The sequence below is a fragment of the Coregonus lavaretus genome (assembly GCF_964263955.1).
Source record: "Coregonus lavaretus genome assembly, chromosome: 19".
In the NCBI taxonomy this organism is placed as follows: Eukaryota; Metazoa; Chordata; class Actinopteri; order Salmoniformes; family Salmonidae; genus Coregonus; species Coregonus lavaretus.
In genome coordinates, this window is record NC_140006.1 from 38,846,995 (window position 1) to 38,991,173 (window position 144,179).

The window sequence follows — 144,179 nt, forward strand, 5'->3', positions numbered from 1 at the left end:
ATTGGCAAACTTCAGACGGGCCTGTAAGTGCTTTCTTGAGCAGGGGGACCTTGCGGGCGCTGCAGGATTTCAGTCCTTCACGGCATAGTGTGTTACCAATTGTTTTCTTGGTGACTATGGTCCCAGCTGCCATGAGATCATTGACAAGATCCTCCCGTGTAGTTCTGGGCTGATTCCTCACCGTTCTCATGATCATTGCAACTCCACGAGGTGAGATCTTGCATGGAGCCCCAGGCCAAGGGAGATTGACAGTTCTTTTGTGTTTCTTCCATTTGCGAATAATCGCACCAACTGTTGTCACCTTCTCACCAAGCTGCTTGGCGATGGTCTTGTAGCCCATTCCAGCCTTGTGTAGGTCTACAATCTTGTCCCTGACATCCTTGGAGAGCTCTTTGGTCTTTGCCATGGTGGAGAGTTTGGAATCTGATTGATTGATTGCTTCTGTGGACAGGTGTCTTTTATACAGGTAACAAACTGAGATTAGGAGCAATCCCTTTAAGAGTGTGCTCCTAATCTCAGCTTGTTACCTGTATAAAAGACACCTGGGAGCCAGAAATCTTTCTGATTGAGAGGTGGTCAAATACTTATTTCCCTCATTAAAATGCAAATCAATTTATAACATTTTTGACATGCGTTCTTCTGGATTTTGTTGTTGTTATTCCGTCTCTCACTGTTCAAATAAACCTACCATTAAAATTATAGACTCATCATTTCTTTGTCAGTGGGCAAACGTACAAAATCAGCAGGGGATCAAATACTTTTTTCCCTCACTGTATACAGTGTTGCAATGATCATGTGAACGGTGAGGAATCAGCCCAGAACTACATGGGAGGATCTTGTCAATGATCTCAAGGCAGCTGGGACCATAGTCACCAAGACAACAATTGGTAACACACTACGCCGTGAAGGACTGAAATCCTGCAGCTCCCGCAAGGTCCCCTCTGTCGTACCCGGCCATGACCGGGAGACCCATGGGGCGGTGCACAATTGGCCCAGCGTCGTCCAGGGTAGGGGAGGGTTTGGCCTGCAGGAGGGATGTAGCTCAGTTGGTGGAGCATGGCGTTTGCAACGCGAGGGTTGTGGGTTCGTTTCCCACGGGGGGTATGAAAAAAAATAAAAAAATAATGTAAGTCGCTCTGGATAAGAGCGTCTGCTAAATCACAAAAAAAAAGTGTTGTGCTCAGATGAGACCAAAATCAAGCTCTTTGGCATCAACTCAACTCGCCGTGTTTGGAGGAGGAGGAATGCTGCCTATGACCCCAAGAACACTATCCCCACCGTCAAACATGGAGGTGGAAACTTTATGCTTTGGGGGTGTTTTTCTGCTAAGGGGACAGGACAACTTCACTGCATCAAAGGGACGATGGACGGGGCCATGTACCGTCAAATCTTGGGTGAGAACCTCCTTCCTTCAGCCAGGGCATTGAAAATGGGTCGTGGATGGGTATTCCAGCATGACAATGACCTAAAACACACGGCCAAGGCAACAAAGGAGTGGTTCAAGAAGAAGCACATTAAGGTCCTGGAGTGGCCTATCCAGTCTCCAGACCTTAATCCCATAAAAAATCTGTGGAGGGAGTTGAAGGTTCGAGTTGCCAAACGTCAGCCTCGAAACCTTAATGATTTGGAGAAGATCTGCAAAGAGGAGTGGGACAAAATCCCTCCTGAGATGTGTGTGTAGTATATGAAGAATTATGAGTTTGCTAATGTTTTCAAGTGGAACCTGAGAGGATGTTTATTTAGTGTCAGAGGGAATTGTTTTGTAGTGACACCCCTGTTCGTTGGAGACAGGTGATTGGACAGTAGAGGGAGCCACCCATATTTTTGTATATCTTATAAGTATAGGCTAGAGACAGAGAACGTTAGAGCAGACATTGCAAATTGGGAAACACTGCTCTCCGGATGATATATACATCTGTACACTTATGCTGAAATCTTGTGATATGAATAAAACTTATGATCAAAGTTCAGTATAAGCGGACTCCTTTGTTTAACAGCAATGATTAGCAACATTGACTCGACACTACAAAATGGCGCCCGAACAGGGACCGGTCTGCGTCTCTCCTTTGTTCCATTCATGGGCGCCGAGCTGACTCTCGTTCCAAAGTCATGGCCAGATAAGGGTGAGTTTCCTCACCACTTTGGGCATTTGTTAGTTCGAAGGCTATTTGAGTGTGCACTGGGGAGATGTACCGTGTAAAGTACTTGTGTGTGCTGGTGTGGCTGTTATTGCTGTGGACTAAGGGTCTGTCATAACTATTCAAAATTTGTTTGCACTGGTAAACAGCGCAAATAGGGGGGAGTGTCTATAGAGATATTTTGCTTGAATAGGAATTCAAGAACAATCGATGGAAGGTAATAAGGCCAAGGTATATGTATACAAATTAGGACATTGTGAATCTGGAAAGACCTCTAAACAAGGCGACCTCTTTAAGGTGGGCCGAAAATCCTGTAACGCGTTAGTTGTGTTTTAGGTGAGTCCTGGGGACTGGAGACGGTGGTATATACATTCTATTGCAAGTTACTGCTCATCTTATAGCTGACGAGGTATATGTTTGATGTGACCGCTCATAGAATATCCATAGAACTCGCGGCAGCATAAAGTTAGGGACAAAGGAAAAGGAATTTTACGGCGCAATGTAGGTTACATGCTACATGCTACATGCTACATGCTACATGCTAACATGTGACCTTAGAGGGCCATCGAGATGGAATAAAGCCTCTTAAATTATGTTTGTGTGTGTAGAATTTAAGTTCTATGCTTTGTGAGCTCTGTTAAATGTTGTTTGACTATGAGGAGAAAACGGAGTTACAGCGGGACTGTTAACTTTCTGTTTGGCTTGGGGAGAGAGCTGCTTGAGGGCTCCCTTCCATGGTGAAATCGTAGTGATGAATGTACTGCGCATGCGTGTGATTTTACGACACTAGATTACGACACGTGTGATTTTACGACACTAGAGTGACGTAGGGGTAAATAGGTCACTCTGCTACACTGTGCAAGGGGGGAGACACAGACGAACGTAGAGATTTAGAGTCTAATGGTGTATTCTGGTTGTTACATCGGCTGTTGTTTGACGATGAAACTGTTTTCTTGAGACATATTGAATTGATAAATGAGAGAGATATGTTGACGGATTAAAAATAAAAATAATTAAATAAATAAATAAAATAAAAATGTTATTGAGCTATTTATGCGATTCCTGAGTTAATTCTTAGCGCAAATGTGACTGGAGGAATATTGAATGGTTGAAGTAACTCAGTGACTGCATAAACTACTAAATTCTTGTCTGTTTCTTTGTTCTTTTGTCATATGAGAGACGATGGGACGAGAGGAGAGAGAGAGAAAGAGAGGAGGTGCTGACGTGTACATCACGCGACAGGTGTGACGCGACAGAGGATCTCGTCAAATATCAGGCTAGTGCTGTTCTGTTTACAAAGTCTTCCCCTACAGGATATTTGATGTTATGACAATTTGACAAAGACTTGGCAAAAGACTGATCAATTGATTAAAATAAAAATTGCGTATTGGAGTTTTTGTGAATGAGTGGGTTTGATTAGAGTTGTGTTGGGAATCGAGTACTGACATTATTCTGTAAAATTAAGATAATTGGGTGCTTACTAAGCAATGGGGTTTATGAGTACTGTAATGTTGCGGGATTATAGGTATTTTCTTTTTGGATTGCTCTGAAGTTGTCTACTTTCCTGTACTTATCCTGATTGAAGGGGGTAAGATAGCCACTAATTGATAAATTAGTAAAATAGGAAATAGAAATAAAGAATTATGTTTGATTATTCATATTTTTATAGATTAATTTTTGTTATTTAGAAGAAGAAAAAAAAATTAAAGGGAGGACACTATATTAAAAATTAAAGGGAGGACACTATAAGCTATATATTCTAAAATAATAATAAAATAATTCACAATAAAGGAATATAAAAGAGTTGTTACAATGGGGAAAAAGGATATCAGGACTATGAAGGTAATTACACCTGTTGATATAGTACAAAATAGCAATACCACTAACTAAAGTATTGCAAGGTTATCCGGCAAATGGAACAAACGTTGGCCTGACATTGAACAACCATGGCCAGTGGAAGGGACTCTTAACCCTGACGTAATCAACATAATGAAAGTGCTTCTGTCAATTCATAAAGCAGAAACGACCATAAAAAATGAATCCAAACTCCAGAAGTAAGAAAAACCGAGATGTCTGGAAACTAAGAGAAGAAGAAGAAGAAGAAGAAGAAGAAGAAGAAGAAGAAGAAGAAGAAGAAGAAGGAGAAGAAACAAGCTTTGGTTATGAAGAATCAGAGTGAATCAAATCAACAATCACTGCCACAGCTTCAACAGGACCAGTTCCAATCGCAATTGTATCAGCCACCAATAGCGGTTCCAGTTGTTCCATATCCACAGCCAGTTTCTGGACAGACACAGAATTGGAGAGGAAGAGGACGAGAAGGCTTAGAAGGAGGAGGAAGGTTTCAGCTACACTTCCAGCAACTTTCAGAAGCGTGTTATAATTGTGGACAGGTTGGTCACTTTACCTGTGAGTGCAATGCGCCAGGAGGAAACAACAGAGGGAATTTCAGAGGAAGATAAAGGAGCAAGTGAAGATCATCTGGAGGACAGCTGAACCCTTAAAGGAGCAAGGATTCTAGAGTGCCTAGAAGATCCGAAGGGGGGTGTCAGCTGATAGCACCGATTAGGGAGAAGAGGAAAAATATCCAACAATTGAAGTAAAAATAAAAAGGACTAGGAGAAGGAATAGAGGAAAAGCTTTTATCTGTGTTGAGCCTAAAAGAGGTTAAACATCTCACTATGTAAAATTAACTAATTAAGATAGGGATTTGAGGGAGTAAAACAGCTGATTACTCTTAAGGAACCAATTTAGATCTGCTATAAAAGTCAAAGAGAAATTAAAATACACATACTGGTATTAGAACATATACCTATTGCATTGTTGGGAAGAGATGCATTGTGTAAATTGAACTGTACAATAAGATGTACACTAGACGGCTGTCTGGTAGAAGATTTTAAAAGAGTAGGGTTTTTGGGAATCTATTAGACTGCCTATTAGACAATCTGTCTGAAAAATAAAGTTAAAAGGGGTGACTGTTATTCTTGGTTACATTCCTACACCAGGAGATTTCAAACTAGGCTAAAAGATGTTCGATCGTTTGCCAAGTCTGTGTGTAAAGAAGTCTAGACAGGGGATTACCCGATCACATATTCTAAAAATTGGTGGTAAAAGGATTTTGTGAATAAATCAGTGGGAAGAGGTTTTTTAAAAGTTAGGAGAAAAGATTAGATTAAAAAAGTTATGAGAACTAGGGTTGAAGGAACTCTAGGATTAATGTTAGTTAGTAGGAAGAGAGAGAGAACTAGTGGTGATAGATGGAAATACAAGTAAAGAGTTCAGACTCTTAGGGAGAATGGATGAAGTGACAACAAGGACATTAACACTTCAGCATATTAAAACAACATTGAGAAGCAATTCAACTCTTTCAACATTGATAGTTAAAGCCATAAATATATCGCATTTGATTACAAGGGAGCAGATAGCTCCAGCACCAATTTTAGGGGAATTTCATAGTCTGGGAAGCCTATCATTGGAGGATAAGTCTAAGAGAGAAGTGGGGATTTTTCCATGGTATGGTGTAAAATTTGGGAAGATCATATTGATAATATTACCTATACTTTGATTCCAGATAGTTCAGATAATATCACTAGTGTTATAGATGCATTGAAGAATATAAGGGATGCATTTGGTAGATCTGAAGGAGCTGGATGGTCAGTGAAGTCTTGGTTGCAAGATCAGTTAGGCCCAGTGGGAGCAGTGATGGTTCAGATTTTAATAGCAGCTGTGATAGCGCTGTGTGTGATGTTTTGCTTTTGTACTTTGTTACTGACCTTTGCGAAAGCTATGATATTGAGATGGGTTGGAGTAGTGATGCCTGGAGACAACACTCAGATGCCGTTGTTGACTGTTCCTGATCTGGATGAAGATGGACAAGTGGGACTGGATGGAGTATTGATGGATAAATATCCTTTTTGATTATTTGATCATTTTTCAAATGTTTTTCAATATTAGTGTGATTTTAGTATGTTGTTATGAATCAAAGGGGGGAAATAGGATAATGTGATTCATATATCATTTTATATCATTTTTTATATTCTTAGTTGATATTGATGTTTTAATTTGAAAGTGTTGTTTTGCAAAAGATACTGTTTGGTCTTTTCTTTTCTTCCAGAAGCATTTGGGGGAATATGTAGAGATTGAAATACTCAAACAAGGACAATATGAAGGGACAATATGAAAGGAGAATATGAAGGGACTGGAGGAGATGGAACAAGGAAGGTGTGGAAATGTTCCAATTCCATCATCGAAGATGCATTGGAAGTCGACACTGCTGAGGAGATGAAGTGTAGTGGACTACATTCCGGTGTCTGCACTGAAATATAGACATATTTGCATGTGTAATACATAATTTGTGTCATATTCTTAGGTATAAATTTTTGTAGAATGATATTTGATGTTATTGAATACATGTGGGGATCTTAGATGTTTTTGTTTATTTCGTGAATGCTTAGGGACATGAAGTCTAGGAAGGGATAGAGATCCACGGTAGGGTCCGATGGGTCTACCAGCCTTAGTGTGGACATTTTTTGGATGGTATTTTGTTTGCTGGAGCTTTCATGTGTATTTAATGGCATCATAGTTTCAAATGCATTGATAAAGATTTATGAATTGATCTGGAGTACCTAGGTGGTTGCCTGGGGCAGAGGGGCCGTGAGAGAATTTTACTGTCTTGATTGATGGATGGATATTTGGAAAGTTGGCTGCCAGACAGGTTTTTCACTCTCACACTTCATAAAGATTTGTTCATATTTCATAGTAATGTATTCACACTTCATAAAGATTTGTTCATATTTCATAGTAATGTATTCACACTTCATAAAGATTTGTTCATATTTCATAGAAAGGTATTTACACTCCAGAGAAAAGTGTTTTGGGTTTATTGTTAAAGATACTCAATAAGAGAAATTGTTACTTGTCATAATCCTATTCTGTTTGTTTTCGAGACTTTTAGTTAGTCTCGAAGGGGGGAATGTAGTATATGAAGAATTATGAGTTTGCTAATGTTTTCAAGTGGAACCTGAGAGGATGTTTATTTAGTGTCAGAGGGAATTGTTTTGTAGTGACAACCCTGTTCGTTGGAGGCAGGTGATTGGACAGTAGAGGGAGCCACCCATATTTTTGTATATCTTATAAGTATAGGCTAGAGACAGAGAACGTTAGAGCAGACATTGCAAATTGGGAAACACTGCTCTCCGGATGATATATACATCTGTACACTTATGCTGAAATCTTGTGATATGAATAAAACTTATGATCAAAGTTCAGTATAAGCGGACTCCTTTGTTTAACAGCAATGATTAGCAATATTGACTCGACACTACATGTGCAAACCTGGTGGCCAACTACAAGAAACGTCTGACCTCTGTGATTGCCAACAAGGGTTTTGCCACCAAGTACTAAGTCATGTTTTGCAGAGGGGTCAAATACTTATTTCCCTCATTAAAATGCAAATCAATTTATAACATTTTTGACATGCGTTTTTCTGGATTTTTTGTTGTTGTTATTCTGTCTCTCACTTTTCAAATAACCCTACCATTAAAATTATAGACTGATAATTAATTTGTCAGTGGACAAACGTACACAATCAGCAGGGGATCAAATACTTATTTCCCTCACTGTATATACAGACAGTACCAGTCAATATTTTGGACACACCTACTCATTCCAGGGTTTTTCTTTATTTTTACTATTTTCTACATTCTAGAATAATAGTGAAGACATCAAAACTATGGAATAACACATATGGAATCATGTAGTAACCAAAAAAGTGTTAAATCAAAATAAACGCAGCAAAACAAGAAACGTCCTCTCATTGTCAACTGTGTTTATTTTCAGCAAACTTAACATGTGTAAATATTTGTATGAACATAACAAGATTCAACAACTGAGACAGACATGTGACTAACAGAAATTGAATAATGTGTCCCTGAACAAAGGGGGGGTCAAAAGTAACAGTCAGTATCTGGTGTGGCCACCAGCTGCATTAAGTACTGCAGTGCATCTCCTCCTCATGGACTGCACCAGATTAGCCAGTTCTTGTTGTGAGATGTTACCCCACTCTTCCACCAAAGCACCTGCAAGTTCCCAGACATTTCTGGGGGGAATGGCCCTAGCCCTCACCCTCCGATCCAACAGGTCCCAGACGTGCTCAATGGGATTGAGATCCGGGCTCTTTGCTGGCCATGGCAGAACACTGACATTCCTGTCTTGCAGGAAATCACGCACAGAACGAGCAGTATTGCTGGTGGCATTGTCATGCTGGAGGGTAATGTCAGGATGAGCCTGCAGGAAGGGTACCACATGAGGGAGGAGGATGTCTTCCCTGTAACGCACAGCGTTGAGATTGCCTGCAGTCCGATGATGCTGTGACACACCGCCCCAGACCATGACGGACCCTCTACCTCCAAATCGAACCCACTCCAGAGTACAGGCCTCGGTGTAACGCTCATTCCTTCGATGATAAATGCGAATCCGACCATCACCCCTGGTGAGACAAAACCGCGACTCGTCAGTGAAGAGCACTTTTTGCCAGTCCTGTCTGGTCCAGCGACAGTGGGTTTGTGCCCATTGGCGACATTGTTGCCGGTGATGTCTGGTGAGGACCTGCCTTACAACAGGCCTACAAGCCCTTAGTCCAGCCTCTCTCAGCCTATTGCGGACAGTCTGAGCACTGATGGAGGGATTGTGCGTTCATGTTGTAACTCGGGCAGTTGTTGTTGCCATCCTGTACCTGTCCCGCAGGTGTGATGTTCGGATGTACCGATCCTGTGCAGGTGTTGTTACACGTGGTCTGCCACTGCGAGGGCGATCAGCTGTCTGTCCTGTCTCCCTGTAGCTCTGTCTTAGGCGTCTCACAGTACGGACATTGTAATTTATTGCCCTGGTCACATCTGCAGTCCTCATGCCTCCTTGCAGCATGCCTAAGGCACGTTCACGCAGATGAGCAGGGACCCTGGGCATCTTTCTTTTGATGTTTTTCAGAGTCAGTAGAAAGGCCTCTTTAGTGTCCTAAGTTTTCATAACTGTGACCTTAATTGCCTACCGTCTGTAAGCTGTTAGTGTCTTAACGACCGTTCCACAGGTGCATGTTCATTAATTGTTTATGGTTCATTGAACAAGCATGGGAAACAGTGTTTAAACCCTTTACAATGAAGATCTGTGAAGTTATTTGGATTTTTACAAATTATCTTTGAAAGACAGGGTCCTGAAAAAGGGACATTTCTTTTTTTGCCGAGTTTATATGTTTTATTGGAGATTCTTCAAAGTAGCCACCCTTTGCCTTGATGACAGCTTTGCAAACTCTTGGCATTATATCAACCAGCTTCATGAGGTAGTCACCTGGAATGCATTTCAATTAACAGGTGTGCCTTCTTAAAAGTTAATTTGTGGAATTTCTTTCCTTCTTAATGCGTTTGAGACAATCAGTTGTGTTGTGACAAGGTAAGGAGTGGTATACAGAAGATAGCCCTATTTGGTAAAAGACCAAGTCCATATTATGTCAAGAACAGCTCAAATAAGCAAAGAGAAACGACAGTCCATCATTACTTTAAGACATGAAGGTCAGTCAATCCGGAAAATGTCAAGAACTTTGAAAGTTTTTTCAAGTGCAGTCGCAAAAACCATCAAGCGCTATGATGAAACCCTTTGCTGTCATCAAACAACAAACTCAAGCGCCTACAGTTTGCCAAACGTTACTGGAACTTTCAATGGGACCGGGTTCTATGGTCAGATGAGACCAAAATAGAGCTTTTTGGAAACAAACACCACTGTGAAGTATGATGGTGGATCTTTGATGTTGTGGGGCTGTTTTTCTTCCAAAGGCCCTGGACAACTTGTTAGGATACATGGTACAAGTACCAGCAGATATAAAATCAAAACCTGACTGCCACTGCTAGGAACCTTAAACTGGGCCGTGGTTGGATCTTCCAGCAGGACAATGATCCAAAGCACACCTCAAAATGAACACAAAAATGGTTCACTGACTACAGAATCAAGGTTTTGCCATGGCCATCCCAGTCCCCTGACCTAAACCCCATAGAAAACCTGTGAGATGAGCTGAAGAGGAGAGTTTTCTTCAATTTTCTGCAATGTTGCAAACTAGCATATGGAACATCTCTCTGCAAAATGTGTCCTTCCCGGTCTGGAAACAGTGACGTAGCACTAAAGAGCACGTGGGGGAGGGTTCTTGAAATGTAACATCCAATCAAAATCTTCCAGCGGACCATACAAAACATTTTTGCACTACAAAATTCTCCAGACCTCCAAGGGAGGCATGACAGCAAAGTGATTTTGGTGGTATGGCAACACGGGATTTACAAACATATAGCCTATTAGGTATACAATTGTAAAAGACCCCTGAAAGGAGGGAAATATGAGAAATGATTCATACTGACGCATAGCATCAGTGACTGTTTAGTCAGTTGTAATGATGAATTGCATAAAATCAATTGTGTACCTTTATTTAACTAGGCAAGTCAGTTAAGAACAATTTCTTATTTACAATGACGGCCTACACCGGACGACGCTGTGCCAATTGTGCACCACCCTATGGGACTCCCAATCACGGCCGGTTGTGATACAGCCTGGAATCGTACCAGGGGGTCTGTAGTGACGCCTCAAGCACTGAGATACAGTGCCTTAGACCGCTGTGCCACTCGGGAGCCATAGATACATAGATATCTCTTTTCTCAATTACATAGCATTCACATTCCTAGGCATTACTAATCAAGCTCCGCACAAACAGACATAAATGGAGCACACAGATGATCGTATTATCACATTCACATGAAATATTATGATTCTGTATTAACATCAGTGATGTAGTGGTGATAAAAGGTGTGTAATGGATAAACAAACAACTACTGATATAAATGAAAACGTATACATTTTTATAACTGTATTGTTTGCATTTTGATTGCATATTAATGTAGGCCTATAGGGAAAATAGTAAATGTGGAGATGTTCATAATGAAACATATTGTCACGACTTCCGCCGAGGCTGCCCCCCCTCCTGGTTCGGGCAGGCTTCGGCGTTTGTCGTCACCGGAGTACTAGCTACTGCTGATCCCATGCTCATCACTCCACTTGTCATGTCTTGTCAATCACACACACCTGGTGCTCAATCCCCTAATTAGTATGTGTATAAGTGTTCCCTCTGTTCCCCTTGTCTTTGTGAGTGATTGTTTTGTCGTGAGAGCGGTTAGCTCGGTTGAGCTACATTTCACTGTGTTATTGCCAAGGTGGATGTTATCCCTTGTACAGTTTCGTTTGACGCTTGGGGCGTTTGATTTATGCAAACGGAATAAACTCTGGACTTCGGTATTTTACCTCCTGTGCCTGACTCCTTCTTTCACACCATGTCACACATATCTTATTTTTTAAGTTCCTAACTTGTTTGATAAGATTAGTACAGATTTTCTCAGGGGACCCCACATGGGGCCCAGAACCCAAGTTTGGTAACCACTGTACTAACATCTCTCTCTGCTTGCTTTGTTTCTCTCTCTCTCTCTCTCCCTCTCTTTCTCTCTCCCCCTCTCTTTCTCTCTCCCCTGCTTCCTCTTGCATGCATTGCAGCCTGCCAGCCTCACCCCTGAGTGCCACATCACTGTCTAAGTAGCCTACTCTCTGTAAAGCAAAGTTATGAGAACTTGATTGTTTATTTCTTTGACAAGACAACCATAAGAACTGAGGACAATATACATGACAATACTCAAACAAACATACAGACACGATACAACACATTTGGACCAGACAGTTATCAGCAATGCCATGGTGTAGTCTTATACAAAACATATTTTTTGCCGTCCATTCCATGGCATATGGAGCATTTTTCCCTTATAATAACATATATTTGCTTTAATTGATATTATTCAATAGAACTCTGGTCGACTTTGTCAAAGAAATATGCCTAAAGAGTTTCCCAACACTCCCCCTTGCTTAGCATCTCCCACTTTCTTTGATGCTGTTGAATTTTCTGCTTTCTAGTTCAATTGTACTTTCAAGGATGAATTGGTGTCCAACAAATTGTTTAAAAAGGTTGGGTGTTAGAGATGTAGAATTTTGTATTTTGAATATTAATATTTTACCTTGCAAAAGTATTGTGTTATTAATTGGAGGATTATGGACATTGAGGTCACCAAAGATGATAAGCTGAGGGTTAATATGTACAGTGGGGGAAAAAAGTATTTAGTCAGCCACCAATTGTGCACGTTCTCCCACTTAAAAAGATGAGAGAGGCCTGTAATTTTCATCATAGGTACACGTCAACTATGACAGACAAATTGAGAAAAAAAAATCCAGAAAATCACATTGTAGGATTTTTAATGAATTTATTTGCAAATTATGGTGGAAAATAAGTATTTGGTAATCTACAAACAAGCAAGATTTCTGGCTCTCACAGACCTGTAACTTCTTCTTTAAGAGGCTCCTCTGTCCTCCACTCGTTACCTGTATTAATGGCACCTGTTTGAACTTGTTATCAGTATTAAAAGACACCTGTCCACAACCTCAAACAGTCACACTCCAAACTCCACTATGGCCAAGACCAAAGAGCTGTCAAAGGACACCAGAAACAAAATTGTAGACCTGCACCAGGCTGGGAAGACTGAATCTGCAATAGGTAAGCAGCTTGGTTTGAAGAAATCAACTGTGGGAGCAATTATTAGGAAATGGAAGACATACAAGACCACTGATAATCTCCCTCAATCTGGGGCTCCACGCAAGATCTCACCCCGTGGGGTCAAAATGATCACAAGAACGGTGAGCAAAAATCCCAGAACCACACGGGGGGACCTAGTGAATGACCTGCAGAGAGCTAGGACCAAAGTAACAAAGCCTACCATCAGTAACACACTACGCCGCCAGGGACTCAAATCCTGCAGTGCGAGACGTGTCACCCTGCTTAAGCCAGTACATGTCCAGGCCCATCTGAAGTTTGCTACAGTGCATTTGGATGATCCAGAAGAGGATTGGGAGAATGTCATATGGTCAGATGAAACCAAAATAGAACTTTTTGGTAAAAACTCAACTCGTCGTGTTTGGAGGACAAAGAATGCTGAGTTGCATCCAAAGAACACCATACCTACTGTGAAGCATGGGGGTGGAAACATCATGCTTTGGGGCTGTTTTTCTGCAAAGGGACCAGGACGACTGATCCGTGTAAAGGAAAGAATGAATGGGGCCATGTATCGTGAGATTTTGAGTGAAAACCTCCTTCCATCAGCAAGGGCATTGAAGATGAAACGTGGCTGGGTCTTTCAGCATGACAATGATCCCAAACACACCGCCCGGGCAACGAAGGAGTGGCTTCGTAAGAAGCATTTCAAGGTCCTGGAGTGGCCTAGCCAGTCTCCAGATCTCAACCCCATAGAAAATCTTTGGAGGGAGTTGAAAGTCCGTGTTGCCCAGCGACAGCCCCAAAACATCACTGCTCTAGAGATCTGCATGGAGGAATGGGCCAAAATACCAGCAACAGTGTGTGAAAACCTTGTGAAGACTTACAGAAAACGTTTGACCTGTGTCATTGCCAACAAAGGGTATATAACAAAGTATTGAGAAAATGTTGTTATTGTCCAAATACTTATTTTCCACCATAATTTGCAAATAAATTCATTAAAAATCCTACAATGTGATTCTCTGGGAAAAAAAATCTCATTTTGTCTGTCATAGTTGACGTGTACCTATGATGAAAATTACAGGCCTCTCTCATCTTTTTAAGTGGGAGAACTTGCACAATTGGTGGCTGACTAAATACTTTTTTCCCCCACTGTAGATGGAGTGATGGGAAAGCCAGACTAAAGAAAAGGGAATGAATGTCTAATTTAGTTAATTTAGCTGAAATCCAGTTTGGATTGGAATATAGTTTCTGTATCCAGGACAGCTTCAAGGTCACATCCAGGGCCTTTAAATTAGTCAATCTTAGCCCATCCACTTGAAATGAGTTATACATATATTTTCGTACAATTTTTCTCAGGTTTATTGTTCCATATAAATGTAAATATTTTCTGTTCATACCGTTTGAAAAAAGTATTATCTGGCAAAGGAAGAGATGTAAGAAGATAATTGAATTGAGAGACTGCTAAATAATGTATTAATGTGACTTTTCCCATGGATGGAAAGATGATTGCCTTTCCATGGTTACAATATTTTGTCAATCTTTATACATTTTGCTTGAAAATGTAATTTAACGAGGTCGTTCATGTTTTCAGGTATATGTATTCCAATAACATTTACTAGCCCGTCTGGCCACGTAATTGGTACACTACATTGTAATACAAAGTTGGGGTTTCTTAAAGAACCCAGTCTAAGTAGTGAGCACTTGTCATAATTTGGTTTCAGACCGGATAGATAGGCAAAATCATCTCAATCTTTGGTGAGGGCACTTATGGAGGCCGCTCGAGGACGGAGATGGAAGGTGCACTGGTAGACATCTTGCTCATAAAACCATACATGCCTAATCCTTCGATCTCTATATTATTTCTCACCTTTATAGCTAGTATTTCAATTCCAATTAAAAAAAGATATGGTGAGAGCGAGCAACCCTGTCTCACTGCACTCGATAGTTTTAAACTATCAGAGCTGTATCCATTATTTATGATTTTGCTTGCAGAGTCCTGGTATAATACCTTTACCTATTTTATGAGGGACTTGCCAAAGTTAAAGTATTTCAGACATTCATATAAGAAGTCCCATCTGATCTTATCAAATGCCTTTTCAAAATCTGCAATAAATATAAGGCCTGGTTTATTTGCCTCAATAATTTCAAGAAGCCTTCTGATACTGTCTCCTATGAATCTCCCTGCCAAGAAACTGGTTTGATCATGGTGGATTATATCTTTTGCGTTTTTTTCCAGGCATCACGCAAACACACTGTCAGCAGCCAGGCTGCATCTCTAATTTTGCCTAATTCACTAGTGAGCCGACTCCGAGCTAGGGTAGGTCTGTGCCTCAGGCAGAGTTAGCCGTTTGAGAGAGTGGTGAATGTGCTGCTAAAAAGGCAAATCAGGGAGGCAAATCCGGGGGACGCGGGTGAACATAACGAACAAACCACTGTTTATGATTCCACTGCTTCGCAAAGAGGCAGGCGTGATTAGACCTCAGTCAGATCAAGAATATATAAAGCGTTCTGAGCTTTAATCAACGCTGGGAGCAATATTTAGATGTTGACCCAGAATCGATTTTCTTTGTGTACAAAATACATATTTTTATTAATATTACAAGTCCGGACCTTGATGTCCTCATATGTACAGTGAGGGAAAAACGTATTTGATCCCCTGCTGATTTTGTACGTTTGCCCACTGACAAACAAATGATCAGTCTATAATTTTAATGGTAGGTTTATTTGAACAGTGAGAGACAGAATAACAACAACAAAAAATCCAGAAAAACCCATGTCAAAAATGTTATAAATTGATTTGCATTTTAATGAGGGAAATAAGTATTTGACCCCTCTCAATCAGGTGTCTTTTATACAGGTAACGAGCTGAGATTAGGAGCACACTCTTAAAGGGAGTGCTCCTAATCTCAGTTTGTTACCTGTATAAAAGACACCTGTCCACAGAAGCAATCAATCAATCAGATTCCAAACTCTCCACCATGGCCAAGACCAAAGAGCTCTCCAAGGATGTCAGGGACAAGATTGTAGACCTACACAAGGCTGGAATGGGCTACAAGACCATCGCCAAGCAGCTTGGTGAGAAGGTGACAACAGTTGGTGTGATTATTCGGAAATGGAAGAAACACAAAATAACTGTCAATCTCCCTCGGCCTGGGGCTCCATGCAAGATCTCACCTCGTGGAGTTGCAATGATCATGAGAACGGTGAGGAATCTGCCCAGAACTACACAGGAGGATCTTGTCAATGATCTCAAGGCAGCTGGGACCATAGTCACCAAGAAAACAATTGGTAACACACTACGCCGTGAAGGACTGAAATCCTGCAGCGCCCGCAAGGTCCCCCTGCTCAAGAAAGCACATATACAGGCCCGTCTGAAGTTTGCCAATGAACATCTGAATGATTCAGAGGAGAACTGGGTGAAAGTGTTGTGGTCAGATGAGACCAAAATCGAGCTCTTTGGCATCAACTCAACTCGCCGTGTTTGGAGGAGGAGGAATGCTGCCTATGACCCCAAGAACACCATCCCCACCGTCAAACATGGAGGTGGAAACATTATGCTTTGGGGGTGTTTTTCTGCTAAGGGGACAGGACAACTTCACCGCATCAAAGGGACGATGGACGGGGCCATGTACCGTCAAATCTTGGGTGAGAACCTCCTTCCCTCAGCCAGGGCATTGAACATGGGTCGTGGATGGGTATTCCAGCATGACAATGACCCAAAACACACGGCCAAGGCAACAAAGGAGTGGCTCAAGAAGAAGCACATTAAGGTCCTGGAGTGGCCTAGCCAGTCTCCAGACCTTAATCCCATAGAAAATCCGTGGAGGGAGCTGAAGGTTCGAGTTGCCAAACGTCAGCCTCGAAACCTTAATGACTTGGAGAAGATCTGCAAAGAGGAGTGGGACAAAATCCCTCCTGAGATGTGTGCAAACCTGGTGGCCAACTACAAGAAACGTCTGACCTCTGTGATTGCCAACAAGGGTTTTGCCACCAAGTACTAAGTCATGTTTTGCAGAGGGGTCAAATACTTATTTCCCTCATTAAAATGCAAATCAATTTATAACATTTTTGACATGCGTTTTTCTGGATTTTTTTGTTGTTATTCTGTCTCTCACTGTTCAAATAAACCTACCATTAAAATTATAGACTGATCATGTCTTTGTCAGTGGGCAAACGTACAAAATCAGCAGGGGATCAAATACTTTTTTCCCTCACTGTAGATTTTGTCATGACTCAGCCAATGCAAAAAAAATCTTTAGCTTAAACAGAAAGATTTTAATGGGGATTTTTATTTGAGTTATTATAACTTGAGCAAAGAAATTATTTGAATATTATTATTTTTTTATACATTTAGCAGACGCTCTTATCCAGAGCGACTTACAGGAGCAATTAGGGTTAAGTGCCTTGCTTAAGGGCACATCGACAGATTTTTCACCTAGTCGGCTCGGGGATTAGAACCAGCGACCTTTCGGTTACTGGCACAATGCTCTTACCCACTAAGCTACCGGCCGCCCAATATGTTTTTATATATATATACAGTGGGGAAAAAAAGTATTTAGTCAGCCACCAATTGTGCAAGTTTTCCCACTTAAAAAGATGAGAGAGGCCTGTAATTTTCATCATAGGTACACGTCAACTATGACAGACAAAAGGAGAATTTTTTTCTCCAGAAAATCACATTTTAGGATTTTTTATGAATTTATTTGCAAATTATGGTGGAAAATAAGTATTTGGTCAATAACAAAAGTTTCTCAATACTTTGTTATATACCCTTTGTTGGCAATGACACAGGTCAAACGTTTTCTGTAAGTCTTCACAAGGTTTTCACACACTGTTGCTGGTATTTTGGCCCATTCCTCCATGCAGATCTCCTCTAGAGCAATGATGTTTTGGGGCTGTCGCTGGGCAACACAGACTTTCAACTCCCTCCAAAGATTTTCTATGGGGTTGAGATCTGGAGACTGGCTAGGCCACTCCAGGACCTTGAAATGCTTCTTACGAAGCCACTCCTTCGTTGCCCGGGCGGTGTGTTTGGGATCATTGTCATGCTGAAAGACCCAGCCACGTTTCATCTTCAATGCTGATGGAAGGAGGTTTTCACTCAAAATCTCACGATACATGGCCCCATTCATTCTTTCCTTTACACAGATCAGTTGTCCTGGTCCCTTTGCTGAAAAACAGCCCCAAAGCATGATGTTTCCACCCCCATGCTTCACAGTAGGTATGGTGTTCTTTGGATGCAACTCAGCATTCTTTGTCCTCCAAACACGACGAGTTGAGTTTTTACCAAAAAGTTATATTTTGGTTTCATCTGACCATATGACATTCTCCCAATCCTCTTCTGGATCATCCAAATGCACTCTAGCAAACTTCAGACGGGCCTGGACATTTACTGGCTTAAGCAGGGGGACACGTCTGGCACTGCAGGATTTGAGTCCATGGCGGCGTAGTGTGTTACTGATGGTAGGCTTTGTTACTTTGGTCCCAGCTCTCTGCAGGTCATTCATTAGGTCCCCCCGTGTGGTTCTGGGATTTTTGCTCACCGTTCTTGTGATCATTTTGACCCCACGGGGTGAGATCTTGCGTGGAGGCCCAGATCGAGGGAGATTATCAGTGGTCTTGTATGTCTTCCATTTCCTAATAATTGCTCCCACAGTTGATTTCTTCAAACCAAGCTGCTTACCTATTGCAGATTCAGTCTTCCCAGCCTGGTGCAGGTCTACAATTTTGTTTCTGGTGTCCTTTGACAGCTCTTTGGTCTTGGCCATAGTGGAGTTTGGAGTGTGACTGTTTGAGGTTGTGGACAGGTGTCTTTTATACTGATAACAAGTTCAAACAGGTGCCATTAATACAGGTAACGAGTGGAGGACAGAGGAGCCTCTTAAAGAATAAGTTACAGGTCTGTGAGAGCCAGAAATCGTGCTTGTTTGTAGATGACCAAATACTTATTTTCCACCATAATTTGCAAATAAATTCATAAAAAATCCTACAATGTGATTTTCTGGATTTTTTTTCTCAATTTGTCTGTCATAGTTGACGTGTACCTATGATGAAAATTACAGGCCTCTCTCATCTTTTTAAGTGGGAGAACTTGCACAATTGGTGGCTGACTAAATAGTTTTTTTCCCCACTGTATATATATATTTTTTTTATGTATGCCCAGCTCATTAGGCCCCTTGATGATGTGAGGCCTGAGGCAATTGCCTCTTCTGTCTGATGGTAAGTCTGCCAGCCCAGTGCATTAACCCAGCTCGTGAGGGGGCTTCAAGGGTATTATCCTTGATTGCTATCGCTCATGCTATGACAAAATCTCTAGTTACACGTTATGCTCAGGTCAATTGGCGTGTTGTTTGAGGTTGTTGTTCTGAACATGTGAGGGGACAGTGTAGCCGAGACCATTACAGAGCATCGTTATGGGAGATGGATGAAGCTAGGCCCAAAATCCATTACATGTTCTTTTAGACCCCTAGTCTTCTTTGTTGTGATTGTGAAACAACACATACACAGACAGAAAGGTAACATGTGGCTCAGTTGGTAGAGCTTGCAACGCCAGGGTTGTGGGTTTGATTCCCATGGGAGACCCGTATGAATTAATATGTATGCACTCACTACTGTAAATTGCTCTGGATAAGTCTCTGCAAAATTACTAGAATGTAACATTTGTTTGACAATTTTCACAATTGTGTTGTTAGCCTATTACTATAATTAGGCTACCATTGCACTCCAATGGAGAAATGTTTACCAGTGTGTAATGTGAATCATGTCTGAATGGTGTTTCCCACTGATTGAATAATGTCTTCGCGCTTATATGAAATGGCAAGTTGCCACGTTTTATTTACTAACACACTATGCCCTAAGGTGATCCAGTTTAGAATCTGCCTGGAGTGATTGGCTTTAGCTCAGAGGGCTAACAAAGGCAGTCATGAACCTGGTTATGACTTGTCAATGTTCAGTGTATGTATCACATAACATCTGAGGTAATAATCTAGATAAGAAGAGGACAACAGTAACAATGCCCTCAGTGACATCTCAAGAGGGAGTTCAACTCTCTCCATGTACTGTGCTTCTCAAATGCTAATTGATATCCCACACTTATGCTTTTCAACAGCGCACATGACCTGTCTGTGGCAGGGTATTTGGCAGTGCGGCCCTTTAAAAAGCCCATGTAGCCTCCTAGAGGCATACAGTCAAAGGAGATCCACCCAGCCACCAGCAGGTCTCCTATAGCCTTCAGAGGACAGATCTACCTATCTATTTACACCATGCATATTAACACCCTGCTCATAGCGTCAGCTCTCCTTTTGGGGGTCACCGTTGTTGCCATTTGGCCTGCGGACCATCTCCACATGCAGTGCAAAGTAATATGGTATGGAACTCAAGTTTATTGATTTTGGAATTTATTTGTGATAATTTATTAGAAACAATGAGGGACAAGTGTGATATTGAAGACTGGTAGCATCTTAGTATTATTTTTAACTAGTTTGAGTTTGCCTCTTGGGTGTAGTTAGATAATTTAGTAACCTACAAGTATAATAGATTGTCATTATGTCAAAAAAGTTTATAATTTAGACTGCTGGATTTGTGATGCACTGTATGTTCTATTGAAATAATTTGATGTAAACAGCAAAGCATGTTTTTCATACCCTCTTTTATACCATTTGGCAGCAGATGTGTTGAAGATGTTGGACTTCTACTTTTAAAACATGTTTGAAAATGTGTTTTAAATCCTTTAATGGCAATGCAGTGTGTTTTGATACAGTAGGCTACTAACTGACCTGGTTGGGTGATGCCTAACTCCTGGAACTGGCAGAGTTTGGGACTAGCTAGCTAGACAGAGATAACATTTCTGTGTGGTAATCAGACTATGTGAGAGATCCAATATAATCAGTGTGAAAGGGGGTGAAATTCACAATAGGCAAGGTCCATGTGATATTCCCCCCATTTTTCTTACCTGTTATACATGTAAAGTATCTCTGCACTGGCACTGTCCAGTAGGGGGTGAATGGAGACAGAAGGGTTCAACTTGACTGTGAGATACATATTTCTTTAATGTTAATGTGTCACCGGCTGGGGTTCGAATCCCGGGGCTCTCCTTTGGTTTATAGGCTTATTGCTGCCCCGTGCGAAGATGTCTACATAGCTGTGGTGAACCAGATCAAGGCCTGGAGAGGAAGGGAAAGCTGTGAACATGGAGGAAAGAACTGTCTGTATGAGGTAGGAGCCCACTAACATTACATTCCCCATACAGAATAGTACATTTTTCCCCACTAACACTACCATATTGAATAGTACATTTTTCACACAAGTACTACATTCCCCATTCTGAACAGTCTCGGAAATTCCAGACCTAGTGTATGCTGGAACATTGGTTACATTGTGGGAGGCAACCCGTCTGTCTAGAGAGACTACGTACAGAATAGTACCTCTTTGTCCATCGTGAAATTAACATTTGTCTATTGCGGTCTTGTTTAAAATTCATAACCCCTTGAACACCAAACACATACACATCAGTGGAGGCTCCTCAGAGGAGGAAGATCCTCAGTGAATTTCATAAAATTATATATTATTTTAACTATATTAAAAAGTTATCATTTTTAGATAAAACTATACTAAATATTATCACGTCACCAAATAATTGATTAAAACACACTGTTTTGCAAAGAAGGTCTACAGTAGCCTCAACAGCACTCTGTAGGGTAGCACCATGGTGTAGCCAGAGGACAGCTAGCTTCCGTCCTCCTCTGGGTACATTGACTTCAATACAAAACCAAGGAGGCTCATGGTTCTCACCCCCTTCCATAGACTTACACAGTAATTATGACAACTTCCGGAGTGACTGTCTGTCACCTCAAATTTGTCTCTCGACCTATGTGCACCTACGTTGTAAACTGTCATTCATAGGCTAAGTTGTAGCAACCTCATGATGGGTATAGGGAAAATTAGAAATAAGGCCATGCTCATGAAAAAAACTTGGTCCTCCCTCATCTTAAATGGCACTGACCGCCACTGAACACCAAACACATACACATGCCCTGACCACCAAACACATATCCATGCCTGCAGTATAGGAGTTTGATTACAGTATTTATTTCATTAAATTCCATGTCCTTTAACACTATCTGTATAAGGTTGTTCATTGTTTTGAGATCCGTTTGCTGGTTTTGTGTATTCAATGAAATCTGCACTTTGATTCCTCAGTTGGTTTCTGTGACCCCTTATGAGATCAAAGCCAAGAAAATGTATCCCAGCACCAGAAATGTGAACGACCTCACCTTCAACCTCTATCGAACCGAGGAGTCTTCCACATGCCGCATGTCGGTAAGCTAGAAAAAAGGTCCCCAAAGGTCACATCAAAGGTCACCAGGAGCACAGTTGGTCAAAGTGACATACAGTGCCTTCGGAAAGTATTCAGACCCCTTCACTTTTTCAAAGTTTTGTTACGCTACAGCCTTATTCTAAAATGCATTAAATTGTTTTTTTCCCCTCATCAATCAACACACAATACCCCATAATGACAAAGCAAATACAGGTTTTTAGAAATATGACATTTACATAAGTATTCAGACCTTTACTCAGTACTTTGTTGAAGCGCCTTCGGCAGCGATTACAGCATCGAGTCTTCTTGGGTATGACGCTACAAGCTTGGCACACCTGTATTTGGAGAGTTTCTCCCATTCTTCTCTGCAGATCCTCTCAAGCTCTGTCAGGTTGGATGGGGAGCGTTGTTGCGCAGCTATTTTCAGGTCTCTCCAGAGATGTTCGATCGGGTTCAAGTCCGGACTCTGGCTGGGCCCCTCAAGGACATTTAGAGACTTGTCCCGAAGCCACTCATGCGTTGTCTTGGCTGTGTGCATAGGGTCATTGTCCTGTTGGAAGGTGAACCTTCGCCCCAGTCTGAGGTCCTGCGCGCTCTGGAGCAGGTTTTCATCAAGGATCTCGCTGTACTTTGCTCCGTTCATCTTTCCCTCGATCCTGACTAGTCTCCCAGTCCCTGCCGCTGAAAAACATCCCCACAGCATGATGCTGCCACCACCATGCTTCACCGTAGGGATGGTGCCAGGTTTCCTCCAGATGTGACGCTTGGCATTCAGGCCAGAGAATCTTGTTTCTCATGGTCTGAAAGTCTTTAGGTGCCTTTTGGCAAACTCCAAGCGGGCTGTCATGTGCCTTTTACTGAGGAGTGGCTTCCGTCTGGCCACTACCATAAAGGCCTGATTGGTGGAGTGCTGAAGAGATGGTTGTCCTTCTGGAAGGTTCTCCCATCTCCACAGAGGAACTCTAGAGCTCTGTCAGAGTGACCATCAGGTTCTTGGTCACCTCCCTGACAATGGACCTTCTCCCCCGATTGGTCAGTTTGGCCGGGCGGCCAGCTCTAGGAAGAGTCTTGGTGGTTCCAAACTTCTTCCATTTAAGAATGATGGAGGCCACTGTGTTCTTGGGTACCTTCAATGCTGCAGAAATGTTTTGGTACCGTTCCCCAGATCTGTGCCTCGACACAATCCTGTCTCGGAGCTCTACGGACAATTCCTTCGACCTCATGGCTTGGTTTTTGCTCTGACATGCACTGTCAACTGTGGGACCTTATATAGACAGGTGTGTGCCTTTCCAAATCATGTCCAATTAATTGAATTTACCACAGGTGGACTCCAATCAAGGTGTAGAAACATCTCAAGTATGATCAATGGAAACAGGATGCACCTGAGCACAATTTCGAGTCTCATAGCAAAGGGTCTGAATACTTATGTATATAAGATATTTCTGTTTTTAATTTTTTATACATTTGCTAAAATAAAAAAATAAAAATGTTTTCGCTTTGTCATTATGGGGTAATGTGTGTAGATTGCTGAGGATTTTTTATTTATTTAATCTATTTTAGAATAAGGCTGTAACATAACACAATTTGGAAAAAGTCAAAGGGTCTGAATACTTTCCGAAGGCACTGTATGGTGAAGATTTAGGTCATTTTGTCTCCATCACAAAGCAATCCATCAATCATTCTTCCCTTCCACACAGACAGTGGCCTCTCGCGTGTTCTCAAGTGACACTTCTGTTATTTACCAGGGTGATGCTATCTCAGAGTCTTGGATAAGCCTGATGGATAATTGCGCCAACTACTGCAGCCTCAAAGACCTGCTAGTCGGTAAGAGTATATCCCTACGACTTTATCCAGTAACGTCCTCGGTAACGTCCCCTATTCTACTGCCATTTACTTTACGTTCGTATTCTTATCTTTTACTATTTCTCATTATTGTTGCATTGTCAAGAAGGAACCTGCAAGGAAATATTTCGTTGGACGATATATACCATGCGTATCCCGTACATGTGACTAGTAAAACTTGAAACAAAGTCCCCACTAAACGACAATACAATGTCAACCATACTCAACAATCTGATTCTGGCCTTGCCTGTCTCATACCTTTGCAGGAAGTGGGCTCAGTAAGATTCAAGGATTCCAGGAGTACACCAACGACTGGATTTGCCATGCGTATGAATCAGCCAACTGTACAGTTAAGCGTTTCAGCAGAAGGATTGGGGAATGAATACAGATCATGTATAGCAGGGTTCTTCAATTCCGGTCCTGGAGGGCCGAAACACTTCTGTTTTTATTTATACCTGGTAGTTAATTGCACTCACCTGGTGTCCCAGATCTGAATTAGCCCCTGATAAGAAGGAGAGGATGAAAAACAGAGGTGTTTCGGCCCTCCAGGACCGGAATAGGCTACACTCTCTGGAGCCCTCTGGTTCTGTATGTTCATAATAACATAGGATAATAACATAGGCCTACGTGACTTAGTTTCAAACGTAATTCTAAAATGTACAGGGTACATTTTTTACGTTGATATTTGTGTATACTCAATTAAAAACTCTTAACAATATTTGATTTATGTTTATGATGTAAATTCATACACCAATTGGTTTTCGCTTTGGAGTGAAACCCCTTGCTTGCACAAAAAATGTGGCTAGTAGTTATCAAGGTTTAGCTCAATTTGTACACATAACATTGTTCATTATCTTTTTATTTTTTTATGAATGAAGAAAGTGTCAATTTACAATTTTGGGGTGGGTTAGATTGTTCTTTTCAGGGAAGAGTCACCTTATGTTTGCCAAATTTCATTAATCTCTGTTTGATATAATAAAGATTGGAGTCACTGGATCCGTAGAATTTACATCAGTGTGAGAACAGTTGCAGTATTTGTAACATGTTGATAGCCAAAAGAAGATTACAGTAGTCAGGACTATTCAGTCCAACATCAAAACCATCTGAAAACACGGGAAGCAGAAGATGACAAGATCGGGGTTTTCCATGCTAAGCCGCATTCTGCATACCAACAATGTGACACCACACAACCCAACCACAGGTATGGACACCTGCATATAGCCATTTATAATACATCATGTTCATTCTCACTTTAACCCTCCCGTTGTCCTAGGGTCAAAATGACCCGCCACTGTGTTGAAACAACTTTATTTAATTTTTATATTTTTTGGATCATTTGTGAGAAGGAGGCAGTGATACTTTCTTTAAAGTAATAAAAATTATAATAAAGTTGTTTCAACACAGTGGCGGGTCATTTTGACCCTAGGACAACGGGAGGGTTAAGGAAATGTCATTTTGTTTAACAAGTTATGTAATGTCTCCTTAATCAAAATGATCACAATTTCTAAATATTGTATCTTTAGTCATATTGTGATCCATTTATAGGATATACATTTACATTTTAGTCATTTAGCAGACGCTCTTATCCAGAGCGACGTACAGTTAGTGCATACATTTTTTATTTTTTTCATACTGGCCCCCCGTGTGAATCGAACCCACAACCCTGGCGTTGCAAACGCCATGCTCTACCAACTGAGCTAAATCTTGAAAACAAAGAATGGATACAGAGATAAGTCTTAGCATACAATTCCATTATAGGAAGATAATGTATTTCATCCTATGGAGATATACTTGTGGGCTTTTCATACAGTAGGAAATCAGGTTAAAGAGATTCTATGAAAGTGGGTAGAGTTGTGACATAACTCTTGAATTACAAGTCCTCCTCCAGATGATATTTGGAATGTGCAGCAAGTCAATTATATTATAAATTCAAATATATTATTAACATGAATAAAAATGACTGTCATGAAACAGCATAAAATGATTGAAAATACAGTATAGTATAATAGTTCACATCTGCATACTGTATAAGGTGCAGAACATGATGTACCATTAGAACTTAAACCTGCTATGTCTTTGATCATAATGAAACTTTCTGGACAGTTTTTACAGTCAGTCGAATGTTCAGATCAGGTTGCTGCGCCCGAATGATATGGTAGAGCTAGAAGAGAGAATATTTATCAATATTTACTTCAACTCAAGCTCATCTAATCCATATCTTATTTTCCAATATAAATAATTGTATAATAGATCAATCATATGCAGTGGAACTTTATATAAAATATATACATACATTGCTACCAGGGATATAGATTTTTTTTTTAAACAAGCAAACCACCATAATTGAATGAGGAAATGTTACCTGACTCAAGACTGGATCAACTGTGGTCTAAATGTTACCTGACTCAAGACTGGATCAACTGTGGTCTAAATGTTACCTGACTCAAGACTGGATCAACTGTGGTCTAAATGATCCAGTCTTGAGTCAGGTGACAACTTCAGTCTAAATGTTACCTGACTCAAGACTGGATCAACTGTGGTCTAAATGTTACCTGACTCAAAACTGGATCAACTGTGGTCTAAATGTTACCTGACTCAAGACTGGATCAACTGTGGTCTAAATGTTACCTGACTCAAGACTGGATCAACTGTGGTCTAAATGTCACCTGACTCAAGACTGGATCAACTTCAGTCTAAATGTTACCTGACTCAAGACTGGATCAACTGTAGTCTAAATGTTACCGGACTCAAGACTGGATTAACTGTAGTCTAAATGTCACCTGACTCAAGACTGGATCAACTGTAGTCTAAATGTTACCGGACTCAAGACTGGATTAACTGCAGTCTAAATGTTACCTGACTCAAGACTGAAACAACTGTAGGCTAAATGTTACCTGACTCAAGACTGAAACTGTAGGCTGAATGTTACTTGTCTCAAGACTGGATCAACTGTGGTCTAAATGTTACCTGACTCAAAACTGGATCAACTGTGGTCTAAATGTTACCTGACTCAAGACTGGATCAACTGTAGTCTCATTTAGCTCCTGATAAGATTGGACAGTGGTCTGAAGAATTGCAAATCCTATATTTGGGCAAGAGTATTCCAATTATGTCAGTATATAAAGACAATTAGCAGAGTATCATAATTCAATGTATGTACTTTATGCTTAAATACCCACCACTTTTCGGTGCTTTAGTACCAAAAGGTGGGTCCACATATGGGGTAGTAAAAGTTGGAGGTGTTGTGGTAGGCATTGGTTCCATTGAAGGTGTTGGCGCTGATGGGGGGAAATATTGACATGAAGCTATCTTTCATTAGCCTGAAATCCAGACCTGTTTTATGTTAATCATTCCACTCCCTGTACTCCGTCATATACAAAACATTACAAGGAGTGGAATGATAGCCCAAAGAGACTGGTACCCAGTCTAGTCACGACCAGCAATACAAATACAAATAAAGTAGTTTTACATTTACATTTACGTCATTTAGCGACTTACAAATTGGTGCATTCAACTTAGGATAACCACCCTTTTTATTTTTTTATTTTTATGGGGGAGGGGAGGTAGAAGGATTACTGTCTTCACAGTAGTCATCACACTTCTCTACTTCCTACTATATTTGAAATATCACCCCCCCCCAAGAAATTCCACATTCAATAATCTGATTTGTTCAATTGTATTGTTCTATTCTTTTCCACACATTCTTTTTATTTTTTTTACTTACTCATGCTCGCTACTCATAACTGGAAGACACACATTCATTCACTGATATCTGGGGTTGGTCATGTTTCAACAGTCATTGTTTTCTGGACTAAATCAGACATAATTGTATTTTTAAATCATGAACATTAAAAACATGTTAAATGGATAACTTACCAAAGGATTGCCCTGCAGACAAAGCAACACATCCAACACAAAATAATAGGAACAGCATGATGTTGTTTCAGAAGACAGAGCAAGAGCACCGACTGAGCTCTGATGTGGGAAGATTATGTTCAGTGAGTCCGTCTGACAATCTTTGTTCAGCATGAGGAAGTTGTCTCCTCTATTCATTGTGGTAGGGAGTTGCCTTTTGAATAATGCCCAGGTTTTCAAAGAATTCCTTTGAGGCACAAGTGATTTCAGAAAAAGGTCAGACGTCTCCTCTTGAACCCATTTTAATAGCTATTAGGAAGTTGTTCCATATGTCTCACAAGATTTTATGTCAAGACCTCAACCAGTATTTTTTAAAGGTCCAATGAAGCCGTTTTTATCTCAATATCAAATCGTTTCTGGGTAACAATTAAGCACCTTACTGTGGTTGTTTTCAATGAAAACAGTAAAAAAAGAAACAAAAATAGCTTCTTAACAAAGAGCAATTTCTCAAGCAAGACTTTTGTCACCAGGCAGGCCAAAACGCAATCCCACCAAAACAGGCTGAAATTTCAGGTGGTATTTTCAAACAGCTCTTATAATAAAAAGGGCATTAATATCCTTTTCATAATTTCATAGTACTATTCCAAACTCATAGTGTGGAAATATATATAAAACACAGGAAAATCACGTTTTTGTTTGCATTGGGCCTTTAAACAAATTAATTGTATTATCAACTAATTGATCATTCTGACAAGCAACCATATATTCTATTGGGATATATCCAGAAACACATTGCCAGGAGTAAAAAATTAATAAAAACATTACAGATTTTTTTAATGCACATTTACAATACAATTCTATAAAGGTTAGCTGACAAATGGAAAATATGTGCCTTTCAAAGAATAGGTCAATAATCTATTATTTAAGTGTATTTCTCATATCACTGCAAGTTGTTCCAGTTCATTAAAAAATAACATGCAAATCAATCAACTCACCAAACGGTTGTTCAGTACATTGAACAGTGACACACATTCTCTTCCTAATGCCACTACAGTCTTCTTAGCCATCTGGTTCTGTAAGTGAGGCTGCCCTACTGTGGGGTTTCTCTAGGGGCTCTGGCGCTTGCTGCGGCTGCTGCTGCTGCTGCTGCTGGTGGAGCAGGGTGGATGGGAGTCCCGTGGAGAGGTGATGAGAGGAAGGGACGTCACGGACAACCCCAGGCCCAGCTCCAGAGTCTTAACAGGGGGAGACTGCACTGACGACGCCCTTGGGCTGCTGCTTGCTGAAGACCCAGCTGACCTGCAGTGAAAAAATACAAAATACATTTAAGAAGCTATATTTTACAAGAACATATTGACATACAATGAGTGTACAAATCATGCTCTTTCCATGACATAGACTGACCAGGTGAATCCAGGTGAAAGCTATGATCCCTTATTGATGTCACCTGTTAAATCCACTTAAAATCATTAGACAGGATAAGGAAGGATTTTTAAGCCTTGAGACAATTGAGACATGGATTGTATACAGTGCCTTCGGAAAGTATTCAGACCCCTTGACTTTTTCCACATTTTGTTACATTACAGCCTTATTCTAAAATTGATTAAATTGTTTTTCCCCTCATCAATCTATACACAATACCCCATAATGTTTTTTAGAAATGTTTGCAAATGTATTTTTAAAAATGTTAGATCGGTTCAAGTCCAGGCTCTGGCTGGGCCACTCAAGGATATTCAGAGATTTGTCCCGAAGCCACTCCTGCGTTGTCTTAGCTGTCTGCTTAGGGTCGTTGTCCTGTTGGAAGGTGAACCTTCTCCCCAGTCTGAGGTCCTGAGCGCTCTATAGCAGGTTTTCATTAAGGATCTCTCTGTACTTTGCACCGTTCATCTTTCCCTCGATCCTGACTAGTCTCCCAGTCCCTGCCGCTGAAAAACATCCCCACAGCATGATGCTGCCACCACCATGCTTCACCGTAGGGATGGTGCCAGGTTTCATCCAGACGTGATGCTTGGCATTCAGGCCAAAGAGTTCAATCTTGGTTTCATCAGACCAGAGAATCTTGTTTCTCATGGTCAGTGTCCTTTAGGTGCCTTTTGGCAAACTCCAGGCGGGCTGTCATGTGCCTTTTATTGAGGAGTGGCTTCCATCTGGCCACTCTACCATAAAGGCCTGACTGGTGGAGTGCTGCAGAGATGGTTGTTGTTCTGGAAGGTTCTCCCATCTCCACAGAGGAACTCTGGAGCTCTGTCAGAGTGACCATCGGGTTCTTGGTCACCTCTCTGACTAAGGGTGCATTCGTAAATTCACTCTGGCCATCTACTCCGATTTCAGAGCACTCTCGTCTGAGTGTGCCAGGGCACAGAATAACTGATGAATTTACGAACGCTCAACACCCGTTGAATATGACCGGTGTCAGTAAACGTCGGCAAAAAAGCATAATTAAATTGTTGCCAGCAGCACAGTTAGTCACCAACGCTCTGGATAACATGAAAACAGCCTAACTCTGCAAGGGCGAGTAAAATTGACAGAGTGAAGTGTTCTCTCATTTGTGTCTGGAAATAGCTAGCAAGCTAGCCAACGTTAGCCAGTTAGCTTGGGTGCTTGACTGCCGTTGTGACGTCAGAACACTCGGATCAACCCTACTCCTCAGCCAGAGCGTCCAGTGTGTGCTCTGAACGCTCCGAAAACGGACAATCTGACAACATTTTGAATTTACTAACACCCAGAGCGTACTCTGGCACTCCAGATTGAATTTACGAACACACCCCAAGGCCTTTCTCCCCCGATTGCTCAGTTTGGCTGGGCGGCCAGCTCTAGGAAGAGTCTTGGTGGTTCCAAACTACTTCTATTTAAAAATGATGGAGGCCACTGTGTTCTTGGGGACCTTCAATGCTGCATAATTTTTTTGGTACCGTTCCCCAGATCTGTGCCTCGACACAATCCTGTCTCGGAGCTCTACGGACAATTCCTTCGACCTCATGGCTTGGTTTTTGCTCTAACATGCACTGTCAACTGTGGGACCTTATATAGACAGGTGTGTGCCTTTCCAAATCATGTCCAAACAATTGAATTTACCACAGGTGGACTCCAATCAAGTTGTAGAAACATCTCAAGGATGATCAATGGAAACAGAATGCACCTGAGCTCAATTTTGAGTCTCATTGCAAAGGGTCTGAATACTTATGTAAATAAGGTATTTCTGTTTTTAATTTTTAATACATTTGCAAACATTTCTAAAAACGTTACTTTCGCTTTGTCATTATGGGGTATTGTGTGTAGATTGAAGAGGAAAAAAATTCATTTAATCCAATTTAGAATAAGACTGTAACGTAACACAATGTGGAAAAAGGGAAGGGGTCTGAATACTTTCCGAATGCACTGTATGTGTGCCATTCAAAGGGTGAATGGGCAAGACAAAATATTTAAGTGCCTTTGAATGGGTTATGGTAGTAGGTGCCAGGCGCACATACTGGACAATTCCGTTGTAGCAGTCTAAAAACAAGTCATACAAAAAACAGCTAAACAGGAAAAACCTTTGTGGTTGTAAAATGTGTCAGGGAGAAAACCCTGGGAGAAGACCCATGGGGCGGTGCACAATTGGCCCAGCGTCGTCCAGGGTAGGGGAGGGAATGGCTGGCAGGGATGTAGCTCAGTTAGGAGAGTATGGCGTTTGCAACGCCAGGGTTGTGGGTTCAATTCCCACGGGGGGCCAGCATGAAAAATAAAATAAAATAATGTATGCACTCACTAACTGTAAGTCGCTCTGGATAAGAGCGTCTGCTAAATGACTAAAATGTAAAAAATGTAAAAGGAATGTAGCTTTGAGATAGACTCACAGTTAGGAACATCTTTCGTTTTTTTACCCATTGGCCCAAAATAATTGGCTCTAGCAGGTATTTGGCTACGGACTGTACCCCTGAGCTAGATTGACTGTGTAAAATAGTTGTGACGTACCTGAGAGAGACAGAGCTGCGAGCAGAGTTAGTCTTTGAGCTCTGTCGGCTGGCAGGGGTGGAGGCAGGAGACGGCAGGGGCAAGTTGGCCTGAGACACATAAACACAAATTAAATTGGACCTTATTAGTCCTGAGTAAAAGGCCATCCAAAATTAGACTTAATGGGATGGGTCAACTTCTTGATTGCTTTTAGAGTAAGTTGCCAGAAATTGATTAGTTTAGTTTTATTAGATTGGTTTGAAACCTAGCTGTCCTTAAAACCTTACATTTTGCATTTCCTTGAATCAACTAACAGCAGGGCAATTTGCTGTCAAGATTTCAGAATGGAGTCATTGCCTTGCCCAACTCTACAAGGCTGAAAAGGTATAATTTGCACACACCTACACTTTTAGAAAAAAAAGGTTATTCGTTTCTCCCCATAGGATAATATTTTAGTGGTGAAAGGTTTCACGTAGAACCTCTTATTAGTGAAAAGATTCCACTTGAAACCAAAAATAGTTATTTTCAGAGGGTTCTTCTACGGTGACAATTTAAGAACCCTTTTTGGTTCTAGGTGGCACCTTTTTTTCCCAGAAGAGTGTATAGTATTATCAGGTGCATGGAGAAAAACGTCATACTTTTTCTAGTAAAAAGAAAAGAAGGCTACCTGGACAAAGTACATGTGTAGAGCTGATCTGAGGTCAGGCTGCTCCTCCATGGCAACAAGCAGCATCTTGTTGATATTCTTATTGAAGTCCTTCAGCTCCCTCAGCTCAATGTCCCTCTCCTCAAATGTCTCCTCCTTGGCCTTCTTGGCTGACCGGATCTCTTTGGTCAGTTTGGAGCACTGTCATGGAGGATAGCAGGGGATGAAGACAGAGCAGTGATTAATATGGACAGGATTTGTTTCCTGACCCTATGACCGACCAATGTTTATGACTGCCTATGACAGACGTTATGTCTTGTGTAGCTGTTATAAAGGCTTTATGAATGCATACATAAGGCGGGCTACAGTAAAGTGTATTTCGTATTTAATGTTTTATTTTGTCATTGAAGAATGGTTGCTATGGTGTGAATTGTTCTGTGACGGTTGTTGGGTGGTGGTATCAAACCTGCTTAGTGACCCTATCGAGTTTCTCCTGCTGGGAAACCAGTTCTCTGTTCATAGACATGATACGTGACTGGGTCTCTTCAGTCCTCTCGTTCTGAACGGCCTCCTCTTGAAGCAGGCTGTCAAGTGTATTGTTCATGCCCTACCGATGGAATCATCACACACACACACAGATTTGCAAACACACACACACACAGTTATGATTGCACTGTCTGGTAGTTAAGAGGGAGTTGTCAGACAAGTCTATTTTGGACCTGTTGTTCTTGGACACAAGGGAATGTATATAATACAAGCAGCCAATGTAAGGCATGTGATGAAGAGATCATGATAGGGCTTAGAACATATCTAACACACTGCACATGGGAAAGGCAGAGACAGAGAGAGAGAGAGAGAGAGAGAGAGAGAGAGAGAGAGAGAGAGAGAGAGAGAGAGAGAGAGAGAGAGAGAGAGAGAGAGAGAGAGACAGAGAGAGAGACAGAGAGAGAGAGAGACAGAGAGAGAGAGAGAGAGAGAGAGAGACAGAGAGAGAGAGAGAGACAGAGAGAGAGACAGAGAGAGAGAGAGAGGTAAAGTAACAACATGGAAATTAAGTACACAAAAGATGATTCTACTCCAGTTTCATAAACGTGTGAGAAGATGATGGGGTGGTGGAAAACCCACGCTCACTTCAAGGCTAGGACCAGGAGTATTCTTGATCAGGTTTACGTAGTCCAGTAAAACTGGTTTGGTGGAGAAGTACCTGAATGTCCTCCTGCAGTTCTCGGATCTGCCTCCTCTTGTACTTGTACTTCTCCTCAGCGGCTCTCTTCTGCTCATCCAGCTTCAGCTTCTCCTGATACTCCTCACCTTCAGAGTTTTGGGTTCATTATTTACATTAAAGTTGGCTTCTTAGTTCAAATGAAGTCAAATTCACTTTAAAAAGTGCATTTCACAAGGGTTGTACCAACACACTTTACAACATGAAGCAAGAAATAAAAACAAAGAGTATAAAAGGATCTAAACAGAACAACACCACAAAACAACCAATACGTTATAAAATTGTATAAAAGTCAAGACGGTGATGAATCTAACATATCCTCTCTTATCTGCTTCTGTTGTGTTTTCCCTTCATATATGTAGAACACTGATAACATTGATGTGTGTGTTACCATGGTGATGGCATAGAATCAATATTTATTGCTGGCATCTTGTTTGGGGGCATAGAGGCCTAGGCTTTGTCGGAATCAGTTTCTCTCACTAGGAACCTTTGCTCATACTGTACGTACTGGACTCAGTCACTTTGTTGAAGGATTTGCGATAGGTTGTGTTGCGGCTGTTGATGACGTGGAGCGTGTTCTCCAGTGCTCGGATCTCCTTCTCCATCTTGCGGATCTTGCCGTCCAAATCGTCTCCCTCGCGTTGGAGCTCCTCTTTCTCTTGGGCAGCCTTATGAAAAGCACATCACCCATGGTAGAATGTCAAATGTCAGAACGTTTTTTGTAAACAAAGTTCCATGTTATCAAAACAATTAACTGTCAAAACTATCCATTTTTTCACAATAAGCCAAATCAATTGGTAACTGAAGCAATAGTTGGCTGGTGAATTTTTTGGGGGTGTCTGAAGGAATTCTCACCTTGATCACGTAATAAGCCTGTGATTTTTCCTCTTCTCCCTCGGGAGCAGCCATTGAGACAGTCATAATCTCATAGCGTTTCCTCATCTTGTCGACCTTGGACAATCTCTCGTGCACCTCTGCACTGAAATGAACCAATCAATGTACGCATAGAATAATTCGAGAGTACTTTTCTTGACCATTGATGGCCTGAAATCCTACCCCCGTAAACCTATGTGAACTTTCCTCCACATCTAAATGTGATGAGTTTGTGGCATATTTCAGAGATAAGATAACAAACATTGAGCTGGGTATCAGTCAAGCAAGACCTGATGAGAAGTATGATGATATGTGCCCTAGTCTACCACGCAAAGGCACTATGGATTTATTTTCCTTGGTTGACACAGACATGCTCAGGAAAGTGATATCACAACATATGCCTTCTACCTGCCTTCTTGATCCTATCCCCATCACCGTCTTCAAAACAGTTTTTAATTGAATATCTGAAGAAGTGAAAGATATTGTTAATCACTCAATGTTCACAGGCACTTTCCCCACTTCACTAAAAACTGCTATGGTGAAACCTCTTTTGAAGAAAAGTAATCTAGATTCTTCAGCTCTTAGCAATTTTCGACCACTCTTCAACCTTCCATTCTTAAGCAAAATTCTGGAGAATTTGGTTTTCAAACAGCTAAATAATTTTTTGTGGCAACTATATTTTAGAACAATTCCAATCTGGTTTTCGTGCCCACCACAGCACAGAGACAGTCTTAGTTAAAGTGGTAAATGATCTTAGAGCCAACACTGATGCCAAACAGCTCTCTGCCCTTGTACTCTTAGATTTAAGTGCTGCTTTCGACACTTCACCATGATGTAATTCTGGACAGACTGGAGAGGTGGGTTGGCCTCTCTGGTCCAGTTCTAAATTGGTTTAGGACCTTGGTGAACATAACTCAGAGAAAATACATATCACGTGGCGTTCCACAAGGTTCGATTTTGGGTCCGGTACTGTTCAGTTTATATATACAGTACCAGTCAAAAGCTTGGACACACCTACTCATTCAATGGTTTTTCTTTATTTTTACTATTTTTTACATTGTAGAATAATACTGAAGACATCAAAACTATGAAATAACACATAGGGAATCATGTTAAACAAATCAAAATTTATTTTATATGTGAGATTCTTCAAATTGCCACCCTTTGCCTTGATGACAGCTTTGCACACTCTTGTCATTCTCTCAACCAGCTTCACCTGGAATGCTTTTCCAACAGTCTTGAAGGAGTTCCCACATATGCTGAGCACTTGTTGGCTGCTTTTCCTTCACTCTGCCGTCCAACTCATCCCAAACCATTTCAATTGGGTTGAGGTCGGGGGATTGTGGAGGCCAGGTCATCTGATGCAGCACTCCATCACTCTCCTTCTTGGTAAAATAGCCCTTACACAGCCTGGAGGTGTGTTGGGTCATTTTCCTGTTGAAAAACAAATGATAGTCCCACTATGCCCAAACCAGATGGGATGGCGTATCGCTGCAGAATGCTGTGGTAGCCATGCTGGTTAAGTGTGCCTTGAATTCTAAATAAATCACAGACAGTGTCACCAGCAAAGCACTGCCACACCATAGCACCTCCTCCTCCATGCTTTACGGTGAGAACTACACATGCGGAGATCATCCGTTCACCCACACCGCGTCTCACAAAGACACGGCGCTTGTAACCAAAAATCTCAAATTTGGACTCCAGACCAAAGGACAAATTTCCACCGGTCTAATATCCATTGCTCATGTTTCTTGGCCCAAGCAGGTCTCTTCTTCTTATTGGTGTCCTTTAGTAGTGGTTTCTTTGCAGCAATTCGACCATGAAGGCCTGATTCACACAGTCCCCTCTGAACAGTTGATATTGAGATGTGTCTGTGACTTGAAATCTGTGAAGCATTTATTTGGGCTGCAATTTCTGCGGCTGGTAACTCTAATGAACTTATCCTCTGCAGCAGAGAACTCTGGGTCTTCCATTCCTGTGGCGGTCCTCATGAGAGCCAGTTTCATCATAGCGCTTGATGGTTTTTGCGACTGCACTTGAAGAAACTTTCCAAGCTCTTGAAATGTTCCGTATTGACTGACCTTCATGTCTTAAAGTAATGATGGACTGTTGTTTCTCTTTGCTTATTTGAGCTGTTCTTGCCATAAAATGGACTTGGTCTTTTACCAAATAGGGCTATCTTCTGTATCCCCCCTACGTTGTCACAACACAACTGATTGGCTCAAAATAATTAAGAAGGATAGAAATTCCACAAATTTTAAGAAGGCACACCTGTTAATTGAAATGCATTCCAGGTGACTACCCCATGAAGCTGGTTGTAGAAAATAGTAAAAATAAAGAAAAACCCTTGAATGAGTAGGTGTGTCCAAACTTTTGATTGGTACTGTATATATATGTTACCCGTTGGCAGCATTATCAGAAAGCACAGCATTGATTTTCACTGCTATGCAGACGATACACAACCATTTCTGTGTCACCAGAGGATTTTAGCTCTATGGATAAATTATTAGACTGTATTAGTGATTTAAATACTTGGATGGCTCACAACTTCCTCCAGCTAAATCAAGACAAGACCGAGATACTTATTGTTAGAGCCAAAGCACAGAGAGAGAATCTGGCCGCACATTTTAATTCACGGGCAATAAAGATAAAACACCAGGCACAAAAACCTGTTATTTTACATTCTGAACAAAATTTTGAATCACACATTAGGAATGTGACCAAAATAGCTTTTACCACCTGAGAAACATTGCCAAGGTGCGGCAGTTTCTCTCTCAGGCTGATACAGAGAGACTCATCCTTGCTTTTATTACAAGCAGGCTTGACTACTGTAATGCTCTCCTGTCTAGTCTACCCAAGAAAGCCATTGTCAACTGCAAAACATACAGAATGCTGCAGCACGGGTACTGACCAAGACCAGACGGAGAGCACACATTACACCGGTTTTAAGGTCTCTGCACTGGCTGCCTGTGAGTTTTAGAATTAATTTTAAGATTCTTCTATTGGGTTTTAAATCAATCCACAATTGTGCACCCCAATACATGTCAGACATGCTTTTAAGTTATGTACCCATTAGGTCCGTCAGGTCCTCTGGCACTGGCCTTTTAACTATCCCAAAGCCTAGGACCGAGAGGCAGCCTTTAGTTATTATGCCCCCAGCCTCTGGAATAGCCTGCCATAGAACCTGAGGGGGGCCGAAACTGTGGACATATTTAAAAGAGACCTTAAAAACACACCTTTTTAGCTTTGCTTGTCCATAGTGTGCTTTTTAGTAATTCCGTTTTTATTGTATTCTTGTGTGGTAAATATATTTTTCTATGTTTTTATTCGTTGTTTTTTTCCTGTGAAGCACATTGCGTTGCATTCCATATCTGAAATGTACTGTATAACTAAAGCTTGATTTGATTTGACATAAAGAGTATACACAATGAATCAAAACACCAAGTGGCTAGCTATCCTATGTTCAATTCATTTGAAAGCTTTCTTTTCAAGTGCTGCATTACCACTTTCTATGAGCCATGGGAAAAACAAACACAACCCCCTCATATGGCACTGGATCATCAAGCCCTGTATTCAAAGAGCGTCTCAGAGTAGGAGTGCAGATCTGGAATCAGTTCCCCCCGTCCATACAATCTTATTCATTATGATCTAAAAGGAAAAACTGATCTTATATATCAGCACTCCTACTCTGAGACTATGTGAATACGGGCCCAGGTATGTTAGCACTGGGACGGGAAAAAAGCCTGCACAGGTTCAGGGTTTAAAGGGATAATTAGGGATTTTGACAATGAGGCCCTTTATCTACTTCCCCAGAGTCAGATGAACTCGTATATACCATTTTTATGTCTTTGTGTGCAGTTTGAAGGGAGTTGCTAACAAGCGCTTCCAGTCATTGCGCTAACGCTAGTTAGCATTGGCTCGCGAAACTACCTCTAACTTATCCAGAGCGACTTACAGTTAGTGAGTGCATACATTTTCATACCGGCCCCCCGTGGGAAACGAACCCACAACCCTGGCGTTGCAAGCGCCATGCTCTACCAACTGAGCTACAGGGGACTAACTGGACACAGAGACATAAAAATGGTAACCACGAGTTCATCTGACTCTGGGGAAGTAGATAAATGGCCTCTGTCAAAGCCCCTAAGTATCCCTCTAAGAACACTTCACTATACTGTCTGGGTAATGGGGTATATTTTGAGAGCCAGTCTTAGACATACCTGAGTCCTTGGCGCTCCTGGTCAGTGATCTTGACCTGCTTGTTGAGCATCTCCCGGTGCGCCTTAATCTCCTCCTCCCGCTCCCTCATGGCCGTCTGCAGCTGCAGCCGCCGCTTCTCCAGCGAGAGCACGCTGTCCGCCTTGTTGTACAGCAGGTCACGCAGACGCTTGATCTCCAGCTTCAGGATGTTGTCCTCCACCATGGTGTCCTGAAGGTCAAAGGTCAGAGGCAATGTGTGTCAATGAGTGGCTGTGTAAGAGTATGAGTTTCTCATTTTCAAATACAATAAAGACATTCATCATTTTATTTAATCATATCGATAAAGACAAGGTTGGCTGAGCAAAACTGCAGTGACTGTGCATGTGTGCCTGTCTGTGTTCTCACCTGCTTCTTGAGCCTGAGCTTCTTCAGTTCCTTGTCTGAGATGTGGTTGAACAGGTGCAGCTCCTCGATCTTGGTGGTCAGGTCTCTCTTCTCAGCTCCTGTCTTCTCTGCCTCTTTCCTCACACAGCGAATATCATCCTGTCAGATGACAGAAACAGTCAAATCACAGAATGTATATCTAAAAATGTTTTTTAAAAAGCATGTCTCAAAATAACAATTTAGGATTATTTAGTTAAAATGTAATTATATGGTAACTGTAAACAGAGACTCATTTGAAAACATAGAAAATCAGAGAAAAACACCAACGATTTTCAATGATAAGATAGGGTTGCAAGAAATAGTCTTCCTACTTTGCTGAGGTGACAAAAACAACAGAAATACCCGAATCATCAGGAAAAATAATATCTAGAACATTCTACAGTACGAGAGTACGGTCTGTCCACCTGGAGCTTCTTCAGTTGGGTGGTGAGCATGGTGGCCGTCCTCTTCTTCTCCTCCAGCCTCTGTGCCAGCTCCTGGGCCTTCTTCTCCAGGACCTGCTTCTCCTCCGTGTTCACCTCGCCACGCAGACGCAACATCTTCCTCTCCAGCAGCTGGATCTGGAAGTCCTGGAGTAGCAAAGTTTGAGGTTAGTGAGGTACCAACTACACCATACATACACTATAAGACTAGCTGTATACCCCAATGGTAGAGGGAGATGTGATGACATTAGGGTGAACGCTAGCTATAATGGTCATGGTGGTGGAAATAGATAATGATCAAATGACAGTGGTAGTGGTCTAGCCCTATCTGTTGAATGACCATACTGTTATTACTATTCAAATAAAATAAAATAAAATACAATTGTATTTGTCACACGCGCCGAATACAACAGGTGTAGACCTTACCGTGAAATGCTTACTTACAAGCCCTTAACCAACAATGCAGTTTTAAGAAAAATAAGAGTTAAGAAAAAAAGATTTACTAAATAAAATAAAAGAGCAACAATAAAATAACAATAACGAGGCTATATACAGAGGGTACAGGTTAGTCGAGGTAATTGAGTTAATATGTACATGTAGGTAGGGGTAAAGTGACTATGCATAGATAATGGATAATAAACAATGTGGATATTCCATATTGTTAGTGATAGGAAAATAACAACAAGAGAAAGACTATTGTTTCTGCTGTCTAGCCTGGTTGTAGATGATCTCCTGCTGCTTGAGGGAGTTCTGGTCCAGTTTACTGAGGCGGCCGTCCAGGTTGGAGAGGGACACCCGGCTCCCAGAGAGCACAGCCATGGAGTCCTTCTCCTTCACCCTCAGGGCCTGTAGCTCCTGGGTCTCACGGAACAGCACCTCGCGGTGGCGGTGCAGCTGAGCGTCGATGTCCTGCAACCCAACACAGACGCAGAATGACACAGTTCACCAGAACATGGTCATGAGTACATTAACCAACACAATGTGTCACTGAAGTCAACACATGGTTCAAAGGCTCCACAGAATGACATCCGAGAGCAGTACACAGTCGCATCAGAGACTGTTCCCCAGATGGCAAAAATGACGAAACAGAACACAATGCTACACTACATTCCTCATGGGAGTGAATAGAATGACATCAGAGCATCACAAAATCAAAGAAACAACTAAATGTGAGAATACAGTCAGTCAGAATGGGATTTTATGTATCAGTTTGATCGATACAATGTTCATATACTTCTATCTAGCAATATCCAGTTCGTATTGTGACCATGTGAATTGCTAGGTAAAGTGCACAAGTTAGCTCAATGCAACTGCAGCCAGCCATCCCAGTCCCATGCAGACACGCTTTCCGATAAACATACTGGTAATATGACAAAAACATTATTTTATCGTGCGGAATGACACTCACTTTAATAGTTTGCTCCTCTTCCTTCAGTACTTGCTCCATCTGAGTGGCCCTCTCCTCCACGCTGAGGGTCGTCTCCGTCACTGTCTTCAGCTTCTCCTCCAGGGCTGTGTTATGAAGCTTGGCCCCCTTTACCCTGGACCAGGTTCACACACACACAGATCAGAACTAGTGAGCGGGTGGGTATTTCATAGAATTACATATAGAATCCCTGTGAGGGAATTCATTTAAACGTAAAGGGTCGGTTCCCCCCAAAACGATGCCATCAATTATTCCTATTTGATTGGCACTGAGGCCTCCAGATCTCTATGTCTCACTTGTTGTTTTTGTCCTGGATGTCCTTTTTCATGTTGGCTAGCTGGGACCTCATGGACTGGACATCAGTAGCTGCTCTGTCCACTGTCCCTTTCAGACTCTCCAACTAGAAAGAGGTACGTGATAATAACAGATAAGACAAACCATCATTCCCATAGAACGAAGTCATACAGAAAAAAAAACCTGTCTGCAGAAAGCATTGACTAAAATGATTGGGTTATACTTTTTAATCACTTTCTTGAATAAGCCATTATAAATGTAATTACATGCTTATGAATTGCAACGTTATAATGCATATAAATGTTTGCAAATTATGAAATACTTATTTGTTAATGTTTTGTCCTGAGAAGAAGGCTATGGACAGACAGACAGACACACACACACACAGCAGACAGACAGACACACAGCAGACACACAGCAGACAGACAGACACACACAGCATACAGACAAACAGCAGACAGACACACAACAGACAGACAGACACACAACAGACAGACAGACAGACAGACAGACTCACCTGGTCCTGTAGTCTGGTGCGGTTACTCTCCTGCTCCTGGAACTCCTGTCTCAGCTTGGCCGCCTGCCGGTCGGCCATGGCTGTCTTCTTCTCGTACTCCTTGTTGTTCTCCGTCTCGCTCTCCAGGAAGGTCTTCTTCTCCTTGATCACTCCATTCCTCTCTCTGATGTCCTGGTTGACTTGGGTGAGGAGCTGGAAATACATGGCAAAATCCATTGTTTACATTATCAGTCCATTGTTTTAGAAACTTCACAGTTGCTTGCCATCAGTCACTTTCATGGAGCCTTTTTTATGATTCTGATAAACTAATCTTAAGTAGGTGTCGCAATATGAAAAGGGGTGTTGAAACAGTGTTGTTTCAACTATAAAATAACTACAACTATAAAATACATGTTATAGTTTCTGGACCAAGTGTGTGAATAGTAAACTAGAGTATTTACAATAGTTTTGAACTGGTATAATATTCCTAGCCTGGTTGAACCTGACTGAACGATAGTGAAGCAATAGTGAGTGTAGCATTCAATCTGGTTTAACCAGGCTATGATATCCCATCATCATCTCAAATATTGTATGACTGACTGACTGACTGTAATGACTGCAGGCTACCATCTATTGGTTACCATTGAACACTGCTGCATCTCTGTGTCTCTCTTCTTCATCTGCTCGATGGTGTTCTCCCACTGGTGGATCAGCTCCTGTCTCTCTAGGTGGGCCTGGCGGAAGTTCTCTGCCGTCTTATCCAGACCAATCTGTTGGCAGAGCACAACTACAATACATGAGACACACTCTGATGGATATCAACAAGGAAGAATAAATGCTTTCTGTTTGATGTGTGATGTGTAAATCTCAAGGGAAATGTAACTGTCAACAATGGACACAAAGTAGCTTAAATGTCAACAAAATATTCTCAGTTGTGGGTGATTGAACATTGACTGATATTCCTGTGTTTGTAAGATAGCTGGTGTTTTGACCTGTGCTGAAACGGTCTCAGTCAGTTCGTTGTCCAGTGCCTTGTGCTTTTGGTTGGCCTTAAGTGTCATCTTCTCTATCAACAAGGTGAGCTCCTGTAAAACAAAGAAAGTTAACAGTAGTTTAGAAAATGGATTGTACTGTTCATTAAGTATATCCCATTGTCAGCATACTGTTCATTCTTGAGGATCCTGAAAGGACTGTACTTGCTTGCCACTGTAACAGAGATCCAAGACCACACAGGTTACCCGGGTTTTTGTACCCCCAGCTGTCGGTCACTCACACCACCAATGACGTACCCGTATCCTGCTCTCGTCCTGCTGGGCATACTTGATGATGGCCATGGTGTCCTCGTCCTTGTGTGCCGACTCCTCAAGCCAGGCGTCCAGGGTCTGCTGGTCCCAATTCAGCTGGCTCTTCAGCTCCTCCAGCTTCTGGGTGGCTTTGAAGATGTTGTTCTGAGGAAACAGATTGCTAGACATTTATCTAACACAGTGGAACATACACTGAATACGTTGTATGTTCAGGTGAATACTAGCAGTTGGAAATATAACTAACTACAGTAGGCTACAACCCAGAGAATTCTCAGTCACACACACACACACACACACAGAGAGAGAGAGAGAGAGAGAGAGAGAGAGAGAGACAGAGAGAGAGAGAGAGAGAGAGAGACAGAGAGAGAGACCCATGTTGTTTTGAGGAAAGACCTCTGATTTAGTGATTTAGAACTGAAAGACTATGATGTTGATGGCACGTAGAATAACCTCCTGTGCATTCTTCTTCTCCCTCAGAGCTCCAAGCTCGTTGTCCAGCTGTGCAATCTCCTGACGCAGGCGGCCCACCTCTCTCTCTGCCAGGGCCTTGAAATGCATCTCCGACTCAGTCTCTTTCTCCCTGGCTTTGCACAGAGCCTGACACAGTGCAAATCAAAATAAACTAGTTAGAGGACAGCATTTCAAAGTTGTTGCAAAACGATTACTGTCATACCTGTGTTTGCATGGCATTATTCATTAATCCTTGCATAAACATAATTACTTAGCAATATAACTACTACTTATAAAGTAAGGTGTGTAGATCTATGCATGAGCGAAATAGTTTTCAGTCAGAACCTCAGTCGTCGTCTCTTTTCATGGAATTCCAAAATGGGCAAGTAGCTTTACCTGAGTTTGAGATAACTCCTGCCTAACATTTTGCAGGTGTTCAGCCATGGCTTGTATTCTATCCTTGTATCCACCAAGTTTGTTCTCCAGTTGTAACTTCTCATTTTGTTTCCTTTGAAGCTGTGGAGAGGCAGGAAGAGCAAATGACAGTCATATTTCACCTTGGACTGATGTTCATGCCAGCTGTTTCGTTTTAGCTAGCGTTAGTTAGCTAGCTAGCTACCTACTGTCAGCTATGTGAGGCATAAACATTTCAATTTATATAAAATAAAGACGAAACAAATAAAATGTCAGATATTCTGGTACAGATAAGCTAATAAACTGTTAGCTAACGTTAGACACTTACCTCATCTTCCAAACCCTTATTTTCTGCATTGGCAACTGGGATGGCAAAGCCCTCATCCCAGCCTACCTCGGATAAAAGTATGTTCGACATTTGTTCTGTAAGACTAAATTCCAAGTTTAAGAACTGAATATCAAACCAACACAATATGCCAAATAATTATTTACAATAAGTAAGAAATTGCTACTTTGTTCTATTTTTACAACTTGTTAGGGACATGACATGCTACAAAACCGCCGTATGTTTTCAATGCTGGCCCCTAGCAACCGTGACAGGTGGCTAGTAACCACATCTTCCGGTTGTCACAAGAGGGCAACACTACCACCACTTGGCAATGTATGCAACCGGAGTCAGCGGTCTCAGTTTATCCACTAAAAACTTTGTGAATCACACCAAAAGTTTATCATTTAACTCCTATTTTACAATAAACCATCCTGCCTATTTTCTATCCAACTAACATACTTAACCACATTAAAGAATAGTTAATTCACACTCAGGCCAGTGGAGTGTACATAGGCCATCACTATTTGAGAAACATCTGTAGTAAAATTAACAATTGGAAGAATAGTACATCCTTTTATCATATGACATACAAGTTCATAAGCAGGTTTCAGGTATCAGCTTTGGCAGAGAGAAATATGACAGACAAGAGTGCATCAGCATTATAAACACACAAAGATCCTGACAAAGCGCCTTGGACACATTAAAGAAATACCAAATTGAAACATTTATTACCTTATACATCTGTAATTGAATAGCATTATGCTTAAAACAAACAAAAATTACAATCAAATGTTTTTGTACTGTTCTGTCACACAAGTCTCATAAAACAAAATTCATATTCATAGCAGGAACGCACACAAAGTATTAAAATTAAATTTAATATTTAAAGAATGACATTCCCTCACGGACCCTCGTGTTTAGAATACGATACAATTGTATTTGTCTTTTCGGGGTGTCGGTTTGCTTCACGCGAACCTCGACTGTGTCAACTAAACACTGGGACAGGAACTGTAAGGTCCGGGATGGCGACTGCTCTCCAGTTTGCTAGAGTTGACACAAAAAAAGCCCCATACTAAAGATAAAATCCCAAACCACCACAAGACGACCGACGAGGAGATATGCCTTTTATATAGTCTTTGTTGTGTAAAACATCTCAGTCCTGAGGGTTGGAAAAGGCAACATAGATCTCAGCTCAGTGCAGTCCCCTGTGCTCCGTTTCTCCGCCTCGGTTGTGTGTTTTTTGTATAAACAAACGTATAGACGTTCCTACGAGTTTGGGCAGCCCCTAGACAGCGGTGCTTTTGGTCCCGATGTGCAGTCGTGCAAACTCCACAAAATCGTCAATGAGGACCGGCCATGCCCCTTGGAGGAAAGAGATAAAGAAATGACAGATGTTTCATGCATTATATTCAACTTGCTTTATCTAAAAGGAACCACAACAGATGCAGGGTTAAGCAAGAAAACATAACTTTTCAACTCTGGTGGTTGTTGGGAGAGGCAACAAGTGGGCTGGCTCCATATTGTTCTATTCACAACTGATTCATTCCATTATCATGCACCTGACCTGACCTGTGGCAATGGGCTGCTATAGTTTTCAGCCTTATGACACAAAAACACAAACCTTCCTCATCGTAATTGGACATGTCATCAGTTATCATTGTGCTGAAGTCTAACAAGAGGTTCCAGGTGTCTTTAGGGATTGATCGTTTATGGTGCTCCTGCAGGGAAAGTGGAGGAAAACATCAAAATTAGCATCAAGAGAAACTACTAGCCTTCATTTATCGCCCTACATGTTTGTTGAAGCCTTCAACTGAAGCAAACCCATCCAATTTCCTTTCTGTGTGGATCAATAAAGCCTATTCGATTAAGAGAAAATAACTTACCACTAAAAATTTGTTCCACAGGTCCAGGAATTTGAATCTTCCAGCCAGTACTAAATTCCAATACGCAATTGCCATTTCTAAGTCTAGAAAATGCACAACAATGAGGACATGTCTGAGAGAAATCCAAGTCCAGACTATGAAAATAGATCAGGAATGTCAAAATTGATTGCTTACCCAAACCTTTCTGGCCAGGATTCTTTGCAAAGTTAAATGTAAACTGGTAAAAGTCCTTAAATTTCCCATGGTCCTTTAACTCTTGCTCCATTTTTGGTAGTTGGGCTTTTAGTTTCTCTATACTGTCACACCTGAGGAGAACAAAATAAGCTTTAGCACCAAGTACAAGTTTAAGGGTTAGCCTATCTGATGTGGAGAAAGAAGAGCTTAGCCTACATTCTGTTACACAACTCAGTAGCTGAAGGAAGACAATAAACCATTTCCTCTATAATTACATTATGAAATGAATGAACACAACACACACAGATGCACAGTCACTTGTTGTCAGTAAATTGGCCCCAGAAATTAAGCAAAACCTCTCTCCTCAGAGGCCCTCCTCACCCTTGTTCTGCCATCCCATCCATGAACTCCTGTCTGGAGAACTCGCACTGTGTTGCAGCCCGGAACTTCCAGGCGATGAAGAGCACACTAATACTAGCCGGGTCCAGGCCCAGGTCATCACAGAACTGCTGGATGCCATCTATACCAATCTTGTTGTCATCTTGTGGGTCTGAGTGAAGGATAAGGCAAAAATAAGGTGTTCAATTAATACTTTCACCACTGTGAGTAACTTGACTGACAAAGGCGTAAATTGACTGACAAATATATCTATTTATTTGATATCAATTTTATTTGATTTTGTTGGTAAAAGGTGAGTTGTGTGTTTCGACATCATACATGGCCTATGGCAGTTTGTATTTTTACAGTCAGTTATACTGCTGTTGTTTTTACTTACAGTACCATAGTACTGTCTTGTGCCCTTGACAAGCCCTCTGTAGCTCAGTTGGTAGAGCCTGGTGCTTGCAACACCAGGATAGTGGGTTAGATTCCCTGGACTACCCATATTTAAAAATGTATGCACGCATGACTAAGTCGCGTTGGATAAAACGTCTGCTAAATAGCATATATTATTATAGTACAACCAGCATAGACAGAGATGTGAAAAAAAGATAACACTTACCTCTATATCTGTTGTAGAGCTGTTCTAACCTTTTCTTGTCCAACACTCCCTTTAGATTTGAATGGTAGAGGTCTGGATTTTGGAAAAAGTTGTCTGTGGAGACATCTAGTTTCCAGTCATTCTGTGACAGACAGGTCAATGCAGTCTTCTCATTCGATTGTGTGAAGATCATGAACTGTCGAACTTTATCCTTCTGTGAGGACTTCAGCTTGTTCTGTGGAACAACACAGACATTTACAGGACAAACACAATATCCTATGACTGAAATATAGCTCTACTCATGCTCAGAATTGTGAGCTTTCAAAACTGTATAGTCTTGCGTAGAAATGCCATCCCTGGCAGCACTCTTGAGTCTGCACACCTGACAATACATGCATTGCACACTTCTTCTGATGTTATTTTACCAAGCAATAAGCATAATCTTGGATGCATGTTATAATAGCTTACTTATAGCCACGGAGGTCGTTTTGGAAAGCTACTTAGCTGCCTAATGACTTTCCTCTAGGTATCAAGACAACACAATGCAAAACTGCTTAATCGACTATACATGAAGGTTTGGGTGCAGAAAGGTATTGGCATGACATTCGGGGGGCTGAGCACAACAATGAAGTTGTTGTGGCATTCACACATCCTATCCAATACCCACTCTTAACTTAGCCACGGCGTTCATAGGCAAAACAAACAGGCCTAGTCAAAGCTATGATCCGCGACGGCGCATAATGTTCATTAGAACGACCAGCTAGCCGAGATTGGCCGGCTTCTTTAGCAAGGTTTAATGTTTAGATAGCTAAACTGACTGTCTAATATCTGTTGTTGACTATGACTGTCTGACAACCTAGCTATGCAGTATTGACAAGCTAGCTAGGTTGTTCAATGACAATGAACCGAAATCCAGTCGAGTTGCTGAAAAGCTAGCTAGCTAACAGCTAGCTAACGTTACCTTTGCAATGCTAACAGATAACCGTTGACGCAAGTTTGTTTAAATTCAGTGTTTAGAGTGTTAATTTAATCAAAGATGTATGGGATAACTACAAATAAACACAAAAAACGAGATAAACAAACGTATTCTTCACCATGTTTGTAATTGCCCGACTCCCTTTTTCCCATACAGCTGCCTCGCTCTCGTCCACCTTTTTCCGCTCATGCGCAGTTGGACACAACAGATGGCTGTCATGTTGATGTAGCTACATATTTGTCGCTTTTCCAGGTCGCCAGATAGTCAGACATTGTCTACGGACTACGGTTGACAGACTGTAGGATAGTGTATCTTATTAGACATAATGGTTGATTAGTGTATCTTAATCATTGACATAATGGTTGGTTGGTTGGTGGACACACTTTTTGAGTGGGGCAGAAATGGTATGCTAGTATGCCAGACATTATAGAATTTACTAGATCAGATACCACCCGAAACCAGTAATCGCTGAAAATTTGGACACCAGATACTTATGTCTCCTGCCTGGATACCATATTCTCATGTTTCAAACTGAACAGATAGACAGACACACAATACCTCTTTACCAGACCCAACCATAAGAATACAATACAGAGTATGTAAATGACAATATTACAAAATCTCTCAACTGTATTATTAATATAGCTACTATTACATTTACATCATTTAGCAGACGCTCTTATCCAGAGCGACTTACAAATTGGTGCATTCAATTTATGATAGCCAGTTGGACAACCACCTTTTTTTTCTCTTTTTTTTTTTTATGTATGGGGGGTGGGGGAAGAAGGATTACTTTATACTATTCCAGGTATTCCTTAAAGAGGTAGGGTTTCAAGTGTCCGGAAGGTGGTCGGTGACTCCGCTGTCCTGATGTCGTGGGGGAGCTTGTTCCACCATTGGGGTGCCAGAGGAGCGAATAGCTTTGACTGGGCTGTGCGGGAACTGTGCTTCCGTAGAGGTAGGGGAGCTAGCAGGCCAGAGGTGGATGAACGTAGTGCCCTCTTTTGGGTGTAGGGTCTGATCAGAGCCTGAAGGTAAGGAGATGCCGTTCCCCTCACAGCTCCGTAGGCAAGCACCATGGTCTTGTAGTAGAGTGTGGAGTGTGCGGAGGAGCGGGGTGACATGAGAGAACTTGGGAAGGTTGAACACCAGACGGGCTGCAGCGTTCTGGATAAGTTGAAGGGGTTTAATGGCACAGGCAGGGCACAGGCAGGGAGCCCAGCCAACAGCTATTTAATTAGCATTCTGTTCCCATGATATTGCAGTGTGCTATCCCCAAAATATATATTGTATAATAATGCTCTATCTATACCACTCATTATACAAACACTGGAATCAATGTCCACCAATTACATATTTTCTGTAATGTACTGCATGTTCACCGTTGAATCTCATTGAAAGATGCAGCAATCTTCACAATGAACTGTAAACAGGGAGTTTGCTAGTGGTTATTACATTTACATTTACGTCATTTAGCAGACGCTCTTATCCAGACCGATTTACAAATTATGTCCGTTTTGTTTTTACTTGTAGGATTTACACACCTGTACGTTTTTTATTTATGCACTTTCTTGCAATATGATTTTTTGGGCACCATGATGTTTTAATAAACATATTTATTTTGCATTCAAGCCTCAGTTTAGCATTTTTGACATGGGCATAGGGCCGGGACAGCTATATCTTTGATAATAATCTAAAACATTCCAAATGTATGATGGGTAAAACAGAGCGTTACTACACATGACATGAGAAAAAATAGGAGTCTGTGTGAGGTTAGAAATTATTTCATAAAGTTGATACAGTATGTTGTCTTGGCAAAGGTACTCCTGCATCCTTGCTATCTGGAATCCTTGGGACGTCCAAACCCCATTGAAGTTGACTTTTTAAATGGTTAAGGTAAGGGTTAGGGTTAGGTAAGGGTTAAGGTAAGAGTTAAGGTTAGGGTAAGGGTAGGGGTTAAGATTAGGATTTAAGGTAGGGACGTCCCAAGGATTCCATATAGCAATGACCATTGAATTTTCCATTCCCTGAAATTTGACATGATGAGGACGCCGTAGCAACCGAAGCACATCCAACTTGTACTGCAATATCATTCCGTTATAAAATATAGTCTAAATCTTTTTTTGTTTTATCTTTATAGAATGTAACTTCACAGTATTAACACATAAAAAATAAGTATTTGTATATTAAAAATATTGGGTTGTTGAGTTGAGAAAGTCTTGTCGAATAGATTGAGTTTTTACATATCAGTAAAAATAGTCCGGCTATATAAAATAGCTTGTCCTCCTCTACGTAGGTCTTTCCAGTCACATGTTGAAGTTGTAAACGGATCATGTCTAGCGAGTCTCCTGATTACAACAGGTAAAAAAAAAAAACTTGTTTCATTTACAATTATAGTAAAATTACAGGTATTAATAGGCATGGATTTTCCATACATCTTGCAGATATTCAGAGGAAACTAGCTGGTTTACGCCGGACCCATTGGCATTAGCTATCTAGTACCTAATGTTAGTTAGCTACTTTATAGCTCTGCCAAGATGGCAGTTCACGTCCGACTCATGTTTAGTTGCGTGTAACGTTAGTATGCAAAGAATATGCAGTAAAATATACTAATTAGTTATCAAGACCTCATTTGTACATCTTAACTGATAGGCATGTTATTTTACGTATGACTACTTAGTTAATGCTAATGTGTCATCCATGGCCTACTAGTTCCAGCTAACTCTGCTAAGCTAACGTTGGTTAACTTACCACGCACCGAGATGGCTGGCCGCAGGATTAAAATACACATTTATAAGGAAATAAAATGTTAGCTAGCGAATAATGTGAGCTTATCTTGTCGAATTTCGGGGGTTTGTCAGCCTTAACTGAGATTACCGAACGAGACACGTGCGCGCCCAACCAACAAAGTTGGTGAAATTGGACCGCACAGGCTCAACTGGATAAGCAACATTATGTCATTTAGAATTTTTGGACGAAGTGTGAAATATTGCCATCCCATATTTCCGGACTGAAACTAGTAGCTATGTAGACACCTTTTTGTATTTTTACCGTATCACATTTTTCCCAATTTCCCACATGGCAGACTTGGGTTTTCCTGTAATTGATTAACCAACACTATAACCGCCCAATAACCATATTGAAGTTAATCTGATAAATGTTTTTGGTTGCTTAGTTAGGCCATGTCTGAAGCTGACCGTTATTTCTCCAATAGCTCAAGAGATCGTGAGCATGATGCTGGGCCAGCGGGAATGGAGCCTAACGGTGTCATCGAGGTACGTTTTCAACTAAACTCTTTTTGCTCAATTAATTCAGTTAAAATAAAAGATATCTGAGGATTGGTGTGGTCTGAAAATGTACCTGACTCCTTGCATACCACTTGTTATAGTGGATTTCAATTCATTTCTGTAGCGGGTGTTGAGTGAAATGATGGCATTTCATCTTTCGGGACAGACCTGATAATGGTGACAACTTTTTATACTGATCGCTCAAAAACCTCAAGCATAGGCCTGCAGTTAACTCACTGTCATCTAAACCACTTATGTAATCAAAACGATGTGTAAACTGAATACTCTTATTGTGCAGAGCAACTGGAAAGCGATTACGGACAACTTCGATGACATGGCCCTGAAGGAGACACCTTAGGGGTATCTATGCATATGGTTTTGAGAAGCCATCAGCCATTCAACAGAGGGCAATCATTCCTTGTATCAAAGGTATGCGAATCAATGGCTTGTTGATACAAATAAATATACTGACCAAAAATATAAACGTGACAATTTCAAAGATTTTACTGAGTTACAGTTCATAGAAGGAAATCAGTTAATTGAAATAAATTCATTAGGCCCTAATCTATGGATTTCGCATGGATAGGCCCACCCACATGGCAGCCCCCGCCCCCCCCCCCACTCCACTCTCAGATGATCCTGCAGGCAAAAAAGCCAGATGTGGAGGTCCTGGGCTAGCGTGGTTACACGTGGTCTGCGGTTGTGGGGCCGGTTGGACGTACTGCCATATTTTCTGAAACTACTTTGGGGTTAGCTTATGGTAGAAAAATTAACATTAAATTATCTGGCAACACCCCTGTTGGACATTCCTGCAGTCAGAATGTCAATTACACGCTCCCTCAACTTGACACATTTGTGGCATTGTGTCGTGTGACAAACCTGCACCTTTTAGTGGCATTTTATTGTCCACAGTACAAGGTGCACCTGTGTAATGATCATGCTGTTTAATCAGCTTTTTGATTTGCCACATGTCAGGTGGCTGTATTATCTTGGCAAAGTAGAAATGCTCACTAAAAGGGATATAAACAAAATGTGAGAAGCTTTTTGTGCATATGGACATTTTCTGAGATCTTTTATTTCAGCTCATGAAACATGGGACCAGCACTTTATATGTTGCGTTTATATTTTTGTTCAGTATAATTACAAGTTCAAAATTCTCGGATATATTGAGTGAAATGATGGCATACCATCTTTCGGGACTGACACAGCAATGGAGATAACTATTTTTTAGTATTACTGATCACTCAAGTCAATTGTCACTCGGCAAAGCAACGTTTTATTTATTTTTTATTCTGATCATGCAACCCCTTTTATCTTTCCCTTCCCAGGCTACGATGTCATTTCCCAAGCCCAGTCAGGCACGGGCAAGACTGCCACATTTGCTATCTCTATCCTGCAGCAGCTGGACATGGAGCAGAAAGGGACCCAGGCTCTGGTTCTGGCCCCCACCAGGGAGCTGGCTCAGCAGGTATGCTGTACCTGAGGACAGGATAAACTTAAGTGTGTATCAGACCGAGGCGGCATATTCGGAAGATCTCAAACTAAAAAGGTAAAAAAAAATTCCCGCCACTTAATTTCTTTATGCAAAAATCAACTAATTGGGCTAAAGGAGGTGATGGCTCTCTTTTAGGATTGGTGTAGTCCGTCCATGACTGCATTGGTCTGAAAGTTGAGCTGACTGCTTGTTATAGGGGATTTCAGTTCCCTTCTGTAAGAAGTGTTGAGTGAAATGATGGCATTTCATCTTTCGGGACAGACCTGATAATGGTGACAACTTGTTTTACTGATCACTCAAAACCGTTGAGTCCAGTATAATACATTGATGCTGAGAGCAAATCGTCATGAAGCATTTGTATTTGTTTGATCTGTTTTCTTAGATCCAGAAGGTGATTCTGGCTTTGGGGGACTACATGGGTGCTGCCTGCCACGCCTGCATTGGGGGCACCAACGTCCGCAACGAAATGCAGAAGCTGCAGGCCGAGGCCCCCCACATAGTGGTAGGAACTCCAGGCCGGGTGTTTGATATGCTTAACAGGAGATACCTGTGTAAGTAGTCATCAGTGTAAGTATCTGCCATCTGACTAACTCATATTCAAATCAAATTGTATTTGTCACATGAGCTGAATACAACAGGTGTAGCCCTTACTGTGAAATGCTTACTTACAAGCGTTTAACCAAAAATGCAAAGTTTAAAGTAAGAAAGTGTGTATATATAAATCTTATATATAATCTTGTCCATTGGCGTGCTTTAGAGGCCCTTCTAGTTTGGCTTGACCACGGTGCAGATTTTAAGTTGTGCCCTCTAACATCTACTTAAAGCTCCGAAATGCATCAAGATGTTTGTCCTGGACGAAGCTGATGAGATGCTGAGTCGTGGCTTCAAGGATCAGATATATGAGATCTTCCAGAAACTGAGCACACACATTCAAGTAGGTCTCATTTGTTGTATTTTGCACATTTTACTCGTAAATATGTGTAGATTTCCAGATTCAATTCTTGAGCTTTACTGTAGAAATAAAGTTAAATCTTGTTGTCACAAGGCAATCAGCATGGGCTTGTCTCTGCCCCAGTCACCCCACTTCCACATAAAAGAACTGTGCTAAAATTGCAGAATCCAGGTTCGCTTGGTTTATGCAATAATGCTAGCAGAGTATTGCGTGGAAGGAGAGCACTATGCACTGTGCCAGAAATGAGTTGTGGTCGAACCTCTTTCTTAATGTTCGTTGACCTCTTGTCTCAAGGCCCAGTGCAACAATTAATCAGCAACTATTAATGATGAGCGCATTTTTCCTCCAGTTGCAGTTTTAACAAGTGTTTCTCCTAACTCTCTGCAGGTGGTCCTCCTGTCTGCCACCATGCCTACGGATGTGCTGGAGGTGACAAAGAAGTTCATGCGAGAGCCCATTCGCATTCTGGTGAAAAAATAAGAGCTTACACTAGAGGGTATTAAGCAGTTCTACATCAATGTAGAGCGAGAGGTGGGTAGTGTTCAGAAAAGACATGGCTCTACATGTGTTATGAAATGTAATGCCATGTAATATTTTGTATTGTGTGTATATAACTGCTTTGATGTTGCTGGACCCCAGGAAGAGTAGCTGCTGCCTTGGCAGCAGCTAAGGGGATCTGTAATAAATACAAATATATCCAGTTGCAAATATTGTGTTTTTGTAGTCCACAAAGTATATAGCATTTCCCTTCTTTAAAGCACCCTGCTAAAATTGTGGGGCGAGGCTTTCGGGCTTGGCTCTTGCGGGCATGTAAGCATGGGTACACCAAGGAAGGACAGTAAAAGCATTGTTGAAATGAGGCTAGGACGGACCGCTTAATGTCCAGTGTCCTTTGTCTCAACATTCTGTGCTACAATATTTATTGTAATGTTTCATCATTTAGAAGTGGGGTATGTTGTAAGGCTTGCCAGGTCTGGTCGGTGAAATAAGTTGTTTCCCTCGCGGTTCTTCCAGGAGTGGAAGTTGGACACGTTATGCGACCTGTAGGAGACGCTGACAATCACTCAGGCAGTCATCTTCCTCAACACCAGGAGGAAGGTCGACTGGCTGACCGAGAAGATGCACTTAAGGGACTTCACTGTCTCTGCTCTGGTAAGACCACCAGAAACATTGCTACCTGAATTATAATGTCGCTAAAATTACTGTCATATTGGACATGGGGTTGTATTTTAGAATGCAGGTTGAATGAACGTGGTTTGTGTTTTCCAGCATGGAGACATGGACCAGAAGGAGAGGGAGTTCAGGTCTGGCTCCAGCAGAGGACTCATCACAACTGACTTACTGGTGAGGCTGGAATCTCGCTCTTATCTAACTGTCATGAATGATTACTTGACATGGTTACATGTTATTGTTATCCCAAATGCAACCCAAAAGCTTTTTCTCTGCGACTGCCCTTTTTATGGCTTAGCAGTAACACCTTTTGGGAGATTAAATGTTTGTTCTCCACCACGGGTTTCTCTCACTGTAGGAATCTGTTACTTAATGTCAGACTACATTTACAATCAAATGCATTGTAAATCTGATGGCGCTTCAACTTGAATTGAGTTTAACTCGTGTTTTTATTTATTTATTCAGGCTCGAGGAATTGATGTGCAGCAGGTTTCCCTGGTCATAAACTATGACCTTCCTACAAACTGAGAGAATTATATTCACAGGTATGTACAGTCCCTGACTAAATGGAAGACGTGGTCCTCTGTAGCTCAGCTGGTAGAGCACGGCGCTTGTAACGCCAAGGTAGTGGGTTCGATCCCCGGGACCACCCATACACAAATGTATGCACGCATGACTGTAAGTCGCTTTGGATAAAAGCGTCTGCTAAATGGCATATTATATTATTACGTGCTGAGACTGAATCTATTGTAATTGGAAAGTGGACCTGTACCTAAAGATTGTTCCTCCTCCCCCATTTCTCCAGAATTGGTCGTGGTGGCCGTTTTGGCAGAAAAGGCGTGGCTATAAACTTTGTGACCGAGGAGGACAAGCGTATCCTTCGGGACATCGAGACGTTTTACAATACGACAGTGGACGAGATGCCTTTGAACGTGGCTGACCTGATTTGAACCTGGCAGATTTTAACGCAGTGCTAGCGGTCGTACTCTCATTGTGTTTATTTGAGGCAAACTTCTCAATGCTATCCTTGAATCAGACTTCCGATATTTGTAAGATGAGGTGACAATGGTGGTCTCTCGTGGACAGTTGTAGATTCTAACCTTGAGAGAGTTTGCTGGTTGAAACCACAAGCCATGGAGACAGTCAACATGATGGTTCTTATCAGTAGTTTATTTCAGTGTTCAATTAAGGTGTGTGTAGTGGATGTTGTTCACCATTTAATGATTTACTTTTGGACTAAAGGGTATTAGTGCGGTATTAAGTCTGCCAATTATGTTATGCTAACATATGTGCGGTGGAATGCGAGTCTAATGTTAGATTTAGACAATGTTAGATTTAACTCACTTTTCTTTTTACTTAAGTGGAATGTGTTAATTTAAGTGTACCATATCACGCTTTGTCAAATCCTTGGTTTGACCATATTTTGCTCCATACGTTTTTCCTAACAGCTCGTTTTGAGCGTGTAGCCATTTTCCCTAAAACTGTATGAATGTCTTAATAAAACCAAACTTGCTGTACTAAATGATACCATGTATTATTATTTATGGCGCGGTTAAATATTTGTTGAGGTACTTACTTGTTAGGTAGCCTTTGACACAATGGCATGTTCTTTGAGATGTCTAGACTAGTTTGTTTTATTTATTTAACTAGGCAAGTCAGTTAAGAACAAATTCTTAATTACAATGACGGCCTACACCGGCCAAACCTGGACAACGCTGGGCCAAATGTGCGCCGCCCTATGGGACTCACAATCACGTACGGTTGTGATACAGCCTGGAATTGAACCAGGGGGTCTGTAGTGACGCCTCAAGCACTGAGATGCTGCGCCACTCGGGAGCCCAGTGGTTCCAACAATTTCACTTGGCGCCCTCAACAGGCTAGGGCTGGCTCTGTATGGATGAGGGTATGCAGACCTGCTAGCCTCGGTTCAGATTTTGTTGCCCCCACCCCATCAGTTGCCCATCCCTGGTGTAGTTGATACTGATCTTGTCCAATGAGAACATAAGTTCTTAGTTTGAAACGTTTCCTATGGTCACATCTGCAGCACTGTAAATCAGGGTTTCCCAAACTGTCCTAGGGTGACACCTGGGTGCATATTTTGGTTTTGCCCTAGCACTACAAAGCTGACGTAAAATAACCAACTCATCAAGCTTTGATTATTTGAATCTGCTGTGCAGTGCTAGGCCAAAAACCAAAACGTGCCCCCCAGGACTGAGTTTGGGAAACCCATCTATAAATGACTGGCCTATCTCAGCCCAATATTGCCAGTGTCTTGAAGGTGGCATATGTTGTGGAGAAGCATTGGTGCATCCTATTACACAAAGGACAACCAGTACATTTCTATGCCACTGAGTATTAGGTTAATGTTGCAGACAACTGCTAGTGGAGATGCAGGTTAATGACTTCCCAAATTGTGGCTCATGGTGATCATAGTTTCCAGTGGTGATTTTAGCATAAATGTTGGTGGGGCAAACCTTTTTTTTTTAAATGCATGCCATCAAATCATCACAAACAATACATTAATTGCAATATAACGGTGACAAACTGTTAGGGCCTACATAAAGCTGTCCCAACAGCAGAGCTTTCTTTTCAGCACCATGGAGTGAATCCTTACCACCGCTACACCTGCCTATCAGTGGAGCCTTGTCTGGCAGCGACATGTTCATTCAGCCTCATTTACTGCCTTTTTAAAAACCATGGCTGACTTGCTTTAACAAATGGTTTCTACTGACAATTGAGACGTACAAACTATGGCATAAGGGGACGACAAGCGGATAAGAGGCAATCCATAATTTTGACTAAGACATGAGCGAGCTAGGACGGCTGTAGTCAACTATGACTTAGTTCAGCACTTTATGTACAGCGACAGAATTCAGAATATGGCTGTTCTTACAGTATTCTGCCTGTACACCAAGTCAAAACCATAGGATAAATTTAGGGGGCATATAAGCAGACAATGAAAGCTTACTACACAACATAGTGGTGGCTGCTTGTAATCATGTTATGGGTATGCTTGTAATCGTTAAGGACGGGAGTTTTTCAGGATAAAAAAAAAAATGGAATGTAGCTAAGCACAGGCAAAATCATAGAGGAAAACCTGGTTCAGTCTGCTTTCCACCAGACACTGGGACATGAATTCACCTTTCAGCAGGACAATAACCTAAAGCACAAGGCCAAATCTACACTGGCATTGCTTACCATGAAGACCGTGAATGTTCCTGAGTGGCCGAGTTACAGTTTTGGCTTAAATCTGCTTAAATCTATGGAAGGACCTGAAAATGGTTGTATAGCAATGATCAACAACCAATTTGACAGAGCTTGAAGAATTTTGAAAATAATAATGGCAAACGTTGCACAATCCAGGTGTGGAAAGATGTTGCACAATCCAGGTGTGGAACGATAATGCACAATCCAATTTTGTGTAGATTGCTGACAAACGACAATTAAATCCATTTTAATCCCACTTTGTAACAACAAAATGTGGAAAAAGTCTAGGGGTGTGAATACTTTATGAAGGCACTGTGCAGATCATAATAGTACTGTTTCTGTTTGTAGCAATAAAGCAGGCAAGTTTGTATGGCCTCAATTTTAATCTCTGTTGTACACTGCTCAAAAAAATAAAGGGAACACTTAAACAACACAATGTAACTCCAAGTCAATCACACTTCTGTGAAATCAAACTGTCCACTTAGGAAGCAACACTGATTGACAATACATTTCACATGCTGTTGTGCAAATGGAATAGACAACAGGTGGAAATTATAGGCAATTAGCAAAACACCCCCAATAAAGGACTGGTTTTGCAGGTGGTGACCACAGACCACTTCTCAGTTCCTATGCTTCCTGGCTGATGTTTTGGTCACTTTTGAATGCTGGCGATGCTTTCACTCTAGTGGTAGCATGAGACAGAGTCTACAACCCACACAAGTGGCTCAGGTAGTGCAGCTCATCCAGAGCATGGAGGCGCTACCAGGAGACAGGCCAGTACATCAGGAGAAGTGGAGGAGGCCGTAGGAGGGCAACAACCCAGCAGCAGGACCGCTACCTCCGCCTTTGTGCAAGGAGGAGCAGGAGGAGCACTGCCAGAGCCCTGCAAAATGACCTCCAGCAGGCCACAAATGTGCATGTGTCTGCTCAAACGGTCAGAAACAGACTCCGTGAGGGTGGTATGAGGGCCCGACGTCCACAGGTGGGGGTTGTGCTTACAGCCCAACACCGTGCAGGACGTTTGGCATTTGCCAGAGAACACCAAGATTGGCAAATTCGCCACTGGCGCCCTGTGCTCTTCACAGATGAAAGCAGGTTCACACTGAGCACATGTGACAGAGTCTGGAGATGCCGTGGAGAACGTTCTGCTGCCTGCAACATCCTCCAGCATGACCGGTTTGGCGGTGGGTCAGTCATGGTGTGGGGTGGCATTTCTTTGGGGGGCCGCACAGCCCTCCATGTGCTCGCCAGAGGTAGCCTGACTGCCATTAGGTACCGAGATGAGATCCTCAGACCCCTTGTGAGACCATATGCTGGTGCGGTTGGCCCTGGGTTCCTCCTAATGCAAGACAATGCTAGACCTCATGTGGCTGGAGTGTGTCAGCAGTTCCTGCAAGAGGAAGGCATTGATGCTATGGACTGGCCCGCCCGTTCCCCAGACCTGAATCCAATTGAGCACATCTGGGACATCATGTCTCGCTCCATCCACAATGCCACATTGCACCACAGACTGTCCAGGAGATGGCGGATGCTTTAGTCCAGGTCTGGGAGGAGATCCCTCAGGAGACCATCCGCCACCTCATCAGGAGCATGCCCAGGCGTTGTAGGGAGGTCATACAGGCACGTGGAGGCCACACACACTACTGAGCCTCATTTTGACTTGTTTTAAGGACATTACATCAAAGTTGGATCAGCCTGTAGTGTGGTTTTCCACTTTAATTTTGAGGGTGACTCCAAATCCAGACCTCCATGGGTTGATAAATTTGATTTCCATTGATAATTTTTGTGTGATTTTGTTGTCAGCACATTCAACTATGTAAAGAAAAAAGTATTTAATAAGATTATTTCATTCATTCAGCTATATGATGTGTTATTTTAGTGTTCCCTTAATTTTTTTGAGCAGTGTATTTAGCTAGGCATGTTTGTATAAATTCTCCATATCTCTGTGCCTGTGTGTAGGTTGGAGGCAGGCAGGTTAGTTATAATTATAGTCTGCCTCAGGGGCACTGAGCACCTCAATGAATGTGTAATTGGCTATGATATGGTATATGCCTTTATTTTTAGCACATCAGCTTTGTTCTTTGAGTCCCACGTTCACAGAAGTCAATGCAATTATGCTGGCAGGGCCACATTGAGAGGGAAGAGGATAAAAGTCAACTCATTGGACATTTGGATAGAGAGTGGCTGATTCCACCTGGACCAGTTCTCCTGCATTGTTAAATGTTTTTCGGATTGAAAAGCCGGTCTTCCAAAGGACTGGAGAAAAACTGGTTGTTCATTGTGGGAACATGGGAGCCTCACTGCGGTGGCGTTCCGCCTGCGGACAGCGTATTTGGCCCAAGGAAGGAATCAGGCCCAGAGAGAGGGATGAAACGGTATGATTTAGAGAATCTGTCCAATATCACCAAAATGGTGGTAAAACCATCAGAAGAGGGGAGATCAGTGACAAAGTCAATGGACAGATGAGACCAGGGACGCTGAGGCACGGGAAGGGGAAGGAGTTTCCCTGCTGGAGCGTTCCCAGGGGGATTTGGATTGGGCACATACAGAACAGGAGTTGACATAGAGTGACGTCCTGCACCAAGGTGGGCCACCAGTACTTTCCAGAGATGGACTGAACGGTGTGAGTAATACCTGGATGTCCAGAGACGACAGCTGTGTGCTCCCAGGTCAATAGCCGATCCCTTATCATCATGGGAACGTAGGTGCGCTCAGGAGGGCAGGTGCGGGTTCACTCTCCAGGGCCTTGCGAATGTCCACATCTACGTCCCAGAGCACGGGGGCTACGACTCGAGAGGGCGGTATTATGGGTGCACTCAAGACAGGAACCTCTCCCGAATCGTAGAGACGGGACAGGGCATCGGCTTTGATATTTTTTTACCTGGGCGATATGTCAGTGTGAAATCGAATCTGGTGAAGAAAAGGACCCACCTGGCTTGGAGCGTGTTCAGTCGCCTCGCTGTTCGTATGTACTCCTGGTTCCGATGGCCGGTGAGAATGAGAAATGGGTCCTTGGCGCCCTCCAGCCAGTGTCTCCACTCTTGTAATACCAACTTCACCGCCAGGAGCTCCCGATCTCAAACATCATAATTCCTCTCTGCAGGAGACAGCTTTTTTGAGTAATGTGCACATGGATACAATTACTGTGGATTACCTTGACATTGGGACAGGACAGCCCCCACACCTACTTTTCTGAGGGTTCCACCTCCACCACGAAGGGCAGCGTTGGATCTGGATGTTCAAGCAACAGGGCTGAGGTGAAACGACCCTTCAGTAGGCGGAAGGCTTCATCAGCTGCAGAATTCCATCCCAACTTCCGGGGACCCCGCTTGAGGAGAGAAGTGAGAGGAGAGGTGATCGAGCTAAAGTTCTTAATGAATCAGCGGTAGAAGTTGGCAAATCCCAAAAAAAACTTTATGGTGGTTGGGACTGGCTATGACCTGACAGCATCCACCTTCCTCTCAACCATCATGACTCCTTACGGGCCGATCTGGTAACCCAAAAAGGATACGTCCTCCTGATGAAATTGGCACTTCTCTGCCTTGATGTACAGGTGGTTGGCCAGGAGGCGTTCCAGGACTACTCGGACGTGAGCGATGTGCTCCAAGGTAGCCGAGTAGACCAGGATGTCGTCGATATACACGACCACCTGCCGTCCAAGCATGTCCCAGAACACCTCGTTGACGAATAACTGGAACACTGACGGAGCATTGGCTAATCCAAAAGGCATCACAAAGTACTCGTAGTGACCAGACATCGTGCTGAATGCCGTTTTCCAGTCATCCCCCTCCCAGATGCGGATCAAATTGTGGGCACTCCGCACCGCAGGTCTAATTTGGTGAAAAACCGGGCCCCGCGGAGTTGTTCAATCGCGGCCGGAACCAATGGGAGAGAGTAGCGGTACTTTGTGGGGATGGAATTCAGGTTTCTGTCATTGATGCACGGGCGCAATCCTCCGTCCTTCTTGGCCACAAAAAAGAAGCCTGCCGATGCAGAAGAGGTGCTAATGAAACCCTGCTGGAGAGCCTCCTGGATGTACTCCTCCATAGCTTTGGTTTCGGCCACCGACAGAGGGTAGATGTGGCCGCGCAGAGCCTGCAAGCAGGTCGATGGCACAGTCCCAGGGGTGATGAGGAGTGAGACAGGAAAAAAACTCCCGAAGATCTTGGTATACCTCCGGGATGTTGGGCTGAAGGGCAACCACAGGACTCTCAACTGACGTAGAACCACAGGGAAAGGGTAAGCAGGTCTTCCGGCATTCGGGTGTCCAGTCAGTGATTTTCATTTTCGGCGTTATGACGTTGAAGCCATGGGAAGCAGAGGATGATCTTGTGTATGGGTGCACTGATGAGGAAGGGAAGGCTTTCTTGATGTATGGATTCCACAGTGAGGGTGAGTGGTGCTGTTATGTGTGTGATCGTCACGCGCTTGAACCGGACAAGGAGAGGAGAGCGGGTATGAGGTGATGTTAAGGGAGGAGGCGAGGGCCTGGTCAATAAAATTCCCTGCGGCACCGGAGTCCACTAGAACTGTATAAACAAAACATGAAAGCCAGCCAGTGAAATTCATACTAGGAAAGTGATGATGGAATACTCAAGCCAAACCCAGGAGACGGATGATCACATGGCGGTCCCTCTACTCTCGTGGACCTCCGGTTAGAACGTACCGGACACCGTTGAAGCTGATGCCCCTCCTGTCCCCAATAAGGACAGATCCACAGCTGTCTACGATGGCGTCGCTCAGCCGTGGAGAGGCGTGAGGCCCCCACCTCCATGGGTTCAGGCTCTGACTCAGAACGATCAACGGAGGAGGGAGAGAGGCAATGAGGGTACCGACGCTCCCGAAGCAGGTTATCCAGACGGATGGCCACCGCAATGAGGGCGTCCAAGGATAGGTTGTCGTCTCGGCACGCCAACTCCGTCTGGACCTCTTCGCGCAATCCTCTTCTGAATAGGGAGCGGAGCGCCGGCTCATTCCATCCATTGGTTGCTGCCACTGTCTGAAAGGTGATTGCGTACTCCGCCGTGGTCTGGCCATCCTGCCGTAGTTGGAGTAGACATTCATCCCCCTCTCTACCCTCTGGTGGATGGTCCAAGACCCCCCTGAACAGAGCCATGAACCCCTCATAGGAACCCAGCTCCTCATCTCCTCTCTCCAAGAGGGCCTTGGCCCACTCCAACGCCCGTCCGGTCAGCAGAGAAATAACCGTGGCAACCTTGGACCTCTCAGTGGTGAGGGCTCCCGTCTGATGGTCGAAATAGAGGGAGCACTGGAGTAGGAAGCCACAGCATTTCGATGGAGTCCCGTCATATTTGTCCGGGAGGGACAATCGGGCATCACTAACCATGACTGACTGCTGGATGGGCTGGGATACTGGCTCACTGGGTCGACGTGTGGCAGAGAATCCTCTGCTGTTAAAAAATAATAATAATAATAATGTAACTGTAAGTCGCTCTGGATAAGAGCATCTGCTAAATGACTCAAATGTAAATGTAAATGACGCCCCTTGAGTAATGTCGACTCGTTGAAGAACGTGGAGGACCTCATCCATAGCCGTTCCCAAATGAGCCAGCTGTTCATGGTGTTGACGAAGTAGGTGTCCCTGTTCACCGACCAGCTGGGATGTCTTGATTAACTGCTGCTTCCATTTGTTGAGGTAGTATTCTGTAACGTAGATGCAGGGAGTCAGGAAGCAGGTGCAGTTAGTGAGTTTAGTAACAACAAACATGGAACGATGCAAAACGAGAAGCGTCTGACATAGAAACAATACTACCTGCTGAGTGATAACAAAAGAGTGCTATATAAAGAGTAGGTAATCAAGAGAGAAATGAAGTCCAGGTGTGACTGATGATGAGACGCAGGTGTGCGTAAAGATCGTTGCCAGGACCGGTGGCTAGTAGACCGGCGACGTCGAGCGCCGGAGAGGGGGAGCGGGATAAGACGTGACAGGTTAAGGTTAGGGGTTAAGGTTAAGGATAGAGACGTCCCAAGGATCCCACATAGCAATCGTTTTGAACGATTCAACCTCTTCTTATCTTACTCATGCCACATATCAGAAATGCACTTCCTCAAAACTATTGGTGATGTCATTATGGAGACAGAAAAGTCCAAGTTTAAAGTCTTACATCAACAACAATATAGCTATAGTTTTGAGACTACTGTCTCTGAGGCATGCATGACATGGTCCAAGATGGCGTAGCAGTGAAGTCGTGTTTTTGTCGTGTGTCTGTAAATAGCCTGTAAATACCCTGTTTTTTTGTATTTTTCATACGTATTTCCCTATCAGACTTTTCAACCTTCTACAAAATATACTTTTCTGCAACCCGCCTCACTCTAATGTGGAACGGATTCTATTATTGACTTACCTTTTATCTAGAATCTCCAGTTGAAACTAGCTAGCCAGCTAACTAGCTACTTGCTAATAGCCACAGTTAGCGGTATTTCACCCAGAACATTGGATTTTTCTGCCGGAATAATTTAATCACTGGAAATGAATCACCGGATCGCAACTAGCTAGCCGCAACCGAATGGATGTTGCTGTTTGGCTAATCACCACTGCCCCCGATGCATGCACCAGTTAGCCTCGAGCTAGCCTAGAGCCAGGCCCATATCCCGGCTATCTACCTCTCGTTCTACCGGACGGGAATAGCCAGCTAACTAGCTACTTGCTATTAGCTACCGTTAGCGTTTTTTCACCATTGTCCATGGCCTGCACCACCTACCAGCCAGCTCTAGCCTGGACTATTATTCGGCCTGTCTGCACAGCGCGTTATCGACCCAGAACATATCGTTTTTTCTGCCGGAATCACTGAATCACTGGACCTTTAACACCGGATTCATCGCTACCAGCTAGCTGCAACAAAATTGCCGTTGTGATTTGGCTAATCAGCCTGAGCTAGCTTTGAGCCAGGCCCATCTCCCGGCTATCTACCGCTCTGTCAACCGGACGGGACCACCTAGTGTTGACACGGAGCCCCACAGATCCAACACGACTGGTCTGCCGACGAAATCGTCTGATGTGGTTACAACAGGCTTCCCGTTACGACGTCGACCACGAAGATTCCATCTGCTAGCCCCGGCCCGCTAGCACACGCTAGCCGTGGCCTCTTGGTCGCTAGTGCTTTAGCAGCCCCCGAACTACCTCCGAACTATCCTATTGCTGTTCACCGGACCTTATGATAACTCAGCTATACAGCTGATGCCTGCTGGATTGTTCCTTTTTACGGTACCGCATCCTGTTTATGTTTAGCCTCAGCCCAAACTGTGTCGCCATTACCAGCTGTTGTCTTAGCTCTCTAAAATTACACGTGTGATTGCTTTATGCCTCTCTCCCATGTCAATATGGTTTGCTTATTGCTGTTTCGGTTATGTCTTATTGTACTATTTCACTGTAGATCCCCCAGCCCAGCTAAACCTGCCTTAGATAGCTATTTTGTTCCACCCCCCATACACGCGGAGACCGGCTCAATCGGTGCCTCCAGTGATGCTATCTCTTTCATTGTTACCCAACGCTTAGGGCTACCTCCACTGTACTCATATCCTTCCATATCCTTGTCTGTACATAATGCCCTGAATCTTTTCTACAACGCCCGGAAATCTGCCCCCTTTATTCTCTGTACCCAACGCACTAGAAGACCAGTTCTTAAAGCCTTTAGCCGTATCCTTATTCTAGTCCTCCTCTGTTCCTCTGGTGATGTAGAGGCTAACCCAGGCCCTGCAGCCCCCAGTGTCACTCCTCCTCCTCAGGCGCTATCATTTGTTGACTTCTGTAACCGTAAAAGCCTTGGTTTCTTGCATGTTAATATCAGAATTCTCCTTCCTAAGTTTGAGTTATTCACTGCGTTAGCACACTCCACCAATCCTGATGTTCTAGCAGTGTCTGAATCCTGGCTTAGGAAGGCCACCAAAAATTCTGAAATGTCCATCCCCAACTATAACATTTTCCGTCTAGATAGAACTGCCAAAGGGGGTGGAGTTGCAATCTACTGTAGAGATAGCCTGCAGAGCTCTATCATACTATCCAGGTCTGTGCCCAAACAGTTTGAGCTTCTACTTCTAAAAATCCACCTTTTCAGAAATAAGTCTCTCACTGTTGCCGCTTGCTACAGACCCCCTCAGCCCCCAGCTGTGCCCTGGACACCATATGTGAACTGATTGCCCCCCCATCTATCCTCAGAGTTCGTACTGCTTGGTGACCTAAACTGGGATATGCTTAACACCCCTGCCAACCTACAATCTAAACTAGATGCCCTCAATCTCACACAAATTATCAACGAACCTACCAGGTACAACCCTAAATCCGTAAACATGGGTACCCTCATAGATATCATCCTGACTAACTTACCCTCTAAATACACCTCCGCTGTCTTCAACCAGGGTCTCAGCGATCACTGCCTTATTGCCTGCGTCCGTAACGGGTCCGCGGTCAAACGACCACCCCTCATCACTGTCAAACGCTCCCTAAAACACTTTAGCGAGCAGGCCTTCCTAATTGACCTGGCCCAGGTATCCTGGATGGATATAGATCTCATTCCGTCAGTAGAGGATGCCTGGCTGTTCTTTAAAAGTAATTTCCTCTCAATCTTAAATAAACATGCCCCATTCAAAAAAGACAGAACTAAGAACAGATATAGCCCCTGGTTCTCCTCAGACTTGACTGCCCTTGACCAGCACAAAAACATCCTGTGGCGTACTGCATTAGCATCAAATAGCCCCCGCGATATGCAACTTTTCAGGGAAGTTAGGAACCAATATACACAAGCAGTTAGGAAAGCAAAGGCTAACTTTTTCAAACAGAAATTTGCATCCTGTAGCACTAACTCCAAAAAGTTTTGGGACACTGTAAAGTCCATGGAGAATAAGAGCACTTCCTCCCAGCTGCGCACTGCACTGAGGCTAGGAAACACTATCACCACCGATAAATCTACAATAATCGAGAATTTCAACAAGCATTTTGCTACGGCTGGCCATGCGTTCCACCTGGCTACCACTACCCCGGCCACCAGCTCTGCCCCCCCAGCTTCTCCTTCACACAAATTCAGACAGCTGATGTTCTGAAAGAGCTGCACAATCTGGACCCCTACAAATCAGCTGGGCTAGACAATCTGGACCCTTTCTTTCTAAAACTAGCCGCCGAAATTGTCGCAACCCCTATTACTAGCCTGTTCAACCTCTCTTTCGTAACGTCTGAGATCCCCAGAGATTGGAAAGCTGCCGCGGTCATCCCCCTCTTCAAAGGGGGTGACACTCTAGATCCAAACTGTTACAGACCTATATCCATCCTGCCCTGCCTTTCGAAAGTTTTTGAAAGCCAAGTTAACAAACAGATCACCGACCATTTCGAATCCCACCGTACCTTCTCCGCTATGCAATCCGGTTTCCGAGCTGGTCATGGGTGCACTTCAGCCACGCTCAAGGTCCTAAACGATATTATAACCGCGATCGATAAGAGACAGTACTGTGCAGCCGTCTTCATCGACCTGGCAAAGGCTTTCGACTCTGTCAACCACCGCATTCTTATTGGCAGACTAAATAGCCTTGGTTTCTCAAATGACTGCCTCGCCTGGTTCACCAACTACTTCTCAGATAGTTCAATGTGTCAAATCGGAGGGCCTGTTGTCTGGACCTATGGCAGTCTCTATGGGGGTGCCACAGGGTTCAATTCTTGGGCCGACTCTTTTCTCTGTGTATATCAATGATGTCGCTCTTGCTGCTGGTGACTCTCAGATCCACCTCTACGCAGACGACACCATTTTGTATACATCTGGCCCTTCATAGGACACCGTGTTAACAAACCTCCAAACGAGCTTCAATGCCATACAACACTCATTCAGTAGCCTACAACTGCTCTTAAACACTAGTAAAACTAAATGCATGCTCTTCAATCGAACGCTGCTGGCACCCGCCCACCCGACTAGAATCACTACTCTCGGCGGGTCTGACCTAGAGTATGTGGGCATCTACAAATACCTAGGTGTCTGGTTAGACCGTAAACTCTCCTTCCAGACTCACATTAAGAATCTCCAATCCAAAGTTAAATCCAGAATCGGCTTCCTATTTCGCAACAAAGCCTCCTTCACTCATGCTGCCAAACATGCCCTCGTAAAACGGACTATCCTACCGATCCTTGACTTCGGCGATGTCATTTACAAAAAAAGCCCCATACACTACCCACCACTGTGACCTGTACGCTCTTGTTGGCTGGTCCTCATTACATGTTCGTCATCAAACCCACTGGCTCCAGGCCATCTATAATTCACTGCTAGGCAAATCCCCGCCTTATCTTAGCTCATTGGTCACCATAGCAACACCCACCCGTAGTATGCGCTTCAGCAGGTATATCTCACTGGTCATCCCCAAAGCCAACACCTCCTTTGGCCGCCATTCCTTCCAGTTCTCTGCTGCCAATGACTGGAACGAATTGCAAAAATCTCTGAAGCTGGAGACTCTTATCTCCCTCACTAACTTTAAACATCAGTTGTCAGAGCACCTTACCGATCACTGCACCTGTACACAGCCCATCTGAAATTAGCCCACCCAACTACCTCATCCCTATATTGTTATTTATTTTGCTCATTTGCACCCCAGTATCTCTATTTGCACATAATCTCTTGTACATCTATCATTCCAATGTTAATACTAATTGTAATTATTTTGCACTATAGCCTATTTATTGCCTTACCTCCATAACTTGCTACATTTGCACACACTGTATATATATTTTCTGTTGTATTTTTTGACTTTATGTTTTGTTTTACCCCATATGTAACTCTGTGTTGTTGTTTTTATCGCACTGCTTTGCTTTATCTTGGCCAGGTCGCAGTTGTAAATGAGAACTTGTTCTCAACTGGCTTACCTGGTTAAATAAAGGTTAAATAAACAAATTAATAAAAAATGACATCTTGCTGTAGCAATGGGCTAGATGCCTCTTCAACTCTTGCCAATCACAATTTAGGATATTTTACCTCTCCCCCACAAGCCTTCGAGTCAGCCTGATCTGGAAAGACAAAAACATTTGAAGCTGATACACTACATTACAAAAAGTATGTGGACACCTGCTCGTCGAACATCTCATTCCAAAATCATGGGCATTAATATGGAGTTGGTCCCCCCTTTGCTGCTATAACAGCCTCCACTCTTCTGGGAAGGCTTTCCACTAGATGTTGGAACATTGCTGCGGGGACTTGCTTCCATTCAGCCACGAGCATTAGTGAGGTTGGGCACTGATTTTGGGCGACTAGGCCTGGCTCGTAGTCGGTGTTCCAATTCATCCCAAAGGTGTTCGATGGGGTTGAGGTCAGGGTTCTGTGCAGGCCAATCACGTTTTTCCACACCAATCTCGACAAACCATTTCTGTATGGACCTTGCTTTGTGCACGGGGGCATTGTTATGCTGAAACAGGAAAGGGCCTTCCCCAAACTGTTGCCACAAAGTTGGAAGCACAGAATTGTCTAGAATGTCATTGTATGCTGTAGCGTTAAGATTTTCCTTCACTAGAACTAAGGGGCCTAGCCCAAACCAACAGCCCCAGACCATTATTCCTGCTCCACCAAACTTTACAGTTGGCACTATGCATTGGGGCAGGTAGCCTTCTTCTGGCATCCCCCTGTGGTGTCGAGACAACGATGCTGATATGCTGTGATGACAAGAAATCCGCTGACACTGTCCTTAATTATAATGGTTTATTACATCAAAGATTACAGTATCAATTTACAGACTCCTGCAGACATCTGGAGAACAACTGACCCAATCTCTAATATGTTATTCCTCCCCGTCCTTTGTTCCAACCATGGTATTTATAATATGTAACATAATATGGGTGGTTTTTTATAGACCAATCCCTGGCCTTTACACATCCGAATCTCCTCTGTCTTAGGGGTCCCCTATAGTAATGTTTTCCAGATGTTTCCGCAAGCAGAGCCAAATTCTGGAATGTTCAGATTCTACATATTTCCCCCCTTCGAGACTAATTAAGTCTCGAAAACAAAAAGAATAGGATTATGACAAATCTTGTGTAACTTTAACAATAAAACAAGATTTATGTAGTGTGAACACATTTTTATGAAGTGTAAACAAAACGTTATGGAGTGTAAGAGCGAAAAACCTGTCTGGCAGCTTTCTTTCCAAATATCCATCAATCAATCAAGACAGTGACATTCTCTCACGGCCCCTCTGCCCCAGGCGACCACCTAAGTACTCCAGATCAATTTATAAATCTTTATCAATGCATTTTAAACTATGATGCAATTGAATACACATGAAAGCCTGGTCCTGATAACAACACTTCTTCTCCATAATTATCTCTCCACGTGGGAGGAATGTCACCACCCCCACTCCGTCTCTCACATCTACAAGGAAGATGAGCTGTATCACCCATCCTAACCCTAATGACAGTCTTTTCTTCTAAAATTGGTGTTGGAGCGATTTTCTGAGGCTCCATTGTAATCAAATGTGATACATTTATAGCTTTAATAACTGTCAATGTTGAAAGAGTTGAATTGCTTCTCACTGTTGTTGTATTAGGCTGAAGTGTTGATGTCATTGTTGTTGATTAATCTATTTTCCCTACAGCTTGGAGCTCTTTACTTGTATTTCCATCTATCACCACTAGTGTAACTACATTAACTCTCAGTTCCAACTCTAATCCCTCACTTTCAAACTGTGGATTATAAAAAATACATTTATAATCACCTTGATCCTCCTGCTGGGAATTGTACACATAGAGACTACAATAACCCTCAATCTTCAGTCTTCTCTTATCATTCAGCAACGCATACTTTCTCAATGCAACTGCTCCTAACAGATCTAAACTCCTGCCATAGCTATCTTCCCACTGAACTCTAAATTTCCCTTCACCACTGTTCTCTCTCGTGCACTGACATGGAAGCTGAGCTGACTTTCCTAGAGTTACTTCAACCCTAGTTTTCGTAACGTTTTGGTCTGACTTTTCTCCTAACTGGTCTGGGCCTACTTTGTTTAACCGAATTACCAGCTTCTCCTGTAACAGAGTTGCCCTTGGTGATCTCCGCTGTTTCACATTCCACTGAAATATTCCCTGTTGTTTCTGGGATGTATTGAAAATCAATGTCCCCAAATCTCCTTTCCTTTCCATCCATTGCAGAGTCATCTCTGGCATCATCAGAAGTGTAAACATTATCATCAACGTTGTCCACAACATGGACAATCTCTCCTTCTGGGTTTTGACTCTGGATATTGTCATGCATCTCTCCTTCTGCCTGTTCTCCCCTATCTTCATCCTGCTCTCTTGAGCCTTCAACATCTTGTCTCTCTGCGCGTGGCACCTCTTCTCCAGGCGCTTTAACACAATGTGACAAATGATACCACGTTGGAGACCCTTTAACCTGAACAGCTGTTCCAGTACTACGAACAACTTCAAATGGTCCTTCACGACGTTCGTTATACCACTTCCTTCTAAATACCTTCACGAACACCTTGTCCCCAGGTTGCACTGTACTCCTTTTTTGCTCATCAAGCTTCTCCTGCACCTCTTCTTTTCTTTGCCTGTCAGAAACATATGTGGACAACTTTTTATGAAAATTGGCCATATATGTAACGTACGCTCTCATTTCATCTTCCAAAAGAGCCAAGCTTGGACCCTTTCCGCTTGTTCGCAAACAAGGCGTAGGCATCCTTCTTCCTGTGACCAGTTCATGGGGTGTCATATGTAGATCACGCAACTCACTTGAGCAACACACCATTAATGCTAAAGGAAGTGCTGCTATCCAGTTTAGACCCGTATGCTGACAAATTTTGACAATGCGATTTTTCAAGACACCGTTCATTTTTTCACAAATCCCTTGACTTTTTGGGTGATAAACTGCTCCAAGACGTTGCTTAATTCCCAATTTTTGCAACATCAATTTCACTGATTTAACCACAAATTCCTTCCCATTATCTGAGGATATTCGATCGGGAAGTCCCCACCAGCTTATGACTTCTTTACACAAGAACTTGGCAACCGATTGAGCATATTTTCGCTTAGTTGGACATATTAGGACCTCTTGGTGTAGGAATGTGACCAGGAAGAACAGTCACACCCCTGCGAACATTATTTTTCAGACAGATTGTGCACCTGCCTATGACATAGTCAACCTGTTCAAGCAAATATGGTTCCCAAAAACCATACTCCTTTGTGATCATTCTCCTAACCTCCACCCTTGCAACATGAGCTAACCCATGTGCTTCCTGAATCATCAGACCTAATAGGTGTAGAGGCGCTACTATCAACCCCTCATGGTTTCTCCAAAGACAACAAAGGATTGTTACTCTGAGGATTTTTTATTGTCTTCAAAACACCTGCTTTCGAAAGTCCTTCAATTTGTGGTTAAATCCTTTGGATTGCTTCATCTTTCAATGGATACTGATTCTTCCAAGGAGGTCTTGCTCCTGGTCGAAGTTCAACTTTCACCGGTTGGGCTGATTTCACAAGTCCAATATCGGTACTGTGTTGAGACCACAAACATTCTGGAACTTGTTGCAACATCTCCTCTTTCATAGGGTCTGAATCCATCTTCACACTGCAAATAGATTCATGTGTCATCCGTACACTCTTCTCAATCTCAAATTCTTTATCCAGATAATCGTCTGTGTTTATCTTCATAGCTGCTCCTTGTGGTCCTAAAATTATGCAACATGAGCTGAGTTGAACTTTCTTTGGTTGATGACTCAACCATTCCTCTGAGTTCGCAAAATTGACTGCTCAATTTGACTCACATCTGGATCATTTCCGGTAATATTTCTCCACACTTGATGAACTCTTGACACATAGGCTCTCGGATTTTCTTGTTGTCCTAGTGGGTCAATCAGAATGTTGTCAGGATGCACATTTGTTGGAAAAGTATCTTTCAGTGCTCTCCACAGCCGATTTCTACTTGCAGCCAACAATTCAGGATCATTCACCGCAGTCCCCACATATCGATGAAGTCCAGCTCTCTGAAAAATGTCTTCCATACCTGGAATCCCAAGGAGATTAGCCAAACGTCTCTTAATGTCTCCTATGGCAGACTGTGTTCCCACCGTAATTTCTTCCAACTTTGAAATCCAAGGATATGCTCCATCTTGAAGAGTAGGCAGCTTCTCAAGTATATCTGACATATCGGTATTCTGCAAAGGCTTATACTCCAGGTTCTGTCCTCGAACCTGGAGTATCTTCACTTTCATCAGAACTCGAATCTCTTGTATTCTTCTTTTTCCAACTTCCATCACCCCTTCTTTCCGCTCTGGCCAACCTCCGTCTGATCACAGGGTCATATCCCTTCTTCTAAATAACTCTGATCATCATCATCATCATCTTCAAGTTCCATCCTCCTGAACCTCACTCCACCCTTAGTTTCCAGACATCTCGTTTTCTTCTTATTTTTGGAGTTTGGATTCATCTTTATGGTCGTTTCTGCTTGTCCTCTCTCTATTATTCGTTCATCTTCATCTCTGATGCAATAATCACCCTCCTGAATGACCACTGGAAGCTGAGGATAGACGTCCTTAAACTCTACTTCTTCCTCGTAAGGTGGGGGTCTTTTTGCTGAATCCGTATGTGAGAAAGGTGTATTGACTTCTGCCATTAGTTTTTCTGTCACCTTCACCTCTTTTGCCATTTTCTCTATACCTCTGTCTCTTTGATCTTTTGTATCTTTTATCAGTTTTTGTCCTTCATTTTCAAACAGCTTAAGAACACCCAGCTCTCTTTATCTCTTTTCTTTACGATGTTCCCCTTTTTTCCCCTTCTTTTGATCTGCCTTATACGTTGCCACAAGCACTTTCATTATCTTGATGACGTCTGGGTTAAGAGTCCCTTCCACTGGCCATGGTTGTTCAATGTCAGGCCAACGTTTATTCCATTTTCCAGATAACCTTGCAATACCATTAACTAGAGGATTACTATTTTGTACTACATCAACAGGAGTAATTACTTTCATAGTTTTGATGTCCTTTTTCCCCATTGTAACAACTCTTTTATATTCCTTTATTGTGAATTATTTTATTATTATTATTTTAAACCAATTAATTTGTAAACCAAAAAATACTTTAGACTATGTAGCTTATGTTTCCCTCCTTTTTTAAATAATTAATTAATTAATCAATTAATTAATCAATATATTTTTTTTTTTATTTTTTTTTTTTTATTTTGTATTTTACCAGTCATCATGCAGAACGTCCACAGGAACACAACCCAGAGCTTTGTGATGAGGCTTGTGTGTCAATCTCATCTCACCCACTCCCCCACCCGCTGCTCAACATGCAGTTGCTATGGTGGAGAGAGAACCCATGAAAGGGGTTGGAGATGTCCTGTGGTACAACAACCTTTCTCTAAGATGAATTTGTTTCACAGTTATTCTATATCACCTCATCTTCATTTACCGGTAAGCCCATTATTTGTTTCTTGTTTGCTTTGCGACAGGTTGAAAAGGCTGCCTATATGCTTTGGTTAGAGTTTCCAAATGAAATACAAAGAAGTTGCTTGAAAGCAGCTGTATATTTCCCACCTCCTTTAATTTACAGAACAATTAATTCATGATAAGAGATCAGCTGATATGCAGAATACTTTGAATTTCTATGTGGAATTTTCCACCTCGTAACAGAAACACTTTTGGCACTCGCGCATGATAGCTTATACAGTGTGTCACTAATCACCACTAGTAACACAAACAGGCTACATATTAATGTACTGCTACACCCCAGACAGTTTACACCTTATGGCTGCAGAGTTTGTAAGACTTCTTTAACCATGAACACCCATTTGAAATGCTTGCTGTCAGTTTCAAATGCTTCCTTGACATATGGACTATTAGGTACTTTTGAAAGTATTATTTAAAAAAAAATCTTCCTTCTAACTTTAGCTAAACTTACCGTGAAACGACAGACAATGAGCCAATTGTGTCCGTCCACAGTTAGTTTTAAACCACAGCAGCATAACCAACAGAAGAACAGAATTCAATGCCAGAGAAACATTTTCTCAATTAGTTTAATGGAAGGAGATGAGGGAGCGGAAATTCACTTTGGATCCCATTTGTCAACATTATGTCTGGATAACATCTCCTTATTCATCACATTCAGTCTCTGTTCTCAAAGGGGCGGGGTGGGACTCTTCAATACATCATAAAGAGATCAAGAACTGGACCACTGCCGGCCATATAGATAGATGTCCAATGTAAAACCATTTAGATAGACGGTCACTGTAAAACCCCACATTTACAGCAATAGATAACACTCATGGGCATCTTCCTCCATCAACACAAAATACAGGCCTTCCCTCCTTCAGCCTTCTCAAATGATGGGAGACCGATGAAAGAAAAATGTCGTATAAAATGATCCCTCACTCCATTTTGGACCAAAGAGAGTAAATAGGTTTACTGTCCTACAACAAGGCTGCCTTGCAGGGGTAGCTGTTGAAGAAATAAGGTCTACAGAGGAGGGTGAGTTTCACCGCCGTGCAATACAACCTCCCAAAGAGTCCTGACGTGACCCGTTTGACCTCAGGATTCGTTGCAGCTTTCCAGAGTTCGTAAATGTCGGCCACGTGGCCGTGCGACGTCATCATCTTGTCGTAGATGCACAGGTGGTAGGGCGCCTTGCCCTCACCTGAGAAGTACACATGCTCCTGCGGCAACACACCCATGGCTTTGGCGCAGATGCCCATGAAGACATCGTCGATGTACAGCGAGGCGTTGAGGGTCAACGAAGCCTGGTAGATTTTGTTAGCCACGTCTCTCGAGACGACGTAACCTGCCCCTGCCGTGTAGTCCGGGTATGTCAACCACGGGTACATCTCGTATGGGACGTAGTACTTGCTTTCCTTCCGGCGGATGGGTGACGCGCCTCTGTGCACGCGACCGATCCAGAAGTCCGTCACGCCCTTCCTGTCCATGTCATGCAGGTAGCGCACCAGATTGGGCATGTGCACAAAGATGTCGTCGTCAGAGGTCATGAGGAAGCGGGCGCGGGGGCAGTAGGCGTGCGCCCACCGAAACTGTAGCAGAAGCTTGAGGGTTAGGTTGTGGAACGAGTCCACAAAGTCCTGCTGGACCAAGTCGCCATTCAAGCGGTCCTCATGGACAAGGTTGTCCTGAATGCCCCCTCTGCTCCTCCGAATCTGGGCAGCTTCGTGCTGCTTGGGGAGGCCCAGCACAAACACCACCTTCACCGTCACCCCCAGGGTCTGGCGGATATAGGTCTCGTTGCCCCACGTCGACCGTATGGCTCGCCGTCTCTCGAAGTTCTCCGGGGAGGACTTGACTAGCAGCAGCAGTAAAACGTTCTTCTCTCCTGAGCACTTGTACGGGTGGTTGAGCAGGTAGTGGTGGTTGCTGAACATGTGGGCCTCCTGGCGCGGGATGGTGAAGCTCTTGTTGATGAAGGTGTAGTGGTTGACCAGGTAGCGGTAGGAGTAGGACTTGACGTGGCTCACCACACTGCCGCCCAGGTGCTCCCAGTACACCATCATCACCGACAGCACCAGGCACGTGGTCATTAGCTGCACCAACTGGCACTTGCGGATCCGCCGTAAATTCACAAACATCACAGTAATTTTGGGGAAATTCCGGGGTTCTTCCTCTGTCAGGTCTGAGTGGTGGTGGTGTGTGTCAGAGTGTGTGAAAGAGCGGCTGCAGAGGCAGTTGTTCCAGTGACTGTGCATAGTGGTGTGTGTGTTCCATCTTAGGTTTCCCACATGGAGCAGGAGGCGTGGGTGTGTCGGGGAGAATCACAGTTACTGACTCACACACAGCTGTCCTCATAGTGGCTCAGACTCATCCAGCGTCCCCAGGGTGCCGACCATTGCTCTGAAATGGAACAGAGAGTACACATTTTACTCTAATGGTCCAATGTGGTAAGAGTTAAGTGCAATAAAATCCTCCTTAGAGAAAAGCAGATAAACAGATCAATCAACTAGTCTGAAACTGAATATTACAATTTTGCCTTTGGGTGTGAGAGACTTCTTTAACATTTTGGTAACTGTTTACATTAGGCTGCTCTTATACCTCTGTACTTACTCTGTAATTACTCTAGTAACTAGAATGTATTAAGTTCTTAATACAATGTTACTTAAAGATGCAAGATGCTATATTTACTCTTATTTAGCATATATTTTGCTTCTATAATCTCCATGCTTTTTAAAGCTAATCAGGGTAATTAAGTGTCATAATGATGAATTGTGGGGCCTTTTAGTCATGCAGGCACACAGATACATGTTTCAATGTCCAAGCATTGAACACCTGTTAATTGAGTGTGCAAAGCTGTCATCAAGGCAAAGGGTGGCTATTTGAAGAATGTGTTTAACACTTTTTTGGTTACTACATAATTCCATATGTGTTATTTCATAGATTTTATGTCTTCACTATTATTCTACAATGTAAAAAATAAAGAAAAACCCTTGAATGAGTAGGTGTGTCCAAACTTTTGACTGGTAGTGTATGTATATACTATACTATATTCGGAAAGTATTCAGACCTCTTAACTTTTTCCACATTTTGTTACGTTACAGCCTTATTCTAAAATTGATCAAATCAAATCCTCAGCAATCTATACACAATACCCCATAATGACAAAGCGAAAACAGGTTTTTAGAAATCAGGCGCCTCACAGGTCCTCAACTGGCAGCTTCATTAAATAGTACCCGCAAAACACCAGTCTCAACGTCAACAGTGAAGAGGCAACTCCGGGATGCTGACCTTCTAGGCAGAGTTGCAAAGAAAAAGCCATATCTCAGACTGCCCATCTTAATATTTTATTGGCCAGTCTGAGATATGGCATTTTCTTTGTCGCCTCTTCACTGTTGACGTTGAGACTGGTGTTTTGCGGGTACTATTTAATGAAGCTGCCAGTTGAGGACCTGTGAGGCGTCTGCTTCTCAAACTAGAGACTCTAATGTATTTGTCCTCTTGCTCAGTTGTGCACCGGGGCCTCCCACTCCTCTTTCTATTCTGGTTAGAGCCAGTTTACGCTGTTCTGTGAAGGGAGTAGTACACAGCGTTGTACGAGATCTTCAGTTTCTTGGCAATTTCTCGCATGGAATAGCCTTCATTTCTCAGAACAAGAATAGACTGACGAGTTTCAGAAGAAAGTTCTTTGTTTCTGGCCATTTTGAGCCTGTAATCGAACTCACAATTGCTGATGCTCCAGATACTCAACTAGTCTCAAGAAGGCCAGTTTTATTGCTTCTTTAATCAGCACAACAGTTTTCAGCTATGCTAACATAATTGCAAAGGGGTTTTCTAATGATCAAGTAGCCTTTTAAAATGATAAACTTGGATTAGCAAACACAACGTGCCATTGGAACACAGGACTGATGGTTGCTGATAATGGGCCTCTGTACGCCTATGTAGATATTCCATAAAAAATCAGCCGTTTCCAGCTACAATAGCCATTTACAACATTAACAATGTCAACACTGTATTTCTGATACATTTGATGTTATTTTAATGGACCAAAAAAAATATTTTCTTTCGAAAACACTGACATTTCTAAGTGACCCCAAACTTTTGAACAGTAGTGTATAAATTTGCTAAAATGTATAAAAACCTGTTTTTCCTTTGTCTTTATGGGGTATTGTGTGTAGATTGATGAGGGAAAAAAACAATTTAATCAATTTTAGAATAAGCCTGTAACCTAACAAAATGTGGATAAAGTCAAGGGGTCTGAATACTTTCCGAAGGCACTTTATACTATATTTGTACCCGTTAATGTTTTTTTTGTAACAGTACAAAACATACACATACAAACGACAACATACAGACGCACACAAACATCCACAACATCACTCCTACCCAGATCCCCCATCTCCAGCGCCCGCATCACTCTCCACCACATGGCCTCAAACTGCACCATTTTGTTTCTCTGTCTCCCACGCACTTTCAACATTTAGATAATAAAGCATTTGTCCTTTCCATTGTGTTAACGATGGAGGATTAGTTGATTTCCAGTTTTTAAGTATATGTTCTTTTTCAGGATGATTGCCGAGAAAAGTTTCGTCCAACCCATCAGGTATCTCACTGCACACTCATATGCCATGTCTTGAAATCTGCAGACAGACGGATTAAAAGTACATTTACATTGTAATTTTTCTGACAGCCAACTATCTATCTCCGCACATAACTTTTGGACTTCATAGCATTCCCAGAAGGCGTGGATTATTGAGTCATTGTTAGTTTTCCACTTAAGACATGACTCTGCTGTGAATTTTGTCTCTTGTGTAATACATTCTATACATTAGTTTATACTGGATTAAGCGTAAATGTTCGTTAACTGTCATTTCTTTAGTTATGTTACAACGTTCCCTCCATCTTGTGGCAATATCAGTTATTTTTAAGTCTTGGTTCCAATAGTTTATATTCTTTTCTTAGAGATTGTCAGCTGGATAGGCTCTCTTTAAGGTTTTTAATATCTTACCTATCATTTGAATATCCTTTTCTGACTCAAATAGGATTCCCTCAAGATTGCTCTGATGTCCAAAATATTTCAAATAAAAACGTATTGATATGAAACTTTTAAGTTGCATGTATCTGAAAATATCTACATTTGGTCAGTCCAAAATTGCTTTTTAATTCTGCCATGGAAATAAATGTATTTCCTATTACCAAGTCATTTACGGTTTCTATACCTTTAGTGTTCCATGTGGACCAATTTATCAGTCAATTCTGAAACGCTATGATCCAAGGATTGTTCCAAAGGGTTGTGTTTTTAGGGAGTGATATTGGTTCTTGTAGAATACGTTACATTTTCTTCCATATTGTTATAGTGTTCTTAACTATGAAGTTTTTCATGTTCTTAGCTTTATCCTTTGAAACTTAACACGTGAAAAGTTTCTGGGGATGAGCGTGCACATCTTCAATATGTACCCATTGTCCTCTTTAGTGCATTTAACTAGCCTATATATCGCAAGTAAAAGCCCTGGGTGGCGAGTTGATACAATTCCAAGTCTGGAACGTTAAAACCACTGTTACAAGTATTGTTTTTTTCCATTTATATTTAGTACGTAGGGTGTGCCGATTGGTGTCGCCTTGTTAGTCAGTATGTATTACACCTGTGCTGGCTTGTCCATCTCGTTAGTCGGAAGGTATTTCACCTGTGCTGGCACTGAGGATATTTAAAAGCGGCTGGCCTAGTGCTCCAGTTGTGTTGAGAGATGTGTTCAAGAAAAACATTCCTTTGTCTGATCTTTTCATTTTGCTAAACTTTTTGGTTTGCTTCCTGTCTTTAAGTTTGGTGTGCGTTTTTCTTTTGTTTGCCTCTTAGTGGGCAAATTCAGTGGGCATTCATGGTGGGTGTTTTTTTAGGTCCCAGTTGTTGCTATGCAACTTTCAATGGACACCCCCATGAGTGTCTTTTAGAACCCCTTCTAAAATCCCACCTGTTTTGTTTGGTTGTTGTCAGTGACTTTGTTAGTTCCCTATTCTGTTTGAGCAACATTTTTGTTTTCTTGCTGGGGAACGTAACACCACCCTCAGACTTAAGAAGATGTAAAACTTCTCTTTTTATTCTATTCGTTGTATTTGCCCAGATAAAGTCTGTTATGACCAAGTATACTTCGGTTGGGTAATTGGTATTACCAAGAATAAATATTAAACTTTGGGAGCCATGCCATTCTGAAGAGGAAATATTCTACCTGTAAGATTTATGGGAAGATTGTTCCATTTAATTACACCTGCTTTCATATTGTTGAGTAATGGGACACATTTCTTTATATATTTGTTTGTTGTCACTTTTAAGCATCCTAAGTACTTGACATTTTTTGTGGTCAACTAAAGGATTGCTGTAGATCATTAGTTATTGTTTTTCCTATTGCCATTATTTCATGGTTTTTCACATTAACTTTATATCCTGAAATCTTTGAGTATTCTGAAAATATTTTTTGCAAGAGAGGCGTTGAGTTTTCAATATTGGTCAGGTATATCAGCAGATCATCTGCATATAAGTTTAGTGTATATTCATGTTTACCAATACTGATACCTGTTTCGTTTGGGTCCTGTCTAGTTATTTCTGCAAGCGGTTCTGTCTTGTGCTGTTTCTAAAGCAATTTCATCAGATGTATTATTCGTGTATATTTTTGCTTTAGGATATTTATATAATATTTTTTATTTAATGTATTATTTCAGCTGGAAAGTTGAAAGCTTCCAAGGTTTTGAATAGAAAAGGCCATTCAAGACGGTCAAAAGCATTTTAGGCATCAACAGCCATTATTGATAAATCTATATCTTGTTTTTTAGCATATAAGTAATAGTAACAGTAATAAACTGAAACATGTTCTTGTATTTGTGTCTATTTTTAATAAACCCTGTTTTATTGATATGTATCAAGTCTGGTAAGACTTTTGCCATTCTATTGCTTATGAGCTTTGTTATTTTTTATTGTCAATTTATTAAAGTTATGGGTCTGTAATCAGCAGGGGACACTCCAGAGAATGCCAAGAGTGTGCAAAGCTGTCATCAAGGCAAAGGGTGACTACTTTGAAGAATCTAAAATCTAAAATATATTTTGATTTGGTTACTACATGATTCCATATGTGTTATTTCATAGTTTTGATGTCTTCACTATTATTCTACAATGTAGAAAATAGTACAAATAAAGAAAAACCCTTGAATGAGTAGGTGTGTCCACATTTTTGACTGGTACTGTATAGAGCGTGTGGGCATGTGGGCTGAGCAATCATTTAACAGAGAACACAAAAACAATCTAGCAATTATTTGTACTTTGAGGCGATTTTAAGCTCCAACTCCTCTCCTAATGTACCAAAAGTCTGTGGATTATGTCATTGTACATACATAGGAGGAAGACTGTCAGTTAAGGGTGCGTTCGTAAATTCACTCTGGCTATCTACTCCGATTTCAGAGCACTCTCGAGAGCACTCTCATTTACAAATGCTCAACCCCCGTTGAATATGACCGGTGTCGGTAAACGTCGGCAAAAAAGCAAAACATTTAAATTGTCGGCAACATCACAGTTATAGTCACCAACGCTCTGGATAACATGAAAAACCAGCTCTGCTAGGGCGAGTAAAATGGTCAGAGTGAGGTGTTCTCTCATTTATGTCTGGAAGTAGTTAGCAAGCTAGCCAGCGTTAGCCAGTTAGCTTGGGTACTTGACTGCCGTTGTGAGGTCAGAACGCTTGGATCAACCCTACTCCTAGGCCAGAGCATCCAGTGTGCGCTCTGAACGCTCCAAGAGCGAAACGCTCTGAATTTACAAACGGGCAATCTGACAACACTCCGAATTTTGAATTTACGAACACTCTCTAAGTATTGTGGTCAGGTAGCCTAGCGGTTAAGAGCGTTGGACTAGTAACTAAAAGGTCGCTGGTTCGAATCCCCGACCTGACTAGGTGAAAAATCTGTTGATGTGCCCTTGAGCAAGGCACTTAACCCTAATTGCTCCTGTAAGTCACTCTGGATAAGAGTGTCTGCTAAATGACTAATGTAAATTAAAATATAGTGACTGGTGTGGGTCTACTTGGGGAAAGTGAAGTGAGATGAGTGGAGGCCCCACACACACCTCAGAGAAGTTGCCCTCCCAATCCCTCTGTACCTGTTTTAAATATGTAGGCTTATGATTTAAACTTAAGCAGTTTCATATCATAAAAACAAGTACTTCTGCTGTGTGCTTCTTCTCTGATTTCCTAGTGTGTGTTTGTGTGACAGCACGCTAAAACCGCAAACATTAGCTGAGAAGTCAAAAGTGTGGCGGGTGAATGGTAAAAGCCAGCGCAGCAAATGTGGTGCTGGAGGTTCTCTCATAATGGAGGGGTTCATGGCGACGACCCATCGAAACTCCTGAGAGCTGCGGAAAGCGTTCGGCACACAATGGAGGGCATCAGAATAGCTCTGGGAGCACAATGACAGTGAGAGCGGGGATTAGAATAGGCTGCTTCCGCCCGTTTGGCCTGGGTAAAAACCAAGGGGGGATCATGGATGGGCCTGGGACTCCCAGCACATCACCACACTGCTGCCCCCCGAGAGCTTTTATCATTAGCTACCCACTGCCTAATAGGGTCACTCACTCAGAATCTCTATCTTTCTTTCTCTCTCTCCTCTCACCCTCTCTATCTCTCCCTCTCTCTATCCTTATCTCTTCCTATGTCTCCCTCTTTGCCTGAGAAATTAGTCAGGCTACTAATAAGTAAGATGAGGAGGCATTGCTGTCTTGTCTAACCTCAGCCTCCCCAACCCCAAAAAGCTTTCAAAGGGACGATGGACGGGGCCATGTACCGTCAAATCTTGAGTGAGAACCTCCTTCCCTCAGCCAGGGTATTGGAAATGGATCGTGGATGGGTATTCCAGCATGACAATGACCTAAAACACACAGCCAAGGCAACAAATGAGTGGCTCAAGAAGAAGCACATTAAGGTCCTGGAGTGGCCTAGCCAGTCTCCAGACCTTAATCCCATAGAAAATCTGTGGAGGGAGCTGAAGGTTCGAGTAGCCAAACGTCAGCCTCGAAACCTTAATGACTTGGAGAAGATCTGCAAAGAGGAGTGGGACAAAATCCCTCCTGAGATGTGTGCAAACTTGGTGGCCAACTACAAGAAACGTCTGACCTCTGTGATTGCCAACAAGGGTTTTGCCATCAAGTACTAAATCATGTTTTGCAGAGGGGTCAAATACTTATTTCCCTCATTAAAATGCAAATCAATTTATAACATCTTTGACATGCGTTTTTTTGTTGTTATTCTGTCTCTTACTGTTCAAATAAACCTACCATTAAAATTATAGACTGATCATGTCTTTGTCAGTGGGCAAACGTACAAAATCAGCAGGGGATCAAATACTTTTTTCCCTCACTGTACATAAGCATACATGATACATGATGAATGTATTGATGAAAAAGTACTGTATGTCAACTAGGCAAATCAGAAAGCAAAAACAATGTCAACAAAACAAAAATAATACAAAGCTAGACTATACTGTGAGGTCCAAGGGAGTGGAGTAGGTAGTCAGTGTGTTGGTTGGTACAGAACCCTAGTTTGGGACACAGCTTAACAAGAAAGCATTTACTATGGCTGAGCACCTGAGGTAGTCTGTGTCACGATCGTCGTAGGGAACAGACCAATGCGCAGCGTGTTGAACGAACATGGTGAACTTTATTATCTTTAGTGATAATCGACACAATAAACAAAACAAGAAACGACTCGTGAAGTCCACGGTAACAATGACCGAACACGGAACAAAAACCCACAAACACAAAGGGAAAAACATACAGTTTAAATATGGCTCCCAATCAGAGACAACCAGCCAACAGCTGACACTCGTTGCCTCTGATTGGGAGTCACTCAGGCAAACATAGAATAAAACAAACTAGAACCCCCAACATAGACATATAACACATAGAATAAACATACCCTGGCTCAACAAATAGAGTCCCAGAGCCAGGGTGTGACAGTACCCCCCCCTAAAGGTGCGGACTGCGACCGCGCCTCAACTAAAGCAAAACAGGGGAGGGCTGGGCGGGCATACCTCCTCGGCGGCGGTTCTGGCTCCGGCCTTGACCACCACCCTCCAATAAACCCCCCATAGCGCCCCTGGTCCAGTCTGGCCCCGCTGGCTGGAGCTGAACTGGACGTAGCAGGAGCGGTTAGCTTCAGCTCCGTAGGTTAGCTTCAGCTCCAGGCACCGGTGACCCAGGCACGGGTTGTGCCGGACTGACGACGCGCACCCCTGGCCTGGTGCGTGGAGGAGGAACGGGCCTTACCAGGCTGACGACTCGCACCCCTGGCTTGGTGCGTGGAGGAGGGACGGGCCTTACCAGGCTGACGTCTCGCACCCCTGGCTTGGTGCGTGGAGGAGGGACGGGCCTTACCAGGCTGACGTCTCGCACCCCTGGCTTAGTGCGAGTGGCAGGAACAGGCCGGGCCGGGCTGGCGACGCGCACCGTAGACTTGGTGCGAGTGGCAGGAACAGGCCGGGCCGGGCTGGCGACGCGCACCGTATACTTGGTGCGAGTGGCAGGAACAGGCCGGGCCGGGCTGGCGACGCGCACCGTAGACTTGGTGCGAGTGGCAGGAACAGGCCGGGCTGGGCTGGCGACGCGCACCGTAGACTTGGTGCGAGTGGCAGGAACAGGCCGGGCCGGGCTGGCGACGCGCACCGTAGAGTTGGTGCGAGTGGCAGGAACAGGCCGGGCCGGGCTGGCGACGCGCACCGTAGTCTTGGTGCGAGTGGCAGGAACAGGCCGGGCCGGGCTGGCGACGCGCACCGTAGACTTGGTGCGAGTGGCAGGAACAGGCCGGGCCGGGCTGGCGACGCGCACCGTAGACTTGGTGCGTGGAGCAGGGACAGGCCGGACTGGGCTGGCGACGCGCACCGTAGGCTTGGTGCGTGGAGCAGGGACAGGCCGGACTGGGCTGGCGACGCGCACCGTAGGCTTGGTGCGTGGAGCAGGGACAGGCCGGACTGGGCTGGCGACGCACACCGTAGGCTTGGTGCGTGGAGCAGGGACAGGCCGGACTGGGCTGGCGACGCACACCGTAGGCTTGGTGCGTGGAGCAGGGACAGGCCGGACTGGGCTGGCGACGCACACCGTAGGCTTGGTGCGTGGAGCAGGGACAGGCCGGACTGGGCTGGCGACGCACACCGTAGGCTTGGTGCGAGGAGCAGGGACAGGCCGAACCGGGCTGTGGAGACGGATAGGAGACCTGGAGTGAAGAGCGGCCACAACCCGTCCTGGCTGAATGCCTACCCTCACACACTCTGTGTGAGGCATCCGCACAGGACGTACAGGGCGGTGTACCCGTAACCTGGTGGCCTTCTGAATCCGCCCCTTTTTTGCCTCCGTCAGCCCCGTCGTCCATGCCGTGTGCCCCCCCATAAAAATGTTCTGGGGTTGCCTCTCGCCTGTCCGACGTTGACCCTGCTGACGCCGCTGCTCCTCTCTCCGTCGCCTCTCCACCGTCTCACTCCATGGCCGGCGATCCATCCCGGCCAGGATTTCCTCCCAGGTCCAGGACCCTTTCCCGTCCAATATCTCCTCCCATGTCCAGGCTGCCTGCTCCTGGACACGCTGCTTGGTCCTTCGATGGTGGGTTTTTCTGTCACGATCGTCGTAGGGAACAGACCAATGCGCAGCGTGTTGAACGAACATGGTGAACTTTATTATCTTTAGTGATAATCGACACAATAAACAAAACAAGAAACGACTCGTGAAGTCCACGGTAACAATGACCGAACACGGAACAAAAACCCACAAACACAAAGGGAAAAACATACAGTTTAAATATGGCTCCCAATCAGAGACAACCAGCCAACAGCTGACACTCGTTGCCTCTGATTGGGAGTCACTCAGGCAAACATAGAATAAAACAAACTAGAACCCCCAACATAGACATATAACACATAGAATAAACACACCCTGGCTCAACAAATAGAGTCCCAGAGCCAGGGTGTGACAGTCTGGATCTTAAGGCAGCCTCTCTACCCACCTAGCAGTTCCCTCATCCTCATTCTGTTGACAGTACTTCCAGGATTAGTTAGCAGACACTTTATTATTGGCTTTCCTGCCGATGATGTCGTGGCCATGAGACCATGTCCATCTAACAAAGACAAAGGTGTGTCTCGCCTCTTAAGCTTCATCATTGACATCAGCCGGTAAAACCGTGTATTTGTTCTGCAAGTTTTCTTTGCCAACTGTTGAAAGTCAAATATGCTTTGCCTCACAGGTGTGTTTGGTTTGTAATATGTGTTGTGTCTTATTCCTTTACTTAGGCTACGTTCCAGTCATGTTTAACCTTTCAAGTATTTTATTTTATTTTTACTTTTTATTCATTCAGTCTTACAGTTACTGCATTCATCTTAAGATACAGAAGCTAGGTGGGACAACCACATATCACAGTCATAGTAAGTCCATTTTTCCTCAAGAAAGTAGCTATCAGCAAAGTCACAGCTAGTAAGGGAGGGAAAAAGTTGGGCAGATGGATCCTGATCATTCAAACACATTACTCAGCAAATGTCATGATTGCCGTGGGTTTAAAGTCATGTTGTACCCTAGAAGGTACTGCTAAATATCAAGCTAAGTGCGTCACTAAATATATACACTACCAGTCAAAAGTTTGGACACACATACTCATTAATGTGTTATTTTCTTAATTTTTTACTATTTTTTACATTGTAGAATAATAGTGAAGAAATCAAAACGATGAAATAACACATATGGAATCATGTAGTAACCCAAAAAAGTGTTAAACAAATGAAAATATATTTTATATTTGAGATTCTTCAAACAGCCACCCTTTGCCTTGAAGACAGCTTTGCATTCTCTCAACCAGCTTCATGAGGTAGTCACCTGGAATGCATTTTAATTAACAGGTTTTCCTTCTTAATGCATTTGAGCCAATCAGTTGTGTTGTGATAAGGTAGGGTGGGTATACAGAAGATAGCCCTATTTGGTAAAAGACCAAGTCCATTTTATGGCAAGAACAGCTCAAATAAGCAAAGAGAAACAACAGTCCATCATTACTTTAAGACATGAAGGTCAGTCAATACGGAACATTTCAAGAGCTTGGAAAGTTTCTTCAAGTGCAGTCACAAAAACCACAAGCGCTATGATGAAACTAGCTCTCATGAGGACCGCCACAGGAATGGAAGACCCAGAGTTCTCTGCTGCAGAGGTTCATAAGTTCATTAGAGTTACCAGCCTCATAAATTGCAGCCCAAATAAATGATTCACAGAGTTCAAGTCACAGACACATCTCAACATCAACTGTTCAGAGGGGACTGTGTGAAGCAGGCCTTCATGGTCAAATTGCTACAAAGAAACCACTACTAAAGGACACCAATAAGAAGAAGAGACCTGCTTGATTGATTGATTGCTTCTGTGGACAGGTGTCTTTTATACAGGTAACAGAGTGTGCTCCTAATCTTTTGGATTTTTGGTTCCAACTGCCGTGTCTTTGTGAGACATGGTGTGGGTGAATGGATGATCTCCGCATTTGTAGTTCCCACCGTAAAGCATGGAGGAGGAGGTGTTATGGTGTGGGGGTGCTTTGCTGGTGACACTGTCTGTGATTTATTTAGAATTCAAGGCACACTTAACCAGCATGGCTACTACAGCATTCTGCAGCGATACGCCATCCCATCTGGTTTGGGCTTAGTGGGACTATCATGTTTTTCAACAGGAAAATGACCCAACACACCTCCAGGCTGTATAAGGGATATTTTACCAAGAAGGAGAGTGATGGAGTGCTGCATCAGATGACCTGGCCTCCACAATCCCCCGACCTCAACCCAATTGAGATGGTTTGGGATGAGTCGGACGGCAGAGTGAAGGAAAAGCAGCCAACAAGTGCCCAGCATATGTGGGAACTCCTTCAAGACTGTTGGAAAAGCATTCCAGGTGAAGCTGGTTGAGAGAATGCCAAGAGTGTGCAAAGCTGTCTTCAAGGCAAAGGGTGGCTATTTGAAGAATCTCAAATATAACATATATTTTGATTTGTTTAACACTTTTTTTGGTTACTACATGATTCCATATGTGTTATTTCATAGTTTTGATGTCTTCCCTATTATTCTACAATGTAGAAAATAGTAAAAATCAAGAAAAACACTTGAATGAGTAGGTGTGTCCAAACTTTTGACTGTTACAGTACTAGGCTATATATTTTTTATGACTCGTTATCTGCGTCCCTAAATACCCCCTGGTCATGAGACCTGTCTGAGAGAGAGATAGCGTCACTATGGTGCTTTATATCCAATGACAACAATGTGTCAATTGTTCACTGTTTTCAAAAATTGTTAGACTGCACTAAAGCACTACATTTAAAACACTAAAGCTTTTTTTTTTTGTCATTTAGCAGACACTCTTACATGAGCAATTAGGGTTAAGTGCCTTGCTTAAGGGCACATCGACAGATTGTTCACCTATTCGGTTCGTGGATTAGAACCAGCGACCTTTCGGTTACTGGCACAACGTTCTCACCCACTAAGCTACCTGCCCTTCTGTTACAGTTGCTCACGAAAACCAACTTCAAATCAACTTATTCACCATTACAAGCGTTTACTCCATTTTGAGTGAAATAGAATGAACCTGACATAGTTTGTTTGGCGTCTTTCAAGGGTGTCACCATCCTCAGTGTACACTCTGAAACCATTGAAAATAGGTTTGTCAACATTTTGCTAATATTAGCATGCCTTCAACACATGGGAAAGTATATTTTTCACGACACTTCGGTAATGGCTTTTTCGTAGAAGGTTAGGAATACTTATGCAGCAGGTTATGAGACTGAGGTTAAGTTTGGGAAAAGGGATAGGGTTAGCGAAAATGCTCTCCTAACCTGCTACATAAATCACTTTGTATCGAAGTGCCGTGAAAAGTGTGTGTCCCTTCAACACATACACCCACACACACTGACAAACCTGCACTTGAAACTCTTCATGGGAGCGCAAATTGAAAAAGCCTCCCCATGGGTTCCCAACTCTCAGTCTAAATCCAGCTTGTGTGAAAGCAGGACGTAGGGGCAATAAGGGTGCTGCAGCACCCTCTGAATTTAAAAAAATTATAAAAAATGAAAAAATGAAAATGTCTTCACAAAAGTAGTGCACAAAGTAGTGCACTGGGGCTTTACTAGTCCGTATTAGGGACCTGATAAAGCCATCTGTAGTGCAGGCAAAAACCCACATGATGCATAAGAAAACCACATTTTCCAAGCTTGTCTTAGAGAGTTACTCAGAATTTTTCTAAACCACCCTTTCATACAAGTGGGATATAAATAATCCCCTGTGATATCACAGATATATATACAAGAAATGTCTTCACAAAAGTAGTGCACTGGGCCTTTACTAGTCCTGTATTAGCGGACCGGATATAGTCGTCTGTAGCGCAGGCTACATCGTTAGGGCAGAAAGACACGTATCTTGTCAGTGTATCCATAATCTTTGCTCCAGCTAAACTCGAAGAGGACAGTAGGCTTAACTACTTACAAAAATGTTTAAAAAATATAAATATTTTATTGTCACCAGATAGGTGCAGTGTAATGTGTTGTTCTGATGAAAAGTAAGTAAATGGCAGTATTAGACTGAAAGTTAAGGTAATTTCGTCAAACTTGTGAGCCTCTCCATGCTTATAGTTGCTCATTCAACATATTTGCTGCTACTTCACTCATACCTGTTTTAACAGTTTCCCTTCCTAAGTGTGTTACATTCCCTGAGGTCAACCATAAATATGTTTCCTTGGCCAAATATTCCAAGATTTTCATCAAAATGCCACACATGTGGAGGCAAAACGAGTTGGGTAGGTGCGCTTCGGTGCAGCGGACAGCATTGGTCCAGAGCGCAGAGTTTCGCTTAGTCACTTCTCATAATGGTGCTCCTTTAATAGTTAGATCAAAGCTGAATCAATGTCTTGGAAGATCACATAATGATTCATTAGTATTCTACATAAAATAACTAAACATCTTCCCGCGGCTATGGTCACAGGTCGTATAAATAGATCTCAAACTGGAAAGAATCACGCGTCACAACCCGGCACTTACTGCTGCTATGTAGGCTTTCCAAATGACCAGTTGTAAGAAGTAGTCCAAGTAGCCTCCTGTTGAGTAGAGCGAGTTGAGTTCTCTCGCCTCTCTCCCCCCTCCTGTACAGATTCTCTCCTTGTATAGCTCTGGAAGTTTTCCTGTTTACCTCTCCCTGGAGTGGAGTCACACACACACTGCACTTTTTAGAAGCAGCGGCAGCAGCTTCCAGTTAAGCTGAGTGTGTGAGCCTCACTCTGTCTAGAGCGTGTGAACTGTACTGTTCTTGTGTGTGTATGTTGCCTTGGTTCTACTACCTCTCTGCTCACTCCCCGCCCTCACACACTGTGGGGGGTGGGCAGGGAATGAGGTGGGAGAGAGAGTTCCCAGTGAAAGTTGCGCCCCTGGTTATACTCAAAGAGAGTAGAGACAAAGGAAATGATATGTCTATCATGCATCTAGTATTAGCTAGCTATTAAATGAGGGTGGAGACACACTGTCAAGGCGTCTTCCTGTTCTCTCTCTCGCCACAATTAAGTGTTTTTCCTGATCTACTGCACTAGTGCTGTTCTGGGCCGCTGGGTCGTTTGTTAACCATTATTTTTTTTAAATTATATGTATTACATTTTCTTTACATTTTCAAATTATTGTTAACGTAAGCAGCGATGGACACGCACGCACACACACGAACAGAGCTGTTGGGGTGATGCTTGTGCCTGGCTCTGGGTGGAAAGAACAGGTACAATAAATGCCTGTATTCTTTTTGTTTACATTAGTGGTGATGGACACACCCACACAAGCCACAGAGATGTAGGTGTGATGCTAGTGCCTGGTTGTAGGGGATATGGTACATGTAAACAGTACATTGAAGTCTGTATAACGTAAAAGTCATAATGCCTTCAAAGCCGGTGTTTGGAGGATATACTGGCACCGTTTCCCTGCCCGAGACGAAACAACACCCGTGTCAATATTTCCTCCAAACACCAGTTTCTCGGTCATTACCACTTAAGTAGACAGTAGATGGAAGTCTGTGTGACGTGCAGCTGGACACACAACACACGGCATACTGGAGACAGCTCAAGGTCAGAGTAATAACAGCGAAAGGTGTGCCTGTGTGTGTGTGTGTGTGTGCCCCATGAACATTTTATGTTTACAGCGTTCTTCCGTGCCCACACCTTTGTTAATAGCTTGTATGACAACCAAGTGAACTCACCATCAATTACTTTCGAGCCATGAACTCGGTTAAAGATTAGATCCAACGTTTTAAAAGAACAAAGTTCCAACGACCATCATAGATATAATGGGTTTATAGAAATATGAGCTGGATTTACAACTGTGCAGGCTAGATTAACGAACACTCAATGAAGGAACAGTCAACTGATAACGTTTGCGGTATTTTAACGTTTCTATTATCAATTCTTTTCAACAGCGATTACAGTGCCTTAAGAACATATTCATACCCCTTGACTTATTCCACATTTTGTTGTGTTAGGCTACAGCTTGAATAAAGAAAGACAAGTTGTCACCCATCTACACACAACACCGCATAATGACAAGTGAAAACATGTTTTTTGAAATGTTTGCAAATTGATTGAAAATGAAATACAGAAATATCTCATTTACATACAGTACCAGTCAAAAGTTTGGATACACCTACTCATTCAAGGGTTTTTCTTTATTTTAACTATTTTTTTTACATTGTAGAATAATAGTGAAAACATCAAAACTATGAAACACACATATAGAATCATGTGGTAAGCAAAAAAGTGTTAAACAATTCAACATATATTTTATATTCTTCAAATAGCCACCCTTTGCCTTGATGACAGCTTTGCACACTCTTGGCCTCGGGAGAGGCAAAGGTCAAGTCAACACCCACTCGCTTAACCCCAAAGCCAGCTGCACCAATGTGTCGGAGGAAACACTGTTCAACTGACAACCGAAGTCAGCCTACAGGCACCCAGCCCGCCAGGAGGAGTCACTAGAGCGCAATGAGCCAATTAAAGCCCCCCCTGGCCAAACCCTCCCTTAACCCGGACGACACTGGGCCAATTGTGCGCCACCCTATGGAACTCCCGGTAATGACACAGCCTGGGATCGAACCCCAGGCTGTAGAAACGCTGTGATGCAGTGCCTTAGACCGCTGCGCCACTCGGGAAACTCCAGTTATTTTAATGGGAGATTCTAGTTATTTTAATGGGAGACTCATGTTTTTCTTTACCACGTTTCCCAACACATTCCGACTGTTCACTGTATCCCCACTCTGGTAAACCATCTGCTTTGTGCTTCGCACAGGCCTTCACTGTATCCCCACTCTGGTAAACCATCTGCTTTGTGCTTCGCATAGGCCTGCGATACATTGTATTTTGCATGTCAATGCATTCTTCACAAATGTAAATATAGGTCACCATGTGTGCTTCTACAATGTAAATTAGCCTTGATAGGATCAGTCATTCTGCCAAGGCAGATAGAGTTAGAGAGAGGAAAAGGCACAATGCTTTGGGAGCTGCTAAGAATCCATTCAAACTGGTCTGAGATCAGATCAGAGACTGTGTCAGCGTCCCAAATGGCACCCTATTCCTATGTAGTGCACTACTTTTTGACCTTGGCCCATATACTGTAGAGTTCCATTTGGGACTCATGCCTAGTGATGCAGTAGATGTGACGTCATGAAAATGGCCACGCAGCAATGGTCTGCTTCACACCCGACTCGAGATACTGTCCACGTTGACATCATCATGGTGTCTACCTCCCATTGATTCAATGCTGTTGCACCCATCAGCTGGTGTCATTGGACGGACAGTTTGGAAAAACGGGTGTGTTTATCATAAATAAGTTTGAGCTATTGACGTTACAATGTTCTCCTCATTGATACACAATACTCATTGATTTCAGCTACTGCATTACTCCTCAACTAGTTTCATTGTACAGTATAGGCAATTGGGCATTGAGAATGTGACTCATTAGCCAGCTTGAGGTATTTAAATTTAAGTCATTTAGCAGACGCTCTTATCCAGAGCAACTTACAGTTAGTGAGTGCATACCTTTTCATACTGCCCCCCCGTGGGAAACGAACCCACAACCCTGCCGTTGCAAGCGCCATGCTCTACCAACTGAGCTACACGGGGCCCATTACAATGAATTTGTTCAATTGACGCCCTACTGCCAATCACCTTAACAGGTTTCACTGGATCGACATTGAGAATGAGTGTGTTACTAGCAAGTTAAATGTTTTTGAGTACTCATTTACATTTACATTTTAGTCATTTAGCAGACGCTCTTATCCAGAGCGACTTACAGGAGCAATTAGGGTTAAGTGCCTTGCTCAAGGGCACATTTACGTCATTTAGCAGACGCTCTTATCCAGAGCGACTACAAATTGGTGCATTCACCCTATAGCCAGTGGGATATAGGGTGTACTATGAATCTTTAAAAAAAGGTGTCATTGTAGGTACTGAGACTGAAAGCCAAGAAATACACTCACACCCTCCCACTCACACCCTCCCACTCACACCCTCCCACTCACACCCTCCCACTCACACCCCCCCACTCACACCCTCCCACTCACACCCTCCCACTCACACCCTCCCACCTTGAAATATCACATTTACATAAGTATTCAGACCCTTTACTCAGCACTTTGTTGAAGCACCTTTGGCAGCGATTACAGCCTTGAGTCTTCATGGTTATGACGCTACAAGCTTTGCACACCTGTATTTGGGGAGTTTCTCCCATTCTTCTCTGCAGATCCTCTCAAGCTCTGTCAGGTTAGATGGGGAGCGTCGCTGCACAGCTATTTTCAGGTCTCTCCAGAGATGTTCGATCGGGTTCAAGTCCGGGGTCTGGCTGGGCCACTCAAGGACATTCAGAGACTTGTCCCGAAGCCACTCCTGCATTGTCTTGGCTGTATGCTTAGGGTCATTGTCCTGTTGGAAGGTGAACCTTCGCCCCAGTCTGAGGTCCTGAGCGCTCTGGAGCAGGTTTTCATCAAGGATCTCTCTGTACTTTGCTCCGTTCATCTTTCCCTTGATCCTGACCAGTCTCCCAGTCCCTGACGCTGAAAAACATCCCCACAGCATGATGCTGCCTCCACCATGCTTCACCGTAGGGATGGTATTGGCCAGGTGATGAGCGGTGCCTGGTTTCATCATGATGCTTGGCATTCAGGCCAAAGAGTTCAATCTTGGTTTCATCAGACCAGAGAATCTTGTTTCTCATGGTCTGATAGTTCTTTAGGTGCCTTTTGGCAAACTCCAAGCGGGCTGTCATGTGCCTTTTACTGAGGAGTGGCTTCCGTCTGGCCACTCTACCATAAAGGCCTGATTGGTGGAGTGCTGCAGAGATGGTTGTCCTTCTGGAAGATTCTCCCATCTCCACAGAGGAACTCTGGAGCTCTGTCAGAGTGACCATCGGGTTCTTGGTCACCTCCCTGACCAAGGCCCTTCTCCCCCGATTGCTCAGTTTGGCCGGGCGGCCAGCTCTAGGAAGAGTCTTGGTGGTTCCAAACTTCTTCAATTTAAGAATGATGGAGGCCACTGTGTTCTTGGGGATGTTCAATGCTGCAGACTATTTTTGGTACCCTTCCCCAGATCTGTGCCTCGACACAATCCTGTCTCGGAGCTCTACGGACAATTCCTTTGACCTCATGGCTTGGTTTTTGCTCTGACATGCACTGTCAACTGTGGGACCTCATATAGACAGGTGTGTGCCTTTCCAAATCATGTCCAATCAATTGAATTTACCACAGGTGGACTCCAATGAAGTTGTAGAAACAGGATGCACCTGAGTTAAATTTTGAGTCTCATAGCAAAGGGTTTGAATACTTATGTAAATAAGGTATTTCTGTTTTTTTATTTTTATAAATTTGCAAAGATTCCTAAAAACTGTTTTCGCTTTGTCATTATGGGGTATTGTGTGTTGATTGATGAGGAAAACAATGATTTAACCTCTACGGGATCTGTGTCCCTTATACGGGACGGTTGCTGCTCAATATGCGATATGTGACTAGAACTTTCCGGGACATAGACATGTCTTAAATGGGCAGAAAGCTTAAATTATTGTTAATCTAACTGCAGTGTCCAATTTACAGTAGCTATTACAGCTAAAAAAAATACCATGCTATTGTTTGAGGATGGTGCACAACAACAAAACACTATTATCACGGCAACTGGTTAGGTACATTCACCTCTGAAGGTAAATAATGTACTTACATGATATAATCTTGCTCTGATTTGTCATTCCGAGGGTCCCCGAGATAAAATGTAGTGTAGTTTTGTTTGAAAAATCAATTTTTATATTCAAATGTAGGAACTGGGTTCTACAGTTTGACCTCTGGCTCCACACCCACCCCACCCGGCCATCTAGATGTGTGACAGTTAATGTATTTTCTGTAGGGAAGCTAATGATCCATCATGTATGACATTCCTGGGAGTGTGCAAACTAAAATGTTGTATTACCACAGCATTTTGTATGTTCTCTATAGTTATGTACTTGAAAACCAATTCGGCACATTTGGGAAAACACCTGGCAGACTTGATACAAAATATTGTGTAGTGATGGAATTCTTCACTGCATCAGTCTGAAACGTTGCGCACACACACTGATGCCATCTATTGGACAACATCTAAATTACATCTATAATCCTACTTTACTGTCTTCCTTTCTCTTGCATTTCAAAGATGATGCAAAAAAATAATAATAGAAAACATATGTTTTTTGGTTTGTATGATCTTTTACCAGATCTAATGTGTTATATTCTCCTACATTCATTTGACATTTCCACAAACTTCAGTGTTTCCTTTCAAATGATATTGAGAATATGCATATCCTTGCTTCAGGTCCTGAGCTACAGGAAGTTAGATTTGGGTATGTCCTTAACGTAACAAAATGTGGAAAAAGCGAAGGGGTCTGAATACTTTCCGAAGGCATTGTAACAAGAGAAAAACTGCGGGCCGCCAGTTGCCCATAACTGACCTTGGACAATGATCTAGGACTAGTGTAACTATCCTGGACCCAGTATTGGAAGGGAACAACCATCTAGGACTAGTGTAACTATCCTGGACCCAGTATTGGAAGGGAACAACCATCTAGGACTAGTGTTACTATCCTGGACCCAGTATTGGAAGGGAACAACCATCTAGGACTAGTGTTACTATCCTGGACCCAGTATTGGAAGGGAACAACCATCTAGGACTAGTGTTACTATCCTGGACCCAGTATTGGAAGGGAACAACCATCTAGGACTAGTGTTACTATCCTGGACCCAGTATTGGAAGGGAACAACCATCTAGGACTAGTGTTACTATCCTGGACCCAGTATTGGAAGGGAACAACCATCTAGGACTAGTGTTACTATCCTGGACCCAGTATTGGAAGGGAACAACCATCTAGGACTAGTGTAACTATCCTGGACCCAGTATTGGAAGGGAACAACCATCTAGGACTAGTGTAACTATCCTGGACCCAGTATTGGAAGGGAACAACCATCTAGGACTAGTGTTACTATCCTGGACCCAGTATTGGAAGGGAACAACCATCTAGGACTAGTGTAACTATCCTGGACACAGTATTCTTTTTGGGTGCAAGAATATCATAACATTAAACAGCAGAAAAGGTAGATCATGTAAATTGAAAGAATTTTGAGTGTTGAATGTAATCATGATCTATTACCAAGTATGTAATTACACCTTTAAGGGCTCTGTTGTGCAGCTGTGCATAAACCATGCTTGAAACTCTGGTTGTAAAAACTGCAATTGTAAAAGGATGCCAGGAAGGAGTAGAGATAAAGGTAGTAGAAATGTAAAACTGGGCTCCCTCTCTTTTTATTAACAAGGGCCAAAACAGATTTTCGAAATACATTTGCCAAAACTGCTTTCAAACGTGTTTTCCTGCGATCACATTAAGAACTGTTCTGCATTGACTGCTTGTCATAATATATCTCCCTCCTATGGCTCTCGAATGGGCCTCGAGCAGAATATTTATCTCGCATAGAACACACAACAAGCCGACTAGGTAAATAGATAAACTATTCTACTGTGGGGTTGTCTGATTTATTTTTAATAACAACATTACACGGCAAAAAATAGTTCCACTGGAATGTTACAGCGTTATAAAGTATATGCTTTGAAATACCAGCAGCTACAACAGGCTACACACTGCTGCTGTGGTCAGCATTATAGACTGTTTAATTTCCATCTGAACATCGGAGTGTCATCAACAGTCATGCATATCAGTTCAGTGTAAAGGAGAAAATAAAATATTTGAGAATACATTTATTTGGGAATAATAAATATATTTAATAGAACAGACATGCTTCTGTCTGTGTTAGGCTATGTCATCTCCAAACCAGGAGGAGCAATCTGCATGTATAATTTAGTAACTTCCTGTGATATTGGCAAGGAAGGCCAATGCAGAAAGGAAATGGAGAATGGATCTCCCCTGTAAATTAAAAACAAAACAAAAAATAAATAAAATACATTTAAAAATCATGCTTGTAAATACAACTTCATATAAAACATATCTAATTAAAATACACTGTTTTGCAATGAAGGGTTTCAAAGTAGTCTCAATAGCAATTCATTTGAACTTCCCAATTTCACAACATACTTTTGACCACTAGATTGCAGTCACTGGCCATTGAAAAAAGCATAGGCTGCTCACTGGACTGCATGCTTTCCTTAACTTGTAGCCTGGGTTTAGACTAGACTCAGAGCATGCAAACATCACAAGACCCAAAGCAAAGACTAACCGAGATATCTCACTGGCATCGTTTCCAATAGGAGAAAATGAAGTATAGTGGACAGAGCCAAGCACGAGCTAACGAGATCCTATTGGCATGTTTTAGCATGTACACCGAACAGAAATATAAATGCAACATGCAACGTGTTGGTCCCATATTTCATGAGCTGAAAGAAAAAATCCCAGAAATGTTCTATATGCACAAGAAGCTTATTTCGCTCAAATGTTTTACACACATTTGTTTACATCCCTGTTAGTGAGCCTTTCTCCTTTGCCAAGATAATCAATCTACCCGACAGGTGTGGCATATCAAGAAGCTGATTAAACAGCATGATCATTACACAGGTGCACCTTGTGCTGGGGACAATAAAAGGCCACTCTAAAATGTGCAGTTTTGTCACACAACACAATGCCACAGATGTCTAAAGTTTTTAGGGAGCATGCAATTGGTATGCTGACTGCAGGAATGTCCACCAGAGCTGTTGACAGAGAATTGAATGTTCATTTCTCTATCGTAAGCCATTTTAGAGAATTTGGCAGTACGTCCAACCGGTCTCACAAGTGCAGGCCACATGTATGGCTTCATCATCCAGGCTCTGCTGTAGCCGGCCCGCAACCGGGAGACCAATGGGGCGGCGCACAATTGGCCCAGCGTCGTCCAGGGTAGGGGAGGGAATGGCCAGCAGGGAGGTATCTCAGTTGGTAGAGCATGGCGTTTGCAACGCCAGGGTTGTGGGTTCGATTCCCATGGGGGGCCAGTATGAAAAAAAAAATGAATAATGTATGCACTAACTGTAAGTCGCTCTAGATAAGAGCGTCTGCTAAATGACGTAAATGTAAATGTAATGTGGGCGAGCGGTTTGCTGATGTCAACTTTGTGAATAGAGTGCCCCCTGGTGGCAGTGGGGTTATGGTATGGGCAGGCATAAACTACAGACAAAGACAAATGCATTTGATCGATGGCAATTTTAATGCACAGAGATACCTTGATGAGATCCTGAGGCCCATTTTCTTGCCATTCATCCGCATCCATAACCTCATGTTTCAGCATGATAATGCATGGCTCCATGTCACAAGGATCTGTACACAATTCCTGGAACCTGAAATTGTCCCAGTTCTTCCATGGCCAGCATACTCACCAGACACGTCACCCATTGACCATGTTTGGGTTGCTCTGGATCAACCTGTATGACAGCGTGTTCCAGTTTCCTCCAATATCCAGCAACTTCGCACATCCATTGAAGAGGAGTGAGACAACATTCTACAGGTCACAATCAACAATCTGATCAACTCTTTGCAAAGGTTTTGTCGAGCTGCATGAGGCAAATAAATGGTGGTTACACCAGATACTGACTGACTGGTTTTCTGATCCACCCCATACCTTAAAAAAAAAAGTTATCTGTATTCCCAGTCATGTGAAATCCATAGCTTAGGGCCTAATGAATGCATTTCAATTGACTGATTTCCTTATATGAAATGTAGCCCAGTAAAATCTTTGAAATTGTTGCATGTTGCGTTTATATTTTTGTTCAGTATATTTGCTTATTTCCGTTAGGGAACGCCTCTGAAGTGCGTGTGTGCAATAACTCAATTCACCCTTGCATGCCTTCTAAACAACGCAATATTTTGAAACTTTGGCAAAGGGTCAAGTCTACAAAACTTAGTGCACTCTGCTCTTAACAGATTGTAGTTTTGGGGACAGAAAAATGTATTAAAGATCTGATGTTTCATCGATCCCACTTACTGCCACTAGACTTAAAACCATGATTGGTGGTGAGTGGAAGTTCTAACCAGATGCTTCTGATTTATCCATCCTATGAGACATCTGGCTCCATCTGTCTGTGCCGAAAGTGCTTGAGGGACTACGCTATGTAATGTACCATGACCAAGGATAGACTACTAAACGGGATGTGCATACCGTTAACTACGTTCAGAGGGAGAATGCAATACACCAAAAGGCCCTCTAGGTGTCATGAGACACAAACCAAGTCAAGTGGTCCTCTGTAGCTCAACTGGTAGAGCACGGCGCTTGTAACGCCAAGGTAGTGGGTTCGATCCCCGGGACCACCCCATACACAAAAATGTATGCACGCATGACTGTAAGTCGCTTTGGATAAAAGCGTCTGCTAAATGGCATATTATTATATTATATTATAACAGAAAAAAACCACACTTGACTATTATCAAAATAGATTTTTTATTCTAGACGTTTCAAAGATCTGATTGATATTACAACAGTCAGATGCGTAGGTTGCAGAGAGAGTCTCAGCATCTGTGTGAGTGACAGCAGATAACATGGGTGAGGGCAAAGACGACATGAAACAAAACATTCTGCGTACTGGTATCTATCTACATGGTCCAGGGTGTTATGATACGTCCACATTAAAGTTTTGATTTATTGTTTTTGTTCATTTTTGCATACATAGCTACAAATAAATCAGAATTATAAAAGTTTTTCCAAAGAGTACAAAACCTTCAAGGGCTTTTTAGGCATAGCAAAGATATAATTAGTACTTTAGGTAGGAACAAGAAATAGTAAACACTTGAATGCAGTGTAAAAAGATTATCTTTTTTAAAACAAAACATAAAATACCATTCCACTGTCGGACTTCCTAATAGTCTTCATGGTACAATCCACTCACTGTTGGTTATATTAAAGCAAACTTCAAAATACTCTTAGCTAGCTTCTGTACAAAATATGTTTGTAAAACAAGTGACATTCTTTCTGAACAAAAATCACAAAGGAGGCTTTTGGGGAAAAAAAAGAAAGAAAAACATTGGTGTTTTAAAGCCACAGGATGTTAGCTAGGGCTAAGATATGGTATGTTGGAATGCCATGAAGTTGGCCTGGATCCAATGTGTACCCAGCAAGTCAACAGTTTAGACACTAATATTCCCCCTCGCTTTTTCACAGATCAACTGCACACGTTCAGCTAGGGGAGTGAAATGAAACTAAGAGCATTATCCTCAGTCTGGATGTACCAACCAGGGTTGGTGGTCAACTCCATTTAAATTCAGGAAATGAGCTCAAATTCCAATTCAAGAATGGAAAAAAGGCGCCATTCATTTTCAATAAAGATTTTATTCAATTCTTGAATTGGAAGTTCACTTCCAGAATTAATCAAAATGGAATTGACCCAAACCTTGGCTTGAACACATTTCCCTGTTTCGCATTATTATTAAGTGCAGAAAATAACTAACACAAACCCATTCTTAGTGCTGCTCTTTTATACCTATGACCGTTTAATGGTATTTTATAAAGAACCATTTCTCATGGTGAAAGACCCAGATGATGCATAAGAATACCATTTTCCAAGCGTGTTTTTGAGTTACTCTGAATGTTTCTAAACCACCCTTGCATATAAGTGGCATACAAAAGAATCCCCTGTGATGTCACATATATATATATACACACATATATATATACACATATATATACACATATATATATATATATACACACACATATACATATACATATATATACACAAATATACATATATATATATATATGTAGTTAGAATGTTTCATCAAGTAATATGTTCCAAAGTCCGCGTCTCACCTCATCCCCCTGCCTAGAAACCAAACAAACAAGACTTTTGCTTAAAAAAACATCACCTTTTGAACACCACAAAAAAAGCGCCATCTATCCATGCATAGGCCTGTCTCCAAGTGTTGGTGCTGGGTAGAAAATCATATCATCCACAATTTTTAAACAATGACCTAAGAGCAGACACAGCAGTGCGTCCTCAAACAGAACACTTAAAACAATGGTTCACTCCAAAATCTAAGCTGGTCAGAAGTTTAAGACTCAAAAGTAGTCTTGGAACATTGACAAATCTCATCTTTCGGGTCTGAAAACTCCCGGCTAACTTTGACGTCAGAGTTTGTATGGGGGTTGTCCTGTGTCGCATTGATTCATGAGCTACCCAAAGCACTGCCATTCTTACGTTCTGGATAAAAGCTCCACGGAGGCACAGATCGAGGATCAGCTTATCCTCCTACGTAACACTCAAACCTAAAGTAACGTAGTTGGAATATGAGAGGATGGGGTTTTGTAGTAGCTGCAGTAATGATCTTTAGTTCAGAGATCTAACAGTTTTGCACACCTGAAACAATTTCTAAAGGTAAACAAGCAAAATGATGCAATGGGCTTTCCTCCTCACTAACTGCCCTCCGACAAATACACAAAAAAAAAAGCAACAAAATTACAATTGAAAACAAATTAACCCATTTCAACTTTTGAAATATAGATTTGTTGTCCAATGCTTTCTTGAGCCATACATTTTTTTTTACAGTGCCAAAGTGAACGGATTTCTCCCAATAAAAAGTTTCAAACCCCAAATTGTAGAATAAACAAAAATCCTACTGACCTCTTCTCTCTTTCCCCGACATGTAACACAAACCTACGGCAAAAAAAAGTGGCCACAGGACGACAAAACATGCTGACATGTACAATATGCACACACCAACGACGTGAGGGAAAATAGCTATTTCTAATGTCTGGTATAAAGGATCAAAATAAACTAAAGTAAACAGATAGCAGATCTTTTGGAATTATTTTCTCTGAACGTAAAAGTCATTTTTCTCTCCTGTGAGTCTGACTTGAGGGGGGGCCAGACCCCCTTCGCTGGGGGTTAGTTTGACCCCTTCTCTGGAGGGGTAGTTTAAGTGTTTATGTGGGTGTTGGGCGCTCTGTTTGTCTGTGGTGGTGGTTGTTGTGATTGCAGGCCATGGCTTCTGATGGGACTACAGCAGTGTAGACGACAGGCAGGGACAGTCATTTTGGCTATGTACACATTCGTAGTCGGTCCATGGCTACCCAAACGAGCGTCATTTCCTCAGGTCTAATACACAAACCTGGAACAGAGAGAGCCAGAAAGATTAACATTAAAAGGTAATATGTAATGAGGCCCTTTTATCTACTTCCCCAGAGTCAGATGAACATTTTTATGTCTCTGCGTGCAGTTTGAAGTGGCTAACTAGCGCAATTGCTATCTATCATTAGCTCAATGACTGGAAGTCTATATGCTAGCAGATACCATAGACTTCCAGTCATTGCGCCAGTTGGCATTGGCTCGCGAATCTACCTCTTAACTTCCTTCATACTGGACACAGAAATAAAAATGGTATCCATGAGTTCATCTGACTCTGGGGAGGTAGATAATGGCCCCATTACCAAAATCCTGAAGTATCCCTTTAACATAGGTGTTCAGTCCCAGGTTCCTGAGCTTAGTGATGAGCTTGGAGGGCACTAAGGTGTTGAACTACTTGGACAATCCCTTACAGATGACCTGTAGATGCTCAAGACCATCGACAAACTAGCTGTTTCATTCATTACTCCACAGCTGCAACTGTTGCCATGTAAACAATTCTGTTTATTGCTCTAGCTGTACCCTTTGACCCCAGATGAATCTAACAGACACTGGATACTGGACAGGTAGTTAACCGATCATCTACAGATCAGTAGCACAGTACTACGATCTATATAAAGTATCACTAATAGGTGCTCATGAACAGTGGCCGTAAATGAAGCCAGGCGTTTACCCGGACCACGTGACGTAAGCAGGAAACACCTGGGGCCCTGGATAAAGCTTTTAACTGGGGTCTGACGTTTTTCCATCTCAGCTCCTCCTGACACCAGGGAAATAATTCCTGGCCGTGTCCATGAAGAGGCAGCTAGTGAGACTTACCGAACCGTCTGACGCGCTGGCTCCCACCTTGTCCCCCGTGGCGTTCCAGCACACCTCGAAGATGCCCCCCGTTCCCCTATAGCTGTGGACTAACACACCCGTCTGGACAGAGGGACAGACAGAGGGCCAGGGATGTGATCAGCCAAACAATGACCAGGAAAAATGGATTTGGGGGCAACTCAATTTCAATTACGTTTACATTATTACACATCTCACTAAGGGCTGAGCTCCAGATTTACATGTGTAACTCAAATTTAGATTGACATATGTAGCCTAACTCAAATTTAGATTTACATGTGTAACTCAAATTTTCACACAATGCACCCATTGAAATCAATGCATTATATACGTGAAAGTCAGAGTCACGCACGCAGATCCAGATCATCGACCACCAGACTAGCCCTACAAGAAACAGTTGGGCTTGATATGTGAATGACGTAAGAGTGAGATGAGCGAGTGTCTGTGTCAGTCGATCCTGTACCTGTGTGTTCCAGATGTGGACACACTTGTCGAAGGAGCCGCTGGCCAGATGGCGCCCGTCGGGGCTGAAGGCCACACTGTAGACGGGCTCCTGGTGGCGGGTAAGTGTGTGGATACACACGCCTCGCTCCACGTCCCACAGACGCACCGTCGAGTCAAACGACGCGCTGGGGAGAAGAGAAACAGTACATTAGTATCCATCTTGGAAATTCATCTTCTGCTCCTAACCTCCCAGACACCACCCATTTGGAAGGGAGCACGGTGCAGCGCCCCTGGAGATATTTAGGAAGAGGAAGGAAGGACATAAGATCCATTCACTTATATTTGATTACAGTGACTATCCTGAGATCTTTATTTCTTCAGCTGGGGCAAACAGAATGTCACAGAGATGAACACATGACTCCATACTAAGTTATGTACAGATCCTAAATGGTTTTTATGATACATAACTTCTTATGAGAAAAACCCCAGAGACATACTGGGAGTTGGAGTGTTTCCCAGAGGAATGCTGTGAGTTGGAGTGTTTCCCAGTCTTCTATTACCTGGCCAGCATCAGGTTGGCGTTGGGGTTGTTGGTCCCGGGCCCCGTAGGGCTCCACTTGATGGTGTAGATCTCCTTACTGTGAGCCTGCAGGTCGTGGACACACGTGTCCTGCTTCATACTCCAGATCTGATAGAGACAGAGGAAGAGGAGAGAGACAGAGAGGAGAGAGAGGAGAGAGACAGAGGGGAGAGGAGAGAGACAGAGGGGAGAGAGAGAGGGGGAGAGAGGGAGGAGAGAGAGGAGAGAGACAGAGAGAGGGGAGAGGAGAGGAGAGAGGAGAGAGAGGGGAGAGAGAGAGGCGGGAGAGAGAGGAGAGAGACAGAGGAGAGGAGAGAGAGAGAGGCAGAGAGAGAGACAGAGAGAGACAGAGAGAGAGAGAGAGAGGAGAGACAGACAGAGAGACGGAGAGAGAGGAGGCAGAGAGAGGAGAGAGAGACAGAGAGAGGAGAGACATACAGAGAGAGGAGAGAGAGGGGGGAGAGACAGAGAGGAGAGAGAGAAGAGGGGGGAGAGAGAGAAAGAGGAGAGAGAGAGAGAGAGGAGAGACAGAGAGGAGAGAGAGAAGAGGGGGGAGAGAGAGAGAGAGAGGAGAGACAGAGAGCAGGGAGAGAGAGACAGAGGGGAGAGGAGAGAGACAGATATGAGGACTCTAATCAATTATATGTAGCACGATGGGACCGACTTGGGAAGAAGAGGTTCTAGTTACGGCCTATAAACTAGGGCCAACTGTCCCCCGGTAACACTTCTTTGAATCTGTTCTTACTCCACTAAATCCATATTTGCCAGTACAGTAGCTAGAGGTCACTTTTATTCAGGAAGATGTCAGGAAGCTTGTTCTGAGCTGTGTGTGTGTACTGACCTTGAGTGTCATGTCGTCAGAGCAGGAGGCCAGCAGACTCCCCGTGGGATCCCACTTGATTGCGTTCACCTCATTCTATTGAGAAAGGGTGATGGGGAGGGATACAAGGAAACACTGTGAACTTTATAATACAGCAGTGCACAAAAAGAGTGCATCAACTGTACAAAGGTACTTCCTGCAGTGATGTGATGAACAGGATAGGCAAAAGCCTTCAGCTATCCTTTATATTCAGGTCAGTGCATTTGAAGACGAGGACTTTAGACTATTGAGATGAATCAATGTCAGTCACAATGTCAACGTGACGGAGCGGAGACTATTGAGATGCATCCATGCCAGACAGTCAGTCCCTGGTCTTACCGTGTGTCCCTGGAAGGTCTTGACAGGCCGGTCCTGGCCCAGCTTACATACGTGGATGCACATGTCCGTGCTGCAGGAGGCAAACGTGTTGTTGCTCTGCCAGTCCACGTCCAGGGCAGGCGCTGAGTGGAAGGGAAACTGCTGTTTAGCCTCTCCTGTGTGAGCGTCCCAAATGATGGTGGTCTGAACGGGAGATGGATACATTGTCAGTTTCATCACGAGTGACCAATGACAGAATGACAGCACACCATGACAAATCAAATTAATTTAAAGGGATTTTAAACCCAATTGTCTGTCTTTATCACAAAAGCCATTATGTTACCTTATCTACTCCTGCACTGAGGATGAAGTTCCCTTTCTTATTCCATTTGAGGGCAAATATAGGACCTTTGTGCTGGCCCAAAGTACTGGCAAGGTTACCTGCAAAAAAACACATCATTGTGCTTTTTTAGTGAGAGAACAGGACTATGGGCCATCTGTGATTCTGTGTTTAGAAATCTTGAGATGTTGCTCGAGCCAAAAGGGGTCCCCTAAATGGACAGAAAGTGTCCAGAAATCTCCTCATTGGACAGAAAGGGGCACTCCTCCCATCGCCCTTGAGCAAAAGCTTATATTGTTTGCCTAAAACTATTCAAGCAAAACTTATATGTAAACAATTGGCAATGCCCGTAGTGCATCTTTAAAATGGCTTACCGTCTTTAGTCCATATTCTGGCAAAGCCGTCGTACGAGCCTGTGGCTAGCAACGTACCCTCACTCTGAAAGACAGAAATTCACCAGTTGGTTATTTTATTATTCGATTTTTAACCTAAACTAAGCCCTTCAAATAACCTGTAATTCTGGGTTGCCATATTTTTTGTTTCTGTTGCACTCCAGATTGGGACAAAACAAGGGACTGATCCTAATTTGCGATTTATGTGCATTACTCAATCTTGGCTAGAATATCCCAATGAAACATTTACGAGAAAGTCAGTTTTGCCTGCTTGTCTTGAGTTGCGATTGGGCCCATAGTACTTAAATGCTGGTTCAGTATCCTCCATAGAGCAGGGGGAAATTACAGCCTGCTTTACTGTAATTCTTTATTCAGTAGTGACAGCCCTGCATTTTCCATGGGAGGGAGCGAATCCATCCCATATCTCCAGTTGGGAAGACACACTAAATTGGGGTCTCTCTCTCTCTAACACCCTCTCTCTCTCACTCACACACACACTCGCACACAATCTCACTCTCTCTCACACTTGCTCTCTCACACTTGCTGTCTCTCTCTCTCGCTAACACTCGCTCTCTCTCCAACACGCTCTCTCTCTCTCTAACACGCTCTCTCTCTCTCTCTAACACGCTCTCTCTCTCTAACACGCTCGCTCTCTCTAACGCACTCGCTCTCTCTCTAACACGCTCTCTCTCTCTCTAACACGCACTCTCGCTCTCTCTCACACACTCTCTCTCACACACTCACTCACCCTCACACTCTCTCTCTCACACACACACGCTCTCACACACACTCACTCACCCTCTCACACACTCACCCTCTCACACACTCACTCTCTCTCTCACATACACACTCACTCTCACATACACTCTCTCTCACACACACACACTCTCTCTCACACACACACACTCTCTCTCAAAAACTCTCTCTCAAAAACTCTCTCTCTCAAACACTCTCTCACTAACTCTAACTCGCTATCTCTCACCAACACTCTCACACACTCTCTCTAACACGCTCCCCCTCTCTCTCTAACTCGCTATCTCTCACCAACACTCTCACACACTCTCTCTCTCTCTAACACGCTCCCTCTCTCTCTCTCTCTAACACGCACCCTCTCTCTCTAACACGCACCCTCTCTCTCTAACATGCTCCCTCTCTCTCTAACACGCTCCCCCTCTCTCTCTCTAGCACGCTCGTTCTCTCTAGCACGCTCGCTCTCTCTAGCACTCTCTAACACGCTCGCTGTCTCGCTCTCTAACACGCTCGCTGTCTCGCTCTCTCTAGCACTCTCGCTCTAACACGCTCTCTCTCTCTAACACGCTCCCTCGCTCTCTCTAACACGCGCTCTCTCTAACACGCTCTCTCTCTCACTAACACGCTCACTCTCTAACACGCTCGCTCTCTCGCTCTCACGCTCACTGTCTCGCTCTCTCTAGCACTCTCGCTCTCTCTAGCACTCTCTCTCTCTAACACGCACCCTCTCTCTCTAACACGCACCCTCTCTCTCTAACATGCTCCCTCTCTCTCTAACACGCTCCCCCTCTCTCTCTCTAGCACGCTCGTTCTCTCTAGCACGCTCGCTCGCTCTAACACTCTCGCTCTCTCTAACACCCTCGCTCTCTCTCTAACAGTCTCTCACACTCTCACGCTCCCTCTCTCTAACACGCTCTCTCTCTCTAACACGCTCTCTCTCTAACTCTCTCGCCCTCTCTAACACGCTCCCTCGCCCTCTCTAAAACGCTCCCTCGCTCTCTCTAACACGTCCCCTTCTCCTCTCTAACACGCTCGCTCTCTAACACGCTCGCTGTCTCGCTCTCTAACACGCTCGCTGTCTCGCTCTCTCTAGCATGCTCGCTCTCTCTAACACCCTCTCTCTCTCTCTAACACGCTCCCGCTCTCTCTAACACGCTCCCGCTCTCTCTAACACGCTCCCGCTCTCTCTAACACGCTCCCGCTCTCTCTAACACGCTCCCTCGCCCTCTCTAACACGCTCCCTCGCTCTCTCTAACACGCTCCCTCTCTCTCTAACACGCTCTCTCTCTCTCTAAAACGCTCTCTCTAGCACGCTCGCTCTCTCTAGCACTCTCGCTCTCTCTAACACGCTCGCTGTCTCGCTCTCTCTCTCGCTCTCTAACACGCTCGCTCTCTCGCTCTCACGCTCTCTAACACGCTCGCTGTCTCGCTCTCTCTAGCACTCTCGCTCTCTCTAGCACTCTCGCTCTCTCTAACACCCTCGCTCTCTCTCTAACAGTCTCTCACACTCTCACGCTCCCTCTCTCTAACACGCTCTCTCTCTCTAACACTCTCTCGCCCTCTCTAACACGCTCCCTCGCCCTCTCTAACACGCTCCCTCGCCCTCTCTAACACGCTCCCTCGCTCTCTCTAACACGTCCCCTTCTCCTCTCTAACACGCTCGCTCTCTAACACGCTCGCTGTCTCGCTCTCTAACAAGCTCGCTGTCTCGGTCTCTCTAACACTCTCTCTCTCTAACACTCTCTCTCTCTCTCTAACACGCTCCCGCTCTCTCTAACACGCTCCCACTCTCTCTAACACGCTCCCTCGCCCTCTCTAACACGCTCCCTCGCCCTCTCTAACACGCTCCCTCGCTCTCTCTAACACGCTTCCTCGCTCTCTCTAACACGCGCTCTCTCTCTCTCTAACACGCGCTCTCTCTCTCTCTCTCTAACACTCTCTAACACTCTCTCTCTAACACGCTCCCTCGCTCTCTCTAACACGCTCCCTCGCTCTCCCTAACACGCTCCCTCGCTCTCTCTAACAAGCTCCCTCGCTCTAACACTCTCGCTCTCTAACACGCTCCCTCGCTCTCTCTAACACGCTCCCTCGCTCTCTCTAACACGCTCCCTCGCCCTCTCTAACACGCTCCCTCGCTCTCTCTAACACGCTCCCTCGCCCTCTCTAACACGCTCCCTCGCCCTCTCAAACACGTCCCCTTCTCCTCTCTAACACGCTCGCTCTCTAACACGCTCGCTGTCTCGCTCTCTAACAAGCTCGCTGTCTCGCTCTCTAACAAGCTCGCTGTCTCGCTCTCTCTAACACTCTCTCTCTCTAACACTCTCTCTCTCTCTCTCTAACACGCTCCCGCTCTCTCTAACACGCTCCCGCTCTCTCTAACACGCTCCCTCGCCCTCTCTAACACGCTCCCTCGCCCTCTCTAACACGCTCCCTCGCCCTCTCTAACACGCTCCCTCGCTCTCTCTAACACGCTCCCTCGCTCTCTCTAAAACGCGCTCTCTCTCTCTAACACTCTCTCTCTCTAACACTCTCTCTCTAACACGCTCCCTCGCTCTCTCTAACACGCTCCCTCGCTCTCTCTAACAAGCTCCCTCGCTCTAACACTCTCGCTCTCTAACACGCTCCCTCGCTCTCTCTAACACGCTCCCTCGCTCTCTCTAACAAGCTCCCTCGCTCTAACACTCTCGCTCTCTAACACGCTCCCTCGCTCTCTCTAACACGCACTCTCGCTCTCTCTAACACGCTCCCTCGCCCTCTCTATCACGCTCGCTCGCTCTCTCTAACGCTCCCTCGCTCTCTCTAACACGCGCTCTCTCTAACACGCTCTCTCTAACACGCTCTCTCTCTAACACGCTCCCTCGCCCTCTCTAACACGCTCCCTCGCTCTAACACTCTCGCTCTCTAACACGCTCCCTCGCTCTCTCTAACACGCACTCTCGCTCTGTCTAACATGCTCCCTCGCCCTCTCTAACACGCTCCCTCGCCCTCTCTATCACGCTCGCTCTCTCTAACACGCTTCCTCGCTCTCTCTAACACGCTCCCTCGCTCTCTCTAACACGCGCTCTCTCTAACACGCTCTCTCTAACACGCTCTCTCTAACACGCTCTCTCTCTCACTAACACGCTCACTCTCTAACACGCTCGCTCTCTTGCTCTCACGCTCTCTAACACGCTCGTTGTCTCGCTCTCTCTAGCACTCTCGCTCTCTCTAGCACTCTCGCTCTCTCTAACACTCTCGCTCTCTCTAACACTCTCGCTCTCTCTAACACTCTCGCTCTCTCTCTAACAGTCTCTCACACTCTCACGCTCCCTCTCTCTAACACGCTCTCTCTCTCTAACACTCTCTCGCCCTCTCTAACACGCTCCCTCGCCCTCTCTAACACGCTCCCTCGCTCTCTCTAACACGTCCCCTTCTCCTCTCTAACACGCTCGCTCTCTAACATGCTCGCTGTCTCGCTCTCTAACACGCTCGCTGTCTCGCTCTCTCTAGCACGCTCGCTCTCTCAAACACGCTCCCTCGCTCTCTCTAACACGCGCTCTCTCTAACACGCTCTCTCTAACACGCTCTCTCTCTCACTAACACGCTCACTCTCTAACACGCTCGCTCTCTTGCTCTCACGCTCTCTACACGCTCGCTGTCTCGCTCTCTCTAGCACTCTCGCTCTCTCTAGCACTCTCGCTCTCTCTAACACTCTCGCTCTCTCTCTAACAGTCTCTCACACTCTCACGCTCCCTCTCTCTAACACGCTCTCTCTCTAACACTCCCTCGCCCTCTCTAACACGCTCCCTCGCCCTCTCTAACACGTCCCCTTCTCCTCTCTAACACGCTCGCTCTCTAACATGCTCGCTGTCTCGCTCTCTAACACGCTCGCTGTCTCGCTCTCTCTAGCACGCTCGCTCTCTCTAACACGCTCCCTCGCCCTCTCTATCACGCTCGCTCTCTCTAACACGCTTCCTCGCTCTCTCTAACACGCTCCCTCGCTCTCTCTAACACGCGCTCTCTCTAACACGCTCTCTCTAACACGCTCTCTCTAACACGCTCTCTCTCTCACTAACACGCTCACTCTCTAACACGCTCGCTCTCTTGCTCTCACGCTCTCTAACACGCTCACTGTCTCGCTGTCTCTAGCACTCTCGCTCTCTCTAGCACTCTCTCTCTCTAACACTCTCTCGCTCTAACACTCTCGCTCTCTCAAACACTCTCGCTCTCTCTATAACAGTCTCTCACACTCTCACGCTCCCTCTCTCTAACACGCTCTCTCTCTCTAACACGCTCCCTCGCTCTCTCTAACACGTCCCCTTCTCCTCTCTAACACGCTCGCTCTCTAACACGCTCGCTCTCTAACATGCTCGCTGTCTCGCTCTCTAACATGCTCGCTGTCTCGCTCTCTAACACGCTCGCTGTCTCGCTCTCTCTAGCACGCTCTCTCTCTCTAGCACGCTCGCTCTCTCTAGCACGCTCGCTCTCTCTAGCACGCTCGCTCTCTCTAGCACGCTCGCTCTCTCTAGCACGCTCGCTCTCTAACACGCTCGCTCTCTCGCTCTCTCTAGCACTCTCGCTCTCTCTAGCACTCTCGCTCTCTCTAGCACTCTCGCTCTCTCTAGCACTCTCGCTCTCTCGCTCGCTCTAGCACTCTCGCTCGCTCTAGCACTCTCGCTCTCTCTAACACTCTCGCTCTCTCTAGCACTCTCGCTCTCTCTAGCACTCTCGCTCTCTCTAGCACTCTCGCTCTCTCTAGCACTCTCGCTCTCTCTAGCACTCTCGCTCTCTCTAGCACTCTCGCTCGCTCTAACACTCTCGCTCTCTCTAACACTCTCGCTCTCTCTCTAACAGTCTCTCACACGCTCCCGCTCTCTCTAACACGCTCCCTCGCCCTCTCTAACACGCTCCCTCGCTCTCTCTAACACGCTCCCTCGCTCTCTCTAACACGCTCTCTCTCTCTCTAACACGCTCTCTCTCTAACACTCTCTCTCTCTAACACTCTCTCTCTCTCTCTCTAACACTCTCTCTCTCTCTAACACGCTCCCTCGCCCTCTCTAACACGCTCCCTCGCCCTCTCTAACACGCTCCCTCGCCCTCTCTAACACGCTCCCTCGCCCTCTCTAACACGCTCCATCGCCCTCTCTAACACGCTCCCTCGCTCTCTCTAACACGCTCCCTCGCCCTCTCTAACACGCTCCCTCGCTCTCTCTAACACGCTCCCTCGCTCTCTCTAACACGCTCCCTCGCCCTCTCTAACACGCTCCCTCTCTAACACGCTCCCTCGCCCTCTCTAAAACGCCCCCTATAACACGCTCCCTCGCCCTCTCTAACACGCTCCCTTGCCCTCTCTAACAAGCTCCCTCGCCCTCTCTAACACGCTCTCTCTCTAACACTCTCTCTCTCTAACACACTCTCTCTCTCTCTCTAACACGCTCCCTCGCCCTCTCCAACACGCTCCCTCGCCCTCTCTAACACGCTCCCTCGCCCTCTCTAACACGCTCCCTCGCCCTCTCTAACACGCTCCCTCGCTCTCTCTAACACGCTCCCTCGCTCTCTCTAACAAGCTCCCTCGCCCTCTCTAACACGCTCCCTCTCTAACACGCTCCCTCGCCCTCTCTAAAACGCCCCCTCTAACACGCTCCCTCGCCCTCTCTAACACGCTCCCTTGCCCTCTCTAACAAGCTCCCTCGCCCTCTCTAACACGCTCCCTCGCCCTCTCTAACACGCTCCCTCGCTCTCTCTAACACGCTCCCTCGCTCTCTCTAACAAGCTCCCTCGCCCTCTCTAACACGCTCCCTCTCTAACACGCTCCCTCGCCCTCTCTAAAACGCCCCCTCTAACACGCTCCCTCGCCCTCTCTAACACGCTCCCTTGCCCTCTCTAACAAGCTCCCTCGCCCTCTCTAACACGCTCCCTCGCTCTCTCTAACACGCTCCCTCGCTCTCTCTAACAAGCTCCCTCGCCCTCTCTAACACGCTCCCTCTCTAACACGCTCCCTCGCCCTCTCTAAAACGCCCCCTCTAACACTCTCCCTCGCTCTCTCTAACACGCTCCCTCGCCCTCTCTAACACGCTCCCTCGCTCTCTCTAACACGCTCCCTCGCTCTCTCTAACACGCTCCCCCGCTCTAACACTCTCGCTCTCTAACACGCTCCCTCGCTCTCTCTAACACGCACTCTCGCTCTCTCTAACATGCTCCCTCGCCCTCTCTAACACGCTCCCTCGCCCTCTCTATCACGCTCCCTCGCCCTCTCTATCACGCTCGCTCGCTCTCTCTAACACGCTTCCTCGCCCTCTCTAACACGCTTCCTCGCCCTCTCTAACACGCTCCCTCGCCCTCTCTAACACACTCCCTCGCTCTCTCTAACACGCTCCCTCGCTCTTTCTAACACGCTCCCTCGCTCTCTCTAACACGCTCCCTCGCTCTCTAACAAGCTCGCTCTCTAACACGCTCGCTCTCTAACACGCTCGCTCTCTAACACGCTCGCTGTCTCGCTCTCTCTAGCACTCTCGCTCTCTCTAGCACGCTCGCTCTCTCTAGCACGCTCGCTCTCTCTAGCACGCTCGCTCTCTCTAGCACGCTTGCCCTCTAGCACTCTCGCTCTCTCTAGCACTCTCGCTCTCTCTAGCACTCTCGCTCTCTAACACGCTCTCTCTCTCTAACACGCTCTCTCTCTCTAACACGCTCTCTCTCTCTAACACGCTCTCTCTCTAACACTCTCTCTGTCTAACACTCTCTCTCTCTCTCTAACACGCTCCCGCTCTCTCTAACACGCTCCCGCTCTCTCTAACACGCTCCCGCTCTCTCTAACACGCTCTCTCTAACACGCTCCCTCGCCCTCTCTAACACGCTCCCTCGCTCTCTCTAACACGCCCACTCGCTCTCTCTAACACTCTCCCTCGCTCTCTCTAACACGCTCCCTCGCCCTCTCTAACACGCTCCCTCGCTCTCTCTAACACGCTCCCTCGCTCTCTCTAACACGCTCCCCCGCTCTAACACTCTCGCTCTCTAACACGCTCCCTCGCTCTCTCTAACACGCACTCTCGCTCTCTCTAACATGCTCCCTCGCCCTCTCTAACACGCTCCCTCGCCCTCTCTATCACGCTCCCTCGCCCTCTCTATCACGCTCGCTCGCTCTCTCTAACACGCTTCCTCGCTCTCTCTAACACGCTCCCTCGCTCTCTCTAACACGCGCTCTCTCTAACACGCTCTCTCTAACACGCTCTCTCTCTCACTAACACGCTCACTCTCTAACACGCTCGCTCTCTTGCTCTCACGCTCTCTAACACGCTCGCTGTCTCGCTCTCTCTAGCACTCTCGCTCTCTCTAGCACTCTCGCTCTCTCTAGCACTCTCGCTCGCTCTAACACTCTCGCTCTCTCTAACACTCTCGCTCTCTCTCTAACAGTCTCTCACACTCTCACGCTCCCTCTCTCTAAAACACTCCCTCGCCCTCTCTAACACGCTCCCTCGCCCTCTCTAACACGTCCCCTTCTCCTCTCTAACACGCTCGCTCTCTAACATGCTCGCTGTCTCGCTCTCTAACACGCTCGCTGTCTCGCTCTCTCTAGAACGCTCGCTCTCTCTAACGCTCCCTCGCTCTCTCTAACACGCGCTCTCTCTAACACGCTCTCTCTAACACGCTCTCTCTAACACGCTCTCTCTCTCACTAACACGCTCACTCTCTAACACGCTCGCTCTCTTGCTCTCACGCTCTCTAACACGCTCACTGTCTCGCTCTCTCTAGCACTCTCGCTCTCTCTAGCACTCTCGCTCTCTCTAGCACTCTCGCTCTCTCTAGCACTCTCGCTCGCTCTAACACTCTCGCTCTCTCTCTAACAGTCTCACACTCTCACGCTCCCTCTCTCTAACACGCTCTCTCTCTCTAACACGCTCTCTCTCTAACACTCTCTCGCCCTCTCTAACACGCTCCCTCGCCCTCTCTAACACGCTCCCTCGCCCTCTCTAACACGTCCCCTTCTCCTCTCTAACACGCTCGCTCTCTAACATGCTCGCTGTCTCGCTCTCTAACATGCTCGCTGTCTCGCTCTCTCTAGCACGCTCGCTCTCTCTAGCACGCTCGCTCTCTCTAGCACGCTCGCTCTCTCTAGCACGATCGCTCTCTCTAGCACGCTCGCTCTCTAACACGCTCGCTCTCTAACACGCTCGCTGTCTCGCTCTCTCTAGCACTCTCGCTCTCTCTAGCACTCTCGCTCTCTCTAGCACTCTCGCTCTCACTAGCACTCTCGCTCTCTCTAGCACTCTCGCTCTCTCTCTAACAATCTCTCACACTCTCACGCTCTCTCTCTCTAACACGCTCTCTCTCTCTAACACGCTCTCTCTCTAACACTCTCTCTCTCTAACACGCTCCCGCTCTCTCTAACACGCTCCCGCTCTCTCTAACACGCTCCCTCGCCCTCTCTAACACGCTCCCTCGCCCTCTCTAACACGCTCCCTCGCTCTCTCTAACACGCTCCCTCGCTCTCTCTAACACGCTTCCTCGCCCTCTCTAACACGCTTCCTCGCCCTCTCTAACACGCTCCCGCTCTCTCTAACACGCTCCCTCGCCCTCTCTAACACGCTTCCTCGCCCTCTCTAACACGCTTCCTCGCCCTCTCTAACACGCTCCCTCGCCCTCTCTAACACGCTCCCTCGCTCTCTCTAACACGCTCCCTCGCTCTTTCTAACACGCTCCCTCGCTCTCTCTAACACGCTCCCTCGCCCTCTCTAACACGCTCCCTCGCTCTCTCTAACACGCTCCCTCGCTCTCTAACAAGCTCGCTCTCTAACACGCTCGCTGTCTAACACGCTCGCTCTCTAACGCTCGCTGTCTCGCTCTCTCTAGCACTCTCGCTCTCTCTAGCACGCTCGCTCTCTCTAGCACGCTCGCTCTCTCTAGCACGCTCGCTCTCTCTAGCACGCTTGCCCTCTCTAGCACTCTCGCTCTCTGTAGCACTCTAGCTCTCTGTAGCACTCTCGCTCTCTAACACGCTCTCTCTCTCTAACACGCTCTCTCTCTCTAACACGCTCTCTCTCTCTAACACGCTCTCTCTCTAACACTCTCTCTCTCTAACACTCTCTCTCTCTCTCTAACACGCTCCCGCTCTCTCTAACACGCTCCCGCTCTCTCTAACACGCTCCCGCTCTCTCTAACACGCTCTCTCTAACACGCTCCCTCGCCCTCTCTAACACGCTCCCTCGCTCTCTCTAACACGCCCACTCGCCCTCTCTAACACGCTCCCTCGCTCTCTCTAACACGCTCCCTCGCTCTCTCTAACACGCTCCCTCGCCCTCTCTAACACGCTCCCTCGCTCTCTCTAACACGCTCCCTCGCTCTCTCTAACACGCTCCCTCGCTCTCTCTAACACGCGCTCTCTCTAACACGCTCTCTCTCTCACTAACACGCTCACTCTCTAACACGCTCGCTCTCTTGCTCTCACGCTCTCTAACACGCTCGCTGTCTCGCTCTCTCTAGCACTCTCGCTCTCTCTAACACTCTCTCTCTAACAGTCTCTCACACTCTCACGCTCCCTCTCTCTAACACGCTCTCTCTCTAACACTCCCTCGCCCTCTCTAACACGCTCCCTCGCCCTCTCTAACACGTCCCCTTCTCCTCTCTAACACGCTCGCTCTCTAACATGCTCGCTGTCTCGCTCTCTAACACGCTCGCTGTCTCGCTCTCTCTAGAACGCTCGCTCTCTCTAACGCTCCCTCGCTCTCTCTAACACGCGCTCTCTCTAACACGCTCTCTCTAACACGCTCTCTCTCTCACTAACACGCTCACTCTCTAACACGCTCGCTCTCTTGCTCTCACGCTCTCTAACACGCTCACTGTCTCGCTCTCTCTAGCACTCTCGCTCTCTCTAGCACTCTCGCTCTCTCTAGCACTCTCGCTCTCTCTAGCACTCTCGCTCTCTCTAGCACTCTCGCTCTCTCTCTAACAGTCTCACACTCTCACGCTCCCTCTCTCTAACACGCTCTCTCTCTCTAACACGCTCTCTCTCTAACACTCTCTCGCCCTCTCTAACACGCTCCCTCGCCCTCTCTAACACGTCCCCTTCTCCTCTCTAACACGCTCGCTCTCTAACATGCTCGCTGTCTCGCTCTCTAACATGCTCGCTGTCTCGCTCTCTAACACGCTCGCTGTCTCGCTCTCTCTAGCACGCTCGCTCTCTCTAGCACGCTCGCTCTCTCTAGCACGATCGCTCTCTCTAGCACGCTCGCTCTCTCTAGCACGCTCGCTCTCTAACACGCTCGCTGTCTCGCTCTCTCGCTCTCTAACACGCTCGCTGTCTCGCTCTCTCTAGCACTCTCGCTCTCTCTAGCACTCTCGCTCTCTCTAGCACTCTCGCTCTCTCTAGCACTCTCGCTCTCTCTAGCACTCTCGCTCTCTCTCTAGCACTCTCGCTCTCTCTCTAACAATCTCTCACACTCTCACGCTCTCTCTCTCTAACACGCTCTCTCTCTCTAACACTCTCTCTCTCTAACACTCTCTCTCTCTAACACTCTCTCTCTCTAACACTCTCTCTCTCTCTCTAACACGCTCCCGCTCTCTCTAACACGCTCCCGCTCTCTCTAACACGCTCCCTCGCCCTCTCTAACACGCTCCCTCGCCCTCTCTAACACGCTCCCTCGCTCTCTCTAACACGCTCCCTCGCCCTCTCTAACACGCTCCCTCGCTCTCTCTAACACGCTCCCTCGCTCTCTCTAACACGCTCCCTCGCCCTCTCTAACACGCTCCCTCTCTAACACGCTCCCTCGCCCTCTCTAACACGCTCCCTTGCCCTCTCTAACACGCTCTCTCTCTAGCACGCTCGCTCTCTCTAGCACGCTTGCTCTCTCTAGCACTCTCGCTCTCTCTAGCACTCTCGCTCTCTCTAGCACTCTCGCTCTCTAACACGCTCTCTCTCTCTAACACGCTCTCTCTCTCTCTAACACGCTCTCTCTCTCTCTAACACGCTCTCTCTCTAACACTCTCTCTCTCTAACACGCTCCCGCTCTCTCTAACACGCTCCCGCTCTCTCTAACACGCTCCCGCTCTCTCTAACACGCTCCCACGCCCTCTCTCTAACGCTCTCTCTCTCTAACACGCTCCCTCTGTCTCTCTAACACGCTACCTCGCTCTCTCTAACGCGCTCGCTCTCTAACACGCTCTCTCTCTCACACGCTCTCTCATTAGCGCTCGCTCTCTCTAACACGCTCGCTCTCTCTCTCCAACACGCTCGCTCTCTCTCTAACACCCTCGCGCTCTCCCTCTCTCTCTAGCACTCTCGCTCTCTCTAGCACTCTCGCTCTCTCTAGCTCTCTCTAACACGCTCCCTCGCTCTCTCTAACACGCTCCCTCGCTCTCTCTAACACGCTCCCTCGCTCTCTCTAACACGCTCCCCCGCTCTCTCTAACACGCTCCCCCGCTCTCTCTAACACGCTCCCTCGCTCTCTCTAACACGCTCCCTCACTCTCTCTAATGCGCTCTCTCTAACACGCTCTCGCTCTCTCTAACACGCTCTCTCTCTCTAACACGCTCTCTCTCTCTAACACGCTCTCTCTCTCTCTAACACGCTCTCTCTCTCTCTAACACGCTCTCTCTCTCTCTAACACGCTCTCTCTCTCTAACACGCTCTCCCTCTCTCTAACATGCTCTCTCTCTCTCTCTAACACACTCTTTTTCTCTAACACACTCTCTCTCTCTAACACACTCTCTCTCTCTAACACACTCTCTCTCTCTAACACGCTCTCTCTCTCTCTAACATGCTCTCTCTCTCTAACACGCTCTCTCTCTCTCTCTAACACGCTCGCTCTCTCTCTCTCCAACACGCTCGCTCTCTCTCTCTCCAACACGCTCGCTCTCTCTCAATCTCTCCAACACGCTCGCTCTCTCTCTCCAACACGCTCTCTCTCTCTAACACACTCTCTCTCTCTAACACACTCTCTCTCTCTAACACACTCTCTCTCTCTAACACGCTCTCTCTCTCTAACACGCTCTCTCTCTCTCTAACATGCTCTCTCTCTCTAACACGCTCTCTCTCTCTCTCTAACACGCTCGCTCTCTCTCTCTCCAACACGCTCGCTCTCTCTCTCTCCAACACGCTCGCTCTCTCTCAATCTCTCCAACACGCTCGCTCTCTCTCTCCAACACGCTTGCACGCTCTCTCTCTCCAACACGCTCTCTCTCTCCAACACGCTCTCTCTCTCCAACACGCTCTCTCTCTCTCTAACACGCTCGCTCTCTCTAACACGCTCGCTCTCTCTCTAACACGCTCGCTCATTCTCTAACACGCTCGCTCTCTCTCTCTCTAACACGCTCCCTCGCTCTCTCTAACACGCTCCCTCGCTCTCTCTAACACGCTCCCTCGCTCTCTCTAACGCTCTCTCTCTAACACGCTCGCTCTCTCTCTCCAACACGCTCGCTCTCTCGCGCTCTTTCGCGCACTCTCGCTCTCTCGCGCACACTCTCGCTCTCTCTAGCACTCTCGCTCTCTCTAGCACTCTCGCTCTCTCTAGCACTCTCGCTCTCTCTAGCACTCTCGCTCTCTCTAGCACTCTCACTCTCTCTAGCACTCTCGCTCTCTCTAGCTCTCTCTCTAACATGCGCTCTCTCTAACACGCTCCATCGCTCTCTCTAACACGCTCCCTCGCTCTCTCTAACACGCTCCCTCTAACACGCTCTCTCTCTCTAACACGCTCTCTCTCTCTCTAACACGCTCTCTCTCTCTAACACGCTCTCTCTCTCTCTAACACGCTCTCTCTCTCTAACACGCTCTCTCTCTCTAACACGCTCTCTCTCTCTCTAACACACTCTCTCTCTCTAACACACTCTCTCTCTCTAACACACTCTCTCTCTCTAACACACTCTCTCTCTCTAACACACTCTCTCTCTCTAACACACTCTCTCTCTACACACACTCTCTCTCTCTATCTCTCTCTCTAACACGCTCTCTCTCTCTAACACGCTCTCTCTCTCTAACACGCTCTCTCTCTCTCTCACGCTCTCTCTCTAACACGCTCTCTCTCTCTCTCTCTAACACGCTCTCTCTCTCTCTCTCTCTAACACGCTCTCTCTCTCTCTCTCTCTCTAACACGCTCTCTCTCTCTCTAACACGCTCTAACACCCTCTCTCTCTAACACGCTCTCTCTCTCTAACACGCTCTCTCTCTCTAACACGCTCTCTCTAACACGCTCTCTCTCTCTCTCTAACACGCTCTCTCTCTCTCTCTAACACGCTCTCTCTCTCTCTAACATGCTCTCTCTCTCTCTCTAACACACTCTCTCTCTCTAACACACTCTCTCTCTCTAACACACTCACTCTCTCTAACACACTCACTCTCTCTAACACACTCTCTCTCTCTAACACACTCACTCTCTCTAACACGCTCTCTCTCTCTCTAACACGCTCTCTCTCTCTCTCTCTAACACGCTCTCTCTCTCTCTCTCTAACACGCTCTCTCTCTCTAACACGCTCTCTCTCTAACACGCTCTCTCTCTCTCTCTCTAACACGCTCTCTCTCTCTCTCTCTAACACGCTCTCTCTCTCTCTCTCTAACACGCTCTCTCTCTCTCTAACACGCTCTCTCTCTCTCTAACACGCTCTCTCTCTCTCTAACACGCTCTCTCTCTCTAACACGCTCTCTCTCTCTAACACGCTCTCTCTCTCTAACACGCTCTCTCTCTCTAACACGCTCTCTCTCTCTAACACGCTCTCTCTCTCTAACACGCTCTCTCTCTCTCTAACACGCTCTCTCTAACACGCTCTCTCTCTCTAACACGCTCTCTCGCTCTCTCGCTCTCTAACACGCTCTCTCTCTCTCTAACACGCTCTCTCTCTCTCTAACACGCTCTCTCTCTCTCTAACACGCTCTCTCTCTCTAACACGCTCTCTCTCTCTAACACGCTCTCTCTCTAACACGCTCTCTCTCTAACACGCTCTCTCTCTAACACACTCTCTCTCTAACACGCTCGCTCTCTCTAACACACTCACTCTCTCTAACACACTCACTCTCTCTAACACACTCTCTCTCTCTAACACACTCACTCTCTCTAACACGCTCTCTCTCTCTCTAACACGCTCTCTCTCTCTCTCTAACACGCTCTCTCTCTAACACGCTCTCTCTCTAACACGCTCTCTCTCTCTAACACGCTCTCTCTCTCTCTCTCTAACACGCTCTCTCTCTCTCTCACGCTCTCTCTCTCTCTCTAACACGCTCTCTCTCTCTCTCTAACACGCTCTCTCTCTCTCTAACACGCTCTCTCTCTAACACGCTCTCTCTCTAACACGCTCTCTCTCTCTAACACGCTCTCTCTCTCTAACACGCTCTCTCTCTCTAACACGCTCTCTCTCTCTAACACGCTCTCTCTCTCTAACACGCTCTCTCTCTCTAACACGCTCTCTCTCTCTAACACGCTCTCTCTCTCTAACACGCTCTCTCTCTCTAACACGCTCTCTCTCTCTAACACGCTCTCTCTCTCTAACACGCTCTCTCTCTCTCTAACACGCTCTCTCTCTCTCTAACACGCTCTCTCTCTCTAACACGCTCTCTCTCTCTCTCTAACACGCTCTCTCTCTAACACGCTCTCTCTCTAACACACTCTCTCTCTAACACGCTCGCTCTCTCTCTAACACGCTCTCTCTAACACGCTCTCTCTCTCTCTAACACGCTCTCTCTCTCTCTCTAACACGCTCTCTCTCTAACACGCTCTCTCTCTAACACGCTCTCTCTCTAACACGCTCTCTCTCTAACACGCTCTCTCTCTAACACGCTCGCTCTCTCTCTAACACGCTCTCTCTAACACGCTCTCTCTCTCTCTAACACGCTCTCTCTCTCTCTCTAACACGCTCTCTCTCTAACACGCTCTCTCTCTAACACGCTCGCTCTCTAACACGCTCGCTCTCTAACACGCTCGCTCTCTCTAACACGCTCGCTCTCTCTAACACGCTCGCTCTCTAACACGCTCTCTCTCTAACACGCTCTCTCTCTAACACTCTCTCTAACACGCTCTCTCTCTCTAACACTCTCTCTCTCCCTCTCTAACACGCTCTCTCTCTCTAACGCTCTCTCTCTCGCTCTCTTTCTCTCTAACACGCTCTCTCTCTCTCTCTAACACGCTCTCTCTCTAACACGCTCTCTCTCTCTCTCTAACACGCTCTCTCTCTCTAACACGCTCTCTCTCTAACACGCTCTCTCTCTAACACGCTCTCTCTCTAACACGCTCTCTCTCTAACACGCTCTCTCTCTCTCTAACACGCCCTCTCTCTCTCTCTAACACGCCCTCTCTCTCTCTCTAACACGCTCTCTCTCTCTCTCTCTCTAACACGCTCTCTCTCTCTCTCTAACACGCTCTCTCTCTCTCTAACACGCTCTCTCTCTCTCTAACACGCTCTCTCTCTCTCTCTCTCTAACACGCTCTCTCTAACACGCTCTCTCTCTCTCTCTAACACGCTCTCTCTCTCTAACACGCTCTCTCTCTCTCTCTAACACGCTCTCTCTCTCTCTAACACGCTCTCTCTCTAACACGCTCTCTCTCTCTCTCTAACACGCTCTCTCTCTCTAACACGCTCTCTCTCTCTAACACCCTCTCTCTCTCTAACACCCTCTCTCTCTAACACCCTCTCTCTCTCTAACACGCTCTCTCTCTCTAACACGCTCTCTCTCTCTAACACGCTCTCTCTCTCTAACACGCTCTCTCTCTCTAACACGCTCTCTCTCTCTAAAACGCTCTCTCTCTCTAACACCCTCTCTCTCTCTAACACCCTCTCTCTCTCTAACACGCTCTCTCTCTAACACGCTCTCTCTCTCTAACACGCTCTCTCTCTCTAACACGCTCTCTCTCTCTAACACGCTCTCTCTCTAACACGCTCTCTCTCTCTAACACGCTCTCTCTCTCTAACACGCTCTCTCTCTCTAACACGCTCTCTCTCTCTAACACGCTCTCTCTCTCTAACACGCTCTCTCTCTCTAACACGCTCTCTCTCTCTAACACGCTCTCTCTCTCCATAACACGCTCTCTCTAACACGCTCTCGCTCTCTCTAACACGCTCTCGCGCTCTCTAACACGCTCTCGCTCTCTCTAACACTCTCTCTAACACGCTCTCTCGCTCTCTCTAACACTCTCTCTCGCTCTCTCTAACACGCTCTCTCTCTCTAACACGCTCCCTCTCTCTCTCTCTAACACGCTCTCTCTCTAACACGCTCTCTCTCTAACACGCTCTCTCTCTAACGCTCTCTCTCTAACGCTCTCTCTCTAACACGCTCTCTCTCTCTCTCTAACACACTCTCTCTAACACGCTCTCTCGCTCTCTCAAACACGCTCTCTCGAACACGCTCTCTCGCTCTCTCTAACACGCTCTCTCTCTAACGCGCTCCCTCTCTCTCTCTCTAACACGCTCTCTCTCTCTAACGCTCTCTCTCTCTAACACGCTCTCTCTCTCTAACACGCTCTCTCGCTCTCTAACACGCTCTCTCTCTCTCTAACACTGTCTCTCTCTCTCTAACACTGTCTCTCTCTCTAACACTGTCTCTCTCTCTAGCACTGTCTCTCTCTAACTCACATTCCAGTCCAGTGAGGTGACGTCTTTGTTGCTGGGTACGTCCTGGCCCCCCTCCCGTATACAGTGTCTCAGCACCAGCTGGGTGGAGCTGCCCGTGCCATTCTCACACAGGTTCCAGATCCGCGCCGTCGAGTCCCCAGACCTGCGCACACACACTCAAGAGTTACACACTGTCGTCTAACGTAGCCTAAAACCACAGTAATGTCTGACTATGTAGATTGTATTATACGGTGCGTAGGATTAAATTAGATGCGCGAGTACAAAACACCCAAAGAAACATTATTTCACTTAAGGTTACCACCAGCAACCTGTTGGAAACTTCCTTGACTAAGTTCTGCCCATCAAAATGTAGGTCAATGCATACTTCTCCAGACTACCAATGCTGTATGAAGGGGGATTTTACTTTATGAGCAGAAATCATTTATCTTTAGGCTATGTCCCTTCTCTGTAAAGAGAAAGAGAGTGAAAGGGACAGACAGAGAAGTAGGACAGACCGTGAAACAGAAGGACAGAGAAGTAGGACAGATCGTGAAACAGAAGGAGAGAGAAGTAGGACAGATCGTGAAACAGAAGGAGAGAGAAGTAGGACAGATCGTGAAACAGAAGGACAGAGAAGTAGGACAGATCGTGAAACAGAAGGACAGAGAAGTAGGACAGACCGTGAAACAGAAGGACAGAGAAGTAGGACAGACCGTGAAACAGAAGGACAGAGAAGTAGGACAGACCGTGAAACAGAAGGACAGAGAAGTAGGACAGACACTGAAAGAGAAAGATATAGGAGTTTGTTCTGTACCCGGAGGCGAGCAGGTCATTGACGGGGTTCCAGGCACAGATGAACACCTCTGACTCGTGGCCCCTCAGCACCATGGCCTTGTTCTGGGGGATCTCCACATCCCGGTCCACCTCCATCATCTCTGCATGGTGGTCTGGGGGGAGGGGAGACACCATAGAGTTAGATAGGGGACTCATCTTTGTATCAAACATCTTCTATCCATCTAGAGTCCTCTATCTATCTCTAGGCGAGAAACACAGATCAGAAGTCTTGGGCTGCGTCCGAGTCAACCAATTCTGCACTTGCACATTCCTCCATCATTTAAATGCGTAGGATTGATGTAAGCATTGGCTGATGGAGTTTCCACCACTGTTAAATCCATGACCAGAGCTTGTCGAAGAGCAGCTAAACCTACGCTAGTGTTAGTAGGGATGATTTGGAGATGGAAAAGTTACAACCGTCTCCACCGTACATTGTGCATTAAACTCAGAGGTGTGAGGCCTATGTACTGTAAATCAGTTGTACAGTTATGGCAATGTTCACTATTATGAATGTAAACATGGAAAAATAACAAAAGAGGTGTGATAATGAAAGGTTCTGCTCACTGGCTAAGCCATGGGCGCCGTTTTCCTCGCCGTTGGCAGCGGTGCCCCCCTCTCCGTTCTTGGCACCGCCAGGCTGGAGGCCCTGGGTGCCGCTGGTGCTGCCCGCCTGCTGCTGCTGGGCCAGCTTTTCCCTGTAGGCCTGCTGCCGCGTCTGCACCACGTCGGGCATAACCGCGTCGATCAGGGACAGCGACTCGATGGGCCGCCCGTCAAAAAGAGTGCCATCCTGGGTGGCAACAAGACAGATGTTTGGGTTTTTACACATCTTCAGGTACTACTACTGATGGATGGGGCTGGGAATTGCCAGGGACCTCACGATATCATAACGATACTTAGGTGCCGATACGATATGTATTGCGATTCTCACAATTCTATATGTATTGTGATTCTCATGATTCTATATGTATTGTGATTCTATATGTATTGTGATTCTATATGTATTGTGATTCTCATGATTCTATATGTATTGTGATTCTATATGTATTGTGATTCTCATGATTCTATATGTATTGTGATTCTATATGTGTTGTGATTCTATGGTGCGCTTTAATTGTGATTTGATGTTCCTAACATATTGCTCACTGTATGTCTGCTGCAGAGAGACAAGAGAGAACAAGCTATAGGATGAAAACTAGTTTTGGTGCAGGTACAGCCAACTAGCACTAGCTAACTACCTACAGTAGCAAAAATAATAATAAATACATTCACAAATCGATACTTGGGAGTCAAATATTGATATAATATTGTCCTAAAATAATATTGCGATATGTAACTGCATCGATTCCCCCCATCACTACAGGTGGGTGGTGATACAGGGTCAGATGTTTTTTAATTCCCCTAATGGTTAAAGGGGAATTCCACTCAAAAGTAGAAAATCGTTCTTTACCTTTGAATGTTTGAATTGATATGTCTAACATGCATCTTACCCAGAAACCTTTAGTCAAAATCTGTAGCAGAGCACTAGAGTTGATGATGTCATAGGACTAGGGGTAGATGTAATGTAATCCTACATTTGTGGTTGGAGCAACTTCTACCGTCTTACATTTAGGCAACTACAGGCTACATAGAGAAGGTATTGAGCACGGCAGCTAAACAGTCAATGTATACAGTCGTGGTCAAAAGTTTTGAGAATGACACAAATATTAATTTTCGCAAAGTCTGCTGCCTCAGTTTTTATGATGGCAATTTGCATATACTCCAGAATGTTATGAAGAGTGATCAGATGAATTGCATTTAATTGCAAAGTCCCTCTTTGCCATGAAAATGAACTTAATCCCCCAAAACATTTCCACTACATTTCAGCCCTGCCACAAAAGGACCATCTGACATCATGTCAGTGATTCTCTTGTTAACACAGGTGAGAGTGTTGACGAGGACAAGGCTGGAGATCACGCTGTCATGCTGATTGAGTTAGAATAACAGACTGGAAGCTTTAAAAGGAGGATGGTGCTTTAAATCATTTTTCTGCAAGGAAACACGTACCGTCATCATTGCTTTGCACAAAAGGGGCTTGTTTTGTTTTGTTTTAGTCATTTCGCAGACGCTCTTATCCAGAGCGACTTACAGGAGCAATTAGAGTTAAGTGCCTTGCTCAAGGGCACATCAACAGATTTTTCACCTAGTTGGCTTGGGGATTAGAACCAGCGACCTTTCGGTTACTGGCACAACGCTCTTAACCACTAAGCTACCTGCCCCCCGGCTTCACAGGCAAGGATATTGCTGCTAGTAAGATTGCACCTAAATCAACCATTTATCGGATCATCAAGAACTTCAAGGAGAGAGGTTCAATTGTTGTGAAGAAGGCTTCAGGGCGCCCAAGAAAGTCCAGCAAGCACCAGGACAGTCTCCTAAAGTTGATTCAGCTGCGGGATCGGGGAACCACCAGTGCAGAGCTTGCTCAGGAATGGCAGCAGGCAGGTGTGAGTGCATTTGCACGCACAGTGAGGCGAAGACTTTTGGAGGATGGCCTGGTGTCAAGATGGGCAGCGAGGAAGCCACTTCTCTCCAGGAAAAACATCAGGGACAGACTGATATTATGCAAAAGGTACAGGGATTGGACTGCTGAGGACTGGGGTAAAGTCATTTTTTCTGATGAATCCCCTTTCCGATTATTTGGGGCATCCGGAAAAAAGCTTGTCCGGAGAAGACAAGGTGAGCGCTACCATCAGTCCTGTGTCATGCCAACAGTAAAGCATCCTGAGACCATTCATGTGTGGGGTTGCTTCTCAGCCAAGGGAGTGGGCTCACTCACAATTTTGCCTAAGAACACAGCCATGAATAAAGAATGGTACCAACACATCCTCCGAGAGCAACTTCTCCCAACCATCCAAGAACAGTTTGGTGACGAACAATGCATTTTCTAGCATGATGGAGCACCTTGCCATAAGGCAAAAGTGATAACTAAGTGGCTCGGGGAACAAAACATCGACATTTTGGGTCCATGGCCAGGAAACTCCCCAGACCTTAATTCCATTGAGAACTTGTGGTAAATCCTCAAGAGGCGGGTGGACAAACAAAAACCCACAAATTCTGACAAACTCCAAGCATTGATTATGCAAGAATGAGCTGCCATCAGTCAAGATGTGGCCCAGAAGTTAATTGACAGCATGCCAGGGCGGATTGCAGAGGTCTTGAAAAAGAAGGGTCAACACTGCAAATATTGACTCTTTGCATAAACTTAATGTAATTGTCAATAAAAGCCTTTGACACTTACGGAATGCTTGTAATTATACTTCAGTATACCATAGTAACATCTGACAAAAATATCTAAAACCACTGAAGCAACAAACTTTGCGAAGACCAATACTTGTGTCATTCTCAAAACTTTTGACCACGACTGTAGGAAAGTTAGTGGTTAGCGTGGCGTACAGTCAGTAAATAGGCAAGTTAGCATTGAGGGTACTGACCTCGTTGATGCTGACCTCTGCCTCCACGTACTGCAGGCCCTTCTGGATGATGGAGATGAGGGCAGCAGGGGGAACCAGGGCTCCGTTGATGTTGGACTGGCTGATGTGGCTCTCTATGCCAAAGGTGAACGCCGAGTGGGAGAAGCCTGGCAGAGGGATGGATAGAGAGGGGGAGAGGGATGGAGAGAGTGGGGGAGAGGGATGGAGAGAGAGGGGGAGAGGGATGGAGAGAGAGGGGGAGAGGGATGGAGAGAGTGGGGGAGAGGGATGAGAGAGAGGGGGAGAGGGATGAGAGAGAGAGGGGGAGAGGGATGAGAGAGAGAGGGAGAGAGGGGGAGAGGGATGGAGAGAGAGGGGGAGAGGGAGGGAGAGAGAGGGGGAGAGGGATGGAGAGAGAGGGGGAGAGGGATGGAGAGAGAGGGGGAGAGGGATGGAGAGAGAGGGGGAGAGGGATGGAGAGAGAGGGGGAGAGGGATGGAGAGAGAGGGGGAGAGGGATGGAGAGAGAGGGGGAGAGGGATGGAGAGAGAGGGGGAGAGGGATGGAGAGAGAGGGATGAGAGAGGGGGAGAGGGATGGAGAGAGAGTCTGGTCATAATGACATCATTTCAACCAGTGTCCGGTCATAATGACATCATTTCAACCAGTGTCCGGTCATAATGACATCATTTCAACCAGTGTCCGGTCATAATGACATCATTTCAACCAGCTTCGCCCGCTGGGTAGCACTCAGTTAAGATTCCTTTTGAGGATTATGGTGGTGGAAATAGTCGATAGATTAAGCATTTTCCCTGCTTTTCAGATAGATAAATTGCAGATCTGACAATGGAAAATGGTCCAAATAGAAATGTTCAAAGGGCGAGACACTTCATTTCCGGAGCCGACTACTGCACAAAGTATATGAGAAGATGTAGGTCTGTCTTACCCGACTCTTGCAGGTATCTGTACACCAGGAAGTTGACCTCATCACTGCTAATGCTCATTTTTAATCCTGGTGGTTAAACCATGGGGTCAGCGCAGGATAGGAGCCTAGGGAGAGTGAGAGACAGGCACAGTTACAACACATAGCCTGACTAAATATGAATATAATAATATGCCATTTAGCAGACGCTTTTATCCAAAGCGACTTACAGTCGTGCGTGCATACATTTTTGTGTATGGGTGGTCCCGGGGATCGAACCCACTACCTTGGCGTTACAAGCGCCGTGCTCTACCAGCTGAGCTACAGAGGACCACAGATGCTGTATACTCCTATTATACTCAGACACATTAACAGATTGAACAGACATGTCAATGAACCCAGTACCTTCATCAGTTTTGAACACTTGCCCATGGATTACATCTTACCAATACACTGATTAGTAACTAAGTATCTAGTTGGAACTGAGCTTGCTTTTGAACTTGGTAGTAGTCTTGGCAAGTGGCAACATTGACTTTCAACACGGAGCGTAGGTTGTAAATGCATAGTAGATCCTTGCAAACAGGGGATGTAATTCCCAAGTCAATTAAAAAAGGTGTAAAAAGACAATGAACTCCCAACGGATGATGAAATAAGGCCTTTTGATCCCTCACCTTGACCGACCTGCTTTGGGCCAATTTCATACCACTCTGTGGCTACAGCCACAGCAATCATCACTTGGCAGAACAATCATGGAGTTGAATTCCTCTTTGGTGGGTTGTGGAGTGATCCCCATCCTGGCCCTTAGGCAAGGCACTAGTTTCCATTCATTAACCCCCACAACTGGAAATCATTACTGAGACCTCCTTAAGAGGGTAGGCTAATTCTTGTGGACAAAACCACTGGGGGAAAGGAAATGGGGGGGGGGGGGGGGGTTCAGGAATAACAGCCAGCATAGTTTGTATCCCTGCCGCGTATTTATTCAAGCAAACCCACACACTGTTTAAACAGGACTGTGGAAATAAACAGGGACGTGGACAATGGCTGGACTGGAACTTCCAGCGCTCTGTCATGTCAGCCCACTAAAAAGACAATCAGACCAGAAATTAGATCCAATGCTAATCAAATCAAGAGAGCCTTGGACTCTGGCGAATGACGATGCACTTCATGGCGCAGACGGAATCATGACAATGTTGGGAGTGGAATCGCGTTGCACAAGCGACAATATAATTATACTAAATTATGCAAATTAACCTATAGACCAATAAGCATGACCAGTCAAATGTATTTTTGATGGCGAACCGGTTAACCATTAACACCCCTAGATTGTGTACAAGCCTCTCAGTCAGCTATAGTATACTGTAGTTTCTACTGTATCGCACTTCCTTTCACACAAGGCCCAAGGACAGCACTCCCTCTCTGAACACGGGGCCCAAGGACAGCAATCCCTCTCTGAACACGGGGCCCAAGGACAGCACTCCCTCTCTGAACACGGGGCCCAAGGACAGCACTCCCTCTCTGAACACGGGGCCCAAGGACAGCACTCCCTCTCTGAACACGGGGCCCAAGGACAGCACTCCCTCTCTGAACACGGGGCCCAAGGACAGCACTCCCTCTCTGAACACGGGGCCCAAGGACAGCACTCCCTCTCTGAACACGGGCCCAAGGACAGCACTCCCTCTCTGAACACGGGGCCCAAGGACAGCACTCCCTCTCTGAACACGGGGCCCAAGGACAGCACTCCCTCTCTGAACACGAGGCCCAAGGACAGCACTCGCTCTCTGAACACGAGGCCCAAGGACAGCACTCCCTCTCTGAACACGGGGCCCAAGGACAGCACTCCCTCTCTGAACACGGGGCCCAAGGACAGCACTCCCTCTCTGAACACGGGGCCCAAGGACAGCACTCCCTCTCTGAACACGGGGCCAAAGGACAGCACTCCCTCTCTGAACACGGGGCCCAAGGACAGCACTCCCTCTCTGAACACGGGGCCCAAGGACAGCACTCCCTCTCTGAACACGGGGCCCAAGGACAGCACTCCCTCTCTGAACACGGGCCCAAGGACAGCACTCCCTCTCTGAACACGGGGCCCAAGGACAGCACTCCCTCTCTGAACACGGGGCCCAAGGACAGCACTCCCTCTCTGAACACGGGGCCCAAGGACATCACTCCCTCTCTGAACACGGGGCCCAAGGACAGCACTCCCTCTCTGAACACGGGCCCAAGGACAGCACTCCCTCTCTGAACACGGGGCCCAAGGACAGCACTCCCTCTCTGAACACGGGGCCCAAGGACAGCACTCCCTCTCTGAACACGGGGCCCAAGGACAGCACTCTCTCTAGGGTTGTCACAATACCAGTATCGCAAAACTCAGAGGTATCGTGGCAAGGAAACAAAACATGAAGCGGACACAATGTGCTGAGGAAAACAGTCCTAATGTTGGATACAAACAGCCTTATGTTGTCACCCAGAATCACGTTTATTTTCCAAACTATAGCACAATACTTTACATACAGGTTTTTAAAGGACCAAATAGTTTAGTCAGCTTTGTGTTTTCCTGCCATGGAAAATCAGGTATCGTAGTATCGCAATACTGGTATCGTGACAACCCTACGTTCTCTGAACACGAGCCCCAAGGACAGCACTCTCTCCCTGAACACGAGGCCCAAGGCTATGAGTGTGAATGAATTAACCCAGCACAGCACAGTTTGTACTGCACATTCCATCCATAACTCACAGCCGGGGCCTCGAGAGTGAATGTGCGGGAAATCATGTCAGCTACAGCTCAACAAGCCAGATTACAACGGGTTGAGGCGTTTACTAATTGTACCGATGTGTATTCCTATTCCCCCACCTAAATATTTACAGCATTCGGGGGACGGAAAGTGTTTCTTTTTCCAACTGTGCCGCTTCGAGGTCGTACCACAAGTCAGTTGGGTCATGGAGGGCGAATATGACTCACTGGGGTGAGTTCTTTGTCTCTCTGTTTGACGTGCACTGAAGTAAAGGCCTCAACCCCAGAGTCCTGACATGTTGTCGGGGGCATGACTGTGCCTGCAGACTCCTCTCCTGCTCCTTCACTACAGTTGACTATCTAATTTTTTAAATTTTTTTAAATTTAAAAACCCAAAGTTCACAGAGCGGATGAGAAAGGACTAAGTTGATGTAAAGTGACACTATGGGATATCCTTAAATTAACTCTGCATCCTGGTAGTCCAGGTCTGAGCCAAAGTATGGAGAAAGTCATCCTTACAATGCACTCTGCAGGCAAGTCAAAGTGTTATCCTGCGATAACCACTGTGCTTTCTAATATACTATATTGGACAAAAGCACAACTCGTGTGTTGCTTCTCAGGGACCTACGTAGGCTATTACATGCGATGATGTCAGCCCTAGACTACTCACCATGTGATCTAGTGTCTTTCAGAAGCTCATTGCTCCACCGTCCAGAGGAGGAACTCCGCAATCTAGGAACGAAGACAGGGGAAGAATAATGACACTGTTGTTCATGTTGACCCTCTCAGAGTCAGTACATGAGAGTGAAACCTTGAGTATACTGTTTAAAAGTATATAGCGTGGAAAGAGGACGACGCTATCATATATATATATTTTTTTTACCTTTATTTAACTACAAGTCAGTTAAGAACAAATTCTTATTTACAATGACGGCCAAACCCTGACAACGCGGGGCCAATTGTGCGCCGCCCTATGGGACTCCCAATCACGGCCGGATTGTGATATAGCCTGGAATCGAACCAGGGTCTGTAGTGACGCCTCTAGCACTGAGATGCAGTGCTACTCGGGAGCACTGACACTGTTATTTCATAGCAACGTCAGAGTTCATGATTATCCATGACAACTGGGACATAAAAATCCCAGTGCATCGATATTACCTGCCAGTGCTGTATGGGAGTTGTGAGGGAAATGTAGCAGTGCCTATGTAGGCAGATTGAGGAAAGAGTTAAGAGCCGACTGGCCAGGAGGGTTGTGTCACTCACTATACTATCAGGGAAACTGGGTCAGCAGTGTTGAAGCCAAAAACAGCCGAAGGACCTTTGTGCTACAAGTGCCCTAGTGGGAGAATGCTAGCAGACTGGGGAGAATTATTACTACAGTACACGAGGACTGTGCATAGTAGTGTACCTTGAAAATGTGTGTTGAATTTTATATGTGTAGCCATGTAGCCTACAACATGGTAGTTCTCAATTATTGAAAGGGCTATGATTTCGTTTCTATAACTTAGTCTTCGTTTTCTTGACACCTAGCTAGAAGGTTGAAGAATTTGATAGCAAGTCTTCCAAATTTACATTTACATTCCAAATCATATGTTAGTGTTTGTGTAGACTATAGTGGGATGTTGGTTCCACACTCAACAAAAACACTTGGTAGTGTATTTGATGGACTTTTGCAATGGTGCTACAAACCATTAATACCGCCATTTCCTATCGCTTCCCCTCTATTTGAAAATACAACGCTTGAATGAGATAGACTAGCCATCTGACAGAGCCGTTCCCTACTACAGTAGTTAACGAACTCTTCCTTTTAACTGTACAAAAGTCACTAATGAGTTGGGAGTGAGTTTAAACAGTGGATACCTAGCTAACGTTATTTCCCGTGGTGGCCTAATAGAACACTTCTACTTGATATCAAAGATCTGACTATTCCCTACTCATTATTATAATGGTCTAAAATGGGAGGTTGAGCCCTGGCCCCACGGCAATTTATATTTCTTTAACCACCCAGTTAGCAAAAGTCCCCCACTCCTGAAACATAAGGACCGACTAGTAGTAGAGGCAGAAGACTGCTGACATTAGCACACTGGTAGCTAACTAATTGAGGTCAATGACTAGTTAACACAAATTACTATCGGTAACTTAAATAACATTAGTTAACTAACTAACTGCGTCATTTAAAATGTAATCTAACGTATAACCTTAGCTAATATAACAGAAACTAATTCATCTAGCCAAACTATTACGGTCTGTCACCTAGCTAGTTAGCTAATGTGTTAGCTAGCTAGCGTTATGTCAACAGGCTAAGCTATTTTAGCTAACTGGCAAGCTAGCGCGGAGAACACAAAGCCCATCCCCCACACGGTTGTTAGCAAATGAGGCTAAGCTACCGTTAGTGATAAACTAAGTTAGCTAGCTAGCCTGAGCACCGCGACGTGTTTTTTTTTCGCTCGCCACACTCCCCTGCCCATGAGGCATTGCTACAGGACTTAGCGCTAGCTAGCTACAGTAACGTAGTTGTTTCAAATACAAAAGGGCATTCCCTTTGAAAGGGGTCACAATATGTTGCATGTATTCCTATGTTCCAACAACAAATAAAAAAAACATACGATTCGGTCTTATATGACATTTCCTGCTAAACACTAACAGTAGCTAGCTAGGTAGCTGCTCTTTCAAAATGTCCCCATAATCCAGTACCTACTTTGTCTGAAATCTTTTGATAGATGGTTTCCGCTGTAATCCCCGTGTTAAAGCTAAATCATGTTATACATTTCAAAATATTGCAAAATTGATATCTCAAGGAAACTAATGAACATTTTAAAGATAATAGCTAGATACAGAGCCAGGCGGTTCAAAGCCAACGGCTTCACACGCAACAGTAACGTGACTTTCCCTACAAAAATGGGCAGTCCTGGCAGCTTGCTAGAGTATTTCCAAACGTCACTCATTGTAGCGGAGTACACAAAGCATAGTTATGAGAGTGTACAGGAAATGTGTTTCCTACCATTCAACCAGTGGTGTGGTGCTATTTTTTTTTATTACGTCATCATTTCTCAATCAAGTTTGAATGGGCAGATGTAGAATATTATGCGGCGTTCAAAACAACTCGGAACTCAGAACTGGGAACTCGGAAATCTCCGAGTTCCGACTTCAGTGTGTTCAAAACAACTGGAAACGTGGAAAAAAACGAGCTGCTACTGGGAAAATCGATTTGAACGATCAATTTAATTTCAATTCAAAGGGATTTATTGGCATGGGAAACATATGTTTACATTGCCAAAGCAAGTGAAATAGATAATAGACAAAGTGAAATAAACAATCACAAATAAATAGTAAACATTACAAATTACATTCACAAAAGTTACAAAGGAATATAAACATTTCAAATGTCATAGTATGGGTATATACAGTGTTGTAAGGATGTGCAAATAGTTAAAAGTACAAAAGGGAAAATAAATAAACATAAATATGGGTTGTATTTACAATGGTTTTTGTTCTTCACTGGTTGCCCTTTTCTTCTGGCAACAGGTCACAAATCCTACTGCTGTGATGGCACACTGTGGTATTTCACCCAATAGATATGGGAGTTTATCAAAATTGGATTTGTTTTCAAATTCTTTGTGGGTCTGTGCAATCTGAGGAAAATATGTGTCTCTGATAAGGTCATACATTTGGCAGGAGGTTAGGAAATGCAGCTCAGTTTCCACTTCATTTTGTGGCAGTGTGCACATAGCCTGTCTTCTCTTGAGAGCCAGGTCTGCCTACGGTGGCCTCTCTCAATAGCAAAGCTATGCAGTGGTGAAAAAAGTATCAAATTGTGATACTTGAGTAAAAGTATTGATACCTTAATAGAAGTTACTCAAGTTAAGGTTAAAGTCACCCAGTAAAATACTACTTGAGTAAAAGTCTAAAAGTATTTGATTCAAAATAAACTTAAGTATAAAAAGTAAGGGTAATTGCTAAAATATACTTAAGTATCAAAAGTAAAAGTATAAATCATTTATAATTCCTTATATTAAGCAAAGCAGACGGCACCATTTTCTTGTTTTAACATTTTATGTTTTTTTGTTAATTCTTTCCAATGTGTCAAGTAATTATCTTTTTGTTTTCTCATGATTTGGTTGGGTCTAATTGTGTTGCTGTCCTGGGGCTCTGTGGGGTCTGTTTGTGTTTGTGAACAGAGCCCCAGGACCAGCTTGTTTAGGGGGCTCTTCTCCCGGTTAATCTCTCTGTAGGTGATGGCTTTGACATGGAAGATTTGGGAATCTCGTTAGGCGGTTGTAGAATTTAACGGCTCTTTTCTGGATTTTGATAATTAGCGGGTATCGGCCTAATTCTGCTCTGCATGTATTATTTGGTGTTTTACGTTGTACATGGAGGATATTTTTGCAGAATTCTGCATGCAGAGTCTCAATTTGGTGTTTGTCCCATTTTGTGAATTCTTGGTTGATGAGCGGACACAAGATCTCACAACCATAAAGGGCAGTGAGTTGATGTTTAGGCCGAGGTATGTATCGTTTTTGTGTGCTCTAGGGCAATGGTGTCTAGATGGAATTTGTATTTGTGGTCCTGGCAACTGGACCTTTTTTGGAACACCATTATTTTTGTCTTACTGAGATTTACTGTCAGGGCCCAGGTCTGACAGAATCTGTGCAGAAGATCTAGGTGCTGCTGTAGGCCCTCCTTGGTTGGGGACAAAAGCACCAGATCATCAGCAAACAGGAGACATTTGACTTCAGATTCTAGTAGGGTGAGGCCGGGTGCTGCAGACTGTTCTAGTGCACTCGCCAATTCGTTGATAGATATATTGAAGAGGGTGGGGCTCAAGCTGCATCCCTGTCTCACCCAACGGCCCTGTGGAAAGAAATGTGTGTCTTTTTTTTGCCAATTTTAACTGCACACTTGTTGTTTGAGGATTTTCCCAAGGTTACTGTTGACGCATATCCCACGGTAGTTATTGAGGTCAAATTTGTCTCCACTATTGTGGATTGGGGTGATCAGTCCTTGGTTCCAAATATTGGGGAAGATGCCAGAGCTGAGGATGTATATTTTATCATTCCATTAAGGATACCATCAACACCACAGGCCTTTTTGTGTTCTAGAGCTCAGACTTTCTGAACTGAAGATCACTGACGTCATGATTTGACCTCGTATTTTTCAGAGTGCCCAGTTGTTTTGAACGTGGCATCTTTATAGAATACGCATAAAATGCATCCTCCAATTGCAATGTCTGCCTATGCACACAGATATTATCTCAAGAAATTTTTCAATTTTAAACACCCTAAAACACCAAGTTAGGCATACCATCATACCGGGGCCCCGTGTAGCTCAGTTGGTAGAGCATTGCGCTTGCAACGCCAGGGTTGTGGGTTCGTTTTCCACGGGGGGCCAGTATGAAAAAATGTATGCACTCACTAACTGTAAGTCGCTCTGGATAAGAGTGTCAGCTAAATGACTAAAATGTAAATCATCAAAATAGGCCATCATCACTGTCAATCGTGAATGATAATAGAGCTCGCCAGTTTGTAGTCCTAAAAACCAGAAATGAGTTACCTCTGGTTCATTCAGCCATTCCTATGGGGAAAATGAATAGGGAAATAATAGAGTTTGGGATAAATGCCAAAAGTAAGGTCTGAGGTTAACACAAGCTTATGAGATCTTACAGGCTACATTTTGTTCTATGTTATAATATCAGTCAGTTAACATGACCTTTATGAATTATGAAGCCTTTATGTGCCTTGTGTGTTTTTTTAAATAAACATAAAGACTTCAGAATTCACAAAAAGTGATGTTTGCTGATGAAGATTATCTCATAGAACAAAACTTATAAGATCTCCTAAGCCTGTGTTTACCACAGACCTTATTTTCGGTGTTTATCCAAAAGCTCCAAAAATTCCATTAATTTCTCTGTAGGCATTGTCCAACAAACCATGTTGGAGTTAGTGCCTACAAAAAGACACCACTACTATTTCTCTCTATTCTTCACGTTTTACAGGTGAAATGTCCGAACTGCGTCTGCTTGCCAATCATTTGATCTCAATCAGTTTCATGGGAATATGCATTTAGAGCGTCTTCAGTTACTGTTCTGTGAGCGAATTAGAGCAGATGATGTTAACTATTAGCCTTTCTTGTATTTTGTTTCAATCAAAGCATACAGTATATCCTGCCTATTGGCACGTGCTGTTGAGTTCATAGACCTACTATGCTATTATATTTGGGTCTGTTATGTGAAATACTGTCATTATTATGTGAACTTGCGGGACACTGATTCAGCTTCAGAAATAATTTCCCAGAAATATTTTACCAGCTTCATATATTCTCAAATTACAAAAAGCTCCGGCAGCACTACATCCCTTTATTCAACCCTCAATAAATTAATAAAGACTCAAATGTTAGGTAAACCAATGTTTCATTAATAATTGAGATAATTAGATGCCATTCACTTCCTGTCAACGTATATTTTATACAAACACAAACTTGAATTTGAATATATTAAAGGTGCAATATGCAGAAATCCTGGTTGCAAAAATTTGAATAGTTAGCCTATTTTTAGTTTATGTGACAAAACAAGCCAGTACAGTGTAGAGAATCATTGTACCGTCTAACCTGCTGTGAAATATATTTTCCATAACCAAAAATATTTTTATTTTCAGCTGGTGTGCAACTACGAAACTTAAGAACGGTGTAACGATGACACGGGAGTCGAGAAGCAGGTGATAGGTTCAATAAACCAACGAACACGGACCGAAACAAAACAGGAGTAGCGTCTGACCATGAAACACATAATCAATACTGCCTGGGGGGATGAACTGAACGGCGTGACAGATATAGGGGAAGTAATCAGTGAAGTGATGGAGTCCAGGTGAGTCTCAAGATGAGGCGCAGGTGCGCGTAATGATGGTTGTCAGAGCCAGTGAATAGTAAACCGGGGAAGTCGAGCGCCGGAGAGGGGGAGCTGGAGTATAGCGCACATAGAACAGATTCACAGCTTCTTAGACTTGCTTTCAATGAGAATGACAGATCTAAATTCCCAATTATATACTGAACAAAAATATAAACCCAACATGAAACAATTTCAATGATTTTACTGAGTTACAGTTCACATAAGGAAATCAGTCAATTGAAATAAATAAATTAGGCCCTAATCTATGGATTTCACATGACTGAGCATATGACATGACACAGGCCCAGCCAATCAGACTGAGTTTTTCCCCACAAAAGGGATTTATTACAGACAGAAATACTCCTCAGTTTCATCAGCTGTCCGGGTGGCTGGTCTCAGATGATGCCGCAGGTGAAGAAGTTGGATGTGGAGGTCCTGGGCTGGCGTGGTTACAAATGGTCTGCGGTTGTGAGGTCGGTTGGACGTACTGCCAAATTATCTAAAATGATGTTGGAGGTGGCTTATGGTAGAGAAATGAACATTAAATTATCTGGCAACAGCTCTGGTGGACATTGCTGCAGTCAGCATGCTAATTGCACGTTCCCTCAAAACCTGAGACATCTGTGGCATTGTGTTGTGTGACAAAACTGCACATTTTAGAGTGGCCTTTTATTGTGCCCAGCACAAGGTGCATCTGTGTAATGATCATGCTGTTTAATCAGCTTCTTGATATGCCACACCTGTCAGGTGGATGGATTATCTTGGCAAAGGAGAAATGCTCACTAACACGGATGTAAACACATTTCTGTAAAATCTACTTTTTGTGTGTATGGAACATTTCGGGGATCTTTTATTTCAGCTCATGAAACATGGGACCAACACTTTACATGTTGCGTTTATAGTTTTGTTCAGTATATGTGCATTTGGTCAGGTCTCCCAAAAAGTTACATATTGCAGCTTTAATATTGTTCATAAAAAAATAGGAGAGTTCAACAACTCAAAATAGAATTACGAGGAAATAGACAACTCACTTTTACAATCATATACAGTACTTATAGTCAACTCAAATCAAATGTTATTGGTCCCATACACATATTTAGCAGGTGTTATTGCGGGTGTAGCGAAATGCTTGTGTTCCTTGCTCCAACAGCAGTAATATCTAACAATTCACAACAAAACAGACAAATCAAAAAAAAAAAAAGTCTGAACAATAGCTCCATCACAACATTAAATCCCCCTGATTGGGTTACAGCCCTTCACTTGGTTTCACCAATCAGACGAAAAGGAAAAAGTACAGAGGCCTCTCTCAATGAAAGCCTGCAGCCAGCCACCAGTCACAACAACAGCGCTTCACCCATCCCCCCACTACGGCTCATTTTTGCCTGGCTGGGCACCACTAGCCATAGATTAATTACACCCCACCCCCTATGCTTTGCTCAGTCATATACAGTCATTGGCTCAGTCATTCAACTGGGAAAGTCAATAACAAGCTGAAGTCATCATTGATTTGTATATACTGTATATTGCTGTTTTCTATTTACATCATGTTCCTAAGTGCATTGCACTGTTTTAGCTGGAGGTGCTGAACAAAATCTATACCAGGCGTAAGATCTTCTGATAAGCACTGACAGGGCTGTGAAAGTGTCATGGGAGTTGTATATCACCCTGTGCTGAGACCTTGAGATAGGATCATTCTATAATTCCTCAGTACATTTCAGATCTATTGCTGCAGATATATCAAAGATAGGATGACATGACTATATCACAAGCTTCTCCTGCCTTAATTGAAAAACTAGCCTGAATAGTGTACTGATTCAGTGCTAATGTACCTCTGTTTCCCTCAGACTGGTCGGTCCCTAATGAAGATTATGCTTCATTGCTCCAGGCTTCCCTGTGGCAGATGATGACACATAATGAAATGATGAATGTTGCCAGCAGAAGAACCAAATAAGCACAACAAGAGGAACAAGTAGTGAGTAGCCTATATACAGTACAGACAGTACAGACAGTATATACAGTATATACAGTACAGACAGTACAGACAGTATATACAGTATATACAGTACAGACAGTACAGAAAGTATATACAGTACAGACAGTATATACAGTACAGACAGTACAGACAGTATATACAGTATATACAGTACAGACAGTACAGACAGTACAGACAGTATATACAGTACAGACAGTATATACAGTACAGACAGTATATACAATACAGACAGTACAGACAGTAGATACAGTATATACAGTATATACAGTACAGACAGTACAGACATTATACACAGTACAGACAGTATATACAGTATATACAGTATATACAGTATATACAGTACAGACAGTACAGACAGTATATACAGTACAGACAGTATATACAGTACAGACAGTATATACAGTACAGACAGTATATACAGTACAGACAGTATATACAGCACAGACAGTACAGACAGTATATACAGCACAGACAGTATATACAGTATATACAGTACAGACAGTATATACAGTACAGACAGTACATACAGTATATACAGTACAGACAGTATATACAGTACAGACCGTATGTACAGTATATACAGTACAGACAGTATATACAGTACAGACAGTATATACAGTACAGACATGATATACAGTACAGACAGTATATACAGTACAGACAGTATATACAGCACAGACAGTATATACAGTATATACAGTACAGACAGTATATACAGTACAGACAGTACATACAGTATATACAGTACAGACAGTATATACAGTACAGACCGTATGTACAGTATATACAGTATATACAGTATATACAGTACAGACAGTATATACAGTACAGACAGTATATACAGCACAGACAGTATATACAGTATATACAGTACAGACAGTATATACAGTACAGACAGTACATACAGTATATACAGTACAGACAGTATATACAGTACAGACCGTATGTACATTTACATTACATTTACATTTAAGTCATTTAGCAGACGCTCTTATCCAGAGCGACTTACAGGAGCAATTAGGGTTAAGTGCCTTGCTCAAGGGCACATCGACAGATTTTTCACCTACAGTATATACAGTATATACAGTACAGACAGTATATACAGTACAGACAGTATATACAGTACAGACATGATACACAGTACAGACAGTACATACAGTATATACAGCACAGACAGTATATACAGTACAGACAGTACATACAGTATATACAGTACAGACAGTATATACAGTACAGACCGTATGTACAGTATATACAGTATATACAGTACAGACAGTACATACAGTACAGACAGTATATACAGTACAGACAGTATATACAGTATATACAGTACAGACAGTATATACAGCACAGACAGTATATACAGTATATACAGTACAGACAGTATATACAGTACAGACAGTATATACAGTACAGACAGTACATACAGTATATACAGTACAGACAGTATATACAGTACAGACCGTATGTACAGTATATACAGTATATACAGTACAGACAGTACATACAGTACAGACAGTATATACAGTACAGACAGTACAGACAGTATATACAGTACAGACAGTATATACAGCACAGACAGTATATACAGTATATACAGTACAGACAGTATATACAGTACAGACAGTACATACAGTATATACAGTACAGACAGTATATACAGTACAGACCGTATGTACAGTATATACAGTATATACAGTACAGACAGTATATACAGTACAGACAGTATATACAGTACAGACATGATATACAGTACAGACAGTACATACAGTATATACAGTACAGACAGTATATACAGTACAGACCGTATGTACAGTATATACAGTATATACAGTACAGACAGTATATACAGTACAGACAGTACAGACAGTACAGACAGTATATACAGTACAGACATGATATACAGTACAGACAGTATATACAGTACAGACAGTATATACAGTACAGCACATCGTTCATTCCATGTTTTTCTTTCTGTTCCCGCCACTATTGAGTACAATCTGAGCAGGGAGTCTCAGCAGTCTCTCTCTCTCTCTCTCTCTCTCTCTCTCTCTCGCTCTCTCTCTCTCTCACTCACTCGCTCTCTGTTTCTCTCTCTCGCTCTCTGTTTCTCTCTCTCGCTCTCTCTCTCTCTCTCTCTCTCTCTCTTTCTTGCTCTCTCTCTCACTCACTCGCTCTCTGTTTCTCTCTCTCGCTCTCTGTTTCTCTCTCTCTCTCTCTCTCTCTCTCTCTCTCTCTGTGTTTCTCTCACACACACGATGCCAATTAAAATAGATGGAAATGTGATACATGTTGTGTTTAATGCAGTTTGGAATGGACAGAATGTTACACTGCGTCCATAAATAATTAGTCGATTCACTATTCACCACCTCCTCATCACAGGGCCTTCTCAGCTTCTCAGTGATAACATTTTGCTGCTTACAGTAATGGATGAAGTGAAAAATGAAGCATTAAATAATCCTGGTAGCTAACAGCACAGAACCACTGACAGGGCCGGAGTAAAGCAATAGCCAACGCTTCATATCTCAGTGTCAAAAAAACACCTGAGCTCATTTGCTCCTTTATCATTATGCCTCGTTGCTGTTTAGCTGGTAAAGTTATTGTTGGTTTGAATGTAATTTGAATGTGGTCAGATGATGATCAACTGAACGCGTGATACTATATGCATGTTCACATTGGGTGCATCTGGTACATCGGAGAACTGGTGCTGAGGTTCTGTAGAGCTGCTGCTGGTGTCACCTGGTGTACTACAGTTAGTTGTATCTCACTGATGTTTCCCCCACCAGCTACTGCCTCCGCTGCTCTGCACTTCCCTTTGATCCTACCACACAGTTATCTCAGTAGTCATCTGGCTCAGTGTCAGCATCCCAGCAGAGCGTCCGTTAGACCTCCCAGTCGAAAAATCTCTTACAGTTTTTCTCGATTGCTAAGACACATTTCTTGAAAGCTGCTCTCAT

The 144,179-nt window shown here is 44.2% G+C and overlaps 4 protein-coding genes and 1 pseudogene across 6 annotated transcripts; 1 reads left to right on the forward strand and 4 right to left on the reverse strand.

Moving 5' to 3' along the window:
- Positions 1 to 28,875: 28,875 nt before the first annotated feature.
- LOC311146589 (coiled-coil domain-containing protein 39-like) lies at positions 28,876 to 44,308 on the reverse strand (the record flags this gene model as incomplete). The annotated part of the gene is made up of 20 exons (XM_084183108.1): positions 28,876 to 29,068; positions 31,724 to 31,812; positions 32,370 to 32,549; positions 32,815 to 32,955; positions 33,553 to 33,659; positions 34,079 to 34,238; positions 34,426 to 34,549; positions 38,661 to 38,869; positions 39,046 to 39,183; positions 39,489 to 39,653; positions 40,221 to 40,415; positions 40,915 to 41,047; positions 41,229 to 41,332; positions 41,744 to 41,935; positions 42,364 to 42,492; positions 42,715 to 42,807; positions 43,012 to 43,170; positions 43,477 to 43,623; positions 43,873 to 43,992; positions 44,219 to 44,308. 20 exons carry the CDS (start codon positions 44,306 to 44,308, stop codon positions 28,876 to 28,878), a joined length of 2,868 nt encoding a protein of 955 aa, XP_084039234.1.
- A 615-nt stretch (positions 44,309 to 44,923) lies between these two features.
- On the reverse strand, positions 44,924 to 48,412 carry LOC311147155 (DCN1-like protein 1). 2 transcript variants are annotated; one of them, XM_084183791.1, is made up of 7 exons: positions 48,349 to 48,412; positions 47,276 to 47,489; positions 46,657 to 46,825; positions 46,276 to 46,406; positions 46,102 to 46,184; positions 45,840 to 45,936; positions 44,924 to 45,580 (listed from the first exon to the last, which is right to left on the reverse strand). In XM_084183791.1, the coding sequence occupies exons 1-7, from the start codon at positions 48,349 to 48,351 to the stop codon at positions 45,504 to 45,506; spliced, it is 774 nt and encodes a 257-aa protein (XP_084039917.1). In that variant the 5' UTR covers positions 48,352 to 48,412; the 3' UTR covers positions 44,924 to 45,503. The 2 variants fall into 2 exon arrangements, with proteins under 2 accessions (XP_084039917.1, XP_084039916.1); XM_084183790.1 differs by having other exon boundaries at positions 44,924 to 45,936; positions 48,349 to 48,411.
- Positions 48,413 to 50,528: 2,116 nt separating this feature from the next.
- Positions 50,529 to 56,659, forward strand: LOC311147156 (eukaryotic initiation factor 4A-II-like; annotated as a pseudogene). The gene is made up of 11 exons (XR_014615619.1): positions 50,529 to 50,591; positions 51,445 to 51,505; positions 51,816 to 51,946; positions 52,846 to 52,985; positions 53,395 to 53,563; positions 53,837 to 53,946; positions 54,352 to 54,495; positions 54,979 to 55,116; positions 55,234 to 55,308; positions 55,600 to 55,679; positions 55,940 to 56,659. The product of XR_014615619.1 is annotated as a eukaryotic initiation factor 4A-II-like (transcript).
- Positions 56,660 to 75,312: 18,653 nt separating this feature from the next.
- On the reverse strand, positions 75,313 to 91,073 carry LOC311147206 (lactosylceramide 1,3-N-acetyl-beta-D-glucosaminyltransferase A-like). The gene is made up of 2 exons (XM_084183844.1): positions 90,803 to 91,073; positions 75,313 to 77,138 (listed from the first exon to the last, which is right to left on the reverse strand). The coding sequence occupies exon 2, from the start codon at positions 76,991 to 76,993 to the stop codon at positions 75,716 to 75,718; it is 1,278 nt and encodes a 425-aa protein (XP_084039970.1). The 5' UTR covers positions 76,994 to 77,138; positions 90,803 to 91,073; the 3' UTR covers positions 75,313 to 75,715.
- Positions 91,074 to 102,812: 11,739 nt separating this feature from the next.
- Positions 102,813 to 135,241, reverse strand: LOC311146848 (F-box-like/WD repeat-containing protein TBL1XR1-B). Its single transcript, XM_084183452.1, has 15 exons — positions 135,048 to 135,241; positions 133,020 to 133,081; positions 129,643 to 129,746; positions 128,720 to 128,865; positions 125,814 to 126,039; positions 125,230 to 125,362; positions 124,437 to 124,578; positions 107,145 to 107,208; positions 106,774 to 106,871; positions 106,452 to 106,634; positions 106,095 to 106,169; positions 105,234 to 105,361; positions 104,693 to 104,858; positions 104,212 to 104,313; positions 102,813 to 103,378 (listed from the first exon to the last, which is right to left on the reverse strand). The coding sequence occupies exons 3-15, from the start codon at positions 129,698 to 129,700 to the stop codon at positions 103,352 to 103,354; spliced, it is 1,548 nt and encodes a 515-aa protein (XP_084039578.1). The 5' UTR covers positions 129,701 to 129,746; positions 133,020 to 133,081; positions 135,048 to 135,241; the 3' UTR covers positions 102,813 to 103,351.
- Positions 135,242 to 144,179: the final 8,938 nt, after the last annotated feature.

Bases quoted from the DNA above. Each gene is read 5' to 3' on its own strand.
- LOC311147155 (XM_084183790.1), bottom strand. The intron at 46,826-47,275 runs GTAAGTGTTATC...TCCTTCACTCAG, and splicing joins GCTCTACAACAGATATAGAG to ACCCACAAGATGACAACAAG. The intron at 46,185-46,275 runs GTAAGCAATCAA...TGCATTTTCTAG, and splicing joins TCCTGGCCAGAAAGGTTTGG to ACTTAGAAATGGCAATTGCG.
- LOC311147206 (XM_084183844.1), bottom strand. From the start codon at position 76,993: ATGCACAGTCACTGGAACAACTGCCTCTGCAGCCGCTCTTTCACACAC.
- LOC311146848 (XM_084183452.1), bottom strand. From the start codon at position 129,700: ATGAGCATTAGCAGTGATGAGGTCAACTTCCTGGTGTACAGATACCTG. The intron at 126,040-128,719 runs GTCAGTACCCTC...GTTGCCACCCAG, and splicing joins CAGAGGTCAGCATCAACGAG to GATGGCACTCTTTTTGACGG. The intron at 103,379-104,211 runs GTAAGTCTCACT...TCTCTGTTCCAG, and splicing joins CCAGCGCGTCAGACGGTTCG to GTTTGTGTATTAGACCTGAG.